The following is a 144179-nucleotide window of genomic DNA, read 5'->3' on the forward strand; positions in this document are numbered from 1 at the left end:
ATTTTAAAACCAGCTGCTGTACATATTTTTTCATGTTAACTATAATGTTATATTAATCATTTAGCTCACACTGTACTAATACATCATGTTCTGTCACTCCGTGTCACTTAATACTAAGTTATACCATGTAATGACTTATTTGACTACAATGATGTCAAATTATTCCATATCACCATAAATGCAATGAAATGAAAATAAATAAATTAAATAGGTACCTACCAACTAACAAATTTAGCTTTCTTTTAACTGATTAAGAATTATTTTTTAAAGTAAATCGATGTATGGGTAAATCAGTATACAGTGGCACCATGGACATGGTAAAACCACCATGCAGTTGTAGTGGTATTGTTTGCTAGCATAGAAATAAGCATCGCAGAAAACTATTCCAATACAACCGCGTGTCGCCTATAGTGCCACTGTAGAACGATTTACCTTATACACATGGTTGATTATAATCTTTAAATTAAATTGATAATACACAAGATTTAACATACATAAATTGGAATACTTCAATGGGTCTATTCTCTACACAAGGCGGTTATCGGCGGCGGCGGTAGGTTATCATATTTATGTATTGAGGCGGTTAATTGTTATAAAATACAATAAGTTAACAGTTTAAACTGTCAAAAAGTCCCTCTCTTGGCTGTGTTAACTTTTAGATGAGATGGACAGTTTTGGTAGTTTAGGCGGCTAACTTATTCTAACAACTATAATACCTACTCAATTATGATAAAATACCGTCGATAGCCGCTAATTGCGGCCTTGTGTATAGAATAGAATAGACCCACTGAAACGTTAGAGGTAAATATCAGGGAACACAGAAGTAATGTTTTGTGGTAGATATATTATAATATATGAAAAAAATATTGGTGCCAATGTGCTTAGTAGTGTTCCTAATTACATACCTACCTATGTACCTACAATATAAGATAGTATGTTTTATCAGGTCATTATGGATATTATAATCACTTAATTTCCTATTTTTGAAGTTATAGTTCTTTAGGCGCGTTTGGAAAATCAGATCGGTGTATTTTTGGCGTGTGACATGTAACACATAATTTATTTTTTCACACGAAAAAAATCGCACTCGATTGGATTCGAACCACAATTGTTCGGTTATCAGCCGAACGCACTGCCTTTACGCCATAGTATGATAATGTAATCGTGACGATTATAAAGTATAATAATATTATAGTTTATGCCGTTACCTATTATTATATGTACGAAGAATTGTTCCGTTGCCTAGGAAACGAATTTATATTGTTGGCCAAAATAAATTAAAAACAACGAGAAATAATTGAATAATTTATTTAGTGATATAAATTAAAGTGTCTAGAAATAAACCAGCGGCACTCCAATTAAGTGGCCCTCCTTTATTCTAGTTTTTATTGATATGGGGGCTATTAAAACGTCAATTCTATCTTATATCATACTTCATTATTTGACAGATCTGAAACATGACGTCTCGCGCAATGATGTGATCATAGCGGACCACAGTGACCATAGAATAAGAAGTATGGATTATTTTGCTTGGTGAAAAATATTCTTTCTTTTTATATGTGATTAGCTGTCAAAACTAAGCTTGATATTTTTAAGTGATACAGGTACGTTACTTTTGTTTGGTTTGGTTTATGTGAAAACTATTTTCTAACTTATGATTTGGTTTAGGCAGGGTTTAATTGATTTTAAAAACTAATCAATTCCATCTGTAAATCGTAGTCTTAATTCAAAAAAAAAAAACGTGACAAAGTTTAATTTGCACTATTTTTGGCGGATCTTAACAGCCTACCTCCACCCTTCGCTACTGCATATCGCCTCATGTAGATGATTCAGTAAATAATGTGTATCTTCTTAATAATTGTGTATACGAGTATACGGATTTGATCCACGCATCTGGACTATTACTTATTAGGCAAGGATTTGTATACTTTTTGAGCTGCAATATGGGTGCGATATTATTTTATACCTACATAATATCGTCTCTGTTCTGGCAGAACACACTAACTGGAGAATACTAGTTTTGAGTAATTTGACTTTGAAGTTGTTAAAATGCTTGACATAATTGTCTATCATGTGAGTTTATTAAGTAATCGTAAAAAGGATGACTTTAAAATATAGACTGTTTATTTATTAAGAAGGTTTCCGGACGGTAAAGTTTGAAATAAGGAACATTTTGGTACTAACTCAATATTTCATTTTTTCGAATTAGTGTCTTCTGCCAGAAGAGTGACGATATTATTATTCAATATTTTTGAAGTTATACTTCTTTTGGCGCGTTTGGGAAATGTGTATTGGCGCGTTTAAATGGGCGCGTGTATTTTTGGCGTGTGACATGTAACACATAATTTATTTTTTCACACGATAAAAAAACGCACTCGATTGGATTCGAACGACCCACCGATTGTTCGGTTATCAGCCGAACGCACTACCTTTACGCCACAGCATGATACTGTAATCGTGACGATTATACAGTATAATATTATAGTTTAGAATTATTCCGTTGCCTAGGCAGCGAATTTATTATTGTCGGCCATTTGCAATTCCTTACGTAAATAAACGATAAAACGTCAGAGGTGTATAGAAATAAACCAACGGCATTCCAATAAGCAGTCCTTTTTCTTGAGTGTGTAATTTAAGAAGATCATTAAGAGCAAGTCAAAAAATCTAGTTAATCACAAGTTTTGTTTATTTCCCAGTAATTCCAGAACTATTATCTGGATCAGATGTTAAAATAGATAGTAACTTACTAATTATTTTTTTTAAATACATCCTACCAACCAAAAAAAAAATGTACCTACTATATTAGGTACTGACGTTTTCTTATCACTCGTTATCAGTACGTTTTCTTCCCTCCATAAACATTGCTAACCTAAACTGGAGTTTCTAAAACTTTTTGATGTTATATCTACTTCTTTTGGCGCGTTTGGGAAATCAGATCAGAGTGTCTTTTTGGCGTGAGACACCGATGTAACGTGTTTGGCGTGTGACGGAAGTTGCAACATAATTTATTATAATGATTATTCATTCTTATTTATAGCTATTATAACATTCTACACTGTTAATTTATATTCATAAAACTTTATTTATATTGTAGTGTTTATTTATTTTTCATTGTAAAGACTGTGTATCAAGATTTGAGGTTATATTATTAGTATTATTCATGAGTAAAATTATATACTTATCAATAAATAAATAAATTTTCTGAATGTTGAGTTGGTAAATAATTCAAACAATGGTATGTTGTAAGTTTACAATATTTAGACACTTCATACACAAAAATACATATTTTACAACGTTTTTCTTAGCTCGTATTCTTATTTGTCCGGTGGTCTTTTGTTCGGTACAAATCTTGCAATCGATTTTGAACTATCTTCCCGACTAGCTAGACATTTGAAACTTTTAGAATATATCAGAACACGATGCCAATGCATTTTTTAAATACTTTTAGCCATCTTTAAGTAGAATTGCATTAATTTTCAGTTACTTCTGTTTTGTATGAAAAGTTATTTCGACACCATTATTGGTTGCTAGGGGTCTAGGGTCCTAGCAACTAAATTATTAATATATACGTGCGTTACTATGGAAATCAATATGACATTTCAGTATTATTTCTATCAAGTACATTTTTTTGATCGTTTATGCTCGTCATGTCAAGTTTATATGATTCAACAGAAAATTAAAAAAACGTTGTAAGTATATAGAAAGCTCTTTTCATCTCATAATTATTAGTTAATTTAGTAGGAGATATTGTTCTATGTTGTGTTTAAATTTGGTAGCCGTACTGAGAAGCAACGTGATGGTATCACATTTCATAGTTAAGTTAATAATAATAAAATTGTGGTTCTACTGTACGTTATACGAAAGAAACACGGCTTCATTTTGCCGAACAATACCCACTCTATATTATTACTCTGAGGGTGCACTATTGTCTTGCCACGCTTACCACTGCCAGACGAAGGCCATCCAACTCTCGCAGTTCAGATAACGTATGTACTTATTTCTATTTACATACAAACAATGTGAAGCGAAAAGCTATATCATAAAAAATACAGACACGTATTGAATGATAATATTTTGCATGCATATCGATAATGCATCAAAAGAATAGATATATTTTTTACGTAAAAATAGTTGTTCATATTGCTCAATAAATACTTACCATTTGTTTTTCATCAGATTGTGCTCATTCTATTAAGATGTACCAATGCTGGAACCTGACAGGTTAAGTTACTAAAACATACACCTAACGAGACTTATTTCGCTATTTCAAGTAAATCACACTCAAGAATACAGTACTTATGTAATTAATCACATGCACATCTTATTATACTTACTAAATTTATTTTTTGTATTATGGATGAGTATTAATTAACACCTACGGTAGCCGAGCGGTTTAAAATGTTGCGGGGCCCAGGTTCGAATCCTGGGTCTATCAATACACACATTGCTTTTCAATTTGTGTGTTGGAGTCCGAGTATGGCCCCAATAGGTCGAGCAAGTGGCTAACATCAATTTCTCGTAAAAACAAAAATCTGTTAATGCAAACTTCCACTCCGTGGAGGCCTATATTATGATCTTATTAAGGATCGGACATGACCGAAAATTATTTTTAGTTAATTTAGTAGAAAATGTGGTTAACTATGTTGTGTTTAAATTTGGTAGCCATACTGAGTACTAACATGGTGGTATAACGTTTCATAGGTAAGTTAATAATAATAACACGGCTTAATTTTGCCGAACAATACCCACTCTCTTTACATTATTACTCTGAGATAATATCGCACACTGAGATCTATAGGGTCATACCTGCAAATAACATGATCTTGAGTACTTTCAGTTTGAATGTTAAATAATTAACACATATAGTAATAGTTAAATAGTTAAATAGTAAAATAGTTAAATAATTAGCACAATAAAATTGTACCAAAGATGAAATATTTTTTACGCAAAAGGGCCTCATGTAAGATAATGCCTCTATATACGAGTAGCTCTAAATTAAAATTTAAAATAACCATGGACACAATTATGTAGGAGGCCACTGCTTCCAAGTAGCAGTTAATGCCATATAGCAATAAAAAATTGATTTTTTTTTTCTATCAAACTGCATTCATAAGTCATTTTTGGGGTTTTCTGCAGTTATGACCATATAGATTATAGATCTCAGTGTGCGATATATACCTATATATTTAACAAAACAAAACATCGAGAACTCTTTAATATTTTCGGAAAATTTTCTGTCGCTCTGGTTTGTAGATTTTTCTATTACGCTTTACATGCGTACACACGTTCGTAAACAAATATTGTTGCACAAAACTGGGCGAAAGTTAAATAAAATCCAATAAAATGATAAGCGTTTGGTATATTTTTATACAATTCTTCGCCTTCCGTCGCGGATAAAAAACATGTGCAAATTTACTGACAGACAAGCAAATGTGGGCTTATTGTTTGAGGGAAAAAATACTCTTTTATTGATAAGTATACATACACCAACGGAAGCGTGGTATTGAAGAATGTTGTTTTGATTAAAGCGTGTACATTTGGTACGACGTAAACTATCCAAAAACATTCGTACAATTTGTATGTAGGCTTAGGTACATATTTTTATCTGGACCACTAATTTTATATGTAGCTACATAACACCCACGATGGCTGCGCGGATTAAGCGTCGGCCTATAACATCGTGGGTCCCAGGTTAGAATCCTGAATCTGGCAAGTACACAATATATGTTTTTTTCAATTTCTGTATGAATCAGAGTACCTATGGACCTAATAGGTTGGTCAAGTGGCCAACATCCATTTCTCGTAAAAACAAAATCTGTTGATACAAACCTCCACCCTGTGGATCATATGATTTTATTAGGATCGGACATGGTCGACACATAACATAACATAAGAAGACACGGTTGTAGGAATATTGATTTTCTGAATTACTTATTATGTTATAAATTTTATTTGTTTATTATTTGTTATATAAACAATGTAACTGTTAGGCTTTTGGTCTATTGAAAATATTATGTTCTTTGCGACCAAAATATAACAATATTATTTCACGCTTGACCTTTTCGTTTCACAATCCTCATAAACTGCTAAGTATGGATTTCCACATAACGCACACTAACGCACAAAAGCATACCAAAACTAACCAATACTAGTTCTGCCTGTTGTCTATAAATACCAGAGGTATTCACTATGTGATCGCAATCCATATTATTATTAATAATTATAACCAACGTTAATTTTTTGTTCTGGTCTTTCTGGTGATCGATTTGTGTTTGGGTTGTCGTTCAACCACCTTAGTGTTGGATGTAGGAGGGAATCCAATCCCGAGCCAAAAATTTGATCCCGGGATTTCCGGATTACAAATTGACGATTTCGGGATCCCGGGACTGGTCCGGAATTGGCGTTTTTTTCGATAGTTAATTTTATTTATTTGTTATTTATACAGATAGCACTGATAAAATCGGTCATAAATGTCTCGTATAATTTATACTATTTAAGAAGACATTTAATATTAATAAGAATTATTGTGTACGTTCAATCTTGGAAATACATGGGTTTAATGGAATAAATAATAATGTAATATAGACAATAATGTGAAAGTAAAACAGTTTTTTTTTATTTGAAAAGATAACATTCATAAAATTCGGCGTAGAAACAAGTGCCTGCCTGTACGTCCGTGGCGCTGGCGGTTAAACGCCGTTCGCATGCCAGAACGTCAGTGGCGTCTAGATGGTTAGATGAACGAATTTATTATTTTTCTGATGTTCTTACGATTGCGTATGACAACAAAATGGTTATTTATTATACGTGAGCATCCGGCGACATATGCAGGTACATACACTTCACTAACATAATTTTGTACACATATTAATTGATTGTGATTGATAGAAAAATCAATCCCGAAGGTTTCGGGATTATTCTTACTAATCCCGGGATTCATAGGTATCGAAAATTTTCGGGATTCGATTCCCTATCATGTAGGTCTACGCTGTATTTTGTGTTTTGGTTCATCCATTTAGATTTTAGAGGGAGTTCTTCCTGGTTGGGTTTGATTGCTGAACAAATAGGTAACCAACAGTTTTTCCAGGTTGTTATTCTCCTTGTGGGCTATTATATGCTCAAAAAAATTGCATAAACCGACAAACCGAGGATAAGCTGTTTCCTAAGTGACGTTAAAAAATGTTGGACTTCCAGCCCCGCATTTTAAACGCTTCTAGTCTTTCTTTCTCTTACCTTCACCGTTCAATTCTTGACGGCATATTATTTCATTTCGTTAATTTGAATATATACAAAATCCATAAAAATCCATAAGATATTCTTGTTTATCTCAATTCATGAACTTGCCGAAGCCAAGCAGATAACCTATATTTAAAAAAAATATATATATTTAGGTCAATCGACAGGATCGATCACAGAGAATATTTATAATGAGAATATACAATAAAAGAATATGTGACAATCCCAATAACATGGGGATACAAAAAGCATAATAAATCATATTAAATTAAATCAAAATAATATTAGGTACAGTTATAAAGAATATATTGAAAATGGTTAAAAAAAAATAAGTAGTAATCATAAGAAAAATAAAAAAAATACAGAAAAACATAAAAAAATATCTACATATTATATAAATAAAAATACAATAAAACAATACTTACACTAAAAAAAGCAGTCGTTCAGATACAATCGATTCGTCGTAAATTTTGGAACAACTTAATTTGAAAGAGGCAAGAGAACAAAACAGATCCACTTGACCACTGTGAAGATTCATGGTTTTGCAGAGTCGAGCCACTGGACAATTGTAACCTAGATTGGTTTTATATCAATGAATGTATATACATGAAAAGATGTGAGGAAAAATATTGACACTGGGTTCATTAAACTTAATGTTAGCTAGTGATTACCAACGTGAGGCGTACGCCCCACCGAAGGGCAATTTGAATGTTTTGGAGGGCAAAGAGATTATCTTGAAAATCATTTGAAGACGAAGCATAGCACAAGGATCGCATTAATTTTCTTCCGAGTTGTACATGTAACATAATATACATATTTATTTACAAAAGTTAAATCAAAAATAGTATTGCGTATGTGCATTTTTTATTTGAAACAATTCATTTTTTTCAGAATTTGTTAGGTAACTACAAAATTTTGATAGGGGGGCATGGAGATTTTTGAAGCATTGAAGTGGGGCTTGGTAGAAATAAGGTTGGGAAACACTGTGTTAGACAGTCATTGTGGGCAATCAACGACATTAATATAACATTATGCGGCAATATTGAACGAAATACAACCAAGGATATCCTGAAATGATTAGGTAAGAGTTCAATTAGATGAACAATCACACATATTATGTGTGTCAAACGCATATGTCATTCGTATCGAAACGTGACTATAATCAACCCGTCATGTTTGCAGTATTGTAACCAACTGTAACAAAATGTTATTTTGCGTTAAATATGTACTAAAAATGATCACGAAATGATTTCAAATGTTTTAATACTAGACCCATCTAGCTATTCATGAAATAGAGGAATACCGAAATACCGGTTTTAAAAATCTAAAATACCGGTATTAAGACAGCATATACGTATATGTTATTTTTTCATTACTTACTACTGTATTGTATATTAAATTAAGTTTTATCCTGCCAAAACGCAAATATATTGACTGAAAACCAATAAAAGTTTAATAACATTAAAACAAAATCCCTCAAATATACTTGAGATTAATATTATTGATTAATTGATAGAATTGTCGCGATAAATTAACATATTTCGAAAAAGAAAACATTCGTGGCAAATATTTCCAATTATTTCAACTATTATAATTGATACAACGTAGATACATCCAACGAAGGTTGAATTTCACAAAGATTTTTCTGTACCCGAGACTTATAGTTTTGTAAAAAAATAACAGTTCGAAAGGTCAACATAATCAATGTAGGTAGGTACTTTATTAGGTTGCTATAAAATACCGATATTAATACCGGTATTCTATAAGAAATACCGGTATTGATATATTCATTCGGTATTGCAATCCCTAAGCACACAGTAATATTTTCGGTTTTGAGAAGAATGCTTGGAGAGACCTGAAGTATATACCGAGTTAGTTGGTATCACATCATTCAAATGCTGCATCATGCCATCACGAATGTTCCAAGAATTAGGTTAATAGTTATGTGCAGAATTTACAAAGACTGAGTGATGATTTATATACGTTAGTAAGTCCAATTACTTTAAAACAAGAACAAAATATAGATTGGTACATTGAAAACGAGGTAAGATTTTAGTATGCATTGCATATGTAACGAGTAGTCAGTAGTGTGACCAAGGAATTAGGAAATAATGGGAATTGAAATAACTAACGGGTCAATTAAAAAAAAAAATACTAAACGGATCGCTGAATGATTAGCTCGTATTCTTGTTTGTCCAGTACAATTTTTTTTCTTGTGTATCCAGTACAATTTCTTTCTTCTTTGTCCAAGATTTGTATTAGACGATTGAAGATTTTTAACTAACTTCCCGACTAGCTAGACATTTGAAACTTTTAGAATATATCAGAACACGACGACAATGCATTCTTTTAATATTTACTACTCCCACAAAACCTCACTACTTTGTATTATTTATTAATAAAATTAGTTGATCGACCGAATTTGCTCGTTATAAGCATTACTAAATATCTAGCATTACTAGAATAGAACATAAAATTTTTGAAAACCATCGTAAAAATCCCCGAAACCAGCATGGCATTCATAAACTACCAAAGAAGTTGTTTATTACATGCATTTTCAACCATATGCGTGGATACTTTTTCAATGTTGTCGGCGAAAATACCAATTAGGTACTTAGACACTTAACTAGAGTCATAAACGTAATCCGATCCCGGCGGCATCGGTCTAGTTAATGTCTAGTTATAATAATTTAATAATATATCATTGGCATCCTCCAGGTGAAGTTGAACAGGATGATGTCTTGATGTCTGACTCCAGTCATGACCCGGAACTATTATGTGAACCCATTAACACCAAGTCTCAAATTGAAATCGTTTATAAAATCATGTACCTAATGTATTATTATATAATATATCTTCTCCACATTCGAATGCGGAGACGATGTCCGGTGATAAAGTTACCGAACTACACTTCTTCCCCTACGAGGAGCACCGTGAAGGTACGTGCAGGATCGCCGCCAGGGCAGTAAGCACCTTGAGGTTTAAAATTACAGTAGTGAAATAGATTGCAGAAAACATAATATAGATCACATGGATCAGTAGTTTTTTTTATTATAATTTTTATGTTTCACGGCGCCCTTGATTTATAAACATTCCACTACGTAAAGAAAATCGAGACCCTTTTTCTGTTTCTAATTGACGATCCATTGTGATACTACTAGAGTTAGAAGTACCGTAAGTATTACTTTTCCAGTTTCCAAATTACAACTTCTTCAAGTAACTGCGGATTATAAATTAAACCACAAAATGAAAGTTTATGAAATAAAAATAAACCTACAGGATAGGGATTGCAATACAGGTATCGTAGTACCGAAATACCGGTTTTTAAAACCCAAAAAACCGGAATTTTCGGTACCTATTAAGAAAGCACACTCATTTACGCTTTTGAAAATGAAATTATAAGTTATGTGCTGCTAAAATGCATATAAATTGAGTCAATCCAACAGACGTGAAAAAATAATAAAACAAATTTCATAATATTATTTCGAAATAGAAAACATCCGTCACAAAAATTTTCACTTATTCTATAAGCGCTGAATTTAAAAAGCTTTTCTACAATTATAATCAATACATATTTTTTAAATGTCAACATAATAAATGTAGGTATGTAGGTTTTTGCTATAAAATAATATTTTTAAAAGATTTTAATATCTATATTTATTGATAAGCACCTACTTCTGTTTTTTAAATGTTTAAGAAATACCGGTATTCAATAAGAAATACCGAAAAACTTGTATTAATATTTTCATTCGGTATTGTAATCCCTACTAGAGGACACATAATAATCTACAGTCCATAGACTATGAGAACGCAAAAGCAAACCAAATGCGGTCTCAGATCTAAGTCAAGGTCTCAATTGCAAACGGGGTGTATCAATTTAACAAAGGTGTTCCTTGCTATCTGAATTAGTTTTTTTTCCAGGAAATCATATCAAGAATCGCAGAATAGGATCGTCCTGATACTGGCCGACCTTTATTAGGGGATGCCACGGTAAGATGGACACAGCACAACAATGAAGGAGGAATTTTCACCGTGGTGATAAACAGTTTACATTTTGTCTCATTTTTGTATTAGTCTATCTGTGATATATAGCTGCTTACCTACGTTATCGAACATCACCAATGATTTCGGTAATCTTTTCCCTGTCAGTGATGTACAATGCTCAAACTCGTCAATAACATTTTTGAGCCAGGGCCTTTTTTCTACCGTGTACTCGATTACCTTAAATATTCCTTTGTACAGTAAGATGCAGAAGTTGTTACCGCATGCTGTGGCCAAAGCGTGTTAGGCAACTAAATTGTTGTTATCGCCTGAAGAAAACGGCCACCAACCAATGAACACGAATCATCATGCTTGTGACTTGTGATCAATGATCGTACTTCGGCGTATTGAATTAGGTTTCGAATAGCCTGCGGCGCTTCTGGAAATTACTCACGGTGTCCTAAAGGTGTTGAAGGAAACCTTCTATGGAGCCTAAGTCACTACATTATACGAAAGTGAAACTAAAATGATTAATGGGTAAATTGGCTGCATGTCATTTCATATTTCAGGTTCATTTGTAATGTAAATAAATATTTTGAAATAAAGGTTGTCACTTAGGCGCCGATTGATTTTTCCAGGGCCGCACTGAGATAAAAACGCGGTGCATTAGTTTTACAAGCGTAAATTTAAGGCTTTTATACAATGAACACTGCTTGAAATTGAATACAATTCATTGATAACTTATATTGGAATGTGTTTTAAAACCATTAAAAATATATTAAATTGAAAGATATATAAATATATATATTATAGATAGGTACTTAAAATTATTAAATAATCGTTAAAATGTCTAATCATATTATTTTATGGTTATATTATCATTAAAATTTAGAAGTTCTCTCCAAAATGCAAAAAAGATTTTTGAGTAATTAATCGCGAACTCCTAATTGGGTTTAAAGTGTGTTGCTAACTCAAAAACTTTGCAAAACACTGCCTTAGAGAGAACTTTCACATTTTTATGATAAATATAACCACAAAATTATATGCAACAATAAGAATAGTACGTTTTATAATGTTTTTTTAATTGTAAGTTTGTCTTTGACTTGATAAAATATTTATTGTTCTTTTCAATATTTTTAGATTTATGTCGACTAGTTAAAACACGTTATAATGTAAATTATAAATACATAATTGTATTGAATTATTAACTTCGTATTTTTCGGCTAGATGCCTTTAGTAGGATTAGCATCGTCTCAATCTCAGTGGTATCAATAGTTGCATTGAATTTTTAATTGATTTACATTTTTACTATTTTATTTTATTGAACAAATTTAGCGATTCGTATTTCAGCATCTTTAGACACAATGCACTTGTTACAAGATAAAAAGAAGTTTTTATATACCACATTTATAAATTTTCTGTTAAATCATATAAAATTGACTATTATATGTATTAATAAATACTTTTTTGTACTTGATAGAAATACTGAATAAATATAGAATACTGAAATGTCATTTTGACATCCGACATGGTGTCATTTTGTCATTTGACTACCGATTATATCGATTTTTTTTACCAATTAAGTCATCATAATTCAGAATGTTATATTATTTAATAAGTATTATTAGTAGGAGCCCTTAGCAACCAATAATAGTGTTTTACTTTTTAGGATTTTTTTCCGAAATAATTTTCCATACAAAACAGAATTAACTGAAAATGAATTCAATTCTGCTTAAAGATGGCTAAAAGTATTAAAAGAATGCATTATCATCGTGTTCTAATATATCCTAAAAGTTTCAAATGTCTAGCTAGTCGGGAAGTTAATTAAAAATCTACAATCGTCCAATACAAATCTTGGACAAACAAGTAAAATTTGTACTGGACAAACAAGAATACGAACTAATAAAAACGTGGTAATAACAATGATATGCTACTGAAAGACTGTGAAAATACATTATTTTGTAATGTAAAGAATTAATCTGGCATTGGTGTTGGGGAAAGATGCCGAAAGGCACCATTGCCAACTTAGCGTTCTTCTTGTCTAGCATTTTCGAACAGGTATATAGCTTGCAAAATACTAATCTGGCATATGGCGTTAAATATAGTATTTTTCGACATGGCAAACAGCTTTGAAATTCTCGTAAAAAACGCTGGAATATTACACCACAGTTACTTTAAAATCAACACGCTGACCTTAAAATAATATGGTTACATACGATATTTTTAAGTAATGTCCCAATTTCGTACTTGCATTCATTTTTTGTTGTATATATTATTTTGTAATTGCGAAACAATAAGTTCTTCAATATTTTTGGTATCGTAAAAACAACGTCTATAATATTATGATTTAGGTATTTTTTGAAATGAAATATTTTTTTTAATTTTTTGAAAATCTGGCATTTTTTTTCTGTTTACTGGCTTATTTTCTTACCTGTTTGGTATATTTTTATGAATGACAGCTGGCAATACAGATCCCATGTTGTTAAAAACAAATCAAGTAGGTACCTACACAATAGTAAATCATTTAATTTAATTATGAATTTATCAAATCACTCATTTATCATTATGCATACTATAGTTTGGTTAGTCAATCTTCTAAAAGAGTAGGTCAAACTCACACAAGAATTTCGAAATCATACTTCACATATTTTTAGTTTCCACATGACACCAGTCCAAAAATTAAACTTCATTATTAATACAGAATATTATTTATTTGTTATATTTTTCTATGCGTAGGTACAGTCAGGCACACACTCACATTTAAATCAATAATTACTTAGTTACGTAGGTAGTTATTATAAACTAAGTATAAGTAGGAGTGCAGTGATCCTAGGGACAAAAATAATATGAAGGATACAATTAAATACAATATAATATGTACTTAATTGATTAAATACTCGACAATAATTTACTAATCTGTAGGCAAACACATAGGCCGTTCTAATTTTGAAAAAAAAATTAAATGCTTACCTACTTATTATTACCGAGAATACATTAACATTGACTGTTTTTTCGAAATTATCAAAAAATACTTGTGAGATATTCTAAAATACGAACAATCCATTCGTTGTCATGGTAATTAAATAAGTAATAAAATAAATAATTTTATGACTATAAGCAGACAAATTGTTTAACGTCAATAATTTTAAGTGTGTTGGTTTTGATGTGTATCCTCTCCTGTACATTTCTTTTATACATTAATTACAGTTAGTAGGTATGTTTGAAATCTGATCAATTCAGATGCTCTTGTCGATTTATTCTTCATTTCTTTGGTGAACCAAATTATGAACTCCATGCGGTGCTCCTGAGATTTACTATTCTTTCGTTCTCCTCTAGATGTTAATAACGGCATTTCTGGACGATGAAATCCGGTTGGCTTGAAGAATTGAACGGTGTTGATAACTAATTAACTTAACATATTATTAATTAACTATTACTTTTATTCAATGAATAATTCACAAGATTCTAAGAATGTAGCATTCTAATTATTGAACACACATGATTTTGAAAACACCTGTGAGAAAATATAACCAATAGAATAATTCTAAAGCAGATACTTTTTTCAAAATTATGATATATTCTTAAAATCTCGTGAATTAGTCGTTGATTAAAAAAAATAGTTGCTTAAAATTATTCATTAGTTGCAAAACGATTCTTTACATTTTTTTCTGCCAACTAGCATATTTCCATAATACTGTCTGGCATATTATTATATCAATGAAAGTTGGCAACACTGTTGAGACTCTCTTGACACATCTGTGGTACATAGCCGATCTAGATCCAACGTCGCATCTTCATTTTAATTGTGACGACAGGTCTTATGGCCGTTATCTAATTTTCTTCTCCAGTAAACGCTGCAAGTATAATTATGCTGATCGAAGTCTTAGTAAGGTCTCATGACTACCCTGAAGTAGCACATTCAGAGTACAGGCATTAGATAAGCGGTCTCAGTATAGTTCAGTCCAGAGATTCGGTATTCAGTTGAACGTTGTTCTAGCCATCAACATTGGGATAGGTAGCTTGGTCGGTAGATAGATATATAGGTAATTGTATCTAGGTCTTTCCAAATTGTGAGTTTTGACATTTGCAAGCGAGGTTGAGGCTCTCTTGAAGTATATTATGTAGCAGTGGCGAAGGGTGGAGGAAGACTTTTAAGATCCGACATAAATAGTGCACGCTGAACTTTGTCAGTCAAAAATATTTGTTTTATTTGAACTAAGTTAACAGTGTATAGATAGCATGGCCCCCACATTCTGAAGCGGACCCGCAAGCTAGGATCTATGACGCCCCCCCCTACCTATCGCTAAAGATAAAGACAGCGTGATGCTCTACTAAAATTAATGTGTACCTATATTTAGTGTTTTTTGTATATTTAAATTCATCTATGTATTTGAATTATGGAGTTGTCAAGTATCGATACACAATCAAAAATTGTATCTACAACCACATAATTTTAAATAGTACTAATATTGAAGATGAATAGCTAGTAGCTATTACTATTCGAGAGAATTTGTGATGTGGTCGATTGGCCACGCCGGGCCCTTCGTGAGCCCGGGCCTCCAGGCTAGAGCCCTGTCAGCCCCCCCTTTGTGGGGTCCATGATAGATAGTGTGTATTAGTTCTTAATATTCAATTAAAACCTGCCTAATCCAAGCCCTAGTAGATTACAGTGAATAAATATTTATTTATCTATAAAATATCTGAAATTGTGCATTTGAAACATACTTCAGTTATTTTATAGCTTGTCTTGGTAGGGCTAAATGAATTAAAAAATAACTAACCAACACGATTTTTAATAATATGCATTCTTAATTCAACAAAATCAAATAAATATGACTGAAAACGTGTGTACATAATATTTTTGTCCGATCGCCCATTCCATACTTAAACTATTATGCTTTGGGTAGGCAGGGTTTAATTGAATTTTAAAAACTAACCACCACCATCTGCAAATTTTATTATTAGTTCAATGAAAATAAATAAGTATGCATGAGAAAGTTTAATGTGCACTATTTATGTATAATCTTAACAGCCTACCTCCACCCTTCGCCATTGATATGAAGTCCCAGATCCAACGTCACATCTTGACATGAGGAAAGTCTTAAAACTTCATTATCATTCCTCTCACTCTTGTTTCTGTGTTGTATTATTTTTTTAGTTTATTCTATTTTAAATAATGGTTCATGTATTAATGTTCAAATTACGAATTATACTCATCAATGCATTATATTTATTAATGTATTTTTTTCTTGAGTAGACGGCTTGTAGATTTTGCAATATATTTTATGAATGGTTGTCATCAATCACTTTAATCAATCACGACTTATGAAACGTTGCTTGCTGCTTGTTGGTCGAATTGAATCAACATGACAAGATGAGAAGCCAATCCGCAAAGCATCTGAAATAATAAGACAATTATTTTATTTATGAAGCTACCATTTTAAAATGATGTCCTTGAAAAGATATCGACAAATCGTGTTTTATTTACAAAATCATAGAATATATGTATGTAATATTATGTATGTAGGTGCATTGTGTTTCTCGAATTTCATATAAAATATGTAAGTAGTTATGCACTTTTAAGTTCCTACATGAAGATAAATGAGCTAAATTTCCTAATTTGCTAAAGATTCTCATCAATGGCTCAGCTCAAACAAGTGAAAAACTACATCTATTTGGGGCAACACGTGTCTATATATGAACGTCGGTATATTTGATGAAATTGTTCGCAGATTAAAGCTGGGCTGGAGTGCTTTCGGCTGCTTGAATAATGTCTTAAAAAATTACCTTCCACTGTGCCTAAAGCGCAAAGTGTTCAACCAGTGTGTGCTTCCCGTAATCACATATGCGTGTGAAACGTGGGCTCTAAGTAAAAGAGAGATCCAGGAACATAGAGTAGTACAGCGTAGTATGGAGAGGTGCATGCTGGGCATAACGCGAAAAGACAAAAAGCGGAATGATTGAATAAGAACACAGATAAGGGTTTGAGGTGTAATAGAGTTTGGGCTGGATACATACCTCGAAGAAGGGACACTTGCTGGACAAATCTAGTCATCCAGTAGTACCCAAGAGGTACAAAACATCCATAAGGTAGACCTAGAGGTTAGTAGAGTAGAAAGTTCTGTGGAAGTACGTGGCAATGCAACGCACAGGACCGAGAGAAGTGGAATCAGCTTGGAGAGGCCTTCATCCAGCAGTGGATAGATTCAGGCTGATGATGATGTTATTATAATTATGTTTTTGGGTACCTAGGTGTTTTTTGTGAGGGAAAAATAAAATAGCGTGTGTGTTCCTCACAATCATCTTATAAATAAACATGATTATAATATGGTGAAGATATCTCTTGAGAATGGCCTCTACAACGAGTCCGAAACGTTGAGGAAAGAAGGAGGAAGAACACGTGGTGGCAACTCAAAAATCTATTACGAAAATAAACACAATTGTCGGGATGTTCTGCAAGTGAAAAAATACGTGTTATGATTTAACATTCATACCGTTGTCAAGAAATCGCATTCTATAGTCTCGGGAATCCATTAAAAATGTGACCTTAAATTATATCATAAAGAATAACTAGGGATTCCAATCCCGGGATCCCGAACTATTTTCGATTCCTATGAATCCCGGGATTGGTAAATAAAATCCCGAAACTTTCGGGATTGATTTTTTTATCAATTTTTTATGGATAATAAAATAAAAACGAAAATATATTAGAAAAATATTTTTAATAACATATAACTACATTCGAAATAAACTGAGTTTGAATGAAGTTTGATTTATTACCCATGTATTACCATGTCATTTTATTTTTTCATATAAATCTTTCATATCTTTCATTTAAATCTTTAATTTTTTGTATTGATTGTCAACACAATAGGTTATTTTTGATTTTAATTGAACTTATATTTGTATTTGTTATATTTTCATAAATAAATAAAACTGTTTTACTTTCACATTATTATTTATATTACAATATTATTTACTCCATTAAAACATTTCAAGATTCAACGTTTACAATATTAACAATATATGTCTTAGATAGTATTAATTATTATACTATACTAGATTTATTTTGTAATATATAAAAATTTAATACTATTGAAAAAAATGCCAATCCCGAGATTAAGATTTTGGCTCGGGATTGGATTCCCTACCCATAACTAAGTCTAACCGTATTTTAGAATTATAACTTCTACATATTAAGTAATAAGTAGTATAGGTGCATATTATGTTATGTGTGACAAAATGGTTTTTGAATTTTTAATGTGAAGGGTATATTACCGCCATAACGAAAGGCCAGTCGAATTGGAACATCCCGCATGTGAAGTTGATGTCATTACACCGCACCTGATTGGCTAGATCTCGAAACTGTAACGGAAAAAACATTAAAGAATTAAGTTTAAAAGTTTCAGAAAATTTTATTTATCCACTACATCATAGGAGTGCACCACAAAAATTGAGAGAATTTCGTGTATCCAAGATTAGAATTTATTACAATTATTAAATTCGTGAGTTTACTGTAATGCAAGGGTTCCTAACATTATTTTCATCAGGAGCACATTTACAGCCGAAAATGGAATGGTGGCCACATTTTTTTATCAATGAAATTAGGTACATAACTTAGATATAAATATTTGACAACTATTTATATTAGTTCTATTTTATATTTAAACTATTATTTAAAAACAATATTAAATATAAATGAGGCAGATGATTACAAATAATATGTTATTATGTTTTTTATTAATACAAATATAATATACGAAGAAAGAAGGTGTATGACAAAAAGAATGACCATTTAATTAGTAGGTCTTTTGGCATTGGATTTCTTCGATCAATTTTTTATCGTTAGGAATGTGTGTGGATATACCTATTCTTAACCAATTAATTGAAATATTATGGGTTCTTGTCTGTTTAGTAGAAGCCAGCGGCGAACAAATTTTGAAAATAGCCGATATACTGGATTATTTGTTAGGTTAGGTTAGGTTATGTTATGTTTTGTTATTATTCTTGAACAATTCATGAATTTTGGAAAAAGCGGCTATGAAAAATGCTGGTATTCCTGCTTGGCTTCCAGTAAACAAACTTGTGCCATATAATATTGAAGGATTCGCATAAATAAGTTCAACCAAAGCATAATTGACGATCAAAAAGTGATTTGATCTTATAAAAAGATAGTTTTTTAACAAAAACTGTGGTATCCTACTAATTTTACTATGTAAATTGATTTTTTCAAAATGTGTGACAAATCACGTTTTGAATATTTGTTCCTCAATTGTAAGTTAAATAATAAATGCTCCATTTCATGAAGGGATAGTTTTTTCAATCCCCTAACTAGGCTGTTTCTTCAATCCTATAGATAGACGATACATTTAATATATCTAATCAACAAACACAAACATTCAATTGCAATTGTTTTTGATAATTGATTTAGAATATTATTTGTCTATATTATATATAATGAAGAAATGAGGCCGCTGGTGTAGGGTAGGGTTGGGAATGAAAGTGAGAAAAAATTAAAAGTAAAACGAAGGAAATAAGGAAATACACAGTTTTAAAAAAATCTATCAGAGTCTGTCAGGATCATATTTAGCAAAATCAAATCCATAAATATATAGAAATGATTTTGAAAATGGTAAAATAATAAAATATCATTCACAATCTTCTGTTAAAAAGTTGATATGCTTGTTTAGTACTAATCATTTTTACCAGGGCTTCGAACCGGTACTGAACCGAAAAAAATCTGATTTTTTCAGTTCGGTACACGTTCAAACACGCACGTGAACATAGTTTTACTCACCACTTCCGTTATCGTTCAGTGTCAAATTCAAGGCGCAAAGAAATCATTCAGGATCGTGTGACGCATCTCGACATAGTTTTCATAATTTGTAATAGATGTATTATTAAAAAAAAATAAAAATATATATATATATATAGCTAAGGCCGTGCAGTGCAGCATAACCATTGGTTTCGGAGCGTGATGCCGGACGATTATAGAAGTACCTACCATAAAATGTTTTAAAATATGTTAATACAAATAAAACATTTTCACAACTTCACTCAGAGCTGAACAGAAAACCGGTAAAACCGTTATTTTTTTCGGAACGAAAACCGGAACTGAACCGATATATTAGTAATATTTTTACTTGAACCAGAACGAAAACCGAAACGAAAAAAACAATGGTTCGAAACCTTGATTTTTACAATAAAGCCAAGTGATAAGAAGTTCGTATATTTTTATTGCATAAAGACTGCTGAAAATCGAAACCAAAGAGTAGATATACTAAGAAATATAAATTAGCACTTAATAAAATATAGTAGATAATAGATACTTTTTACCTTTTGTGATGGTCGTTCCTCATTAAACTTAGTAATAAATTTGAAGCAGGTCGAGCATGTCTTTTTTGCCTGACAACAAAATAAATTTAATAATTATATAAATAACACCAATAATGGGATATGATTAGAAATATGTGTAATTATGTATTTCAACGCAATTATGTACATATTATTAATAATATGCGCAATGGCAATGAAAGCATTCTATATACATATAGTATAGTAAACAAATACCTACCGCGTTCTTAGAAGAGTTGCAGAAATATATAAGGACCATTTTGTTGATGCCTGAGAATAAACACGAATACAGTGCAAGCCCTGTCTCCACTGCCATAGCCCAAGTAAAGTATTGCCAAACTTTATAAAACGAGAATAGAGTTATCAGTGTGTAGCTGAAGTCAACTGCAAAGCTCAACATAATACAGACAGAATAACAGTGGTTCAAACTGTCCACGACTTTGCAGTTATTGTCATATTCATTGCTCAGTGTCTTGAGGGAAAATTGCCAATTAATGAACTGACTTCGTTCTTCGTCATAGTTTTTCACATGCTCTTCAATTTCGAGTCTTTCGGTAATGTACTCTTCCTCTGCGCATGGAGACACATTGACATTAAACAATTCTTCGTGTTCTATTGTTGCATTCTGCCTCTTCATTAGATCGGAACCAAGGCTTTCAATTGATAGATTTATAGCCATAAATCTAAAACCAACTCCAAAAACGCCATTGGCAAACTGCAAACTCATCATGAAGATGTTAAAGTTTGACAAGCAAAACAAAACGTAAACAAGCCAATTAGTTGGGTTTCCTAGAAATACTGTCGTCACCACTCCTGTACAAATCATGAATATTATAATTGAAACTATTCCAACAAATCCGAATCCCAAAAATACTTTTGTGCAGATGAAATTCATTTTGCAGTTGATGTTGGCTAAATTTCTATCAATGCTTTCGTTTATCTCAATAATTCTTCCCAGAGAATCTCTGTTTAAGAAGTTTGATACCGTGACATAAAATGACAGTATAAAAGAAGAAGATAGATGGAAAACGTCTGAATATACCAGGACTCCTACTTTCCACTCAGAGCAATGGAGAAACAGAACTTGGCGTTGACTCACGCACAGTATTCCAAAAATCGGCACTAATAGGGCAACAATTAATGCAACAAATGCAGCTGGACACACCTTGTTTGGCTCTGGGGGGTAGTGAAAGGGCGCTAAACCGATCCACCTAGATATTGAGTACATCGGCCTCATAGTTTCCACAAAAGTTTTCTGCGGCATGTTTAATCCTTATATTTTCTTTTTTTTTTATAGTTTTTTCAGTGTTTCTGCCTAACTATAACGAAAATTTGAATATTTATATAAACTATTCAACACCAATGTCAATAGCAATGTCAATATTTTACACTGATCAAAAACGATTCGCGATAGAGCACGTCTAAACTTGTTGAATATTAAATTGCGATTGGCGTGTGCAGGTAAATATGTGTAAACAGCAAGGGGTGCGATGTAACGGGGATGCTTTAGGTAGGTATGAATGTTGGATGAATTCATAGTCCCTGAGCAGCGCGTAATTGCCTGAGTGGTGCTCTTTGTATACTTTTAATTATGTAAAGCAAGGGTTGGGTGGGGGTGGTAGGTGGATGAATTTCTCAGAGGTGGGGTCAGGGATGGTATCCAGTCACTATTGCCCACTGGGGGACAGTGGTGGAAAAACTTTCGCATATAATTACTATTCTGAAATGTCACATTACATCCAAGAATTCTGACTGTCGAGTGTGTAATCTCTTTTCAAATTTAACTCTATTCTATAAGCTTAGAAGCCTTGTACTATAATATATGAAATATTATTCTGACATTTTTTGGTGAAGAACATAACTTGGAATGAAGAAGATGGATTATGGATTATGGTACCTAATATGTGTGACATGTCTACGAATATATTGATAGACCGAGGAACGTTAATTATCACGAAAATTATTCGTGCTAGTAATTTCCCAACTATTACATCTTTTTGAACGGTGGAAGACAACGAATGATGTCTTTGAAATGTGATATAGCCTTGAACATATTCTTTATTTATTTATGTAAACAATATCTAAACATTGAGCACATAACAAATTATTAATTTCAAGACGTTCACAACATGACATTATAATAAAAAGTACAGGTAAATCATCTTTGTAGAGAAAAAACAAAGCAAAAAATAATTTTATAGCAAAAGAAATAAAATTAAAACAAACAACAATAATTCAAGAAACATACAAATTAACCAATAAAATAGAATTTAAAAAACAAAATACACACCTATTGCATCACTAAAAATGCAATCTACATCTCTAGGGAGTGCATTGACCAGCCGCACAGGCATTGGTGCCTGGTGAGTCTGACATGAGGAAAATGCGTTTACCCAAAATAGGTCATGGCTGAACGAACCAATCAATCAGCCTCACTCAAAATAAATGGTTTTTGACAATATGTTTAAGACGTACCTACTCTGCAATTTTTGAGACATATTACAAACCGTGGATCGAAGAATTTGAAAATACTGGTGGTTTTTGTAGTCTTCAGATAAAGCGAAGGAGAGAAAAATCATTTATGCGCTGTATCGACTGAAGTATAGCACTGTGAGGAGCGGTTAGTCTTGGTCACGAATAAGATGCCTGCAATGATCCCCAGTTATGAGGAAACTACCGAGAAGAGATATCATGATGAATCATTAAAATTACTAAGCCGGCCTTCTCCACAATCGCCCATTCTATACCTACGTCAGATCTCCCCGCCCTTGTCGGTCTTTTGTTTTAATGTATTCGACCAAGCTCCAATAGACTCTTCGTATACATAGTATGTGGAACGCATTCTGACAATTGATATAGGTTCTAGGGGTCACAAAGATATATAATATCGATGTTGCCAGGAAATAATGGTGGTCAATTATTTTTATTGAGGTATTTTTCCAAAGGGGACGAACCATCCTGCGACCGTGCTGATGGCATGATAAAAAATATCGCATTTCCAATCGATCCGTGCTTCGGCTTTGTTTTTATTGAATAACTCAGAACAATTTTTGGTTGGTTTTTATTATTTTTTTTATTACCTCAATAAAGAAATTGAAAACTAACATTTCCTGGCAACTTCGAAATTATAAATATCTTTGTGACCCCTAGAACCTATATCAATTGTCAGAATGCGTTCCGCATATTATGTATACGAAAAGTCTATGGGAGCCTGGACTATATCACGAATTTATGTTTATTACAGACAGTCCGCTGAGTCAGCTTTTAAAAACATTTTCTTGTAAACCCAATATAAATGTAACTAACAAGCAAAACTTTATCATTATTTTTCGGCATAATACCAATACCAATAGTTGTGTATCAAGCATGTCATTCATAATATTATTATCACTTTTACATGTTGTTAACCGTAGAAAAAACAATAAAATTATCGCGGACAGCAATAAATGAAAATTTTGAAGGTGTAGTAATCTAAAAATTAGCTCCGACTAAAATTGCCAGCATGACTAATATTTTTATGTTTTTAACGTTTACAACTCGAAAGAACAGGATACTTTTTTACATAATATTTTCTTTTTGATGAGTCTTTCCCAAACGGTCGTAGACATACACGTGGCGTTACACGTAGGGCCAACAAAAAAGTATGTAGTATCAATATTTTGAAGTATATTTTTATCTATCGCGCTGTGGTATTTTTTTAAATTTTTTGCAGATTATTTTGTAATTATCTGTGTAATACATACCTCAACATACGGCATCTATCGTTGGCAAAATAAATTATTTTATAGAATATAATTATAATCAAGTGATTATATTATAAATAAGTCAATATGCAATTAAAAAAATATTTTTCTTAAGAAGGTAGGCTTCAAATAATCGCCTAGTATGGAGTCTTCGCCACTGCTATATATGTAGGTACTAAGGTTTTATTCAACATCTTTGGGTTCACTAATAAAATAATTATTTCATTAAAATTTAGCACGTTGTAAATTTGATAATCATTGGAATAGGTACCTATATAATTAGATACGCTCAGCGTAAGCCGTAAAGTGTCCCAATAGTTAAACTCCAATTTATTGTGTGTATGTTAAAGCCAATTCTCAGTAAGGCCCGTTTCAGACGGGACATCGGTGTCGTGATCGTATATAATAAGGAGGCATTTGTATTCGAATACAGGGGCCTTTGTTTTATGTTCTATTTTATAACGCGAAATTATGCGTTGACTCATTAGCTCTGGGCTCATTAGCTCATTTAGCACGTTGTAAATTTGATAATCATTGGAATAGGTACCTACATAATTAGATACGCTCAGCGTAAGCCGTCAAGTGTCCCAATAGTTAAACTCCAATTTATTGTGTGTATGTTAAAGCCAATTCTCAGTAAGGCCCGTTTCAGACGGGACATCGGTGTCGAGCTCGTATATAATAAGGAGGCATTTGTATTCGAATACAGGGGCCTTTGTTTTATGTTCTATTTTATAACGCGAAATTATGCGTTGACTCATTAGCTCTGGGGCGTTCATAAACATAATACAAAGGCACCTTTATTCGAATACAAAGGCCTCCTATATTATATCGAGCGCGACACCGGTGTCCCGTCTAAAACGGGCCTAATAGTTTTAGTTTTATTGAGATGGCAGATGAAAGCCATGACGATTTACAATACAATTATAAAGCAGCCAGCAATTAAAAAGTTTAACGGATTTCTGTGGCAGCGAATAACTCACTAGAGACGGAGATGAGTCAGAGGAGACCTTCATCCAGCATGAATCGACCTACTAGCGAGGCATTGGGTGCATTCTTAAAAACATTAATCATAAAATCGTTAGAGAAACTGTCCGTGGCTTAAATCTCCTTCTTATTTTTGTGCATAATATACTCGTACATTGCCGGACGTCGAAGGTGATTTTGGCAACCTTGTTTTCGTCTGTCTCTACCCTGTGCATGAATATAGTTCATGAAACTAAAATCAATCTCTAAGATGTTGAGATATGTCGTTCTTAATTTTAACTCATTTGGTGCTAACACCGCGAGTGGTGCGTTTGGAGTTCTTGGCCATTAGATATAATTAACATGTTATTCAAATGTGGTAATTAAAAGGTCAGAAGTGATTGTGATATAAGTCAAATACAAATATATAAAAAATAAATGAATAGAAGTCATACGCTTCTCGCCCTTGGTTCTATGTCATACGTAGATAGATAACCAAAGTATGTTTGATTATTTTTAATTTGACTGTATTTAGAGCTTTTCCATCCTCGGCATCACTGGCCTCGCACTTCACGAAAATTATCTTAGCGAAGGACGCCGTGCACTAGCTTTATATAAGTAAAGCTAGAGTCCGTATTCTTTAAGCTGGCGTTCACGTCACGTAGCTTGCAGATGGAAAGCATTGTGTCATCGCGTTCGACTGTTGCAAGTTTTCAATGAGAGGGAACGAGAAGGAATGCAGTGTTAAAATGCTGACGCGGGGAACCGCACGCCAGCATAAAGAATACGGACTCTAGTGCATCTGCATTAAATTTTCACCCTAAAATTAATTCTAAATGAGAAGAGGCAGATAATGAAAGACGATTTGCTGTCGTATTTTGTTAAACAGGATTCATAATAAAAATGACGAATAATAAACCTTATTTTAAAATTACTTAAGTATTTAAAAAAAATAACGTATACCTACATATAATACATATTAAAACTTTTTAGCTTTTTCAAAACTTGGAGCTGGAGCGGAGCTGGAGCAAGTATTATGTCCCGGAGCGGAGCAACTCAAAAAAGGGTCCGCTCCAACCAGTGACGTCCCTAGACAAAATGCCGTCCCTAGGCAGTGCCAAAATGACGCCCCATTTTTATACAGTATTTTTTATCATCATTTCATGACTCCAATATCTAAAAAATGTGTTTTATGGATACATCACTAACAATATATTATATATATATACCACTGAAAACAAAATTAAATCGTGGACGAGAGGCGGTAGGTGGGACGCTCTGTAAGAGGGGGTGCATCTTCAGTTTCGACAGACAACGCAATTTCCGTGCATACTGGTTAATAAATCAGATTGCAATTTTATTGTTCGTAAATCTGCACGTGTCGTTGCTGGTTACCAAGGACGTTGAAGGGCAACGGATGTAAACTAGACATCGCGAACACGACAAAATTAATACATTTTGTTTCCAACCAGTGATTTTTTTTAAATTAAAAGATATTTTCGTTATTACTAAATTTAGGTAGGTAAGTACCTATGTCTAAATATATCACATGATTCTCCTCGAATTGCCGCCCTTCGAGTATCTGCCGCCCCCAAGCGACGTCACTGGCTCCAACCCTCAATCTGCAGGAGCGGGCCTTCTATATATGACGTAAAAGATGTCAGAATCACAAAGACACATTAACATTCTCATTGTGATTCCTAGATACATAACTATATGCTGAGATAATATATAAATGATGATCCAATTGTAGTTTTTTCAGTCGTGTAAACGCCGCCCTAGCCTTGAATTATCATGCATTAAATGTGCACACAAAGTGGAGTAACAAAAAACGTGGACAATTAAAGGCTTGCCCTTCTTCTTCGTTGGGACGATCTGACAGCTTTCCGCATGGCTTGACTCGATCCATTTCGGCAGTCAAGCGTGGAAAGCAGGACCTGTGTCAGTGGAACACCCATGACATTCTTATTTTGGTCCGTCCATCTGGGTGGAGATCTTTCTCTTCGACCTGGCCAAATAACACGAGATTTTCCAGAGGTCTCCACTGCGACAGGGACGAAATTACTGTGCTGAAAATGCAATGTCTTAAAGTTTTCAGATAATCTCATGGCCCCCACAAAGTGGGGTGAGGGGGCTGATAGGGCTCTAGCCTGGGGGCCCGGCGTGGCGTGTCTACCGTGTAAGTGAGATAAACACAAATTTGCTCAAATGATAAAAAAAATCGCCTGTGGCGCTATTTTATTTAAGAAGTATTAACATTTTAAAATAAGTGTCTGTGTGATACAAAATTTTTATTATTGTATGTCGATATTAGACAACTCCATAATTGTGGATTCCACACTCCACAACTGTGAATACAAAAAATCGCTAAAAATACACTGAATAGGTACCCATAATTTTACCCGGAACACCATTTGGAAAACACTTCTGAAGAGTGTCACACTGCTTTTAACCCTGCGATAGATAGGTAGGTCCGCCAATGATCTAGGCCTGGGGACCATGGATAAACTTGATTATTACCCAAAAGAAAAACGTGCAATACAACCTAAAAAGATATTCAATGATACTTACTAAAACATCGGAATAATGTTAAATGGGTTTAAAACAACAACATATTTTGGAAACAATTAACCAAGCATGTGATTCATTAATTTATTGGAGGAGCAAATATTAATATTATGTTATGTATCTTGATTCTAGAAGCTACATTTAAGAATTTTGTAATAATTATGAAAATATGTTGACTTTCATGTGCCAAATTTATTTTTGTTGTTGTTTGTTTGGTCATCCGTGATATTAAATTTGACGGATGATAGAATTACTTATATCATTTACAGTTACTGTAGATATTTCACGTTACAATAAATAAATATTCTAACGTCGCAAATATGAAATAGTAATTAATGCGACATGTGAAGCTATTGTATATTCAGCTGAGATATATTTGACCCCAGAACCTCCCGCACGCTAAATATACTATATGGTTTACATGTAAATTGTACGTAAAACATTTCACCGTGGCACAGTTCGCCGTGACCTTTCTTATCGGAAAGAGATGACAGTATACGGTCTCCAATTAGGTTAGGTTTTCATTCTTAAATTCACATTAACATTAATTATTCAATTTTCATAGCTGATTTTGGCAAAATTCGTGAATTCAAGAATGAAAACCTAACCTAACCTAACAAATAATCCAGTATATCGGCTATTTTCAAAATTTGTTTGCTGCTGGGTTCCTGTAAAGTGTAAACCGTCAAAAACCGTTTTTTTTTATTTAGACATGAATTTTATCTCAGTACTATACGACCCAAGGAGGTTGGACGGTCTTTAATATTCGGTCATATATTTCCGATACAACATTTCACGGTGAAGTGTAATACGGCGAACTGCATATGTATAAGTTTCCGGACACGAACTATGTGGCCATAAGGCCTACTTACATGAATTGTAACTTAATTCAGATTGAGTACAAAAACTGGCAAATAAACATAAGCCTAAGAGGGAGGTCTACGAGGGTCTACGAGGGTCTACGACACTGTTTCCGAACCCATATGTCGTCACTCGCCAGTTATATTTTAGTGCCGACGAAAAGGATCATTTTTATACACTTTTCATGCAAACTTTCTCAAGTGACTTGACAAGAGAGCAATTTGAAATAGAATTTAAATGGTTTCCTTCATTATTATACTATGACTAACTTCACAAGAGGTGTAAGCGCGAAATATATTATGGTGTATGTCACGTACTATCACGTGATGTCACAGTAAGCTGCCGATACGGGAAAAAAGTGTGTAATGTCGTTTTTCTTGGTGTTTAAAATGTTATTAGACTGATGCTCCCATCCCGTAGGACATTTTGAACCTTTAAACGAGCATTGTCAGTTAGCAAAATCTGCCGAAGGTCACCTCACTTTTTTTAAATATATAAATAACCATGCCCATGCTTTTTCGTACAAGGTGGTTGGGAGGGTTAGTTGCCAGAATTAAATATTTTATGTTGTTCTATTGCTTAGTACTTCGTGAGACTTTTGGATGTCAATTTCATGGTTATGCTGTCTACACATAGTCATGATAGTCCATCGCTCCCATTATAGTATAGGGCAGTCGTTGATGACATGCCACACAGTTTGAGATATGTAGCCGTCACATGGACAACAGTCATCGTTCCTCTATTTAAATCTTTTTAGATAGGCTCACACCGCTCCGTGGCCTGTTAGTATCTGTGTGAGTTCGTGTGATATTTTTATGTTTCTGGCAAGAGTGATGGCAGAGTTTATGTTTGGAATAAATGTCTGCGTTATTGATCCTGTGGCGGATGTTGTGTATTTGTGGTCCCATAGCTCTATTGTGTCTTCGATTAGTTTTTGTTTTGCGTACCTAACTTAGGGAGAAATGTGTGTAGGTTGAAGGTCTTTTATCTGCTGTGGCTTGTTTAGCGTATTTATCACACCTCACGTTGCACTGCACTGCATCGACACCTGCATGACTCAATGAACGTTTTTTATCATTTTCTACGTGCCTACACATTTTAGAATCACGTCAAAATCGCGTGTTTTTTGTTTTTGGCGGTTGGCACTATGTATTTAAAAAAATAATGTTTTCTATTATCTATGGTCTGTGGATTCGGTTCCGTTTAAAATATTATTAAATTTACAAAGATCGTGTTCGTTCTAAATATTCCGCAAAATGACGTAACCATAGACTAAATTTGTCGCCGTGACAGTACGCGACATGCATCTCGATATAATCACAACTTTACGGTCGTAGCTTCGTCACTTAAATAATCTTTGCTTGCAAAAGTGCGCCTTTTTTGGGTTGCGAAAGATGACATTCTAAACAATCGAATCCTATAAATAACAAATTTTTGACAAAACGTCTACACATTAATCATAAACATGTCATTCATGTTACACACACAAGAGAATTAATTCTGTGTTGCCTGATGTCAGACTATTTAATCAACTGCATCATTCAATTTTATAACATGTATGTACCTACATTTACATTTATTATGTACCTAATGATTAGTGAATGAATAATAAATGTGACATAATTACTAACGATATGTTACATTCCTATAAGTGGTAATACGTAGATAAACCGACTAGGGTTCTCAAATACGGAACTCCGAATCCTGGGATTGAATATTATACATTTTTATCTAAAATTAATGGAATAGTATTTTGTAACTTAGATCAGTGCTTCTCAAACTTTTTCATACCACGGCCCCCAAAATCAGATAAAAAAAATTAGTCTTAAGTGACCAACAGTACCTACTTTATTTACCATTCATTATTAATATGGGTACATTTTTATTAAAAATAATAGAACATTTCATTTCATCATCATCATCATCATCAGCCTGAATCTATCCACTGCTGGATGAAGGCCTCTTCAAGTTGCTTCCACTTCTCTCGGTCCTGTGCATTGCGTTGCCACGTACTTCCGCAGAACTTTATCATTTCATCGATCCAGCGGCCTCTAGGTCTACCTTGTGGACGTTTTGTACTTCTTGGATACCACTGGATGACTAGATTTGTCCAACGATTGTCTCTTCTTCGAGCTATGCGTCCAGCCCATCTCCATTTAAGGCTTTTAATAAACTCTATTACATCGCAAACCCTTGTCTGCTTCCTTATCCACTCATTCCTCTTTTTGTCCTTTCGCGTTATGCCCAGCATACACCTCTCCATACCACGTTGTGCTACTCTAAGTTTCTGGATCTCTCGTTTACTTAGGGTCCATGTTTCACACGCATATGTCATCACGGGAAGCACACACTGGTTGAACACTTTGCGCTTTAGGCACAGTGGAAGGTCACTTTTGAAGACATTATTCAGGCGGCCAAAAGCACTCCAGCCTAGCTTTACTCTGCGAACAATTTCATCAAATATACATCCATCTATAGATACTTGTTGTCCGAGATAGATGTAGCTTTTCACCTGTTCGAGCTGAGTGCCATTGATGAGGATCTCTTTTTGGCCTGCAAAGCAGTTGAACATGACTTTCGTCTTTGTTACATTTATTTTCAAACCTACTTTGTTGCTTACTTCAGCGAGTTCCTGCATTCTGCTTTGGAGGTCTTCTGAGTCTTGCGAGAAAATTACTATGTCATCGGCAAAGCGCAGATGACTCAGGTATTCTCCATTTATTCTACATTTCATTTACTTGCTTGTAAAGCAAAAATTAAAAAAAAGACAAAAATGAACTTGAAAAAACAATTTGATGAGAGGGGTGTGATTGCATATTTTTACATAATACGTCAATATCTGGTATCCGGTTTGAAATGTAGGGTTTGCTCCAAAGTCTCTGTTGAAAGACACGACCTGTATTTATTTTTTATTACCAGTAATGATAAAAATGCTGTTTCGCGATGTCGTAAACGGATGACGTCGACTGACGACGGTTGACGGGTATTTTTGCTGTCGCCCTATCCAAAATTCGTTCATTAAATTCAATCATCAATATTATTCTTGAGCTGCCCACGTTATATGATCATATTTTAAGGATTTAGCAAATAGTGTTCTTATCCAATTATTGTACTTTGGTCTTCATTCAAGTTTTGGAAATATTATCGCCCAATGATCACGTTTTTATGATTTTTTACGCGGCTCCCGAGCTCCAGAGCTCCCTAGGGGCACGCGCCCCCCAGTTTGAGAAGTACTGAGTTAGATGACTTACTTTCTCGAGAAATCATTATATATCCACTTTATTATTGTTTATGGGAAATTTACATCAACTGGATGCATTTCAAGAGAGTTTATCCATAAAGAAACTTATTTGCCACTGCAATATACAGATCATATTTTTCTTCAGTGTTTGTTGCACTCAATAAATAAGACGCATTCTAAATCGAACACACACACATTGTTGTAAAGAATTCACATTCTTTCAATCACGCGCTGTGAAATACCTATTAACCAGTGTAGTTATTTGTACTCGTGTCCGGAAACTTGTAAGTATGCAGTTAGCCGTATCACACTTCACCGTGAAATGTTCTGTCGGAAATATATGGCCGTATATTAAAGACCGTCCAACCTCTTTGGGTCGTATAGTACTGACATAAAATTCATGTCTTAATAAAAGACGATACTTGTCGGTTTACACTTTAGAGGAAGCCAGCAGCAAACGAATTTTGAAAATAGCCGATATACTGGATTATTTGTTAGGTTAGGTTTCTAAAATCAGTTATAAAAATTGAATAAATGTTTATATCCAATCTAATAAAATTGGAGACCGTATAGTATACGGTCATCTCTTTCCGATAAGAAAGCTCAAAGTGAACTGTGCCACGGTGAAATGTTTTACGTACAATTTACATGTAACTATTTGTAGGTACTATACGTATAAAATAAAACAGTTCTCCAAAACACCATTTTACATTATAATGCCAAAACCTCCCTCATAAACACATTCCAATCTTTCACTCCCGTGATTCCTCTCGTATTCCTCCGGAGCCATGAGACGGTTTGTTAGTAGGTAGCGATCGTAGACATCAAGGACTATGGCTAAAATATTAATTTAAATAATATTATGTAGGTAGATGACATTTTATGAGTTTGTAGTAAAGGAAAAAATAATTAACTCTTGATACTTTTATCTATTTACTAAACTAAAGCGTCGACTAGACGCTCATGCTTTACCACAAGCTTATATTAGAACAAGCTTTAGTATCGGGAAGCCCGTGTGTATGGATGGGAAAACTGTAGCTCGCGCAAACCGAAGAGCGCTGTAAAAGTGTTCCGTATTTTTTGCACAAACTATACCGTCTAGCCGGCGCATAAGTAATATAAGATCAGTGGCGGTTCGTGGATAATATATTTGGGGTGCTGCGGTTGATTAAAAATTAAAAATAAATGTTTATTTGGATTATATTTTACTATTAACATCAAAATTAAATATAAATTATTAATCATATTAATAATTAAAATAAAGAACTTAAACAAAAGAAGAATTCTGCTGCAGCAGAAACTTAAATTTATTTATTTATTGTACTAGTCGTACTTCTTGCTATAATGAATTTTTTTCAGCATTCTTTTAAATTCCCTAATAAAAAAAGTTTCACGTAGTAATGCCGAAGTGGCCAATTGAGTTGCCCGAACTGTGTAGAACAAACTGTGTAAAACATATTTATATATTATATTCACAACAAGAGCTTCAAATTCGATGGGCAGACCACCCATTATGTGGTTGTACGATACAATTTTTGATTGTGTATCGATACTCGACAACTCCATAATTCAAATAGATGAATTTAAATATATTAAAACTTATAAATATAGGTACACATTAATTTTACCGCGTGCACCATTTAGAAAATGCTACTGTGGGGCGTCACACTGCCTTTATCTTTAGCGATAGGTAGGGGGTCCGTCAAAGATCCTAGATTGGGGGCCCGCTTCAGGATGTGGGGGCCATGCTGATAAGTCTACATATAGTTTATGTTGGCACTTTTTAAAGTATTTTTTTTGTTACAGGATAATTTTAATTAAGTATGTCATTACACTCATTACCAATCCCGGTATCCTGGTGCCGATACCGTAAATATGTATCATAAAATATCGAAATTACAATTCCTCAAACCAAACAGTGAAATACTTACTGAAAATCATAAAAATATAAAAATAACGTCCCGCGTAATGAAACGTTGCGTTTAGTTTTATAAGCGGAAATCCTCATCATTGTTTGACGTATGGTTTCCACGTGGACAGTCAATTTACGCAGCTGTCCGTCGCTTAGCAAATATGTACAAAAAAAAAAACACAATTTAAACATCGCCATTATAAGCCGCGGTAAAAACAATGCAGGGCATGCAACTCCCCCACCTATTTTTATTCGACTCTGTATTTTACCCATTCGATGAATCTCTATTTTGGTGCCAGACGGTGTACGAAAACAAGCATGTTTGCGGAAAAAGGCAAGATTTTGTAAAAATAAATTCGCAAGTATTTATTCTACCAAGAACAAAGTCAATGTGTACCTACATTTTTCCGCCTATCATAAAACAAAAAATCGAAAATAAAACTATAATACGTGTTGTGCAAGCCATGGTGGATTCGCTGCCCAGCTCCATGAGCTTGGATTTGTTACCCGGCCAACATGTCCATGTGGCAACAGGATGCAAACCACATCCTTTGGGAATGTCCGAGAATGTGCTCCGAGAGGGAAGAGATGCTGAAGTCGGTCCAACCAGCTGTTGGACTCGTCGGGCCGTCTGACCTGGTCGCCACAAATGTCAATTATATTGCATTTAAAAAAATTGCGGCATCTTATTGCGGATATGACTGTTAACATAGTTTTTTTGTCCGTATTGTTTTAGCTTTGTTTTTTGTATCTTATATATCATTAAAATAATTTATTTCTGTTAAGTCTCCCTGCCTTTCTCTCCCATGGCACTTTTTATTAAATTACGCCTTTCAGTAAACTCAGTCAAAGCTCACTTGAGAGCAGGGCTTGGGTATTTGCTTTTGAGACCTTCCCAGGCATACACAACTGCTGATGCTTCACATCCATACGTAGGGCCTCGTGATACGCTCGATTAAGACAGAATGTGGTTCATGGTGGGCTGGTTTGGAGGGTCCATATTTATGTTAACAAAAAAAACTAGGTATATTGTGTCGAACGATGTTCACGTTTTGTTTCACGTTCTACTCTATTGTAGGATAGAAATAGAGAATTAAAGAAAATATATTTTTGATGAGTAGGTAATAATATCTAACATTCTTCATCCGGAATATGGAAAAGAGTGAAATAATAAATAACAATTTTTTTATTAACAAGTAATAATAATTATTAGTAATCACAAGAACTGACAGAAGACCTTTCTTTGAAATATCAAACTTTTTTTTTTATCACCAGTATCTAATAATTAGTAACATCAGAAGGCCCCCGTCCAGCGTAGGCGCGTTCAGCGGAGCGTTGAGTGGCGCGCGTAACCCCCGTTTCACACGGGACACCGGTGTCGCGCTCGTATATAGTAAGGAGGCCTTTGTATTCAAATAAAGGGGCCATTGTAATATGTTTATGAACGCCCAGAGCTAATGAGTCAACGCATAATTTCGCGATATAAATTAGAACATAAAACTGGCTGCGGTCATAAAAACATGTGTATCGGCGGCTTGAGAATGTAGCGGCCGACGGAAAAGTGTACCAGACACGCTTTGACTCATTAACTCGGGGCGTTCATAGACATAATACAAAGGCCATTTTATCCGAATACAATAGCCTCCTTATTATATAAGAGCGCGACACCGGTGTCCCGTCTGAAACGGGCCTAACTCAAACGTATATACGTGTGAAAATGTTCGTAGACAATGTCTTTTTTTGGTTATACGTTTATACGGTTATACGTTTGAGTTGCACGTTGGACGGGGCCGAAGAGTGGAATCCCCGACAATCGTCAAACTAAAGCCTCATACCTAAACACACGTTTAATTAAGATATTTGATACTATTATTTCAATATCACTATAAGTCAGTGATACACAACCCGCAGCCCAACATCAGTAAGTATCTAATATGTAACTAATAAATTAAAAATAATTAAAATGTATATCATTATTTTTCAACACTGGCACCCACTGCGGACCGTTTGTCAAATAGGTTTTGCACCACTGCTGTAAGGCCATGAATTTCATATTGTGTCATTGTGTTGTTTTATTTCTCACGCCACTAAAGTAGATACCGACACCTAATGATAAAAAATATGCCAGATAGAGTAAGAAAATAAGTTAGGTACTACATCAGTGAAACGGCAAATAATTTTCAACTATAATAAGCGCGACGAAATTTTTGGACTCGCTGGCATCCGGAGAGCGAACGTCGAGGTGTGAATACGTCAATTTGTTTCGTGATGGTGACGGGGGTATTGATTCTTAAATCGTGTAAAGATGACTAAAAACGTTACCCATTTACTTGATAAAGAAAACATGTCAATGACTACATTATTATTGTTACTAATAGAACAATAAACAGAACATTAAATGGACGCATGTTGGATTTACATGACAAATTATATTTCGTTCGGCATGCGTCATTTGCACCCGCGACCCGCAATCCGCGCATCGCCTAGCCACGATCTTTTTAGACCTTGCCTCAACTGAGGTATAGCCTTAACAGAAAAAAAGACTAGTTTTTTATGATATTTATTTCATATTTTTAAACATTGTTTTGCGAGATCAAAATATTATATTGAAGGAGAATTATTAATTGTCACGCAATTATTGACTAGTTGATTACAAAAACGACATTTGTCATGAAATATGATTTTTCAGGAGAGAGAAGTCAACCTTTGAAACATAATAGGTATGATGTTTTTGTAGAAACAACGATTTTCAGACATTTATTTTCTGACCTATGGCCTTTGTAAAATCGAAAAACAGGAATAGAAAATTATCGTAAACGCCCTCAAGATGGCATTCAAATGTAGATTTCTATAAAAATTGACATACCGATGACTTTTTTTGGAATCAACTCGTGAGACCCAAGACTCGTGTGAGGGGGGCGTGGCGGGTCGATCACATATGTGAGATAAATAGACATCACAAATTTACAATAGTAAAAAAGTCGCCCGGGGCGCCATTTCACGAAAAGCACATTAACGGCCCACGTGCTCGTCGTTGGTCAAAATTGAGTTTTTATTGTATTTTCAAACCATGATACTGGACACTCCTTAAACGTTGTAGATAATTTATTTATATAATTTTGAAGCCTTATTATCCTTTATAGTTATTTTAAACATTTAATGACTGCATTAAGTATTTTTGTTACATAACATAGTATTCTTTTAAACCTCTCGCTCTAATGTTTTAGAATATAGTCATATTTCGGTACATAACTGTGCAGTGGTGTTAAGATTTTTTACATTTATTAATTTTTAAACGCATTTATAAAACCATTAGTATAATTTATTACGAGATAATTTTTGTAAAATATTCACGATAAAAAATTATATTGATAATCTCTGTGATCCCAAATTTGACAAGAATTAGGCATTTTATTATTCAAAAAATCGGCAAGATTAACACATTTGAAGATGATTCTAAAGATACTTATTATAAGCTATGTCTTTGACCATTCAAGTGTGATAAACATCTTATGAATGATGATTGCTTTATAATAATTATTGACCTAAGAATAAGGTAGTGTTTTTTGCCCATGCCTATACAACTAAATATTAATCAGGTAGGTATGAATTTGTGTTACGACTTACATAATATTGAATATTACAATTAATTTATTAGTAAAACAATCAATATAAGGTACACGAGACATTTTATTATATTGTATATTTTTTAACCACATTGTTTGTTCCTTGCATGTTTCATGCCATGTTTGTAAATATCTTGAATTTGTAATTTGTAATCATCTATGGACGAGCGGTATCGTAACGGCTTATATAATCGTGGGACTCGGGTTCGAATCCCGGATCTGGCTAATTCGCAGTGCGTGTTTGAGTCCAGAGCGACCTTACAAGTTAAGCAAGTGGTTAACATCTATTTCTCCTACAAGTTATGCGAGACTGAGATCCAACCCCTTTACGCCACTGATTGAAAGCAGAATATTCTGAGAGATTCTTGGCCCATTTAGTCAAAATTGAATATGGCGGCGACGATTTCTGTGATAAGAAAAAAATCGAAAGACTCCGCGGGGCATGGCCCCCACAAGGGGGGGGGGGGGGCTGGCAGGGCTCTAGCCTGGGGGATCGGGCTTAAGGGGGGCCCGGCGTGGCGGATCGAACAGCCAAGTGAGATAAACACACATCACAAAATTGCACTAATAGTAAAAAATGTCGCCTCCGTATTTTACTTCAAGCATATTAACATTTCAAAATATGTACACTTGTGCGATGCAATTTTTGATTATTGATATTCGACAACTCTATAATAATTCAAGTGGGTGTATCAAAAAAAATCATAAATCGCTATAAAATACCGTAAATTTGATCTTGAACACTATTTGGGATACACAAGTCTGTACCCTAGAACCGAACTGTATTAACTCCAAAATTTTCAAAAGTCACTTTATTGCACTAAACTTCATGATTTTGCCTCTTCTTTCGCATGGTAAACAGTATTAACTCCTATATCAATTATTTCCTGAGATATTGCGTTTTAAAGAATATTAAGTGCATCTTGATTTTGGAATCAAAGAATACTTAAGTCTTTTAATACTCTTTAGTTGTGGGTGTTTTGTTATTTATTGATATTAAGTCCATTCAGTCAAAACAACCAATACAATTAAACAGTATTAAGTGTTATCTTGCGGAGTTAGTACGAACAATGTTTGACACTTGACAGACGACCGCACATTTTTGTTGTATTAACTCCTTTGTGCGAATGTTTGAAACAGTTTTGCATTGAAACATTTATTCCAAATAAGAAAAGTTAATTACATTAATGTCGGAGAGAAGTAAACGTATTCTGGACTTAGTGAAAATACAAACCAATAATATTATTGATGACTGTGATGAATTACTACCGCAGTGTCAAACAACGATTCAGAAACGAAAGGTAGGAATTTATAATCAGTTTTATGAAATCAAACAATGTTATTAAATTGTACATTAACCCTGGCTGATATTTAAGATAATAGTGTAGCTTGATTATTCGAGTTTGGAAATAGTATTGTTTAATTTTGTTTTAGCCGAATGTCTTAGTATTAAATCCATTAATTTGGTTTGACAAAAGATCCGTGAAACAAAAATACAGTATTCATATTTTCATTTTTTAAGATTGATAATGGGTTATTTTCGTTTTAGATGCAGGGAGTTCATCAATTGAAAGGCAAATAAATTCACCCCTAGATGACTTGATTTATGTCGACAAAACTGTGGCTGGTTATCAAGAAATAAGCCATAGTGATATTGTGTGTGATGATAATCTGTATGCATTTGGTCAGAGTGGTAACATCGTTTACTATGAAGTGTTGGAAACATCGGTTGCACCAATACAACCCACTCTCGCTTCAGAGACTTCAGATCTTCTCCAATGCGATAACATTAATATTGTACATGAAACATCTTCACATATCGATGAAGGTTGTATAGCTGACGATCCTGATTACCATCAAAGCGAGAATGGTTCTGAATCAGATGTATCAGTTTCGGAAATTTCAGATACAGATAATCAAAATTTGACTAATATCGTGGACGAATCACAACTGAATGTGAGAAAGGGAAAAAAAAGAAAGAGAAATCCATTAAATTGGAAAAATAACATTAGAAAACAAAAAGTAGCAGCAGGAGAGGAACGTCCGATTAAAACACAAACTATCTCAGCACAAAGAGTTCTTGCACCCTGCAAGACAGAATGTCGCCTTAAATGTTCCATACATTTTTCAGCTCATCATAGAAATGAAATTCACAAGGCATTTTGGAAAAGTGAAAAAACATTGACCACAAACGGCAATTTGTTGCGTTAAATGTAAAGTCCGTACCGATAAAAAGGAAGAGAATAACAAATGATAAAAGGATCGATAAAAGAAATCATACACGTCAATACTACTTTGAATTAGATGGTCAGTCTATTAAAGTGTGCAAAGTATTTTTTATTTACCTTTTTATATTTCACAAACATTTATTACTACTGCACTATCTAAAAAGTCTGTTGGAGGAAATGTTGAACACGATAAAAGAGGAAAGCAACCGCCATCAACAAAAATACCAGAATTTATTAAACAAAATATTCGAGATCATATTAATAAATTTCCAGTTTTGCAATCCCACTGTTCGAGATTATTATTAAAACATACATTATTTTTGTAATATTATTAATTAATATACATTTTTAAATCAATATTGAGTGTACTTTATTCAACATAATATATCCCTTCACTGAATGTTAATGGCACATAATACTATTTGAAGCAGTACTAAAAGTAACATAATATTTTTTTCTTAAAGCTAAATAGTATTAAGTGTTTATTTTCTATATAACTAAGTTAAAACACTGAAATATGCACATATACTGTGATAAGTATATAAAATAATCAAATGTCTTCTCAAAAAAAATTAAGAACTATAAAACTTTTGCCAAAACTTTAATACAGAAGAAAAAATATATTTCAATAAACTTAAAATGGCTCTACTGAGAAATTTTGGATATGGCACTTAATATAGTTCAGTTCTAGGGTACAGAAGTGTAGACCGTCACACAGCTTTTAAACTTAGAGATAGGTAGGGGGTCCGCCGAAGATTCTAGCCTGGGGGTCCGCTTCAAGATGTGGGGGCCATGCCGCGGGCTATAAAGTAAGTACTGTCTGTATTGCCCTTATATGGTTATGTTGAGTTGCTATGTGTGAGTTCGCTTAATAAGTAAATGTACCTAAGTAAATAAGTAGGGACCAAAGCTGCAAAAAATAAAGTAGAAAAACAGTGTTTTCGCAATTTTCTTACTCTTTAGATACTAACGTCGTATAGTACTGACATAAAAGTCATGTCTAAATAAAACACGGTTCTTGTCGGTTTACACTTTACAGGAAGCCATCAGCAAACAAATTTTGAAGATATATTGGATTATTTGTTATGTTAGGTTTTCATTATTCAATTCATGAATTTTGCCAAAATCAGCTATTAAAATTGAATTAATGTTCATAATGAATATAATAAAATTGGAGACCGTATTGTATGCCGTCATCTTTTTCCGATGAAAGCTCACGGCGAACTGTGCCACGGTAAAATGTTTTACGTACAATTTACATGTAACCCTGCAGCCTACATTTTTCTTCCAGCGCCACCAACTTGCACAAGTGCACATTTTGGCAGGTAGGTACCAAATCACAGGTTGAACGCAAAAATGGAATTGTAATAGATTTCGGAATGGTGATCGCAGAAGATAAATTTGTATTTTGGTCAAAGTTGATTGTTTCATTTTGCCGCAAATTGCCTTTTTGCTCACAACTGGAAAAGATGATTGTGATTGCAGCGCGATGACGTCACGATCCACGAGCGATTGCGTCATCAGCCATGTGCACACCAGGGTCATACTCAACACAAAACAATTGACTACACATAACATCGCTAACAATCAATTGCTTTATACAGTGTGTACCTAGCGTCAATGAATTTTATCATTTTCTGTTCATTGTTAATTCTTGAAATGCTTACCTAAACAAACCAATAACATTTGTGCAAACTAAAAAACCGCCGCCGTGGCCCCGCTTTCGGAATAGAATTCAAGCGTTACGATTGTAAACATCCGAAATCAGCAATTTCAATAGTTTTCCATAACGCAAATTATACTCGTATGTGGTTTCCAGCGCTCGAAGTAGAAAGGTTTATGAACCGGAGCACTCGATAATTTTCCAAAAATATTAAAATGACTATGATTATACAATATTATACTTAGACTAGACTACTAGGCGGATTATGTTTGGATAGGTGACAACAAAAAATATTTACGAAATATGCTGTCAAAGATTACTATTGTCATCCCCCGCCATGTCGGGAGCGAGAGTATTTATTCTTCTCCTCACTCAGTATGCTGATGCTGGTGCTTCGTTTGTCATTGGGACTTGAGAGTGAACAATAATAACACCTCGGAATGATGGTTTTCGAAAACGGCTGGGTTTATTATGTTTTTATACTTATTACTACTACATTTTTGAATAAATTTGTTATAATTTTGCGGAGCGAGTCTGACACGTCGCGTTTACAATGTTAGTACCTAGAAGCGTCTGCCCGCCAAAACTGCTGATTTCGATCTCGCTTACAACGAGAAGCGCCTTTTTTGACAGTGATTTCTTCTGCTAAAAGTGGTATTACAATAGCGGCGTTGCATTTTTTTTGACATTCGCCAAACAACGTTGCCACGAATGTATTTTTATTATAATTTTTTCGTCATCAACCATTACTATGTGTCGGCTTGAAAATGGTTCAGGCCTCTTTAGACCCCCAGAAGAGACATCCCCAAATAGGGACCATTCGGGGGTGTAACACTATCTGTTATTAGTTTCCTTCCTTTATCTACCGCATATAGGCAGTGCATGGCTAGTCTATCCCTGCTGGACGTCACTGTTTTGTACTTATAAATAATGTATTATTTACGATTGTTGAATTAGTTTAATTAGTAATCCACAGCCATGGAATATGTGGGAAGGCAAATCCTAAACCCAAATTCTATAAATTTATGTTAAATTAAGATCGCCTTAAAACTTTGTAACAAAACAACACAAAACTTTAATACCTACTGTTATTAATATATTATGTACCCATACATGAGAAATCTATTATTAAACTATTAAAAAAAATGTAATTACATATGTAAAGATTTTCATAAGAATTCCGGAACCGTGAATGTCATTTTTAATTTATCCATGAGACGGAACGGTATTCTCGAGGATTTCATGAACAGGCTGGGCTTCGGTGCGTTCCAGTTCATTTCGAGCACTGGGTTAAAAAGTTTACGAATTTCATAATTATGTAAAAGTGAAAAAAAAATGTAAAAAGAACAAAAGTCTAAACACATCTTTGTCAAATCCCTATCGCTCAATTTTTAACACTTTTAACGTATAAGTAACATTTTTTACTAAAACCGCAACTGACTGTGGATGCATAGAAAAGTATTGCCATATTTTTAAACGATTATAGTAGAAAAACTGTAAAAACTTATACCTAGTAGACACAATTATAGTAGATAAAATTGTTATAATTCAGTTGACCACACTGGGATGCATCAAATATTGTCAGGAAACTATCTAAATATTCTAAATCCTAACTGTAACAAACAAACCAAGTGAAAAACAAAAATGGATTATCCACGAATCCATGCAAAAGTTTCAAATTTGTAAATCGGGACAGGGGAAGGGGAAGAAGGATGACGACAATAATTTATTAATGTAGACGGTACTGCCATCTATATTAGTGATTTCTTACTGCGCTGAATTTTAACTATTCTTCATTTCTGGAAACAAAATTCCAGTCATTTGCTTAGTAGGTACATATGTATTAGGTACCTACCCTAAAAAGTTATCCTAGTTGGTATGGTACCCAATAAAATAGTACTTACGTATCAAAACAAAAGAAAGAACAAACATAAATCCGAAGACAAAGAATTTAAAAAAAGAACGTTATAACTTATAAAAGTCTTATAACCTAACATATATTATTTTAGTATTATTATAGTCGTGTATAATAATATCGTATTGTACTTAAAATTATGCAAAACCCACCGAACCTTGTCGGTGTTTCACGGCTTGAATGAAAGATTGGGTCCCAAGATGAATGCAAAACTAAAAGCTAAGCGATTCATTGATTAAAAAAAACTTGTCCTTGAAATTTAAATAAATTCGGCAGGTAGGTAGGTAGGTAAGTAAATTTCTTATTTCTGGATTGTTGCATGCAGCGTTGCCAACTTTTGCGTTTTTTCGAATATACATTTTAGCTTGCAAAATACATGTCTGGCGTACGGTGCTAAATCTAACGTTTTTCGACAGTGCAACTTATAATTAATATCAATTAACAACTGATTTGATTGAAACCCAATCTCCTTCAATATGTTTTGTTCTCTCAAAACAATGTTTAAAATGATGACTTAGGTAAGTCAGTTTCTAGAAATTTTTATAGGAAATCTAGTGCTTTTTGGCCAACTACGTTACCTGGCATTTTTGTCAATGGCAGTAAAGTTGTTGGCAATTGTAGTTAACTTTAGTTAGGTATTTACAATTACCACAATAAAATTGAAATAGGCAATACTATAAATATAATACAATAAATTAATAATAAATCCAAATATTCAAACTAAGGCCAACACCATTTTGTTTGACCAGCGCAATAGGTATGCTTGTAAAAATAAAAAAGATGTGTGGGTGACCTTCATATAGCAGTGTAGGAGGTAGGTATGGAATATGGATTGTAACATGTATTTAATATTATTATTATTGCGTAGGTAGGCGATAAAACTGACAACGTTACATAATAATGGCGCAATACAGCTGGTACAACAATGTAAAAAATTGTAACAATTAAACGAAGTCAACTCCTTAATCATGAATAATAATCTCATGGTAGATTGTCTAAATTAAATCTAAGTACATAGGTACATGATACGGCTTAAAATGAACAAGTCTATGAATGCCAGTAAATGCTACCTTTCTAATCTTAGTGTTTAATTTTAATGCCAAGAATCTGGCAATGAAAATAAATTAAAACGTAACATTCGAAATAAATATGAACGCGATTTAATATTTTTGACTGAAAATGAAATGTATTTTGTTCACACACACAGACGATTTAAAAACGCGGCTATTCCAAGAATTCAAATGTTAATGTATGCAACAAAAATCCACTTTTTAGAAGTTGAGTTTTATTTAATTTGTGTGTTTGTTAGAAACTTATTTCGGTTTGTGATGTTCAAAGCAAGGCCAGCAACACGGTTGCTAGGCGACCGCCTATATACCTATTCTATTGATCGCCGTCCAAGACGACATTCTTTTCAACTAACGAGCCGCATTGCGGTAAATCAGACTTTTTACTATTTATTAAATGAAACTGTGCATTATTATTCGGAATACATAAAAAACTACATCAGTTTTAAATTATGCATTTTTTTAAATGTCACTATAAAAATTATATTTTAAAAAAAATCTCAACTTTAATTAGAACATTACTGACATCTATATAATTAATATCAATACATTTACTTGGGTCAGTTGGGAAAAAACTTTTGCAGAACTCTGTTTTAGTATCAAATGTACTAAATTATGTGTCTGGTAAAAGTATTAAAATCTTTTTAGCAATGTGTATAGATGGCAGTTAAAAGTAAACGTCACTTCTGTCAAAATCAGTTTATTATGGATGTGTGTACAGTATCGGAATGCGACAAACCCCTGTGTTAGCAAGGGATGGAGAATAAGGGGTATTTTTCTTCTTGATTCGTATGCAGGTAGGTTTTGTCGATAACCATTTGGGGTAGGTGGATGACTGTTCATATGATTTTCGTCTGACAAATTCCTGCAATATTGTTTTACTGCCGTTTTGATGTTTAAAGTGTATCAAATGTTTTTATACTTACAGGCTTTAAGCCTTTATTTGTTTTGTTACTGACATGACTTTAGAGGATCCATTTTTCGTGGTTAAAGAGTAAGTGTATTTCATTTGACAAATAATACTCTAAAATGGCACCCTGTTGTACCCATCTATCTATATGACGTGACAAAAGACACCTCCCACCTAAAATTTACTGATAATGAAGTGCTTTCAATGATAAAGTATAATATAGATTAGATTTTTATAATAATTGACGCATTTGATTAGATATTGCATGACATAGACGAGTTGTAAATATTTATAGTTTTGAGGTTGTTGTGAGATGCATTGTCGCAGTGAAACTTTGGTTAATTCTTACAGCGAAGTATTCAAGGCTTTGAATAAGACGAGGGGACTGTACCTGCGGTGGTTAGAGCTCGGAGACGTTTCTGGAGGACCAGCTGGCCCTGAGGCTGAATGGACAACTACCGAGTTGAGGAATGCTCTCCGCAGCATTGAGTGGGACCTCGAAGACCTAGAAGATACTATAAATATCCTTTTCGCTATATTTTAATTCTTAAGATAAACACATTCATTAATAGTAATGATCAACGTGATTTCAATAGAGGGAGTAACATGAGCTCTTTGTAATATTACATATAACACTAACTAATAATGATTCCATAACGTTTTGTGAATAAATAATAGGTATGTTGGTACCATTGAATGCATTGTTAATAAAAAAGAAAATATTGGCCTGCCATTGACATCTTGCTTTGGCCACTTGCATACATAGTGTTTGTTATTTTACGTGATTGTTGATCTACATACGGCTATTATTTGAGATACAACACCTCAACATACAATGTTTCGTATTTGCAATGGTGTTTGTCCAAATATATTGTTATGGATTGACATTTGCATGAATGGTTAAAAAGTTAATATTCACCTTGAATTTGGACAGTTGGTTAAAAAAGAAACTTTTCAAAAGTACGTAATTTGTTTTTTAAAAAAAATAAAATATTAAGTAAGTCATATTTATGACTTCGTTGATGATGTTCTCCAAATTTTTTTGCTGCATCAATTTGGTATATTTGGTTATGGGAATTGGGGAACCTTTTTTTATTCCTATTCTATTGAAATTTATTCATGAAACCCATTGTTTATTTTAAATAATTTCAATGAATGAAGCAACTACTTAACTGGGGTGTCCCAGTGTGGCCATGTAAAATATCATCCCTTAAGAATAGAGAATCTCATACAAAATTTAAATTGCGGAGACATGCATTAGCCAAAGAAGCCATATTCGACTCAGTTGGATTGTTTTCAGTGAAAGATGTCATGTGTCATGTATGCCAATTTATTGCAATGCATGAAAACTAAAGTCTTCAATAAACGTGTGTTTTCCGTGATGTAATACTTATCGAAGAAACTGACCCTGGTATTCAACTTAGTAGACAAAATACGGTTCACACAATGTCAATTGAGCAATTCAATGTCAAAATTGTCGATATTTTCCGTAAACTGATTAGGAAAAAAGATTCTAGATTTGGGCTTCTTGGACCCCTTACTAGATGAATGTATGACATCAGCAGGGCTGTTACACTATGTTGGATGAGGAAGGTACAGGACCTAACACAATGTAGGCAAATGGTAGAGACCTATGTCTATCAGTAGATTTCTACAGATTGAAGAAGAATTTTAATATTATCATCCTACTATCCATATTATCATAATGCACAAATTTTGATAAAGCTTGTGTTTTAGCTTGTAATGTATACTTATTTGTATTTTACCTTAACTCGATTATTACGTATAGTTGAAAAGAATCCATCGAAGTTCAAGATCGACAATAAGGAATTAACCAACAGGCGCAACTTTATTGAAACCACAAGGATTGAAGTAAAGGTAAATACAATTATTACTATCTTAGACGTTATAATTTAATGCGTTATGTGTTCGGTATATCTTATAAATAATATGCGTGTATTTTGCATTACTGGCGCTGATATAATAATGACTTGCAATGGTGACTTTAAATGTTTACAATTTTACTGTGGTAAATTGCAATTATTGTAATCCTAGAAAAGGTTTCTAATTCAAAGATTACAGAATGTGTATTTTTTCAATTCCAGGATTAGACAAAAATAAGTAAAATAAAGTACTAACATTCACTTGCTTGATGATTTAGACTCTTCAAAGTTTTATAATTAATGTGTAATTTCATCATCAGTCAAGGTCGATCCACTACTGGATGAATGCCTCCTCATAGCATTATTATAAACATTCAAAGCCAATTATATCAGTTTTAAAAAAAGTTAGTTAATCTACAAATGCATAATGCAGTCGAATTAATATGCCATTTTCTTCATAATATGATAATATATGTTTATGCGCATAGCAGATTGTATGGTGTTTGAGCGTAAACATATTTTCTATGTCATAATAGCAGATATTTTTTATTCAATGAATAATATACAAGAATTAAGAATGCAGTATTTGTTATTGAACATTTTATAAAGTGGAACATGTCAGAAATAGACCTACATATTAGAAAAGATATTTGCATGAGCGGGATTATTGCATCTATTGCGTTTCGGACAATGTACCTTACCAATTAAGCAATTGGTGTGATACTCATCACACTGAAGCATGCCATTAATTTTATAATATAGAATAGAGGAATTAGCGGAATTTCAGTATAATTAGTATTGCACTAGTTACTTAGTTTTTAATGCACATTGCCAGGAATGCAATTGATTCAAAATGAAGTCCAAGTCACTAAAAATATAAATTTTTCTAATAATGTTTCTGATGTGTAACAAATTATATGTTGAGAATTTCAGTGATAGCAGAAATAAGCGTGTCTTCATTCCAACTATCATTCATTTTCTTATCATAATTTTGATTAACTATAATATCTAGTTTTGTTTGATTGTAAAGTTAATCTTGATAACTAACTAATCAAAGACATTATCAATTTATTATTGTTTACTGTCTAAAATCTAAATTGACAATTTTGATAACATGCTATTCAATAATTCATTATTGATTAGAGTTTTGAATTAAATAATCTAATATTTGATGTTATTACATTCACCCAGGCAACATTAAACTAAATATACTTTCTCGTCCTACCTTTGCCTAAGTCTACTGTCAACATAACTAACTGAAACTAATTGCCCAGAGTACAGTTATTGCGGTAAGCATGCAACAGGTCACGACGTATGTACATTTGCTTAATCAAATACTCAAATATTTAAACCCCTATTACGTGTTGCTGGACATTTCAACACTTTACAAATGTCAGTATGTTTCTATTTATATTTTTCAATTTTCATCAAGGAGTGTTTCCTAAAATGTCGAAATGGCGGCAATCGTATTGCAATCCAATAAAGCTAAAAGTTCAGTTGTCATAATTATAATATACATTAGAATTTTGATTATTAGGAATTGTAATTGGGGACAGCGTTGCCAACCGTACTATAATTTTGAATCCACATAAAATGTGAAATACTATAATCTTACATTGAATATGCCAAAAATATTATAATTTTCAAGGTTTGAAGACAATAATAATGCTACTGTACCATAGTTTTTTCAGAAATACTATATTTTTTATACCTACTCAACATAGAAAAAGATGGCAATACTGATTTAAGATGAAATTTGTTCAGATAACAATAAATCTAGGTAGCTAATTGAAAATAAATAAATGAATGAGTGTGTATGGCGAACACACATGACAGAATTGAAACTTTTTGTTTTACTCTCCATTTTCAGGCCCTTATATAATAAGTACCTATCAGTCATAGTAAATTGCAAATATTGTGTTTTAATCTACTTTTCAAAATAAGATACCTCAAATTCAAATAAGAATAACTATTTTATATTACCATCTGTTAACAACACAAAGATTTTTTATTGTTTTGCGTCTACAATAATAGATTTCTTATTTTGTAAATCGATAAAAAATTTGTTTTTCACCCAGCGTCCAGAATGGTCCAATCGACAGCATGCATCCTTGCTAATCTGAAAATCTATGGATTGATCCATTGATTTTCATTTTATACAGTAAAGTAAAATATTTCATCAGGTTTTTCCTGACAGATTAGCGGGATTCACTCTTTGGGGATTTTTCATGTTTGGCATGTATTCCTTATTACTTCCACAATACAGATATTTTCATCATTCATCCCACGCCTTTTTATAATACTTATGCGAAACTAAAGATTACAATGAATTTTGAATAATTCGATTACAGCGGTTTAAGGTTTAGTGTTGCTTAAGTTTGACTATGCATTTGGCTAAGTTTGGACGTATTCTTTTTTGTTAATATGTTTATATTGAAAGATAAATTACCAATTATATTAGAAGGATAAATCATTTAATTTATTTATATTACCTCCTTTTATTTGTAAAGTATGTATAAACATTTACTACATCTCTGTGATTACTAAGACTTGCATTTTATTTTACTCTAGAATTAGTATTATTGTAAGTTTATTTGCTATAGCGTTTTTTTTTTTTTTTGATACTACTTATGGATATGTGCCGATTTGCATAGTAATATAATAAATTGTAGAGTTTAGATAATTGCAAATTTATAGACAATGTTCAGTTTTTAAAGATGTAGAAAATGTCTCTTTGAACTATCTTTAAAATTGATTGCAATTGATTTTGAAATCTGTTTGTTAAAAATGAATTCAATGAAAGGAATGCTTTAAATTTCTGGCGTGAATTGTGTTTGGATTCGCAGGATATGAAAGACAAGATGAACGTTAACAGAAGTCGAGAACGTGACCGTACATCGAGGCAGGCGCTCCTGGATGGCCCCACATCTGCCCCGCCTCGACACTCCACAACCAAGTACTCCAAATTAGAAAACCAGATGGACAGCCCCAGTCGATACGATGACAGGTTCGTCTCCGACAATACTGCGGCCCAGCAGCGGATGCTGGACAGCCAGGATGAGCAGCTTAATGTTATTAGCCATTCCATTGGATCACTTAAAACAGTCTCCAGACAGATTGGGATTGAATTAGATGAACAAGCAGTGTGAGTTGATATTTTTTAATGCGTATTACTATGATTCAAGTACTTAATTATAATGTGTAGTACAATGAGAAGAATTGTAACTTTTCCATAGTTACCGATACATCCATGCTAAAATTGTTCTTGAATTGCCGTCAACTCTGTAATACAAAAAGATTTTATGACTCCTTTCTACAGTTCTTTGGTTGAAATTAAGCATCCAAAGTGCTCGCGAATCTAAATGGGAAAATTTACAAGAGGCAGCTTGGCAGGATGTGGAATTCGTGAGGAGTTTACGTTGCATTGCTCACCATACTGCCCTTCCAAGGAAGAAGACAGTAACTCACAAAATTTGTGAAATTGAGTTATGAATGCCATCCGTTGGGTAATTTTGAAAGCTATATATGTAGGTATTCTGTTCACTTTAAAATCAGTATTATCACTAAAGTACCATTAAAATCCTTAATGAAAAAATGGACATCTGCTAAAATAATACACATTTCTTAGCAAACAGGCAGTCATTGCACCTATTTATTGCAGTTACTGCTTGTTTATTATTACTTTGTTTGTATTTTAACATCCTATTGATAAAAAATATCACCGTTTTTTTAATTAATTCACAGTACTTACTAGAATTTGAAAAAAAAAAACATTATGTCATTTATCTCAAAAGTGTGTTAAAGTCAGTTACTGCCTTCTTCCTTGGAAGGGCAGCATACTGTACCACCCATTTAGTAGTGAAGTAGTTAAAATTTGCTTTGTATTATCTGGGAAAGTAAATTGACAATATATATTTTTTGCATTTCTACCTGGAAACCGACCATGAAGAAACGATTAGTATTTTTTTTTTGATAATTGTGTGTCGAAGGAGACGTCATTGATTAACTGAGTCCCCAGCACTGTAAACTGCCCCATTTTGTGGGCTCTGCAGGATCGCATTGTATTTTGGATGAGTGATGGTGTCGCTCTAATAATTGACTTGTGTGCTGTCATCCCCCGCCCATGTGGGCACTGTGCCTAATATGGTAGTTTAATTTTTCGTTAAAAGTCATTTACATTCTCTGCGTGTAAATCTGAGAATTTACAGTTAACTTTAAGATGAATCTGTTTTGGTTTCAGAATGCTGGATGATTTTAATAGTGAATTGGAGAATACGGATTCTAAATTAGACACGACGATGAAGAAAGTAGCGAAGGTGCTTCATATGACAAATGGTGAGTCAAATCATGTTATATGATTTCTATACCTATATAATATACACCAGTAGCGTAGGGTGGAGGTAGGCTGTTAAGATTCGCCATAAATAGTGCACATTAAACTTTGTTAGTCATACGTATTTGTTTTTATTGAGCTAAAACTACAATTTACAGATGGTGTTGGTTAGTTTTTAAAAATTAATTAAGCCCTGCCTAAACCATAATAGTTTTGGTATATTTTGGACGATACGACAAAATTGTGCACACTTTTTCATTCATAATTATTTGTTTTTGTTGGATTAAGAATACATATTAAACATATTGTTAATTTATGGTTTAAATTTATTACGCTCTGGCTAAACCATACTGTAATAGATAAAAATGTTATTTAAAATGTTAAAATATCCAATGTTATGTATGATTTTATTGCATAATTTTGAATATTTTATAGATAGACGAGTATTTTTGACTATTGTTTATTATGGCCTGGTTTTCGCAGGGCTTAACTGAATTTAAAAAACTAACCAACACAATCTGTAAATTGTACTTTTATTACAATGAAAACTAATACATAAAGTTTAATGTGCACTATTTATGGCGGATCTTAACAGTCTACCTCCACCCTTCGCCACTGATATACACACACGTTGTCCGAGCGGTTACCGCATCGGCATATAATGTTATAGGTCTGACAAAATCTTGTGTAGTTTTTCAATGTGTCTTTGGACCAGAGTATGGACCTAATATCTAAGTAAGTGGCTAATATCCATTTCTCGTAAAAAAAAAAAAATCTGTTAATACAACATCCACTCTGTGCAGGACGCATATTATCTTCTTAAGATCGGACATGGTTATAAAAATTATTTACAAACCTCAGTGACTTGACAACCGTTGATGTGTATTGGTCACAAAATTGTTTTGAGTCTTCTTGGTCGATTGTTAATGATGGGACTGACCTTGGTGATTGAATGGTACCCATTCATACAACATGTGAGTCTCACTAGTTTGATGAATATGGATGTGAATTCGCTTTGGAAGAGTTTGAAGAACTATATATATATAGGTCAGTGATCCATTGTTAAATCAAAGGGCACTTTTGTCCAATTTTTGATATTTAAAGTGTCACTTTATAGAAGATTTCTTTTATATATGGGGCATTCATATGATATAATCATAGCGTAGGTCCGTAGTATAAATAAAAAAATATTCCTTGACACCATTGATATACTACTAGATGAGCAGTTCCCATACAAGTGTCATTTTAAAAATGTACCACAAAAGATATAACGAATATCGTCTTAAAATATTTCCTTATAGGTATAATGCGTTAAGACCGTTAACATGGATTCCCGAATTTCACCCGTATTGCCCTGGCTGTAAAACTAAATTTGCGTTCTTGGAATAGTGAACCTAAGGGTGGCTGCAACGCAAAACAGACAGAGCAAGTCGTCATGCGCTGACTATTAGTTAGAGTAAGATGCAAACTAGACCGGGCTTACTCAGTAAGTTTTAACAAAGGCCGACTCGCTGAAAATCGGGCGTCATTTTAAGAAGCATATGATTCATCCAGTAGTATATCAATGCTTGACACTCACAATGTGAATCAAGCGACATTGGTGAGGATCAATAATATTATGTAGTAACAATTATTGTCATGAGGCAAATTACATACCTATCGTTAAGAGCATACATCAGTGAAACGGCAAATAATTTTGAACAATAGGTGGGATGAAATTTCGCACTCATTGCCAATCGGAGAGCGGTAGCCGAGCTGTGAGCACGTCAATTTGTTTTTTGATGGTGATGGGAATATATTCTTAAATCATGTAAAGATGACTAAAAAACGTTAAGCATTTTCTCGAAAAAGAAAAGATATGAAAATGAATATATTATTATTATTATTTAATATAACAATAAACATAACATTAAATGGACGCATGTTGTATTTTTATGACAAATTGTGTTTTGTACGGCATGCGTCGTTTGCACAATCTGCGCATCGCGTAGTCACAATCTTTTTAGACCATGTCTTAGCTGAAGTAGATTTTTTTTATTTTTAGAGAGTTAGCTAACCGATGTTTGATATTATGAGGGTTCTAAAAATTTAAAAAAAAGTTCTTGTATAGATATTATTATGAAAGTGGTGGCCAATAAGGAAAACTGGCACCACTAATTTTCACACAAATTCTGAAAATAGAGTATGCTTAATTTATTTTGTATACAAAACTGGCACTTAAGTCAAAGTTGAACTTGTTTCAGCAATTTTAAAAGGGAAACTATAAATGGCTCAATCTAAAAAAAGTTTAACATCTCTGGAGAGTTCACATTTTGAAAGCTTAGGAAAGGCTACTTGACACAATCCCACTTGCATTCTTTTATTTTTAATTGGCTCTACAATCTGATGTGGATCCTATCCGCCTCAGGAAGAGGATTCGTAACAGATATTTGTTTTTACGAGCCTGCATTCTTTGTTAATGTTATTTATTAGATATAAATTCTATATTTTAGTTAGGTACCTAGGTATTATCTTGTATATCTAATAGAATGCCGATTTTACATTATCAGAATTCACATTTTCCGCTATTTACGTGTAGTTTCTGCAATCCTGTTTCATTTTAGTACGTTTAATTCCGAGTTTTACGTTTTTATTTATCGTAATTGACTGAAATATTAAATTAAAATAATTTTTAGAAGGCAATCATTGAAATTAATTGCAGACAGTCTGTTCGTTTCTATTTTCCCAAGGCCAAGGTTACCGGATTGGTGGGCGATATTTTATTTTAGTTGTCATTCTGTTTTGGCTCGAATGCTATGTCACTTTACATACACTTGTTTTTTTTTTTAAAGATTTTTGTTGTTTTTTTTTTATTAACACCAGTTGAATTAATAATGTCTGCTATGAAAAAAATTTCAAGAGAAAAACGCACTCGAACTGTTATTTTTTTCCATTTCGGTTTTCGTTCCGGTTCAAAAAAAATATATATATTTGTTCGGTTCCGGTTTTCGTTTCGAAAAAAGTAACATTTTCCTGGTTTTCGGTTCAGCTCCGAGTGGGTGGTAGTGATTGACCCAAGAGTCAAGTCCAAGGGCCAAAACCCAAGACGTAAGACGTGTTGTGCCTACAACAACTGAATCACAACTGAAGTGGGAAGTAATAGCGCCTATACACGTGCATGGATATACTAGCAGCAATAGTGTCTATTTTAAACTATCGTGACAATAACTGTTTACATGTAAAAGTGCGGACTGTCTCTCCAATTTCATTCTTCAAGCGTAAGCGAGACGCGATGTCATTTTATGGTACTATTTGACAGCTAGTGAAAATCGGTTAACCTCAAAATGAGTCTGTGCGGTGTAGTTCATTTTTTTGCCAGCAAGTTCGCCACTATCGTTTTACTGCGCAGGCGCAGATTAGAAATATCCCAACTGTCACATGAAAATTCGGAATCTTCGGAAAGATGTTTTTATCCATAAAATCGTTAATTAATGAAATATTGTTACCAAATTTGGCAAAAACACTTATTTTTAGGTGGTTCAAATATATATATTACAATTTTTTAGAGAATTACTTATGAAAACTCGAGAAAAGTCACATGCGACATTTTTAACTGGAATAAATTAAGTAATTTTGTCAGAAGTGTCAGTTATGACAATTTTAATGGGACTATGTTAAAATTAATATGTCGAATGTGTCAGTTCCGACTATTTTAACTGGAATTTGATGAAAATTTTATGTCGGATCTGTCGAATAAAGCAATTCCAAGTATTTAATTTAAAGAATGTATGTATAAAATCGAAATCACAGATAGATATAAAAGTAGCTACTTACAAAAAAGAAAACATAATCATAAAATTTACATTGTAAACATAAAAAATATACCTTATAATCATAAAAACTGGACATTGTTGTAGCTTAATAAAATTCCTATATATTTAAGTATTTTTTTAACTTAAAAATCCCCAAAAACTATAGTTAGTAATAGTTAACTTTGTTTTTTGTCACTATTACTATCAATGATATCCTCCGCTTGTATTTTTTAGAATCTTTCAATATGGGCGAGCTCCATGTAAAAGTTGTGATATTTTTCTGGAATAAGATTACTCTTACACATATCTTGCAAATCTTTATACTTAAAGTAACTGACAGGAAGTGAGCCATCATAAGCTTCCTTCAGATCAAATTCTCTTGAAAATCTGAAAGTGTTCCTTGTTGCACATTTTAGCACAACTATAGCTTTTACAGGTTCACTTAAATCATATTTATACTCAATCGTGTCGCATTGTTGTGCATTTACCTTTAGTTCTGTTACACGAGTCAATTACATAAATTCACGAAGTATTTTTTGTCCAATTTTTGTTTGCGAGTAATGATTTAAAATCCTATAGGTACATCATTGTAAAGACTTTCTTTACTATGTATGGTTCACCTTCAGATTTTGCCCAATGAACTAAGCAATACCTACCACTTCTCAGGAACATACAAACATTTTGCGATCACTAGCTCTTTCAATGGTTGAGTGGGCGCTGTCACCTTCATTCTGAGTGTGGCTCTTTTCCATAAATCTATGAGTAATGGTGACATTGAATTCCTTGGCTGCAAGCATATAAATGGTAAATACGATGCGGTTTCTATTCTAACCCCCACAATTATTGTCGGACCAAAATCTATATCTTTTACACCGATAAATAATGCGGTTCTTTTATAAAATTGTACAGACAACTTACTAGAAACCTCATTTGCTCCCCGTTTTGCAATTCCTTCATGCCACATATAAAAAGTTCCGATTTTCATTGACATATTATACACAGTAACATTTAAAGTTGGTAATTTTCATTTGTAATAAAAAATACGTCATACTTCCCCATGAAGAGTCGTTAGTACTTTTTGAAAGTCAAATATAACGATTACAATACTTTTACTCTGTAAAGCCTCGTTTTTATCTTCAGTTTTAAGTGTGCGATGTTCCTTCCTAAGGGCTAAATGGTTTCCATCTTTTTTTGTCTTCGTCTGTTGGACCGGTCTTGACCGAAAATGCATGACAAAAGCAATCTTTTTTTGGCCGGTGAAATGCTATATTGAACTTTTCATTTACAATATCTCTGTATTACCCTTTGGTTAGTGACTTGTTAGGATATTTATTCAGATCAAACTACTCGCGATATAAATTGAACATTCAAGAGTCACTTAGTTTACAGTTTTTTAGAATCTTTTCGAATATAGTGTGATTCTACCAGAGAAAAACAGTTTACGTGATCGCATATGCTTTTCACCATCTCGTTGTCTATGACGGTTTTTTATGGTCGCATTTACCACGTTGATCAGGCTCAATATTATTATCTCCGTCATATTTCTTCCAAGCAAGAAACATAGTCTTACAAAATATTTCTTTTTCTTATCCTCAATAGGCAGATAAACAAATGTATTTCGACGATCATGCTTGGTGACTTCAGTTGTTTGACGACGCTTCAGAATTTTCTCGGTATATTTTACGTTTACAGACCAAAATTTGTGAAAAATGTGTAAGCGTTGCTTTTCAGAAAAAAAAATCAAAGCGCTTCAGTCGGCATTTTGGCATGGATTCTTCAAACATTTTTTACTAGCTGAAAAATAAAAATAGTCATTCTTAACGATATACTAAACAAAATAATGAAGAATAATATTGTCCCCTTATTGCAGAACTAGCCTAACTGATTTTAAGGCATTTTACAGGAGAGCACTTTTAAACTTTATTTCGTCATTAATTTGAAAACTGTAAATATAAAAAAATTGATTTAAATATATGATAATGCATTGGTTAAATGCTTTGTTTATGTGAAAAAAAAATACCAAAAAGTATATTCCGTCACATATTTTATGCAGATAGGCTACTTTTGCACTACAGTATTTGAAATCAGCACTATCTTATTTGAGTTAAGCTTGTTCTGCATACCTATTAGGATATGGTTGTACTACAATAATTCAGATCAGAACTATCTTAATTGAGTTAAGGTATTTGAACGTGAACATAAGGCAATAAAAAATGGTACGTTAAGCGCATTAGGAAGTTAGGCTAAATTTGTATAGCACTACAAAATAAAAATTAAATCTCATGACATAGTTTTTTTATTCACAAAATCTACCAAACACTTTAATTAACATAGGTACTTATAATATACTGTAGTTATTAATGAAAGTTAAAGAAGTTATATAAATGAAAAGGCAATAAAACCTATTACTCATAAGCATTATTTTTAATTTAATCACTGTCAGTTTCATCCCTATTCACTTCTTGTGGTGAGAAGATCAGTCCTGTATAGAAAGAATGGTAGTCAATAGGGATTATTTTTTCCCGGCAAAGATACATTAGGTCACAATGTTTTAGCTTAGCTATTGGTATGACCGAACTTCTTACTGGCATCAATTTGAAGTCAGTTATCTTTTGAATTAGTGGTCCACGGCTACGCTCAGCTCTATTAACTGGTGCAGGCGAATCTTCAAAGTTGTACTCGATTTGGAGTGTGTGTGGATTTTCTGGCATTACTGAGATTCGTTTTATCTTTTGCTAAGCAAATTTGATTCCACGTTCATCCTTATCCCAATTTTTGGTTGTTAATTTCAAGCAATGTAGGCGTAGGCCGTAGGGTCTCTTCCTACAGGCTGATCGTGCTATTGAATACCACTAGCTCGGTGTATATACTGGTATTTTCTTGGCAGCCCTTTCAATAACACTATGAATCGAATAAACTTCATTCTGCGTGTGACCTTTTGCTAAAAAGATATGTGTTATTTTACAAGAGAAATTGGCCGCACAGAACATGTACATACAGTACATGAAATGGATACGATTTTTTCCAGCACGATTATTTGAAAAAAATTTGAATTCTTTTATCCCTTCCGATACCTGTTGTTTGATGAAATCAAAGACACAGCTTCCAAATTGCACACACTCCTCTCATTCCGATTGATTCATGCCACATAAAACAATGACCTTGTTGTGATCCTAGATCATAAATACTGAGATTGTATGTGGCATACTTTCGTTTATGTTTATAGTATAGTTGTGCGGCTTCTGCTCTGGGATTTGTAAGACTTGTTGTTGCGCAATAGGAACGTTTTATTTAAGTTTGCCTGCTCCTTGACATTTATTTTAACTTTCGGGTAATTTCTTTATTTTTTAGATGAGTATCATATTCTGCTTTCATAATATCTTTTTCTTCATTGCTGCTCTGCTCATATTTCAAGAAAAAGTCACACTGGTCCTTCTTCGGAGTAAAGAATGAATACTTAAATTCATTACAAAATATGCCTCTATATGTAGGTACATTGAAGCAATGGCTACTGTCAAGCTTTTTTCATTGTAGTCCTTTTTATATAGGTCAAACATCTTTGTTATATTTAATGCTGCATCCAAGTACTGCTTCGTGGTCTTTTTTCGGCAATAATGGCTGCTTACTGTAGAAAAGCTGTTAATGTGTTCCCTCACGTTTTGCTTCATGTGGTCGCTTACCGCAAATATCCTCTGCAACCCTCTGCTGTCATCAGCAACCGTGCTTGAATTAAGGTGGTGTGAATTCTTTGCAGCAGTCTTTTAACCATTTGATAACGTATGCTCAATGAGCTTAAAAACAATTGGCTTATTTTAATCTTGTTAAGATCTTCTGAAAGAAAATTTGAGTTGTCAGTCATTTTACGATGACTTCTTTCTCTACCTTCACTTATATTCAATTGTTATTTGAAGTCAGCGGGATCAATCGATTTGGTGTTGATTGAACTCCAGTCATGCCACTGATTTCGATAGAAAATGTGTTAACTATCTCATCATCATTAACCGAATTAGATGTGGAAGGAGCCACTAGATGGCCCATAGAATGATTGCAATAATTGTCGGTAATTACAGCATCAGCGTAATTACGTTGGCAGTTGACATTGACAGCGAACTAGTACAAATAAATCCTAACTGCAATAGAAAGAGGCGATATTGCCAACGTGTAGGTGTACTTTTGCGTGCAGAACTAGCTTAACGTCAGTTAGGCTAATTTAGTTCCAAAATATTTTTAAGATTGAATTTAGGCTTGGAATGATCTAAGCTGATAACTTTTTCTATATTGATAATTCAGATACGCCTGTTCTGACTCCAAATAGAGAATCAAAAAAGGAATTTTTCTGTCAAATAAAAAAAAAATCACAAAAAAATCAGTTAGGCTAGTTCTGCAATAAGGGGACGATATGTAAATTAGCCATTTTATAGATATTGCCCGTAACCCTCAAAAGTTAGTTTAAACATTTTAATAAAAAAATAATTTAATCGAGGAACATTGTCGGTACTACAATAATTTTAAAACACCAGTCCCATTAAAACTGTCGGTTCTACCACTTAACACAAAACAGAATTGTTGATGTACAGTGAAAATAGTCGGTTGTACCACTTATGACATTAGGCATAAAGTTTTGTCCAATTAAAAACGTTGGATGTCCCACATCCGACAGATGTTATTAAAATGTAGGTTAAAATAGTCATATCTTCCACAACCGACATTATTACTTGGAAACACCTAGTTGTGAACTATTTTTAGTAAATGTAAAAATATGACGATTATAAAATATCCACTTATTTAATTTTATAAGAATTCCAGTTAAAAATAATATTTTAGTAATATTTTACTTAACCTACCTTTCCTGTCAGAATGACCGTTGAGATTTGAATTTTCAGTGTTCATTTCTTTCTTTTTCTCCGGGACTTTGTCACTATACTTTGAGCCTAAAGCATTCTTTAATATCCTTTGTGACCTATTGCTTGCCATGATGAATAAAAATACGGATTATAGAAACTTTTCTAAACTTTTATAAAAATATCCGTCTGTCCGGTGAACATAGCAGCAACTGTCAGATCCAACGCATCTTGCTCACCCGCGCCCAGCCAACAATGTTGGTTGGTAAGAACCGACATTGTTATTCGGATACTGTCGGTAGATCCGTCATTTATAACTTGAGTATCTCGGAATTTTTCAAACAAACAAAAAAAACTGTGATTGTGGTATAAATGTTTAAAGTGTTTAAATAACTTTTACGTAATAATCCGAAAATGACAAAAATTCAGATCCGACTTTTTTAATTGGGACTGACAATATATGAGATTTTTAAAACTTGTACTTGATATGAAGTAAAAAACAAACAAAAAACAAGAAAGCGAGTTAATTCTTTTTTCAAAATCGTCAAACGCCGTTACGCAAAAGTGCAAACATTGAATTCGATCGAAGCGCCACTTTGTGGATTATTTCCGAACTAACTTTTCATACAAAACAGAATTAACTGAAAATGAATTCAATTATGCTTAAAGATGGCTAAAAGTATTAAAAGAATGCATTGTCATCGTGTTCTGATATATTCTAAAAGTTTTAAATGTCTAGCTAGTCGGGAAGTTAGTTAAAAATCGATTGCAAGATTTATACTGGACAAACAAGAAAACCAGCTAATAAAAACATGGTAATAAATAAAAAATTTAAATTTTTTCAATATTACCAATTTACATTTTCCCTCTATTTAGGTATTTTGTCAGTCCCTTTAAAACGTAAAATCGGGAGTTAAAAGTATTATTAAATTAGCATACCTACTGCATGTTAATTATTGATATTTTTGTTTTGTTTTGTTTCAGATCGAAGACAGTGGATTGCCATAGGGGTGCTGTCGGTTGTACTAATAGTAGTTGTTATTTTGTTTATAGTAATGTGACCTGTTGACAGTTCAACTCTCCTCCTTATATTTCCCCTCTCCTTTTTCATCTACAAAGATTGTAAATATGATTTAAAACTAAGTAAGTAATCGTAAAGGGTGTCATGTGATCATTAGTGAAACTAGTTTCTTGTTTTAGCGCTCTGCTAAATGTTTTTCCTGTGATTAAGTGACATCTTCGAGAAGGTTTTTCTTTTGTGAATAAATATTATACTTCTAGACCTAAGACCAAAAATTATTAGACTATTTTATTATGAATCGTATCATAGTCTACAATCATGGTAGTTCTCGATATGGGATGCATATTAATATTATATTATGTAGTTTTAAAAATCTTTCCATGTATTTAAAAAAATATATAACATATTTTAAAGCTTCATTCCAATGAGGGAGGGGTTCTAGCTAATAATATTAATTTGAGACTACTATATTATTGTTTTATGAGACTAATTTATTTATTATTTTGTTCTGGGGAGCTCATAAAAATTAAGCTATGTAATTAATTATATTGTATTGAATAATAAACTGCTGTTTTTTATGATAGGGGATTTTGTAGCAGAAAGAAACAATATGTTATACATTAATAAATTTATTTAATACAATGGTATATAAATCACAAATGACATGACTTGTTTTCATTTTAATTCAACATTTTTTTTTACCTAATCGAATGTTCCATTCCATTTATTACATTCTACCTAAAAAATTGTATTTGAATGAACTTATTAGCATAAACCACGCATTTTATATAGCAATCGTTCTTCAAATAACTTAAAACCAAGAATCTGCTGGAGTCAAGATGACTGTGGTGCTTCCTTTAACTGAGCACACATTATAAATTGATTAATATACCAAGAAAGTAACTCTATTGGGCAGTGTCGAAGGGTGGAGGTAGACTGTTAAGATCTGATATAAATAGTGCACAATAAACTTTGTCAGTCAAATGTATTTGTTTTCATTGAACTGATACTACAATCTGTAGATAATGTTTGCTAGTTTTTAAAATTCAATTAAAACCTGTCTAATTCAAGCCATAGGTGGTAATAGTCAAAAAATATTTGTTTTTAATCTTAAATTTTAAAAAATATCTAAAACTATGCATATCCATGCATAGTTTTAGATATTTTATAGATAGAAGAATATTTTTTTTTTGATTATGGTTTGATATAGGCTTAATGAATTTAAAATAAATGAGCAATAACATCTGTAATAATATCATAATTCAACAAAAAAAAAAATAAGTATGACTGAAAAAGTGTGCACTATTTTTGTTAGATCACCCATAGCATATCTAAACTATTATGGTTTGGCTAGGCAGGGTTTAATTGAACTTTAAAAACTAACCAGCACCATCTGCAAATTCTATTCTTAGTTCAATGAAAACAAATAAGTATGACTGACAAAGTTTAGTGTGTACTATTTATGTTGAATCTTAATAGCCTACCTCCACCCCTTGCCATTGCTATTGAGTATGAAGCCATATTTCGTCATTACACATTTCTAAAATCATTAAAATGAAAACAGACGGGATGGGTTATCACATTATTTTTTTATTTTTCATATGGAGCATATGTTTAGGCAACGCATAACTCTCATGTATTTTTGTTGTCTTTTAGTTCTAATTCTAATAGTTTGACAGTTCAGCGTGGATTTTTGTATGGATTAGAAGTATCTTATACTTGTTTGCAGGGCACTTTGAGAGAAAACTGAGGACCAGCAGCTTTATTCTACGTACCCACTCCGAGTTGAATGCACAGGCGGTCCTCGATTTTCATACAATTCACTATTTAGTTATTTCTCTACTTGTTCACAGTATTTAATATTATTTATTTTGATTCAAAAATTATTTAATAAAAGTTTTTCACGATTTCGCACTAGCAAATTTAGTAATTAATTTGGAATAATCGAAAGTATGTGCATCTCTCTACCAGTGTTTCCCAAACTTCTGTGTACCCCTCGTCAAAAAAAAAAAAATTGCATATTACTTTAATAACAATTAAAATATATTTATTTTTTCCTTGTTTAGTACATAAATAAAATAATAATAAACGAGAAATAAAATTAATTCATAATAAAATATAAATAAAACTAAAAAGTTATATTATAAACAACATTCATTTATAATCACTAAGAAGAATGAAATTGTTTATGTTGAGACAGATCATCATTATTTGTTTCCCTGGTTGTTAATTTTAATCTGAGATACGGTTCCACATCCAAAAGCCTGTTCCTTTTTTTTGACTTAATGTCTACAAACGCTGAAAAAGTAACTTCACATAGATATGAAGTTGGAAAAGGCAAGATGTATTTCAGGACTTTCTCTGTTAAAACTGGATGCTGCATTTGCAACCAGAATCATTTTAAAGTACACTCCTTATATTTATTTTTCAGAATCCATCTGAAGCTAATTCCAACAACTGCTTTTCTTCTGCATGCGATAAACCTTCTGGCATGTTTGTTATATTGATGTCGTAATGCTTGTTGCACCAGGCGCAGGCAGCCTAAGCCCGGTGCAGCGCATACCCCACAAAACTTTTCCTGCACCCTAGGAGGTACTCGTACCACACTTTGGGAAACACTGCTCTTCTCTATTGTTAATTAAAAAATAAACAGTTTCATGTTTATTCTTTTAATATAATGCTTTCTCGAGAGTTGCTAAAATAATTTTACTTTGGGTTGGTTTCAAAAATACAGGAATATCGTCTATTCACCATCTTGGTGTTAACGTACAGTGTAACCCCGATCTACCGTTCTCGCATAAATCGTTTTCCCGCATAGATCGTTCATTTTTGAAAGTTCCGCCAAACACCCATAAGAATAATAATTAATAATCCCGCATTAACCGTTGCCCGATTTATTGATTTCCTCGATCTATTGTCTAAATATTATGGTCACATCACAAATATTATCCCGATTGACCGTTTTTGTTGAATATTTTTCATTTCGCTTTCGTAGAATTGTTTATGATACATACAGACTTTTCAGTCGCGTCGCTTTATTTGCACTGGCCGGTCGGCGCTCAGGCTTGCCTCGCATCTCACATCACGAATTTTTGTAAGTCGCAACTAAAATGCCCCCCACGAAGAAAACTAGAACTCTAGATGAGAAACTGAAATTAATTCAAGACGTCGAAAAAATCCAGGAGAAAAACGAGTTTTTTGTTTTTATTTTTTTTGTTTATATCCCGCATTTATTGTTTCCCATATTTTTTAGGGTCCCTTGAAAACCGTAGAATCGGGGTTTCACTGTATATGTTTCAGGTGTAATTACAATGAACTGATACCTATTAGTGACTTTATTTAAAAAAGAAATGTGGATGTTACTCTTGTATCCTAATATTTTGTATTTATATATAACTTATGTGACGTTTTTTAGTAGACTGGTAAGTCACAGCTGTTTTCGGATTTGGCCAAAAATGCTCTTATGACAAAACATATTATGTTAGAAACTAATCGTTGTTTAGGGATATAAATGTTATGAATTAAATATGAGACATTGTACGCTTAACCAATAATAAAATATTTTTTATTTCAAATTTTAGGAAAAATAAAGATATTTTAGTTAATTTGAATTTTAACATAAGTTGCCAAAGCTTGAATGCATTTTTCCCATAAAACACAATATGTATACATTAAAAAAATAATTTTTATTATAAATATTACAAAAAACATGTAATATTAATGAATAATATAATAAAACTCTATAAATTTAGTATAATTAACGACTTCATATTGTTAAAATACATTTTACGGCATAAACGTTTAAGGGGAGTGTAAGTTATGGTACTGTGGATTTACTGAAGACTTATAGCATCAAAATACGAAAGATGAAACATATTATTATATTGTTATGATAATTTACATTTTAACCCGGCACCTGCCTCAAAAATCGTATGACGCACCATAACTACGCATGAATTTCATTATCGTCTTTGTTCTATACTAAAAAAAGCAATAAAAAATATGTCACAGCTCCAGTCGAGAACCCAAAGCCATTAAGATAATTTCGACACACTAAAAAACCGTAATAAATCAGTTATAATATCAGAAACACTCGAACAAACGAATGCTATCCAAATTTGAAAGAACTTACCGAAGTCGCCATTTTGTAGCAAATAGTTAGAGCTCTGCGCGGTGTGTAATATTTCGACACTTGTGCATACGTTCCCACGAATCGAGCGTTACTAATTTTCAAGTGCATATCGATAAATCACATATTAATGTCTTCGGGTTGAGTCGTAAACAAATATAAAGGGGACCCTTTTAATATATTTAAACTACACAAACACTTCACTTATTGAATATTATTGATAAATTAACACGAACTCACATATTAAAAAAAAAAACAAATACAATAATAAACCTATTTTAAAATTCTTTAGATGTGTGATATATTTTAAAGCAAGGTGACAGACATAACGCAACATCACACGTTGGGCACATATAGCGAGAGAGTTTTGTTTTTTTCGGATTTTTTTTAGAATTCCCGCATACGAAACATCTTCTTCTAGGCTTATCGGTATTTTGTGTCGGTAAAATGTATTCTGGCAAATGTCCCGTTGCACTTTTGGGCAATAATCGTACGGGATTATCGCTAGTTGACGCTGTCGGCTTTGGCAGGGGTGCATTTGAAATTCTCACACAATATTTGTCCGCTAGTTGTTTTATTACACAGAGTTGAAAATCGCCCAATGTTTTTTTGTCAGATTTAATAAATTTATATAAATAAAAAGCATTTAATAAATATAAGTCGATCATGTGGAATGCGACCTTTTTATACCACTTGATCGATTTTCTCATACACGACAAGTTGCTAAGCATCATGTCGGACTTATCTACCGTACCCATATTTTTGTTATAATCTATAACACATTTTGGTTTTTCAATGTTTTCGCCAGTTCTATAGTTCACTTTTCCCGTTGGTCCAAATGATGCATCGTGGAGGGTGGATAGCATGTGAACATCCCTCCTATCGTGCCATTTCAGAGCCAAAAGTGGACTATTGTACTTAGCCTCGGTATCTCCCTTTTTCAGTTTGCTGAACTCTGGCATATCTTTACGATTTTTTCTCACTGTACCGCAAGCATTCGTTTTGTGAGAGTGAAGGTATTTAAAGAGCGCCGGACTCGAATACCAGTTATCACACCATAAGGTGTGACCTTTCCCGATATAGTCTTTCATTAGCGTTGTCACTAACGCACCGGAAATACCGAGATTTTCATTGTCTTGTATGTCAGTCCCTTCCCCACAATAAATTATAAAGTCAATAATATATCCTGTCATTACGTCACACATCACAAACATTTTTATTCCAAATCGATGTCTTTTGGAAGGAATGAATTGTTTAAAAATTAATCTACCCTTAAACACGATTATGCTCTCATCTATGCAAAGATTCTGATACGGTATCATCGTTTCCCTAAAAATTGTTCTTGTGTGTTCTAACAGTAATCTAATTTTAGCTAGTCTATCATTTGAGGCGGTCACACTAGGATCAGAAAAATGAAGCATTTGTAAAATAAGTTGGTATCGATTTCTAGCCATTATTTTCCCAAAAATGTCTGCATGCAGGTAAGGATCGGTACTCCAATGTTCCTCTATCGACGTGTGCTTATTTCGAGTCATCAGCATTGATACGGCAAAAAATGTATACAACTCCGGCACTGACGTGTCTGTCCAATTGTGTGACCGCGATTTCGGTCCGAGGTCTCCCGCACTGTACGAATGGTTAAAAAATGTATTCGTTTGGTTCACTATTTCCGACATTATATTTTTATTCAAAAAATGTTCAAAGAAAAGACATTCGGGAGAGGATTCGTCCAAGTCGTTCGATGTCACGCCAGATCGACAATCATTGAATTCGTGAACTATTGGAATATACGGACCAGTTCTCCATGACCGCAAAAATTCAATTGGCTCGTCAGAGTCCGTATCGTCAACATCATGATCAGTCTCATGTTGTTCCAATTCCTCTTCCGACATGTCATAATCTGAGTCCAATTCCTCATTAGTACGCACATTTTCTTCCTCCATATTTACGCACTATAAAACTATGAAATGTTTTTAAAATGTTTAACTACAGTATTAAGAAACGCCAAATCACAGAAACCATTAAACTCACACACCATAGTTATTGATATCAGTATTAATTTTCACATTCACTAAAATGGGACACGGTAGACAGTACAAAAAGTATTTTAAAAATCGCGATAAAATAAAATCATACGTTCAATAGTTAATCATGCCAGTTTTAATGTGATAAGTACACCAGACAGCAAAAAAAGTATTTATCAACGATTGCGGTAAATATTCAACTTGTATGCGATAAATACAATCCCGCGCAATGGCCCGCTCGGTTGAAAGTCTGTCGTATACTGCGCAGACGCGGCGCGCAGTTCAAACTGATTTCTGTCGACCGGCAAAACTTGGCCGTACGAATTGGTTCGAAACTTTGGTGATTATTTTATATTTAGAACCAATGCTTTTAAAATATGTCATAGGTGGCAGGAGAAGGACAAATCAGGCCAAATTTACGTGAAAAAATCAGTCCCGTATGATAAATATGGACGCGGTGGCATCGATTTATACACATGCGCATTGCGAATTTGGCCGATTTGTACAAGGTGTGTGACATCGGCGCCGGCCGGGTTAAAGTTTAATCCTGTCGAAAAAATTAATATTTTTTAAATTCAACAATAATCTCTACTAATAAAATAAATATTGGTAAGTACATCGTATTTTATGGTTAAATTTTTATGTTTACAAGCCAGACACTTCTTTATTAAAAATGAGTGAACAATAAATATTGAGAGTGCTGTTATTTTCCGATGTTCATTTCAGTAAATTCATAATTTCAAGTTGGACATCTAGCAACAAATCATTATTCTTCAATGTAAATGTATTTACATAGTACCAGCCGGCACAGCTAGATGACAGTGTAAGATTACTACTACCCTAAACAGGTTCGAATCTTGACTAAAGATATTTAAAAAAAAACTATTTTGATCGAAGGATCTTTAGTGTTTTCTTCTTCCTGACCCTTGAATAGGTGTTGGCAAATGCCATAAACAATAGATTCAAAACATTTATAAACATATGGCGGTGGATGCAGAAAGAAGACAAGAGTTAAATTATAGTGAAGGGTAAGTAAGCTATATGAATGATTCGTACCTGGAGAGGATTAATTTAGTCTAAGAATTCAAATTTTCTCTGAATGTCTGTGTTGATGTTTTTCAATCAATTTACTTTAGAGGGGAAAATAATTATTGTAACGTACATGGCGGCATGGTGAAGGCTGCCTTTTGGAGGGAGGTAAATGTTTTATAACTGAAAAAAAGCCAATGTTATATACATACAAGCAGGGAACACAAAATTAATTGGAAATTGCTTACCTTACTGGGTGTGGTATAACAGGCAACGGACCTTGTGTGTGGAAGAATATGGCATTATCTTAAAACACGTGTAGAATATGTTATTTTCAATAGTTACCTCAGTATCATAATAATATGCATTAAAGTTTGTTATGTAAATGTAACGTGCATCCAATATTGAGTGCCGTCGGCTAGCTTTGTTATATTTGGGTTTTACGGCTTCACCGCCATAGAATACCCTACTTCAAAATATTGATCCACTGTGATGGCCTTTACATTTTTAGTTATTAATCTGTTCTGCGAATACAAGGGTAGTAAAATAAAGAGCAGGATTACCTACCCTAATACTTGATAATCCGAATTTTAAGAAACAGCTAAAAAAATAAATTAAGCAGTGTTTTCAAAATTATGTATGTACAATAATAATTAGAATGTTACATTCTTAAACCTTGTGAATTATTCGTTGAATGAAAAAAGCAGTTTATTAAAACACTAGCAAGTTCAAGTAAGTAACAACAAAAAGTCTTGGAGTGATTCATGACGTCGGTTAGTAATTAAAGTAATTCATTAATTTGATTTAAAAGCCGATTGCCAATAGTAATTTAATTTGGAAAGTGCTTCAGAGAGTATTAAGAGCCAATAGTTAAAATTTGTCGCAATTAAGTATAGTACCTATAATAGCATAGTGGTCTATGTGCATGGGCGCGAAACCCGAGAGATGTAGCTTCGATTCCTGTTGGGTGTCGTATTTTTTTCAAATAAGATTTTTTCTATTGGATATTTTCTCAGAAGTGTTTTCAAAATTATGTGTGTTCAATAAAAAAATAATATAAAATATTACCATAACTTTTATTTGCATTTCAAATAAATGATGTAACGTTGATATCAAATCATCCTCCATTTTGAATAAAGCAAATAAACCCAAATACCTATTGCATCAGCTCGTCATGCTCTGCTTGTTACTCTCTAGTGACATAATTTCTGTTTGCAAACGCTTGCTGGTGTTGGTATTTTTCTAAGGAATTGAATAGGTATTATTAGCGAATGAAGCCACTAGTTTTCAATGACGTGTGAATTGCAGTCGAATGAATCAAGAGAATCCATGGAAATTCTATTCACTGTTTATTAGCACTGTGCCTAATTGAAATATGAACAAATGAATAATCATTAGGCACTAATTAATTGCATATTGGAGTTAATAAAGTGTTGTAACTGAATGGTATCTGTACAAGTCAAGGAATACTTTAAATGAATGTGTATCAGCTCATTGGTCTGATTATACAAAAATATTCGATGATAATAATATACAAATAAAATAATTTAATGAATTGGTGATATGGCCATATTTTTATCATGGCAGAGTATTGAAGGAAGATTTTTACACATAGATATTTAATAATAATAGCATATTCAATAAAAATTTCATTTTATATTAAAATGGGATTTATGAGTTTTACAAGATAAAGATAGCCCAACGTTATGAATGCTTGGTGAATTGCCAGTGATTGTCTTCTAGTCTCATTTTTGATTTAAATACGTATTTAAAACATATTATGGACATCACAAATTATTAATTCAATACGTTAACAACATAGATTTCTAGAAAATAAATAAAATGTCATAAATCAAGTTATAATAGAATTACATATATAAAGCAAAATTAGCAGAGCATTGGAGCAGGAGCATGGAGCAGTGGAACACTCTGGTTTTACCCGGAGCAGGAGTGGAGACGGAGCACTGAAAATTTTTAGTGTTCCACTGCTCCGGATGTTTTTTTTATTATTATTAAATTTTCGTCCTAAAATCAAATGAAAATATTATATTTGACCATTTGCAAAACTGGAGTTATTTGAAATACGGCAACACTGCAGAATGATAAATAACCTCCCTTTTTTTGACGGACGAGGCAGATAAGTAATGAAAGACGATTTGCTGGTAGGTATTTTGTTTAATAGAATAATGAATAGGACGAATAATATAGATAAGCTACCTTATTTCAAAACTACTTATTTTTTTAATTTAACATATTTTGTATACATCTAATACCTATTAAAACTTTTTACCGGGAGCGGAGCAGACCCTGGAGCAGAGCTGGAGCAAGTATTAGGACCCGGAGCGGAGCATCTCAAAAAGCGGTCCGCTCCAAACCTCTGAAATTAGTAGTAGAAAAAAAAGAATTAATACACAGCACATCTGAAATTCTAAATGCCTCTAGTTCAGTGGTTATCATGTGCGGACCTGGTGGACGCATGCGGCCATCAGAGGATTTTGCTGTCGCCATCAGCGCTTTACAGAATAATATTTCAAAAATTTATTTATAAAATTATGAAATTGGTTGAATACAGATGACTTGTCTTAAATTTCTTTCCACGCTCAAAAATGTCCCTAATTTATTTTTGTAATGAAATTATATTATGTGAAATAGTCCGTTTCTGAGAATAAAGTTAATTCAAAGAATTGGCAACGATTGTTTTTGTCGATTTTTTCTACTACTGTATACTGTGAAAGATCATTCAGTGTAATGCGCTCCATAAAAAACAAATTTGATATCGAAGCCAGTTGACAGATGTAAACTTAGAAGTAGCCATGCGGCTCGCATTGGAAAAAAGGAGTATTGAGGAATTACCATTTGCATTATTTTTAAATGAATAGATAATCTATTTATTTAAAGATTATGTCATGAGATGTTGAAATGTCTTTTATTAAATGGACTTATTTATAAATAATTTGATCCATTTTTTAGTAAATAAAATTTAGCTTTAATTTTTTCAATTAAGTAAGTACAACAAAAGTGAAATTTGGTGCGGCCACAGTCAATTTTCACGTGAGAACCACTGCTCTAGTTGGAATCTAGCAGACTCGTTATTGGTAGTAACAGTGGTGAGTTAAGGGACTTGGAGGCCTCATGCTCTGAATGATTTTGAAACCTTCCGTGATAAAAAATAAAATAAACATAAATTTGAACTACCAGCCCTACCTAGTAAAATTATCAATTTATCTCTGTCTTATAATTTTATCTTGTAACTAAGAATAATTATTAAAAAGGGTAACAATGCTGACATAATACTTTTAGTGGATGTGTCAGCCCTCTATGATGTTAGTTGCAGGGATTTTGGGTAATATTTTATAGGTAGGTACCTATTTAATTTTGTGAGAAATACGCCTTTTTTAAAGATTTTGGTATAACATAATAACTATGAATGGTTTAAACAAGAGGGTTGGAGCGGACCCTTTTTTAAGTTGCTCCGCTCCAGCTTCGCTCAGGGACCTAATACTTGATGCAATTCTGCTCCAGGATCTGCTCCGCTCTGGGTAAAATGTTTTAATAGAATTTTAAAATTAAAAAATTGAGTGATATTTAAATAAGGTTTATTATTAGTCCTTTTCATTTAATTATATTAAAATTTTCGACCAGCAAATCGCCATTCATTATATGCCTCCTTTGTCAAAAAAGTGAGATTATTTATCACTCGGCAGTGTTGCCGTATTTCCAATAATTCCAGTGTTGCAAACTGTCAAATATAATATTTTCATTGGATTTTAGTACGAACATTGTGCCACTCCAATGTTCAGGCTTTAACTGTTTCGCGGCCGCCTTTTAAATTTTCTGGTGAATCGATTGCGTCACCTGCGTTAAAGATGATCGCCGCTGTTGGTAAACCTTACACGAGGATAATATAGTTAGATTCAGAATAGACCCTGCAGGTTGGGCCCGTGGGGTGTCTTATGCTTCCACTGCATATCTATACTACATATCGACTCGGAATGTCTATACTGTTATCATGTCTCATTTTCGGTTATAAATTAATTATGAACAAAAAAATACTGGGTCTTTACGCAACGGTTACGTGTAAATTGTACGTATTACATTTCACAGTAGCACAGTTCGTCATGAACTTTATTATCGGAAAGAGATGATCGTATACAATACGGTCAATTCTATAGCACCGAGATGCAAAAAATTACGCGTTGTCAGTTGATAATATTTTCGATTTGATATTTAGTATTTATAATTTAATTACATACCTACCTATTTCCTACTGTCCTTCACTTGGATTTCGGAAGATTTTATTACGTATTTTGTAAGTGTTTTAGGTACAAATCGGTTTACAGGAAGCCAGCAATTTTCATAACCGATTTTGCCAAAATTCATGAATTCAAGAATGAAAACCTAACCTAACTCAACAAATAATCCAGTATATTGGCTATTTTCAAAATTTCTTTGCCGCTGGCTTCCTGTAAACCGACGAGAACTGTGTTTTATTTAGACATGGATTTTATCTCAGTACTACACGACCCAAAGAGGTTGGACGGTTTTTAATATATGACCATATATTTCCGATACAACATTTCACAGTGAAATGTGATTCGGCGAACTGCATACGTTTAAGTTTCCGGACACGCTTAACTCGAACCTTGGCTTCATCCAGCCAACGACATCATCTGTGATCTTACTCTTCGCATTAACCCTGAGAATAGTTCTTACGCCCTACCAACCAGCTTATTTCCTACTGGATTCGGAATCAGTACCCATATTTTTGACACACCTGTCTATTTTAGCTCTAGAAGTTCAGTGACGGCTCGACGATTTTCTATGTGATGGGGCTTAGCCATAATTATTAAATATACATACCTACCTATTTTATCATATTAAACATTATGTACAAAGCTACATGATTTTATTATTGAGGAAATGAGTAATTTTTCAGATTAAATAATATGAGTCGTTAAAATCATTCGCGCTTAAAAATATTAACTAAATTAATAATAATTATTATTATAGACTTACCATTATCAGTTTTGAACAACGACATCGACAGTAAAACAATGCATTAAACAGAAAAAATCACTAGAAATCAAAACAACAAAATCTAACAATATCAGGGCTCGAAATGGACAGGAGCGCACTGGAGCGTCGCTCCGGATCGTAAAATCGGCAACATTATTGTTCCGTCTCGTGGAAAAAATAATTTTACCGCTTAAGCCTGAAATGGCCACATAACAAAAAATCGAATACATTTTTATAAAACACACATAAAATTAGATAACTCTGTTACTATTTTCAGAAAATTAACGACCGCTCCGGTTCGTAAAATTTTCCATTTCGAGTGCTGAAAAAATACTAGACGCCCTTCATACATAGTACGAATATTTGTATGTGAGGTACACATACGAGATAACAGTGGCGAAGGGTGGAGGTAGGCTGTTAAGATTCGCTATAAATAGTGCACACTAAACTTTGTTAGTCATATGTATTTGTTTTTATTGAACTAAGACTACAATTTACAGATGGTATTAGTTAGTTTTTAAAAATCAATTAAACCCTGCCTAAACGAAACCATAATAGATTTGGTCTAATTTGGGCAATACGACAAAATTGTGTACAATTTTCCATTCATAGTTATTTGTTTTCGTTGGATTAAAACTACATATTACACATATTTTTGGTTCATTTTTTTGATTCATTAAGCCCTGCGTAAACCAAACTATAATAAATAAAAAATATTATTCTATCTATAAAATACTCAAAGTTATGTATGATTTAATTGCATAATTTTAGATATTTTATAGATAGACATGTATTTTTTGACTAATATCTATTATGGCTTGGTTTCTCAGGGTTTAATTGAATTTTAAAATCTAACCTACACTATCTGTAAATTGTAGTCTTATTTCAATGAAAACAAATATGTATGTCTGAAAAAGTTTAATGTGCACTATTTATGGCGGATCTTAACAGCCTACCTCCACCCTTCGCCACTGCGAGATAATTTAACTTTAAAATATAGCTCTTATGCTTGTTTGAGAACCATTACCCCAAAGCAAATCAAAGTTCTTTAACTCAGCATTGGGTGGATGGATAGTGGTACAATTTTGTAAAAATTGAGGAGTTCGCACGATGCTACGGGTGTCTTTTCTTTAAATAAATTGGATTCTGGTATCCTGGAAACTCATCTCAGTGTAGGTATACGGCGGAGTTACGAGATGATGGAATGCCCTGCAAAGACGCAAGAAGACTGGTGAACAAGATGGAATCTAATGTTTGAGACTCCACTGAATTGTCTGACGTGTGCAAAGAACAAGAATAACGTAAGTAATCATTTAAAAATATATTTTACCTAGTTTTATCTTCTATTTCAAATGATATCAGAATTATAAAGTCGTGATAAGACAATCTAATCCACAAGTACTGTTATTGATATCATTTCAGCTATCTACCTCCTGTTCGTTCCCTACGTACTTCAGTCGTATTTTTTTAGTTTTTTTTGAAGTGTGTCATCAAAATTATTTACTTAATTTCGAAAATAATTGCATTAAAATCGGACTAAAAAAACAATAATGTAGTATTAATAAAATTCTATGTGAGAGAAATATTGATACATACTGTTCGTGTATCTGCTGATGTTTTTTCCGCAGTAAAGCTTAGTAAAAAGTGTCTATCGTATGTATTCTGTCTATACTGTTAATGTAACGAATACTACTGTGAAATTGACCTAATGAAATATGCATAAGATTTAAGTTAAACAAACGCAAATATGATATAATCTTGTAACAAAAAAATAATAATTGCAGTGTTTTGTGAAGTTTTAATATCGGGATAATAGAACATAATATTAAATGGTTGTAAGTAGCTAGGTACCTACTTAACAAGAATACTGCATTGTTGACATGCTGAGAATGTATTAAAACGACCTTATCATAGTGTCAGTTCAAAGTTTCCTTACAAATAAATTATTACGTTACAATAATTATTAGGGAACACAACTTTTTGAGGTTGGGAGATAGGTACTTTTTATCTTAATTTTCATGACTATTGACTTCTAATAAGAATCTTATAAGTAAGAATATTTGTTTCCTATTTTTAATTCTTCAAAATTAAAAATATTCATTTTAGAAGGCAAACCATTGTTAAATATCTACAAAAACGATATAATTTTAATATTTTGGTTTTTTTGATAGATATATTACATGGAAGCAAGGAAGAATAAAAAAATCGGTGTTTGTACTTTATGTACACGCGTTACAAGTTATACTTCTTTGGCGTAACAAAACAAAAACTAATAAAACAATAATTATTATTGTCTTCAATTATTATAAGCCGCTAATAAATAAATTGACATGGGATATACGACAAATATTATCCTAAACTGTAAAAATATGTATTTTTGTGTATGAAGTGTCGAAATATTGTAAATTTACAACATACCATTGTTTGAATTATTTACCAACTCAACATTCACAGAATTTATTTATATATTGATTTATAATTTTACTCATAAATAATACTTCTATGAAATATAACCTCAAATCTTGATACATAATCTTTACAACGAAAAATATATATACACTCTAATATAAATAAAGTTTTATGAATATAAATTAACAGTGTAGAATGTTAGTCTCCAGAAATTTGTTTAAAGACATATTATTTATTATGATTCAATAATGGTTATGTTTATAACACGTGCTCTTTACTTGGTTGTATTGAATGACTAACTAAATGACACTGTGCGGACCGAAGTGAATATAATCACAATAATAAATTGTGTTGCATCGGCGCGCGCAACTTCCGTCCAACGCCAAATGCGTTACATCGGCGCGCGCTGCTTTGACACATGCCAAAAATACACTCTGGTCTGTTTTCCCAAACGCGCCAAAAGAAGTATTCGAAGTATTAGAAGTATAAGAAGTAAAATTTTTCATTAATTCAAATATTATATCATAACATATATCAGTGGCGAAGGGTGGATGTAGGGTGCTAAGACCGACATAAATAATATACACTAAACTTTGTCAGTCATACATATTAATTGTTTTCATTGAACTAATACTACAATTTACAGGTGGTGATGGATAATTTTTAAAATTCAATTAAACCCTGCGAAACCAAGCCGTCATAGATAATACAAAAAAAATACTAGTCTTTATAATATAAAATATCTACAATTCATGCATACTTTTTGATATTAATAGATAGAATAATATTTAGATCTATTATGGTTTGGTTTAGGCTGTGTTTAATGAATAAAACTACCCAATATGACGTGTACATAATTGATGTATTCTTAATTTAACAAAAACAAATAAGTATGAATGAAACAGTGTGCACAATTATATATGATCGCCCATAGCATACAAAAATTATTATGGTTTGGTTTAGGCAGGGCTTGATTGATTTTTAAAAACTTGCCAACACCACCTAAAAATTGTAGTTCAATGAAAACAAATACGTATGACTGACAAAGTTTGTGCACTGTTTATGTCGGATGTTCATAGTCTACCTCCACCCTTCGCCACTGATGTATATAATATTGTGTATCATTAGCAATCTTCAAATAATTTGACTTATAAATAATTACTTTTTGCAATCCGTCAGACGTGTTCGATATTTTAATTTAATAAATTTCATATGAGATAATTACAAGATAAAAAGAACTTTTATATACCACGTTTTTAAATTTTCTGTTGAATCATATAAACTTGACAATTCTATGTATAAATAAAAACTTTTTATTGTACTTGATAAAAATACTGAATAAATATAGAATACTGAAATGTCATTTTGACATTTCATATTGATTTCCATAGTAACGCACGTATATATTAATAATGTAGTTGCTAGGACCTCCTTGGCAACCAATAATAGTGTTTTACTTTATACGATTTTTTTTCGAAATAACTTTCCATGCAAAACAGAATTAACTGAAAATGAATTCAATTCTGCTTAAAGATGGCTAAAAGTATTAAAAGAATGCATTGTCGTCGTGTTCTGATATATTCTAATAGTTTCAAATGTCTAGCTTGTCGGGAAGTTAGTTAAAAATCTTCAATCGTCCAATACAAAATCTTGGACAAACTAGAAAAAATTTATACTGGACACACAAGAAAAAATCTGTACCGGACAAACAAGAATACGAGTTAATAAAAACGTGGTAAAAATGAAGATTCACATCGATATGTACTTTCAAAATAATATGATAAAATTAGAGGATATACGTCCTTTAAATATGAGTATTTTTTTGGATTCAAAAATTCAGAAGATTTGAATTGTGTCAACCTAACGTCATTTTGCAATTCAATCAACTGTAATTTGAAATTCCCCAATTTTTTGGAAAAATCATTACTATGGTTTGAGTTAAACTTTGAACATTGTTTTCATCTAGCAAAAGCAACTTTTCCTGCGACTGGGATATTAAATTCTTCATCCATGGTTGTAAATTAAAAATATGGAAATCATTATAATTTTCAAAATTCACAATCAAAATTGGGATCGACAAAATTTTACACCAATACAATAGTTAGCAGTGGCAAAGACAACTGCTGGATCAGGTAAATGATTAAAATAAACGAAAATAATTAAATTTAGACAGTGATCAGTTTGTTATATGAAGAATATAGTAACGCGTGGCAATTTGTTCTATCATATTAGGATCCCAGCAAATTGCAGTACCTATAGTTTAGGGATTGCAATACCGAATGAATATAATTATCAATACCAGTATTTCGGTATTTATTATTGAATAACGGTATTAATACCGGTATTCGTCAAAACATATTACAGAAAAAAAAGAAGTTCCTATCAACAATAATATAACTATTAAAATTTATTTATGTTAAAATGTTAATACTAATCGCTACCTAATTTCCAGGTTGTTCTATGTCACTTTCAGTAAAATGTTCAGGATAGCAATTTGAAAGTTCACATTAAAATAATAAATTGTACCACCGTCCACCAATATATATATCGCTGTCTGATTCCCAGGATGTTCTATGTTAATTTCTGTAAAATTCTCAGGAGAACAATTTGATAGTTCATATTGAAATAATTGCACAACCTATATATATTAAAAACTGTGTTCTGCATATAAAAGAATAACTTATTTTCGACATTATCGACATCATATTTTTTATATTCTGACTAATGGGTTAAACAGAGTTCTGGAAATAGAACAAAATGGCATTAAAAAGTCATTTTGCTTAAAAATGTGAAGTAGAACAACCTGGAAATCAGGCAGCGACTTATTACGCGCGTGATTTAAATATTTATTCTGAATAATTTGTAAATGTAGCGTATTAGAACGTTGCAAGCACCATGAAACTATTTTTTGACAGTTCGAAAGGAAGTTGTTAAATCTATGGTGTTATCTAGAAAAGACGATTTTAACATTATATGTCACAATTCAAGAAAGTATCAATTTGTTTAACAATAAGCTCACTCTAAACAAAAGATCTTTAGCTAGTGTATAAATCGAAAGTGTCCTTAATCCAAAACACAAAATTACTGTGACTAGAGATATTAAGATATTGTTGAAAGGAAGATAATGCTTCTCGAGATAAATACTATATTACGTATATAACGTATATAAAACGACCACGTTTATATGATATTAATTTATTATTTTAAATCATCATTCAGTGTTGATTGTTAGGATAAGAAAAGACAACGCACTATAATAGTCAAGTAACTGTTACTTGTTACTTGTTAATATGTTACTTAGTAACATATTATTCAACTTTCCTACGAGTTCTTCGGTGTTCTCCTAAAGATACATGTAATTCTTAATTTCCGACCGTTATACGGCACCTGCGCCATTAATGTACATTACTATTTATTATCGATGTAGGTAAGTAAACTATAATTACATATTGTCAGGCAGCAAGTACCTGCCTACCTGTTCCCAGGTGGTACGTTAATGTAACATAATGATTATTCGTTTTTGATAAGATAACGATTCATAGTTAAATGAGTAACTACATAATTGAGTGTAATTAATCACTTGGTCGACTAATCAATCGATATATTATTTTATATATTATTAATATTATATCAGTGGCGAAGAGTGTATGCTGGAAATAGGCATTGGTAATAAAAAAATTGCTAGCACAGCCAAACTTCAGTGGATTTGAAGTAACCATTTGTTTCATATTATGTATTTTACTTATTGACTTAACATACAAATATTATATTTTAGTATTTTATAACAAAAAAATAACAGCCACAGGGTCGAGCCAGGACCAATCTATATAGCCACACAAGGCTTGCAAAACGCAAGACAAATAAGATATGTATAATAAAGTAGATAAAAGGCTTCCGATAGACGATTCCCTTTTGCCTATAAAATCTAGAATGTTATTTGTGACGTCATCGACGTATTTGATTTAGATTTTGAGTGCATATAAAGGCTGCGATAATCTAATGCCTAATATCACGTACATATTATTTTTTCAACTACTCATCTTCAATTTAGTAGTTAATTAATTCTGGTCGTTAAATGATTTTTCCCCAAGTCAAAGAAAATATTACATAATGTTAAATAAGCATTTGCTATGGAATTACGCCATTATATGCTAATAATAACCAAGTAAGGCGTAGTAATTTCGTTCAATGTGAAAACATAACATTGTGTACATTTTATAATAAATCCTTTTTGTGTCGACACTTATATATTATATTAGTTTTCTAAGGTGTAACTCTAATTACATAATACAAAAAATATTAAATTCTAATATAGAGTCTAAAATTCATAGTATTTAATTTACGTTGTAATTACATTACCTATTTATGGAATAATAAATGCAAGTAAGTAATTCATATTATATATTTTATAGAATGTTTATATTACAGTTATTTTCGCGAGTCAAAGGTAGCTTTAAAATAATCACTTGATATTGAGTCTTCGCCACAGCTACTAGCAATACAAATCGGTAATGTTTCTATATGACACCCACGGTGCCCGCGCGGCTTAAGCGTTGTACTATCACGCCGTGGGTCACAGGTTCGAATCCTGGGTCTGGCAAGTACACATATTGTTTTTCAATTTGTGTGTGAGTCAGGGTATGGACTTACTAGGTTGAGCAAGTGGCTGACATCCATTTCTCGTAAAAAAACAAAATCTGTTAAGGGGGTACATGCTCGTCGAAGGTCAAAATTGAGTTTTTATTGTATTTTCAAACCATGATCCTGGACACTCCTTAAACGTTGTAGATAATCTATTTATATAATTTTGAAGCCTTATTATCCTTTATAGTTATTTTAAACATTTGATGACTGCATAAAGTATTTTTGTTACATAAAATAGTATTCTTTTAAACCTCTCGCTCTAATGTTTTAGAATATAGTCATATTTCGGTACATAACTGTGCAGTGGTGTTAACATTTTTTACATTTATTAATTTTTAAACGCATTTATAAAACTATTAGTATAATTTATTACGAGATAATTTTTGTAAAATATTCACGATAAAAAATTATATTGATAATCTCTGTGATCCCAAATTTGACAAGAATTAGGCATTTTATTATTCAAAAAATCGGCAAGATTGACGCATTTGAAGATGATTCTAAAGATATTTATTATAAGCTATGTCTTTGAACATTCAAGTGTGATAAACGTCTTATGAATAGTGATTGCTTTATAATAATTATTGACCTAAGAATAAGGTAGTGTTTTTTTGAAATACGCCATTTCTTTTGTCATTCCCCAGTGGTTAAGCTACAACATACGGCCGTAGCCATAAATTGACAAACTATAATTGAAGTAGGGAGTAAAATGATATTAACGCGCGTATTTGAACACCTGAGGCCCCTAGGCCAGGATCTTTGTCGGGCCTCCTGCCTATCGCTAGGGTTAAAAGCAGTGTGGCGCTCTACATAAACGTTTTCCAAATGGTGTTCTAGGTTAAATTAAGGGTATTCAGTGTATTTTTAGCGATTTTTTAATAAACCCTCTTAAGATATGAAGTTTTCGAATATTGACACATAATATTATGCATCACAAAATCACATATTTTAAAATGTTAATATTCTTAAAGGAAAATAGCGCTGCAGGTGACTTTTTACCATTAGAACAAATTTATGATGTGTGTTCTCACTTATAAGGTAGTTGCGCCACGCGGTCCCCCCAGAGCCCGAGACCCTAGGTTAGAGCCCTGTCAGCCCCCCCCCCTTGCGGGGGCCATGACCTAAACTCAATAGACAAAGTATAATGCACATTCAAAAATCATAAACCCTGAAGAAACTTTCTTCTTTCCAATTGGAGCATTTTATATGAAAGTGAAGCTACAACGCTTATTATAATGCTTGTATGTAACTATTATATTAGCATCAAGTTATTTCACGTTGAAAGTACGTTTGCGGCAAAAAATATTTTGTGCCTTCTGTTTTATTATTTGCCATGGCAGTGCTGAGATAAGAACTGCTACAAAGCTAAAATAAATTATTTTTATTCAATGGATGATCGTTTTTTAAATAACAAAAACAGAGAATATGAAAGTTTTTTATTATGTATTAATTCAATTGTACTAAAAATATTGTGGAGTCACTGTCAAATATGGTTATATTAAAAGTCTTTACCTTTTTTATAAATTTAATTATTTAAACCCCAATAAGGAATACATTAATAATTAAACTACAGTATAATGATAAAAATTTTCATAAAATACGATGTAAGTACTAAAATCGGAAAAATCTTTTTAATATTTTCAGATATTATACACATTGATAAATTAATATTAATATATAATTATATACTCAAGTAGTATTTTACACGAAATTATTATTGACTAAGTAAACGATATAATATTATTGGGGGAAATAAAAGTTGTTGAAGTGAGTGAAAACATATAAAGTTTAGTGTTGTGAAATTAAATGATGCGAAAGGGAAGTAAATCGAAAGACAATGAAGAAAAGAAGCTTGAAACGCAAAAAAAGGTGAAAGAGAAAAATGCCAAAAAGAAACGAAAAAGTTTTATGTCTATCACTGAAGAAAAGACACCTCAAACAAATGATCAAGATCCCAAGAAAAAACTAGACGAAAATCCCCCCAAAATAATCAATGATGATTCTAAGAAGAAAAAAGAAGACAAAACAAACAAAAGTATATCAGAGAAAGAAAAAATTAAAACCAATCTGATTGCATCGAAAAAATACAAGTCCACGGAAAATTTTGAAGATTTCTACAAAGAAAATGACGCCGACGACCAACTGAAAGCAAAAAGGTCAATGTCCGTATCACAGATGAATGTTTCTGAGGAGAGTAGTGAAGAGAAGCAGGCGAGCTTGAGGCAGCGGCTGGGATACTGGGCGCGGAATACGTCGGACAGATTCAGATACTCCATGAAGAGGTCTAACTCATTCAAGTCTCCCTGGTCTGGATCTCTGAAATCCCTGAAAGAGATTGACAACATGAATGAGGAGAGCACCATTAACGACAAAGAATACGTAAGATTGCCCATTTATTATAATCTCGTTTTGTATATATTATTACTATATTATTAGCGTAAAACGGGGTAAATAGGAGCGTTTTCAGATTTAATATTTAATTTAAACCCTATGCTGTATGACTGAAAAGCTAAATTCGCTTACCAAAAGTTGTGTCTGAGATTCACCAGTATGGTTTGGTGAATGGAAACACTCAATATTCACTCGCCATCGATATATTCCAAAAATGATGGTCTGTTTCTATTTACCAGCGAAACGGAGTCAATAGAAACGGGGAGGGAAAACCCTCAAATTTTATTAAAACACGAATAAATAAAGAAATATTTATTTAGAAAACAGAAACTGTATAATTTCTTTAATCAGTGGATTAGCTGGAACAAAATAAGGTATACATTTTTAATTGTTCATTCATGGACATGTCCTATCGGAGATAACAAAAAGCAGAAAAATAAATTATCTGTCAAATAACATACATATTAGAATGGAAACGATAGCATTTTGGCAATTGCACGACTCTAAATCTTTTTACCGGGAACTGTTTCTATTCACCCCGTTTTACGGTAGGTACCTATTTAATACGTATTTAGTTCCCAGTAAATTTGACAAAGCACTCTAAAAGTTTTAATGCATTCATTAAGTACTTTAACGACTTATCTACTTATGTTTGTGGAATAACATTTGTTTTATGCAATATAACTTTCCAAAGTATGAGGTATTTTGTCGTGACTAAAGGTTTCCTCGCATAAAATTCACTGAATTTCATATTCATAAATTAAATAATATACTAAGTGTATAATTATAGTTAGTAATGAAACAACATTTCTGACAATGCGATTTTCTGCTGGTGTTCGTGGATTTGTTTGTCACCCTGATACCACTGGCGAAGGGTGAAGGTAAGCTGTTAAGATCCGACATAAAGAGTGCACACTAAACTTTGTATGTCATGCGTATTTATTTTCATTGAACTAAGACTGCAATATGCAGCTAGTGTTAGTATTTAAAAAATAATTCTGCCATAGCTGCCAAGCCATAATAGACTATAGTTAAAAATAGTTATCTATCTCTAAAATATCTAAAATTGTGCCATTAAATCATACATAGTTTTAGATATTTTAGAGATATACAACTATTTTCTATTTATTATGGTTTGGTTAGATAGGGCTTAATAAATTTAAAAGAACTAACCAACAGCAGCTGTAATATGTATTATTAACTCAACGAAAACCCATAACTATGACTGAAAAGGTATTGTTATTATCGGATCGCCTATAGCACACATAAACTATTATAGTTTGGTTTAGCCAGGGTTTAATTAATTTTTATAAAACTAACCAACACCATCTGTAAATTGAAGTCTTAGTTCAATGAAAACAAATACGTGTGACTGACAAAGTTTAGTATGCACTATATATGTCGAATCTTAACAGCCTACCTCCAGGCTGTTACCACACAAGTGGATGAATACATCCTATCATTTCATAATAACTAGGATCGATTTTTGTCACTTTGAAAAAAAAGGAATTAACCTATAATTCTTGTAGATGACAGGCTCCCAACGCTTTTCGCTTAATACTATATTTCCCGTGGTCATCGTGATTAGGCCAACAGGTAAGAACAGCTAATTGTTTGACAAAACCCAATTTTTGCCAAGGGGACATATGCCAACGCTAATGTTCTCAGTTGGTGGGTGTTTATATATTCCACTTGCGTGAGGATGAGTTTAGGTGGACGCTATTTTATGAATTCTTAAAATAGGGCTTCCTTAGCAAACTCGGTGTACTTCTTTGAGCTTCTATAGATGTATAATTGTATTTTCACTACTTTTGTATGTTTATATTATGTTATCTTTTTATATTTTCATTTTTATCCCTTTTTATTACTTTTCTTCTTTATAATAATGTTTCATGTCATGTTGTAAACGTTTTAAACTTATAATTTGTAATGTCCAAAATATGTTAAAAATAAATAAATTGAATTGAATTTAGTTACCGTGTCTGCTAAGCGGAACATGTGAAACTTGACATAGTGATGTCTGTGAAGGAATAGTTGTTAGCCATTTGCCCAACCCATTGGTTCTATCACTTTTATCCTATGGATCAAACACATACTGAAAAAAATGTGAGAATTTTACCAGATGTGAAACTAAAATCCATGACCAAAGACTACAGAGGTAACAGTAGAGAAGGGTGGAGGTAGGCTGTTAAGATCCGCCATAAATAGTGCACATTAAACTTTGTTGGTCATACGTATTTGTTTTTACTGAACCAAGACTACAATTTACAGATGGTGTTGTTTAGTTTTTACAAATGAATTAAATTTGGTGTACTTTCGGCGATACGACAAAATTGTGCACACATTTTCATTCATAATTATTTGTTTTCGTCTTATTAAGAATACACATTGCCGACACATATTGTTGGTTTTTTTTAAAATTCATTAAGAGGTGCCTAAACCAAACTATAATAGATAACAAATATTAATCTATCTATATAGCATTTTTTGACTATTATTTATTATGGCTTGGTTTCGCAGGGTTTAATTCAATTTTAAAAACTAACCAACATCGTCCGTAAATTTTAGTCTTATTTCGATGTACACAAATACGTATGATTGACAAAGCTTAGTTTGCACTATTTATGGCTGATCTTAACAACCTACTCCCACCCTTCGTCACTCACAGATAGACATACTGCTTCTACTCTACACATACGTGTTTATTAATTAGTATGATACTAATAATATAAATAATTGTTTTGTACATGAGATAAGTATTTTTTTTTCTAAAACATTTGACATCGAAACACTTGGTGGTAACATAACTATCCATGAATAGTCTACACTGAGGGTGTTATAAAAGTGGCTCTTTGATAAGTGTAGGAAATTCACGACACAGCACTTAATTAAACTGACTTTTCAGGCCTTTTGAGTGCAGGGTTTTGGCCTTACCTTATTAAAACAAAAGATTCACAAAATTTCACTGCACCACCCAGCGAGGACAAGGATAAAAAAATCGGTGTTTGTACTTATGTACGCGCGTTAGAAGTTATACTTCTTTGGCGTAACAAAACAAAAACGAAACTTGTGATAAACTAAATTCTTTGATTAGCTCTTAATTATCTTGTTAAATTACACACCCAAGAAAAAGAACCGCTTATTGGAACGCCGTTGGTATACACTTTAACTTATATTACTAAATTATATAATGATTTCTCGTTGTTTTTATTTTTAAAGTACCAACTGTCTCTCTGACGTGTAATTGTTTGTTTACGTAAGGAATTGCAAATGGCCGACAATAATAAATTCGCTCCCTAGGCAATGGAACAATTCTAAACTATAATATTATACTGTATAATCGTCACGATTGCAGTATCATACTGTGGCGTAAAGGTAGTGCGTTCGGCTGATAACCGAACAATCGGTGGTTCGAATCCAATAGAGTGCGTTTTTTTTCGTGTGAAAAAATAAATTATGTGTAACATGTCACACGGCAAAAATATACTCTAATCTGATTTGCCAAACGTGCCAAAAGAAGTATAACTTCAAAAACGAATAGAGGAATCCTCTCTAACTCTTACAATAATTGGTACACATGTCACTACAAGGTACTTCAATGGCATTATGTTTCAAGTAAGCTGTTTTCAAATGTATCTAAAAAATCGATTGATTTAATTACGAATTTTATGTTATTCAACAGAAATCATTCTCCTCTGGAAACCTGGCAAGACCCCTTTATCGCAGTGCAAGTAACCTGATGGGTTCGGCGGGCAACTTGTATGGCAGCCAATCTTCATTGTCGAGTAAGTTGATATTTTTCTATATCAATAGAGCTGTAGTTATATTATATTATTATTGTAGAAATTGAGTCACTGAAACATTTTTTATTTTGTTCAACATAACAGAACCCCCTTAATTTTGTTGGCGTAGTTCAAGGTGAACTACATACTTTAAAATATTGTTAAAATTTTCCAGATGGAAAACAACTACACGATTTGTTCTCTTTTATGAACCATAAATAAAATGCAGCCACCGATGCATATTATAATATGTTTATCGGGAAAAACATGATCAAGTTTTAGTCTTATTATGGTATCAGAAAAATTATTGTTTAATATTATTTTAAATTATCTATGTTTAACTAGCTGTGTGAATTTGGGTAAATTTAAGTTTTAATAGTTTAAAATTTGAAATGAAAATGATCGAAATGCACAGACTGATAACAATATCTAATATAAGGTGCTTCCCGTAATCACACATGCGTGTGAAACATGGACCGTAAGTAAAAGAGAGATCCAGAAACTTAAGAGTAGCACAGCATGGTATGGAGAGGTGCATGCTGGGCATAACACGAAGAGACAACAATTGGAATAAGAAAACAGACAAGGATTTGCGATGTAATAGAGCTCGCTAAAAACCTCAAATAAAAATGGGCTGGACCCATAGCTCGAAGAAGGGACACTAGCTTAGACAAATGTAGTCATCCAGTGGTACCCAAGAGGTACAAAACGTCCGCAAGGTAGACCTAGAGACTAATGGATCGATGAAATGGTTAAGTTCTGCGGAAGTACGTGGCAACGCAACGCACAGGACCGAGAGAAGTGGAATCAGTTGGAGAGGCCTTCATCCAGCAGTGAATAGATTCAGGCTGTTGATAATTTAGTATACATGCTAATGGATATAAGTTTTGTAATACTTATTCCATTGGAATAGTTTTTTTGCGGTCCGGGTTTCGCCTTTTGGCATCTTCAGGCAATATGTGCTCTCACGAAAAGGTAAATACACACTGACTTGTGAGTGTGTAACCCGGGTCGCAAAAAGCGACTCAAATGGAATAGTACAACATTTAAATCCATTAGAACCTAAATTCAAATTCCATCAAGTACCCTCGCTCGATAGTATTAATATTAATATTACGAATATACATGCATACAGCTGCCACATTTACGCAGAATATAGACATATGACAGCATGCATATGAAGGGGTGGACAAGTTCACGTATCTCGGATCCAGCCTTAATACCCAAGATTAGACCGCAGAGGAGATAAAAATCCGCCCTATCTCCGGGAATAAATGCTGGCATGCCTGCAAGTAACTGATGGGGTCGAAAATTCTAGGCCGAAGAAGTAAACTTCTATTATATAAAACAATTATTATAAAGCCAGTGGTCACTCATAGCTGTGAGACTTGGTGCTTAACTCAAAACGAGGAAAATAAATTAGCTGTCTTCGAGCACAAAATCTTTCGACCCACGTTGGAAAATGGGAACTACAGAATAAAAATGAACCACGAGTTGGGAGAGCTGATTGAACAACAAACAATCATACGATACTGTAAGTCCCAAACACTACGATGGGCGGAACATGTGGAGAGAATGCCTGAAGTTAGAGCGCTAAGGATCATGACGAAGTGGCTACCCCAATGGAAGAGACCCAGAGGCCGACCAAGAAGGAGATGGGCTGATAGTCTGAGACGCCGTAGAAGTGGACTGGCTTCATATAGGGAGACCCGGTAACTGGAGAAGTGTGGCGAGAGACCGGAGTGAGTGGAGAGCGGTTGTGGAGGGATGTACCGCCGTGGGAAGGAAGGAGGACCGGGGTAGTTTTACTTTTACGTGTCGTTTTCCAGTATGTACGTATTTAGGTGGTTGGATGCTGTAGTATAAAATCGGTACAATTCGCAGGTTATGAGTTACAATACATATTATAAAGCTAGTTTAATATAAAAGCTGTGATGTAAAAATGACCTGGCCCAAATATGATCTCGTCCGTCGTATATATTTTAAACGTTAAGTGTGCAAAAAAGTATTTTATCGCGGAAACTTTGCTTTTATCGCTTGGAGCGCAGATATGCAAGAAATAAGTTTTGGTTCTCATTAAAACTGGTTCTGCATACAGTTTGAAACGTTAAATTAAGGGGCCGCTGAAGAGCCCGCCGTTCAAATATAATTCAGTATGAAAAGGACCTCGGCGTCGTAACTACGTCAATTTAAATCGATCTTTTCGCAAAAATCACTAATCATCGGAGATTTTATTTCAAGAAATATTATTATTATTACTGATAATTTCTGCCGCGGGGCATTATTTTTTTTTAATGAACACCTGCCAGACGTAAAGCCGATCAGAAAACAGGGCTGTCAAAATAATATTAAGCATTCATATTTTTTAAATGTTAATTTCATCATGGTTTTTAATCAAACCTGTGCATGTACGTACTGATAACTTGGGTGGATTTTGTAGCAAACATACTATTGATATATATACGGGTATATTATTATTATAACCTAATTCAAATTGAACATAGGTTGATACTCAAATACTATTATAGTATGTTTATGATTTCGAGAAAATAATACGATGGTATAATTAATCCATATCAATTATTTGAAAACATTACATTCGCACTTTGCACAAAATTACAAACACATTCGAAGTTTGCCGCACACGTACAGACCACGTGATATTTGTTTACGCAAAATCGTCGCTTTTCAAAATGGCGAATTTGATTACCAGATTTTACTGCGATGAATCAGTATGTTCCTATTTGTCTTTTTTTATTTGTAGGTTTGTTTACTATGTACACCGAGAAATTTCCATTTATAAACTCGGAAACGATTTTTACAGAAGAGTTTTGGAATATAATGCAACCAAAACTGGAAAAATTTCTATCATGGGTGTTGACTTCCTGAATTAGCTAACCCCAGGTCCATGCCACTACGTGAACCACAGTGGATATTAAGCCATTTCCACACTGGCAACAAGTTGCTGGCAACCTCATTAAATTTTACGATACTTACCATAATTGCTTAAGAAATTTTACAATAATTATCGTAAAATCTAACGAGGTTGCCAGCAAATTAACTTGTTGCCAGTGTGGACCCGGCATTAGATGCACAAAACTTAAATAATATATATTATAAATAAAAATTTAAAATTATAAATATATATTATGATTTATGTCTTCGACAGCCCTGATGAAATAAATGTGAAATATGAGTCGGATCAGTCACAGAGCAAATTTATTAACACAAACAACTTTGACACGACCTTTTTATATTAACTAGTAGACCAGATATTATGGACCACATCTTAAAAAATCATATTTTCAATTCTCAAGGCCAATTCTGTAGGAATGTCAAACATGGAAAATATGTTTTTATAATATAGCACAGACAATTAATTTTACAACGTTTTTATTAGCTCGTATTCTTATTTGTCCGGTGGTTCTTTGTCCGGTACAAATCTTGCAATCGATTTTTAACTAACTTCCCGACTAGCAAGATATTTGAAACTTTTACAATATATCAGAATACGATGCCAATGCATTTTTTTAAATTATTAATATATACGTGCGTTTCTATGGAAATCAATATGACATGTCAAAATGACATTTCAGTATTATTTCTATGAAGTACAAATTTTATTGATCGTTTAAGCTAGTCAAGTCAAGTTTATATGATTCAACAGAAAATTTAAAAACGTTGTATATAAAAAGTTCTTTTAATCTTGTAATTATTAATACTTTTAACGTTATTGCATTTGGGTAATTGGCCATTACTGTAAGTTTTTTCCTTCATTATTTCCCCAGCGTTTCGGGCTCATTGCAGAGATCATTATCAAAATCTCTTCTCATTATTATTCTCTTGAGAATGTCCAGTGACAATGAGAAAAATTTAATAAGTATAATTAATTGTTCAATATATTTTTTTTTAATTTACAAGATTTGAGAATGTAACATTCTTTATTTGACATAGATATTTTGAAAATACCTCAAATAATATAATATGCCTACCTTTTTTCTAGTAGGTATACGTCATAATATATTATGAGATGTTTTAAAATTATGTATAAGATCAATTTTATATACTAATTTGATTCTGCGATATCATTCAGTTGATTCACGAGGTGAAGAAAATAGACATTGTGTCTCGTGTCTTAGACAAAGACGGGAATATTATAGCCGTATTTTATTTGCCATTGTTAATTTTTTTACCCTCTTTTTTAATTAGATACCTGTGTTCCAGAATATTTTTTGTTATGTACTTCTTTTGTCGCGTTTAGTAGAGGGTAAAATTGAGAGCTGCGCGCGCACACCGTTACGGAAGTGCGACATGATGAAGTTAGCCGCGTGATCGGGGTATACCCAATGCGCATGTGCGAATTAGTCAGTGTTCACAGCGGCTGACTGCGCCAACCTCACACCAGTCAAAACAACGCCGTTAGAAATGTCTTCCCAAACGAGCAAAACAATATTAAAACAATTAAAGAAGGTTTACCGGAAACCATAACACATACTCAAAATATATTTGTGATAAAAGATGACATCCTTTACGTGTGGCATTCTACATAAAATTGTTTTCTAACCTTAAATATTAAGACACTGGCAACTGAGAAAGATACCTATCATATTTCAGTTAACAGTCGCTTTATAAACCTATTTTAAATACTATATAAGTTGTTTGTCGTGATAATATCAACATATTTTGATCCATTTTGCACTATTTCAGTTATATTGTCGCGGTAGTGAAATTATAACTTGTTGACCGTGGAGCAGTTAATTATTATTTATTTACCACATTTAAATAACATGCTAATTATATCGAATGGCCAACTAATGAGGGCATAACCGGTGTGCCGTCCGCGTTGAAAGGATACACCAACTAGTGCATGTTAGTTATAAAAAAACTATTGTATTGTCTTTACTATGTTATATACATGTAGGTATATAATTTATTTGTTATAATATTAATTCATGCAAAAAGTTAGAGAAATAGGTACCTCATATTGACGTTACGCCTGAGGTCATGAAGTAATACGAGTTTTTTAACATTTTACATCGTTTTTAAAAAGATGCTTACTATCTGTCACGTGCAGGCAGCCCCTTTGATGTTTTTTTTAATATAAATGTAGGCCTTCTTCGATTGCGTTTACCTTGCGAAGAAAGAGTTAACAACAAGCAAATTGCCCCAAGGTATGATGCAATATTTGAGTTGTGGAGTTTATTAATTAGTAACACAATGGCGTATTTAAAAAAATAATTATACCGTGGTCCACGGACCCCGTAACACGAAATAATGTAAGACTCTTAAGTAGCACCTGGCTTGCAGACAAATTAATTAATTTTTAAAGGATATTATTGTTGTACAGTGATTGTGAAAACATTTTTGATTAATTTATGTTTTAAAATTGAAATTATACAATATTCCGTAGTTACTATGTAAACAGTCTGTTACGCGACAGATTTTGATTACGATTTTTTTGTTACCTAACGTTTTGCATCTCTTTTCGACTTCTTCTTCTTCTTCGACCATGTCCGATCCTAATAGGATCATATGGGCCTTCACAGAATGGAGTTTTGTATTAACAGAATATTTTGTTTTTACGAGAAATGGATGTCAGCCACTTGCTCAACCTATTAGGTCCATACTCTGACTCATACACAAATTGAAAAACAATATTTGTGTACTTGACCTACGACGCTATAGGCCGACGCTTAAGGCGCGCGGCACACTATCCACTTGAAGTTGTCGAGTATCGACACACAATAATCAAGAATTGCATTGAAAAACCACGTGTTTTAAAATGCTAAAACCCCTCAAGTGAAATTGCGCTAAATATTTTTTCTATTATAGCAAATCGGCGAAGTGTGTTTATCTCATTTATCTGGTTGATGTTATTATAATATACAGTAAAATCGTCACAATTGCAGTGCCGTCTTGTGGAGCAAGTTCAGCTGATAACCGAAAAATTGGTGGTTCGAATCCACTCAAGTGGGTTATTTTTTTGTGTGAAAAAAAAGCGGTCACCCATCCATACTATCCGTGCCTGATGTTGCTTAACTTTGGTGATCGGAGAGCGATCGACCACTCGGCTGATAACATTCTGCGTTACATTTGAAATTTGTGCAGAGAATTTTTTTTTATAGTCATGGGGAGCAGTAAAACCTATACATGTTAAAAAATAAAAACATATAAGTAGTAATCATATAGGAAAAATTGAAAAAATACAGATAAAAAGTATATATTATATAAAGAAAAATACAATAAGAAAGCAGTCGTCCAGATATAATTAGTTTTACATTTTGGAGCAACTTAATTTGAAAGAGACAAAAGAATAAAACAGATCCACTCAATCACTGTGATGGTTCTAAAGAGTCGAGCCACCGGAAAATTGTAACCTAGATTAGTTTTATATGTATGATTGTATATAAGTGTACAGATATGAGGACTAGGGATTGCTATAATATCGGTATATCAAAACTGGTATTCCAGTATTTATCAATACCGAAATACCGGTTTTAAAAATATAAAATACCAGAATTTTCGGTATAAAAAACCACACTCGTTTACGTTTTTGAAAATGAATTGAATGTTATTCTTCCTTTTCTTTTTACTGTATTGCCTATTAAATTAAGTGTACCTATAAGTTTTATTTCGAAATAGAAAACATTCGTGACAAATATTCAATTATTCTATAATAAAATCGTTGATTTTATTATAGATTTGAAAATCATTACAATCGTTGAATTGAAGAAGCTTTTCCTGCAACTACACTTATTTTCACTTACTGAACTAGCCTTTTTGATGGCTTTAGTTAAATTATCAAAATATTCAAATAATTTGTAATAATCACCAGTTCTACAATATTATGGATCAATACATATTTTTTAATGTCAATATAATAAATGTAGCTAGGTAGGTTTTTGTTATAAAATAATGTTTTAAAGAGATTTTAATAGCTATATTTACAGACATGTTTTTTATGTTTTGACGAATACCGGTTTTCAATAAGAAATACCGAAAAACCGGTATTGATATTTTCATTTGGTATTACAATCCCTAATGTGGACGAATATCTTTCTTTGAGTACATTACACTTAATGTTAGACAGTAATTGTGGGTAAAATGGATTTAATATGTTAACAATTAACATGTTTAACTTAGAATTAACTAGAATGATGACTAGAAAATTGATTTCAATATGTACGAATCCATGTCAACGTCGTATTTTTCTGTAATACTCAATGTCATAATAATTAATGTCATTTAGTTATATTATGAGATAATTATTAGGTTTGTATTATTAATTGCATATGATTAACTACACATTGGTATGGCTAAGTATATAATTAATTTGTTCATATATTGAAAGTCATGAAATATTCTAGTATAATATAGTTCAGGGTTGGCGAACCTTTTTACATACACGTGCCAAAATTTCCCAAATATTATTTTTCGACTGTCTGACGTGCCGAGCAGTTTTTCAATGAAAAAAAAATAGTTTTTAAAAATCCTACCAAAAAAATGATATGAATGTTCTAGACACCACTCACAGAAGATAGGATACATATAGCTTTATCACTTTTTTAAAGTACGCCATACATTTCGGTCCACGAATTTTGAAACTGTCTGCGAGAATTACTTCTAAAAGCTTCACCAAATTTTTGTTTCTTATTTGGTGCAGTAATTTTTTTGTGGGTAGAAATGAAACTGTTGTTTCTTAATGTATTAATTAGTGTGATTTTTTACGCACAAATATACACCAGAATTGCTCCGATCAGATAAGGCATTCTCTCGCTACAGTGATCAGTAGCGAGAAGCATTGTAAATTGATCAAAATTAGAGGTTCACGGTGCGATATGCGCCGCTGCCTGATGAGGCTTGTGCGATAATATTATATGTGACGATTTATGCAATTATATATTTACATTAAACGTAATGCTTATTCTTGAAGAATATTTGCCTGTTATTTGTTATACCTACAATGCGATCGGTCATTTATTATTATTACAGGTATTTTTTCTCTTCAAACGCGTGCCATGCGAAATCATCTCGCGTGCCACCAGCGGTACGCACGCAATAGGTTCACCATCGCTGATATAGTTGATAGTGGAAAATATTCAGACAATGTAAAGGTGAAAATATAGCCTTGAGAATTCTTACGTCTATAATAATGAAAATAATACGGCAGCGTTATAATAATGATATTATATCAATCATCATATTATTAAAGAGAAACCCTGATCTAATACATATCGGGTGGCTAAAATACAACATATTAAAATGTACCGTACTAAAAAAATCATTTCTTTAACTTTAAGTACTACCCAATTTTCTTGTTTTTTATTCGAAAATTACTTAGATGAAAAAAATGTTTACAATGGTGTTGATTTTATTAATTTGTGGCAATCCTAAAAATACTTCATTGAAAATTTTTACAGGCCTTGGGTCTTTGCCTATTTGAGCGATGATCCCTTTAGTTGTATGGTAAATTCAAGCCCGCATGCAGGAAATGATTGCAAAAAAATCTAACAAACATTCATTTTCCCACACATAATATCAATATATAGCACTCTCATAAAAATGATATTATTCTCAAGACAATTTGTATATAATTTCGTTTTGTGGTTAGACGACTATATGTTATTAGAACTAGAAACTATAGACGAAATCAAAATACTAGTTGTTAAAAGTGCGGTTCGACCCTCAGTCTCTCTCTCTGACGTACATACATTTTCATGCGAAAGAGTTTGCGTCTTTGTTGCGCAATCGCATAAATACAGCATCCACGTTGCATCCTTCTCATGTGCTCTGCACTTAAGACTGAGCTGAACAGGAACAAGGTCATTCATAGTTCATTCAGAGACTAATCTCAGCGTTGAAAGGACGTCATTTTAATTCAGTCTAACCTCAAAAACCTCTAACCATCGGGGATTTATTTTAAGGAACGCAATAATTATTATTTACAATTCTCGGTCGAATGAATATCATTATTACTTTTATTATTATTACCTCCAAACATAACATATGCGACGTAGCCTGGTGCCGGCCGACGGAATACAGGGCTGTCAAAAAATTTAAAGTTAAAAATAGCTTACTGTACAGATGGAATAATTACATACTTCCAAGCGTCAAACGGCATACAACATTCATCTAAAATAATTATGAAAAGACTAGCTGATTATGTTATGTTATTTTTGTATTGTTCTTATTTTTTTGCTTATCAAAATATTTCACATAATATCTGATGATGTGTATTTTGGATATATCGTAATATGTATCTGGTCTCATTAAAATTGCTATTAAGTTGATATAACATAGGAAAATCTGTAAATCATTAAAATTTTAATTTCGTTATAGTTTTTAATTAAACCGGTGCAATTACATATTAGATTTAAACACTGTTGTACTGTGTGACTTTTATAATATCGGATAAAACTGTAGTATGTCAGCAGAAGAGTAAACAAAACCCAGCTCATGGGATAACCGAATGGTAAGCAACTGTATATATTATATTTTCCCGCCAAATTGCACACAATTAAAAACAATTTATCATAAAAACAAGTAAGACGTCTTTGACAGCCCTGGGTGATTGATTCGATAAAGTCGGCAGTTTTTTTTGTCTTGTTCTCTGCGATCGCTAGCTTTGAAAAAAAAAAATCTATGGGTGACCACGTTAATAATCATTTTTTATGAGTATAAATTATTTCTTGCATTGGCTTTTATTAATTAATAATTATTGTACCTACCAACTAAAAGTAAAGTTGCGTTACTTCTTTGTAAAAGTGTCAGACTAAATTAATTAAACTAATCGGGTAAGTAATAAAAAGTCATTAATTGAGTTAGCATTTACTTGGTAGAATTCTTTTTTAAAAGAAATGAAAATATAATTAATTATATTTTCATTTCTTTTAATAAAAAGTCACTTTCTTTTATAATAAACAGACATCACTATATTAATTTTTTTTAAATATGCATTAGAATTAAACAATATGTACCTATTTTTTTTTTAATAGTTATGTTATAGGTCTTATATATTCAAAATAAATACTATTCATTAATAATGTTTTTTGGATAGCACATGAAATAAAAATGTAGGTAGATATGTATTTCAACATCCTTCGTATGTTTAGCTCTCGGACAATTTCAGGTTAAAACGTTATTAATATATTATTATTAAGTTTATATCGTGGCTATCCATCATATTGGTTGCAATGTTTTCCACCAAACACCTGATTAACAAATTGAATTTAGTAACATTTACGTAAGTATATTAGAAGATATCATTTTTTGGTCACCCCATATTTTATACACTTTGACAGTGTTATGATTTAAATTAAATAAGAGATCATTATTATTACTTTAGACCAAAGCATTGTCGGCGACCTTTGCATATTACCAGTAGAGCAACAATTCCGGACCACATGTAAAAAAATCATATTTTCAATTCTCAAGGGCAATTCTGTAGAGCGTCCCCTTAATCGCTTAATCATATATATATATGAATTGAGATCTTAAACCAATATCAATGAAATGTACGTAAAATACACCAGCTTTATCGAAATATATACCTACCAATCTATATTAGTAAATAACGGACGCGTTATTTTGATTTGAATGTGGTTACTCTTTATTACTTTGCTTACGATATAAAAAATAGTATTATTGTTACCTAAATTGTATTATTGAGCACATCGACAATAATTTTGACAGGTGGTACTGCAACCTAGTATTATTACCCCCTTTTTTACTTTTTCTTTTGATCATGTCCGATCTTAATCGGATCATATGGGCATTCACAGAGTGGAGGTTTGTATTAACAGATTTTTGTTTTTACGAGAAATGGATATTAGCCACTTGCTCAAGCTATTAGGTTTACATTCTGACTCCAAACACAAATTGAAGAAATAATATGTGTGTTTGATAGACCTAAGATTCGAATACGGGACCCACGATATTATAAGCCGATGGATAAGTCGCACGGCCATCGTGGGCGTTAAATTTTTTTCCATTGGTAAATATTTTTTTTCACGACAATGTCTGATCCTAATAATATCATATTATGGGCCTCCACAGAGTGGAGGTTTTGTATTAACAGATTTTGTTTTTACGAGAAATGGATGTCTGCCACTTGCTCAACCTATTAGGTCAATATTCTGACTCATACACAAATTGAAAAACAATATGTATACGTACCCAGGTTCGAATCCTGGGCTTGGTAAATAAATATGTGATAAAAAACAAATGAACACCGGTATGAGGTTATTTCTATCAATGATCATCATCATCAGAGCTGGGAGGATAAGAATACAATAACTATGTTTTGTGTTGAGGGAAAGTTTAAATTAATCACAATGAATGTAATAATCTCAAATTATTTTGTTGTTCTTGGACAGGTGTCAATTCGGTTCCGATGAGAAGGAATTTGGCCCGAGGTATTTCGCGGTCGGTGTCGTTTGGACTAGACAAAGATAGTTATGACGACTCCCCACCTGGATATTCATCCCCATCAAGAAGGTAAAAAACCGTGTTATATAAATTCATACTATTGAAGAATGATTATTGTAAGACATATGTAGTAAAAGTAGATAAAATCAGAATTTAATACAAATGGTATACAAATACATCACTGAGGATCTAGGACGATTTGGCGCCGGGACAACTGGACGCCATGCAATTCGAAAATAAATAGACGTTAGGTAGGTACTTATAGGTACCTTTAAATTTTTTTTTATATTTCCTATTTTGTATTTATATTGAAATTATTATATTATGATTTAATAGTTGGTGAGAATTTAAATATGTATACGTAAATAATTATTTAATCGTGCATAATATGTTTAAGTTCCAACGGAAAAAGAGTTTTTTTATTGTTATATAAAGCTGTAGGCATGGAATTCTCAATCCGCAATAAAAAAAACATTATGTTAAGAGTAAAATGAATTAAAACTACTAAGTAGTACATAGAAACCGATTAAATACTTTGTCTACGTTCTGTATACGTGTCTACGACAGTATGGCGTTAAATTGTCCTGGTGTTCAGTTGTCCCATTCCTATCACTGATGGAATGAGTCGATCGGTTCACTTACATAGGTTACAATATTATGCAAGAAGAAGAGGAACTGAAATAAGGAAGTGCGCATTCGTATTTATAAAATTGTCATGATTTGGGTCGTGGACACTAATTCCTATAGCAGCTGAACTACTCAACACAACTGGGAGGAAAACTTTTCGGCGTATATACAGACTTGTGAGTGAGGGTGGGGCATGCCCCCCACATCCTAAAGCGGGCCCCTGGGCCAGGATCTTTGGCAGGCCCTCCTACCTATCATAAAGATTAAAAGTAGTAAGGCGCTCTACCTATAGTAACGTTTTTCAAATGGTGTTCGTAGTAAAATTAGTGTTGTAAGTCTATTTTTTAGCGATTTTTAGTATTTTTTTAATACATCCACTTGAACTATTTAATTGTCGAGTATCGACACACATAAAAAATTACTTCTGAATAATTATTTTTGTTAAAATAATTAAAGATATGGGAATTTCGCAGTCGATGGGCAGTATTTTTGTTGTTTTTAGTACAACAAAAAGTCACTGTCGTCATATAGGTCAGATATGGGGTATTGACATTAGACCAGTGATATTTAATAATACACGTGTTTTAACTCACTTACTCACTTACTTCAATTAACTTACTCTTCGTTTAGTGTGCCACACTATACAGTGAATTAGGTTTCGAAGCGCAGTGTTTTGAATAATGGCTCCATAAATTGAATATTTCTTGTTACATTTCATTAGCAAAGCGGTTATGCTCTAAGCTGAACAAAGGCAACTAGCCAACACGACTTTGCAATTTCGCGCACACTTAAATAACATCAAGCAAACGCAATATTCATTATTCTTTTCAACTAAAAGGATTCTTTATAAACCAGAGTGCTTTTTGCAAAATGTATGCTGCACATACGATTGGGGCAACATACAGTCAATTTTAAAAATAATTATTGTAAAATATATATACCTTCTTATATATTTATGTGCATGTGTTTTTAACATTTATAGTGTAAGCAAAGTACACAATATTTGAGAGGTCACATTTTTAAATCTTGTTATTTATTCGTTGAATAAAAAAAATAGTTTATACATAGGTAACTTTAATGAAAGCCTCATAAATTATAACATCCAGAAAAATAGGTTCTTGAACTAGCCATAAGATAGGTTACATGTAAATTGTACGTAAAACATTTCACCGTGGCACAGTTCGCAGTGAGGTTTCTTATCGGAAGAGATGACCGTATACTAGATGGTCATCAATTTTATTAGGTACAATATGAATTTTAATTCAATTTTCATAGCTGATTTTGGCCAAACTCATGAATTCAAGAATGAAAACCTAACCTAACCTAACAAATAATCCAGTATATCCGCTATTTTCAAAAATTGTTTGCTGCTAGCTTCATGTAAAGTTTAAACTGACACGAACCGTGTTTTATTAAGACATGAATTTTATGTCAGCACGATACGACCTAAAGGGATTGGACGGTCTTTAATATACGGCCATATATTTCCGATACAACATCACAAGAAGTGTGATACGGTGAACTGTATACGTACAAGTTTCCGGACACGCATAAGATATGGGATTCACATTGTTCACCGTCAGCCGTTGGAGGACCGCTCGTACTCCGCATATTACTTACCGCGCCTCGCGATTTTCATTGTGCATTGTTCCCGCTGCTGACCTACGCAACTTTCCGCGTGCATAAACCTTCCCTGTTGTCATTCTAGCCTAATGGTCAACTTAACCTGTCGCACACACAGGCAGTAAATGTTATCGTGTACGACGACCCTTATACTAGATAACGTTAACTATTGTGAGAGAAACATGCATCATATTGAATGATTTGTACATATGGTGAATAGGTGTCCTAATGGGGTTATTTATGTTTAGATATTCCAACGTCAGCGGTACCAGCTCCAATGATGCGTTCTTGGAAGTTCCGTGGGGTGGAATGGGAGGAGCACCTCGCACCATCAGACGGATTAACAGTGTCAGTCATCGTAGACCACTCAGCCTCATCTGCAGTTCTACCATCACTGAAGAATCCAACTTCCTGGAGACGGTAAGTCTTTTTTAGTTACTAGTAACGTGTATAGTACAACGTATTATCGTACAATCAGATTAATAGTACGCCGTGTGAGGCTTCGATCAATTACGCTTCCAACCTAGTTTAGATGGGCGAACTACAAGAGAATGTTGAGGTCAAAAGAATGTAAGGAAGAAAATTGTCAGAAATGCGCCTGTGGTAACTTTTTAAAACTGTGAATAATTGAGTAAATTTGTAATAAAAGTGTAAAAAAAAAATTATCAAATTTTATAAAATAATATTGACATATATGTCCTTTCAGTGACGTCCCGTGGGGGTAGGCAGATTGAGCGTCGCTATGCGGCGGCAGTTACTCGAAGGGCGGTAAATCGAGGAAAATCTTTTGGAATATATATAAATAGTTACATAAACTTAGTACTTAATAACGAAAATATTTTATCATTCAAAAATTCAGCTCACTGGTTTTGTTGGGTTCGCGATATCTAGTTTACTTCCGTTGCCATTCGACGTCCTTGGTGACCAGAAATGACACGTGCAGATCTGCGAATAATTAAACTCTGATTTTTTGTTAGTAATGTCTCCATACAATACATTTCTTAGATATTGGAAAGGATGATAAAATTACTATATAAAAAAAATGGAGCGGCATTTTGGCGCTGCCTAGGGGCGGCATTTTATCTAGGGACGTCACTGGGTCCTTACTTAATGAAACCTAACCTCACCCAACATAACTTAACCTACACCTGACTTCGGTAGGTATATATTTTTTTAACTAAGTATACATACCAAAAAAAGGAAGCTATGTTTGCGAAATGCATAACTATAAAAATGGTTAAATCGGAAAGATATTGAATTGAGAGCCGCGCTCGCTAGTTTGAAAACCACTGCTATTAATAAACGCCGCCAAATATTTGTCAGTCAACATAATTGCATCTAAAATGGTGATAATCAAATTTTACTAATGTGTCCAATTTTGGTACGCTTGTCTCTGCTACGCGCTGGATATGACCTGTCCAGTTTAATTTCAGGATTATGAAGGAACCCTGGTAGATGCGGTACAGTATCGTTTTAAATAATTCCCACACCCCACCTTCACTCATGGTTTCATATATCCGCTATAAAATCTTTCTCTCAAAGGTTCTCAAAAAACCCACGATACGCCAGTGTGTGAGACAGTTTTATTAAATGTAATACGAATCTTTGTTATACTGTGGATAGATAGTTCTGGACATTGAGATAGGCAAGAGCGAAAAGTAGCACTTGTATGTTGCGGATATTTTTCGTTTTAGTTATTTTGTTTCTTCATTGTACATTATATATATTTGTAATATTTGAACACATATAGGTAAATGGATTAGTCGATAACTCGTAATATCTAATTTGGTTTACCTCTCTCAGTAGGGCTATTTTAACATATCACTTAAATTCAAAATTAATAAATAAATATTCGAGGGTATACTGACAGAACGCAGTAAGTCAGTTTTTGATGGTTTTCAGTTTTAAGTGCCAAAATGTATAAAATTTTACTCACTACGTCCCGCTAAAACGCATTAAGTCATAGGGTGTACCTATAGTTTTGAAAATAAACAACATTATTAAGTCATATTGTTATTTTTTTATTCTGACAGAGTGCATGTTATGACTTAATGCGTTCTGCGTGTACGAAATACAAGACTTGTAGCATGCAATATCAGCTATCAAGTCACAAATAGATAACAAGGTACCAAATAATTTGAATTATATATTTAAAAAAATAATTATTAGTACCTAATTAATATGAAGTATTATAACGTTTATTGCATCAATTGTCTTATGTAAATATCGTCATATTATCTATTGTGTTTATTATTAACTTTAGTCTAAGAAAATTCTAATAAACATGTTATTCTTGATGAGGAATTGACGAAAGTATTTCAAAGGGGTTTTTCAAAAAATGGAAATAGGCAAATCCTCAAAACTGGAAGAGATAAAAAAATAAAAGTTTCAGTAATGAATGCGTACCATATAATAACATGTTTTAATGACTTAATGCTTTCTGTCAGTATATCCTCGAATTATGTCGTAATCAAGAGTTAATTATCCCGGGAAGTTAACTGTCAGGCGCGATTTGTTTTTAACACGGCCGGTTGGGCGTTGAATAGCACGGTTAACACGCCTTAGCAGATTCAAATAGGAAATATTTGTGCACGTGTTAACAATTATTATTGTAGATAACCGTATTATTTATGTAATTGCTCTGAGTAATTTTTTTTTTTTTTTTTGTGATTTTACCGAGGCTTTGACTGCGACTCGCTGTCATATCGCCTCTTCTCTTCTAGAAGGGGATCCGTCGATCAGGTCCTCACTCCTATTCTGTTAAATAACTTTACAATTTTGCCTAACTCTTCCGTCTTACCCACCGCCAGGACACCCTTCAATTCGTCGACATTCTCATAGATATCTGCAATTCGCAGCTGTACTCTGTGAACTTCATATTTGGGGCATTGCAGTGCTATATGTACAATGTCCTCTAAAACATGACATTCATCGCAGAGCTGCGATTCGCTTCTTCCCATGAGGACATCAAATCTTTTGCCCATGGTGTGCCCTGTTCTTAGCCTCAGTATTAACTTAAGCTCATTCCTCGTCAAAGAAGACTCTACAAACCAGGGCACCTCTCGTGGTGTTGGTAGAATCGACTTACTCCATTTCCCCTTTTCTAATGATGCCCTATGGTGAAAATCTATCCACATACTATGGCACATTTTCTTTATAGCCTCATTCCAGTCCAGGTTTTCTGGTATATACTGATATGGTACCCCTGAATGGCCGGCTACCTTTGCCAGCTCATCTGCCCTTTCATTTCCCTCAATGCCCATGTGCGATGGGATCCATTGAAGGCATAGATCTCCTCCTCTATTTTTCTTGGCGTCGATCTGGTCAAGGATGTGGTATGCTATGGCTTTACTGTTATGTGAGCGAGTTGCTGCGGCAAGATGTTGTAAAGCGCTTTTAGAGTCTGTTAAAATGACAGCGGATTGCGCCGAGAAATCATCGCTTAAAGTGTATTTAATTGCTTCGTTTATCGCGATGAGTTCTGCCGTCATTATTGGTATTGCTGGGTTTAGCTTCCAGCTCTTGTTTATACCTACTTCTGGTATCACAAGAGCTGCTCCTGCTCTATTCTGATCTTTGGATCCATCTGTATAAAGGTGGCTCCATCCTGCGTACCTCTCTGTCAGCATTTTTTCGACACGCTCTCTTCCTTTATCGGATACTATGCTCCGTTTTGGTTTGTCTATTCCTTTGACCTCTAGTTGGATAACAGAGCTGAGGTCGTAGGTACCAACTGGCCTCCTCAGCGAATACATACCTAGGCATTTTGTATTTAATACCTCCCAACTTTCTGTGGCTTTTAGGATTCCTACCAGTAGAGGGAGCTTTCTTTTCTCATAATATGTATTGCTTTCAACAAGCTCGTATAGGAGTTTCACCTTTGCCAATATGGGGTTATCTATTATAGATTTCCACTTCATCCATGTCTTGGTAGCCAGTGCCCATCTCCTGACATTCAGTGGAGGTACGCTGAGTTCCGCTTGGAGCACGTGAATGGGTGTTGTCCTGATAAATCCTCCACATATTCTTAATGCTTTGGACTGGATGCGGTCTAGCCTCACCGAATTAGTTTCGGCGGCGGAGTGGTAAAACATGCTCCCGTAATCTAATCGGCTTCTAATGAGTGCCGTGTATAACCTTCTCATATGAATGGGGTGTACGCCCCACCCACCTCCCGCGAGTACTTTGAGTATGTTCAGAGGTTGTGTCAGGCTATTCGCGCAATGACTAATATGATGCTTCCACGTTAGTCTATAGTCCAGGTCCATACCTAAAAATTTATAAGTGTCTACTCTTTCTATTATAGTGCCGTCGATTTTTAAGTTAAGCTGGTTTTGTCTCTTGCCTCTGGCAAAAAGAACCACCTTAGTTTTGCTGGGAGCTACTTTGAGGCCTCGCGTTTCCAATAATAATTTCATTTCGTCAAGACTCTTCTGCATTAACCTTTGACATTCATCTACTCTTTTTCCCGAACAAAAAAGTGCGAAATCATCTGCATATTGTACAATGTTGACCCTCGTCATTAACTTTAATATGTCAGTTGTAAGAATGTTGAATAGTAATGGGGACAGGGGGTCTCCTTGCGGAAGGCCTCTTGAGCATACCGTACTCTTCTTTTCATTATTAATGTACATGGTGATTTTTCTTTCATTTAAATACTGCTTAAGATATTTAGTGATCTTCCCACCGATTCCCCATTCATTTAACACCCTTGACACTTCTTTCACATGCACATTATTATACGCATCCTGGATGTCCAGGAATGTTGTCAGGGTTACTTCGTTTTTGACCTGTGCTGCATTGATGTCTAGTACTAGGTTGCCTATGTTCTCCAGAGTCGACTTTTGCCTTCTGAATCCCGTAGTATTGTGATGAAAAAGTTGTTTTTTCTCTGCAAACCATTCGATTCTTCTTGCAATCATCTGGTTGAACGTTTTGCACATGCATGATATGAGTGCAATTGGTCTGACTGACGACACTAGGGTAGGGTCTCGCCCTGGTTTTAAGATTGGGATAATCATCGTTTCCTTCCATTGCCTAGGGACTTTGCCGGTTTCCATGATTAAGTTGAATATCTCCACTAGTTTATTTTTTCCGATCTCTGGCAGCTGAGCGATCATGGAATATGAAACTTCGTCCATGCCGGGGGCAGTGTCTTTATTTTTGGTTACTGATCTTAGTTCCGCCACTGTAAGAATTTCATTCATTGTATCATTAGGATTATGTGTTTCCTGTTCTGCGATTTCTTCCTTCATTTCGTCACTTTTACTTGCTAGTTGTTGAAGGAGGAGTGACGCCATGCTTTCATCCAGTTGATTATTGAATTTGTTTCCCGATTTGCCCTTCATCCAACTCATTTTTCTCCACATTTCTGAGTAGGAAGTTTCCGAGTTGACGGAGTCACAAAATGTTTTCCAACTTTCTCTTTTGGCTTTTAGGATTACTTTTCGAGTCGTGGCTTGCTTTTTCTTTAGTTCTAGGTAGTTTTCTGTGGAACTGATTTTTTTGAAGCGTGTATAGGCAAGCCTTCTCTCAGCGATTGCCTTTGATACTTCGGAGTTCCACCATGGTTTTGGTCTAAAGTTTGGGTGACTGCATACTTTGAGTCTCGGAATGCTTGAATTTGCCCCATTATTCAATATTGCCTCCAATTTATCATACTCTACTTGTGCATCTCTGGTAGGTTCTGTAAGTCTGTCTATGTCATTTGAGATTATTTCTCGATATTGTTCCCAGTTTGCTTTAGGGTAATTTCTTCTTGGGATGATTTCTGTTTGGCATTGATTTTCCACAAACTCGATGATAATGGGTAAGTGGTCACTGCCCATCGTATCGGAGTCTATTTTCCAATCGGTTTCCAGTACCAGCTCGTTGGAGATAAATGTTATATCCGGTGCCGCTCCTCTCTGATTTGGAGGGGCGACCCTGGTACTTTGTCCATTGTTAATCGCTACTAAGTCAGAGTCAAGGCATACGTCAGCGACATCCTCTCCTCTTGCGTCTCGAAGTATATGATCCCACATTGGGTGGTGTGCATTGAAATCTCCACCCATAATTGATCCCTCTCCCATTTGATCGAAGAGCCTGCTCCATGCGTTTTTCCGAATGGTAACATTGGGTTTACAATATATTGCTGTCACTGTTTTTAGTTTTTGTGTCCCTCTGATTTCGACTTGACATGCCTCCAGTTCAGTTGGAAGGCCTTGTAGGGTCTTTTCTTTAGACGCCAGTGTTTTATGCACCAGAATCGCTATTCCTCCGTAACCATCCCCTCTGTCTTTTCTATACATCGTGTAATCATTGAATTTCAGATAGTCTAATTCAGACCTCAGCCAAGTCTCTGAGATTAATGCTATTGAAATTTTTTGTCTTATTAAGTAGAGTTCTATATCATCCTTTTTTTGCTTCATACTTCTGGCATTCCATTGTAAAATCCTAATTTGTTTTTTACTATCCATTTTGCTCCAGAACCTCTCCTAGAATTTCCTTTAAGTGTCCTTCTTTGAATTGTTTGCATACCCAGTCCACTGCTTTAATTATTAGTTGTTTAATGATCTGCTGCCAGTCTCCCCCTTTCAGCAAGACTTTCATAATTTCTCCCATCGCGTTAACCTCTGTCTTCCCCTTTGAATTTTTCTTATTTTTTGTAGGCTTTACGCCACTACCTGTAGCTATTATTGTTGAGCCTGAAGCTTCTACCACCGCTTCTTCTTTCTTTTTGATTTCCTTAGTTTTTTGAATTGTTTCGCTTTCATCTCTTCCTACGATTTTTTTTTGTTTTAATATGTCAGCATAGCTATTATTTAACATATTTTTTTTTGCTTCCTTGAAAGGTATGTTCATTTTTTTCATTGCTTCTTTGCAATTCTTTTCCTCTTGCCACTTTGGGCATTTTTGGCTGTTTGCCGCGTGGTTACCTTTGCAATTGATGCACGTAATTTCCTCATTTTTTTCGCAGGTTTTGTGGTTTTCACCACACTTAGGGCACGTTTCTACTGTACGTCCGCAATTGTTCGCGATATGTCCATATCGCCAGCATTTGTAGCATTGCATAACCCTGAATACATACGGTTCTACAGCAAAAGAGACTCCATATATGTAAATTGTTCTCGGCAATATTTTCTCCCCAAATTTAATAGTGACTGACGAGGTCTTTGTCAGCTCTCCTGTATCACCTTTTCTTGTCAACCTCTTAAGGTTGATTACTTTTGCATCACTTTTGATTTCCATTTGCAGTTCTTGGAGGTCCATATCAATATCGACTTTTCTTATTACTCCATAAGAGCAGGAGTCATTCTCTTTGGTCACAAAACCGAGATCTTTGAGTTCTCCAGCTTGTTTCACTTTATCTGCTTCTTTTTCGTCTTCTACTTGGATGTACGTCTTTAAATTTTTATTGTAAATTTTCTGTACTTTTACTCCTGCCTTATGCAGCATCTGCGCTATTTTTAACTTTAATGGAATTTTACTTCCCGTCGCTATCATGACGATGTTTTGGTTTCCCTTTGGAGTGACCCCAGAGTCTCTTCTGGGTTTTTTTCCAGAGGTCACCGTCTGCCATTCTTCTTCTTTTTCTCCAACCACTTCCTCTTCATCATCGTTTCTTTTCTTCTTCGATTTTTTGGTTTCATTCACTTCCATTGTGGTGTTTTCCATTTTATTGTTTTTGCCGTTCACGCGGTCTTGGAATTCGCGCAACAGTGTGAACAAAAAACAGTGTGGACAACCCCTCGCTTCACAGCGTTTGACGCACTCCCCGCACAAAGTGCACTATCCGTGCAACAATAAATATTTTTCACTTTTTCTCAAGCACTGGCACTGATTGTCAAAATCACATGGGACCACACATGTTGAGTTTATTGTCAAATTCATTTACAAACAATATTATTTTTGTTGTATCCCGTATTTATAACCGTTCGCGAGTAACCAGGCGAGTAGCGACACGAATACGCAAGCGAAGTTGTACAACCTCACTCCACCGCTGTTGGCTTCCGACTGTGCTCTGAGTAATATACGTGGTATATTGGTGCAAAAAAATAACGGAAACGTGTTACTGTATCAATTATTTAGAATAGTCATACAGGCTTGGTGGGAATCTGTCAGTCGTTATATAAAAATACAGGTCAATTATTATAAGTAGAGTCGTTTTATTATCGACTGTAGAAAGAAAAAAAGACGTAACCCTCAGTTATTTAAATAAAGGTTTTGTTGGATAATAACGTTGTACACGATTAAATACACGTTGTGTCTAAAGGATGTAAGCTGCAAATGCCAATTCATTATTTAAACTAAGCTGGCAAGGCTTAAATAAAGTGAAGTGGGAAAAACGACTAAACCATCATTTTTGTTGGTTTTTATTTAATTACTTCAATAATTAATATCAGATTATGAATATAAAAACCAAATTAAGCATTTATTATAATGCATAGTTAAGTCAATTGTGTATTTTAACTTTGACCAAAAAACATAACCAAATCATTTTTGTGCCTAAAAAATTTGATTTGTGTGGATTACGTCCTTTTTATTTTCTACAGTTGGTATCCCAATTGATTTCTAAAATTATACAAGGTGTACGCTAAGATTATGAGTTCGATGGAAAATGCAAATTATTTCACTAGGAAGAATCATCGACGGATTTTTGGGAATGTATTATTTTAAGAGCATACATCAGTGAAACGGCAAATAATTTTCAACAGTAGGTGCGGCGAAATTTCGCACTCGTCGCCAATCGGAGACCGACAGTCGAGGTGTGCCCACGTCAATTATTTGTTTTATCATGGCGTCGGAGAAATTTATTCTTAAATCGTGTAAAGATGACTAAAAAACTTTAAGTATGTAGGTACTTGAAAAAGAAAACATATCAATGAATATACTATTATTATTAGTAATATAACAATAAACATAACATTAAATGGACGCATATTGAATTTTTATAACAAAATATATTTCGTTCGGCACGCGTCATTTGCACAATCCGCGCATCGCCTAGCCACGATCTTTTTAGAACACCACTGCGCACCATCTTCAATGACTATGGCTCCTTCCACAACGTCATGTAGTAATTGAAAGCTTTCGAAATCGCGAAAATGGAATCTGTTAATATCGAGGGAATACATATAATATATTATAAACCTAAGTGCTGAGATTCATCAATTAGTATTACTCAATTACGGGCCTTCAGAGGTTTATATTATTTTGTCCTGTGAATAGGCGCACATAGAAAAATGATATAGGGGGACCATATATAAAAAAAATCTTTTAATACTTAATTTATTATTAAAAATCTACAATTAGTACTAATGACTTTCGCTCTTATCCACCCGATACTTACAGTTTCTTCTCCCGTTCACTGAATACCCCAGATATTTAACTCGTACGTCATAACCAGATACTCCGTTATATCATTTTAGTAATGAACATCAGTCAGTATTGCCAACTGTCGTTGACAAAAACATGCCAGAGGAGGTACGAAAACAAACTATTTGGCAGGAAAAAACGCTAGATTTTGTGAAAATGATTTTTTTCTACCAAAAACGAAATACCCTTTTTTCGCCTATCGAGAAAAGGGAAAAATTCACCCTATATTTTTCCAGAAACTTATATAAAAGTTAACAAAAAAATCCTACTCTATCCTATTATCTGTTTACATTCAATAAGTACCGCACTATAAAAATACATACGAATGTCAATTGAATTGAAACCTATTAGGTATATTATGTTGTTTTATTTCTCATGTAGCGACTTACATTCATTAATTATTTAACGTACAAATATCTAGCGTATTTTCAGCACATTTATAACTATTGGAGACATCAAAAAACGCTAATGAAAACGCCACAAGCTAGATGCGTTTTTTAAAAGTTAGAAATGTCGTATTTCAAAAAAATACTACATTATTCTTAGGTCAATAATTATTATAAAACAATCATTATTCGTAGAATGTTGATCATTTGAATGGTTAAAGACATAGCTTATAATCACTATATTTAGAAGTATCTTCAAATGTGTTAATCGTGCCCATTTTTTGAATAATAAAATGCCTAATTCTTGTCAATTTTGGGATCACAGAGATTATAAATATATTTTTTTTATTGCAAATATTTATATTATTTAAATAGCAAACAATTTTGCTAATGGTTTTATAAATGCGCTTAATAATTATTAAATCTAAAAAATCTCAACACCACTGCACATGGATGTACTGAAATATGACTATATTATAAAACATTAGATCGAGAGGTTTAAAAGAATACTATTTAATGTAATAAAAATACTTTATGCAGTCATCAAATGTTTAAAATAAATATAAAGGATAATAAGGCTTGAAAATTATATAAATAGATTATCTACAACGATTAAGGAATGTCCAGTCTGAAAATACCATACAATCTCCATTTTGACCTACGTGGTGCATGTGGGGCCCTGTAGATATATATACTGGTGGTATGTCGATGCCCCACAAACAAGAGTGATTACAGCGTGTCCGTGCCCTAATAGTCCTAATTATTTTTAATAATTAATGTACTTAGTTGTAATTAGTGTAATAAAATAATTTAATAATATCACGGCGCGTAAATAAGTTTTGATTTCCGTACGGAGGTTCGGTTTCAGTTTCGGTCCCGAGAACTCATGTGTGCGCCCATCGCTAAAGCAAAACATCTTTAAGTGAAGAGAATATTAAATGCAAAATGTGATTTATTTATTCTAATCTGGTTTATTTGAAGACTTTGAGTTTCACAAATGATTTTGTATTGCGTATAAAACGAATTTAAACAATCAAATTACACATATGCCTACCAGGGTCTGCAATAGTTTAGGCATACTATGGACGATCCGACAAAAATAGTGTACACCTTTTCAGTCATACTTATTTGTTTTCGTGGAATTAACAATATAAGCACGTATATTACATTATATTTGTTGTCTTCTTCTTCTTTCACCCTGTCACAATCCAGCATTGCGGAATATGGCAAGCACAAGTTCGTGCCAGTTCCCTCGATCTATCGCCAAGTCTTACGCCTCCCGCCATTCCAGACCTGCAGAGCGTAGATCGCTTTTGTAGCACTGGCCACGACGACGGTTGAGCTTGAGGCTGTGCCACAAGGGTACGAAGTGTCGCATTCTTTGACGGCATCCGTAACACATGTCCCAGCCACGTAAAACGTCTCTTCGTGATTACGTCAATCTCAAACTCGGGTGTTTATAGCACGGTCGTATCAATGTTGCCCCTTAGATTCGGCGGAGACATCGATTTTCAAAGCTGAAAAGCCGAGACCTTTGAAGCTTAGTAAGATGCCATATCTCATAGCCATATATGAGCGTAGCATGCACGCGTTGAACCTTAGACTATAGATACATCTAGACGCCACCATTGCATTGCTAAATGAAGCTGCGTGCCGTGCGTTTGGTTTGTGGGCGAGCGAACGCATTCGTATTCAAATGTTCGAGACCATAGACCATTTCGCTAGTGCTCGCCCAAAGTGCTCGCACTAGACGCTCAGAATTAAAATATATTTTTCTATTTTTTTTTTACTTTATATAGTATTTTTAAGCGGTCAAAATGCAACCATTAGGAAAACATATCCATAATTTAAGTTATTTTAAAGAAACACGGTCACTTGATATTAAAATATATAATATTATACAAATACATTATCACGAACATATATCAACTTACCTATGAAACGTAATACCATCTTCTTGCTTATCAGTACGGCTACCACATTTTATTACAACACACAGAACCATCTTTTCTACTTAATTAACTAAAAATATTTACCACTGACTTTATGTTTACACAAAAAATAGCAATTTAAGCAACATGGTTATCGACGCTTAGTTAAGCAATAAGGTAAGATTTGGCGGCTACACCGTAGCAAACCATCTCCCACATCTGTAAACCTTTTATCTTACTCTAGCGCGTATCGCAGAGATTATAAGGGTGCCGAATACTTTCTCTATCGCACTTATGCATCGTTTTTGTTCAGGCCTTGCGTTCAACAATTAATAAGACGACGACGAGTTCAATGAAAACAAACAAGAATGACTGAGAAAATTTGGTGTGCACTATTTATGCCGGATCTTAACAGCCTATGTCCACCCTTCGTCACTGCTATTTAGTATATATTTCAAGTTAAGTCATGTCAACTGCGGATATCCACGGCTTTGTAATAGCGATTGGTGATAATAAAATTATAGTCAAATATAGATTTTAAATGGACACTTCACACGCATACTAATTGTTTTTGCAACAATTTTATAATTCTAGTAGGGTACTTACATACTAAAAAGATTTTTATTATAATTATTTTTTGTAGCAGTATGCTTATTACCAAAGAGTTTGACTATAAATAATAAGGAGCTTTATAATATTATAATATGAAAATACCTAATATATGTCATTTATAGAATATTGTTAGATAGCTTTAGATTTAAAGTTAATATTATTATTTTGTTATAGTGAGCGAATTGGAAATGAAATTTGGCAGCTTGCTTAGAGCCGCATATTTTTTTTCAGTTTTTGATTCAAGTTACGCATTTGAAATATTTGTGATTGTTCACCTGAATATAACAATATTAGTACATGTTCTTCTGAATCCGTGGACTTCATTAATTATTTTATTTATTATGAAATAAATGTCGAATTTTCACTCATAACCATTTTGGTAATATTGTGGAATTTTAAGTTTCAATAACTAAAAGGGAATAGCAAGTACGTAATATTGATAGTTTAATAGATTAAATTATCATAATATTAACTATTTCAGTAAATCTCAAATCATTGTAAATGTTGTTGAAATACATCTGATTTATGGAAAATGCAGGTGACAATAGTAACGATTACTACAAATGAATTCCGTTTACAAAATGAATTGCAGCTAATTACTTCCATTTTGGGGATCAAAATGGCCGGAGCGCACCTGAGCGCCGTTCCGGTTCATGAAATCGGAAAAATTATCGAACGGTCCTGGACATACCTTAAACGTTGTAGATAATTTATTTATATAATTTTGAAGCCGTATTATCCTTTATATTTATTTTAAACATTTGATGACTGCATAAAGTATTTTTATTACATAAAATAGTATTCTTTTAAACCTCTCGCTCTAATGTTTTAGAATATAGTCATATTTCAGTACATAAATGTGCAGTGGTGTTAAGGTTTTTTACATTTATTAATTTTTAAACGCATTTATAAAACTATCAGTATAATTTACCGTTTAAAAAAATCGTAGTATTTCGAGTATTTTTTGACTATTATCTATTATGGTTTTATGTATCTATTATGGTTTATGTATCTATTATGGTTTATGTATCTATTATGGTTTATGTTTATGTATCTATTATGGTTTATGTATCTATTATGGTTTTCTCAGGGTTTTATTGAATTTTAAATTAACAAACACTATCTACACATTGTAGTTTTAGTTAAATGAAAACAAATATGTTTGACTGACAAAGTTTAATGTGCACTATTTATGGGGAATCTTAACAGCCTACCTCCACGCTTCGCTACTGGGCCTCACATCAGTAGAAGTACGTCTTTTTGATGGAGAGGGTACATAACTTAAGACTCCTTTACTTACTTTACGCAGAACCAACCTACCATAGGTACTGTCAATTCTTCGGCCATATATCCGCCCCTTAGTTGGAGCATATGGGCACCACGACGCGCCTCCAAGAATATGTGCCGCTCGCCAGTCTTCTTGCATCGTTCCATGTCAAACCAGCATCCCGTAGCTCCGCCGTATAAACTCTATAGATAATATTCAGCGGCCTGCCGGTTGGCTTGAAGAACAGGCAAGCCATGTTGAGGTTCTCTTCTGGCATCCACCTTTAGATAATAATATATTCCAATTACGTGAGAATAAGTTTAGGTGGACGTCGTTTTATAAGTATTTAAAATAGGCTCTATTTAGTTCACCCGGTGTACTTTCATATACATTTTTTTTTATTTAAACACTTATTTTTTATATCACGTCGTAAATATTTTAAATTAGAATTTGAGGCCATTTAGAGTATTGTGCATTGTGTGTGTATTGAGTTTATTAGTTTAAAATGTATCTTTTCTATTTCTATCTCAAATTTAAAGCCTGAAAATGATATTCAGAAAAACACTTACGTACATGAGAATCAATACTAATTTATGATTTATTACATGTCACCATACGCATTAAAATTGGGTTCTAGAGCTTAGATGTAGTTGTGCCCTCAAACATCAGTGATTTATTTAAGAAGAATGAAATTAATCTTTGCATGCTTGTAGAGATAACGTTTTGATAACATTTTTTCCTCAGTTAACTCTTAAATCTTGATTAATTTCTGATTTTATCCATTCATTTTATACATCAATATTGACCAATATAAGAAAAAAGTAATATAATGTTTTTATATGTGATTAAACTGAGAAAATATTTGCAATATATTAACACCATAAGTCAACAGGATTAGTTCGCTTTGAAAGGTATCGTTAACTGATAAATATTTTTTTATAATCAACAATACAAACAATTCAATAATAATATATATTAATTATGATACTATAGAAACCATTAAAAAATCAATGTAGATTGAGTATGTACATTATATTATTATTGGTATAATAATTGTTCATTGATTTATAGTCAGTTAGTACTATAAAAGAGTAAAAGTACAACAAAAATGTATATAATTTGAAAACACCTCAGTAATATACCTGTACGTTTTGCGTTTGTACGTACGGTTGCATGTTCAAATCACGTCGGGGTCACCACTGTAGTATTCTTTGATTCTATAGACTATCGAATCGGACTCAAAATCATCAAAGTCACTAAGTGCTTTATTTATTCATATGTTTTATGTTTATATAATATAATACTTAATTTATAATAATAATTTAAAAATAAGACTAAATAAAAAAAAGGTGTTTTAATGAAATTTTTTGAATGTATATGTATAATCCGCCGTTTTCACTAATTGGACACTTGTCTGGTTTTTCGGGTGGCAGATTACTGAGAGTGTACTGTATATATATATTTTACACTTTTCTACTGTTAACTTAATACTGATCTATTTCTTTTCTTATATAATAATGTTTTAATAATATTTCTTTGTTTCTAAACGTCATGCTGTGAACGTCTTAAATTAATAATTTGTAATGTAAAGATAAATAAAATTTGAAATTTGAACATAAATTTTCAAAAGTATAATACGTATTTGAAAAATGTATTGCCAAATTTTTAATTAAATTTTTAACCTATAAATAATTAAGGAAAGTATATAAATTATTGCTTCCGTAAAACAGTAGAAATATATACATGAATAATAGATTTTTTGTTCAAAAATATTTGCGTTGAAGATGTCATATTATATTTATCTGGGAAGGGGGTACGGTTCTGGTACCCGTAGCACTAAATTGGAATCGCTGACGTAGCGCTTTAATAGTAAGACGCATTTGTCGAAAAGGTATTGTATTGTTGCATGCATGATTAGGGCCAGAAGCAATTTTCGAAAATATCCAGTTGTAAAAGGCTTAATTTGGGTTTTTGGGAAAATTTTGTTGAGATTTCCGTAAATTAGCTGCCTACCGGCGGAAACTTGAAATTAGTTTGTGACCCAAATAACAATCACCGCACAGACTTGTAAGTAGGTTGATGTCTTTCACAGATTAAATTCTTTCAGTTTTTACTACAGTGGCGTGCGTAAACCTGTCATCCGCTCGAAACCATATCTCATTAAAATTTCGCTGATTTATAGATAATTAAATAACGGTGATCTAGAGTCGTTGCCGGTTTGATTTTTACTAACTTTAAATTCCTCAAATCCACTTCGGCTTTATATTTTATATCATAATCATCATTTGACTTGCCTAGAATGATAACTCACATATTCCAAAAATCGAGTTTTGAGATAATCCCAAAAAAACACTAGAGCACTGTTTTTTATTTAGAAGGAACGTATTGAACTCCTTTGAATATTATTGAGTGAGTGAATGGATTTACATTTAAAAAAATATATATATTATAATATAATTTATAATATAAGAAATACTCCTAAGGCTGCAGACATACAACACACTATGAGAAATAGAGCTCTCTGTTTGGTTAAGGTGACGCATCAGTGAAACGCCAAATAATTTTCAACTGTACGCGCGACGAAATTTTGTACTCGCTTCGCATTCATTGAGAGAACGTCGAGTCAGACATACGTCACTTTGCTGCGTGATGGCGACGGGCCAATTAATTCTAAAATCGTGTAAAGATGACTAAAAACGTTACCCATTTACTTTAAAAAGAAAACATGTCAATGAATATATTATTATTGTTACTAATAGAATAATAAACAGAACATAAAATGGACGTATGTAAGATTTATATGAGAAATAATATTTCGTTTGACAGGCGTCTTTTGCACCCGCGACCCGCAATCCGCACATCGCCTAGCAACGATCTTTTTAGACCGTGCCTCAACTAATGCATGGCCTTAAGTTAGGTTAGGTTATTATTCATTGAAAATTACACCAACAGTTAACTTTGACAACAATTTTTACGTGGTTTAAAGTGACTTTTAATAGCCAACTATTTGTCTTTATATAGATTAATGCATTTAGAATCACTTGGTATATTTAACTCAAAAATGAAAAAAATTTAAAATGTGAGTAAAGTCATTATTCTAGGCGACTCAATTGGAGTTACTTCACGAGAACATCTTGTCACATTAATTCAAGTTTTTCATTGCCACGTACTTACGCCAAACTCGACAAGTTCATCAGTTCAACGGGTTTGGTTACATGTAAATTGTACGCATTACATTTCACCGTAGCACAGTTTGCCGTGAGCTTTCTTATTGGAAAGAGATTACCGTGTACTATACGGTCATGTCTATAGCATCAATATGAAAAAAATACGCGTTATTCGTGTAGAATTACACCTTACAATTAACCTAACCTAACCTAACCTAACCTCACAAATAATCCAGTATATCGGCTATTTTAAAAATTTATTTAGACATGCATTTTAGACATGCATTGGGCGGTCTTTAATATACGACCATATATTTCTAATTCAACATTTCACGGCGAACTGCATACATACAACGGGTTTAGGCCATCCTTGTGGTCGTATATTGCCATGTGCAGTGATTGTCCACTCGCCAAGCAATATGTGCGGTCCATTTCCATTTCACCAGGTCTTTGTTCTGCGTCATATCTTAAACTTTTGTCTCCATTGTTAATTTTTTGGATTTGTGAATCAACGTAGAAATTTTTAATTTTTTGCATTGGATACACACATTGGATACATAATAAGAAGTCACTGTTGAAAATACTATTCGAGCTTTCAAATGTCATCATTACCAGTTCGGTTCTGCGAGTATGCATACTCATTTGTCTATATATTATATAGTTTGAATTTAAACTGCTGTATACACATGCAGACTTTAAATTTGGAATAAAGGTACTAATTCTATGATTTGAAGTTTATAAAAATTTGATGGTCAGGTCCTCCAATCAATAATGATGTTGATCTGATTCATTCGTGAATAGATGTAAAAATGTAAAAATGTAGAATTGAATTTAAACGTTACAACCTTACCTCATAAATAAAGACAAAAACTCATTTTTTAAGAATATGACAAATATAAAATAAAACACAACATATTATAGTAGGTACTTATTTGATAAATTTTAACAACGATCAGGTAGAGTCTTGTCAACTTTAGTGTGACATTCAACTGATACAAGAAAATAAGTTTTAAAAGTTATTTAAACGAACAAAAAAATCAAAAATATTTAATTGAAAACATGAGCATTAATTAAATACAATATCGAAAGAAAATTCAATGTTATTTACAAATATTTCAATTAAAATGACGCAGCTTCAAATAATAGTTGAATTAATGAATACTTATAAAGAAGGTAGGTATTTCATGCCAAATAAAATTAATTAAAACTAAATTACAGTTATAAGGAGTTCAATCAATCAACTTTTTCAAATCCTAAACAAATTCTAACTTTAATTTAGAACGATCTAAATGTAACCAATGAAAACAGAGAACGTTTAGCATTTACATTCATTTAACATTAGGAATGTGTATGTGGTAAATACTAAGCGATACTTATATATATATTATTATGAATTTTCACCAAGAAAATGACGAACATATAAATATTTAAGTTTATTATTTCTATTATAATATTTTTATACGCTACTGTGCTTCCCCTTGTATAAACCAAAGAATTTTTTTCAAATCCATATTAAAAAGGTAAGAATGAAGGAGATGGGCCATTTTTCACGTGAAATTAATTATTTTTGAGCATCTAAGGCCTATTTTTAAATTTACAATTCTTAAAAAATGTTTCATAAATTTATGCCTTAATCTGGAAAAATGTGATCCATCACAATAAGAAAATAAATAGGTTTAATCTATATGCTAAAATCCACATTAATACTTGCTGGACATGAACCGGAGATAAAGATCTCTCCAAGTATAGTCTTATGTAAATTCTATGAATCATCTATCTCCTTATTTTGTAAAATTGGTCGAGATTTGAGTTTTATAGAAATGTGCACAATTTAAAAATTGCATCAATTAGTGGTTCACCGAAATGAAAATTTTCCTTAAGGGCCCACATGCCCAATGTAGGTCAAAATGGAGATTTTATGGTATTTTCAGAGCATAAGCCTGGATATTCCTTAAACGTTGTAGATAATCTATTTAAATAATTTTGAAGCCTTATTATCCGTTAAATTTATTTTAAACATTAGATGACTGCATAAAGTATTTTTATTACATAAAATAGTATTTGTTGTAAACCTAATGTTTTAGAATATAGTCATATTTCAGTACATCCATGTGCAGTAGTCTTAAGATTTTTTAGAATTATTAATTTTTAAACGCATTTATAAAACAATTAGGAAAAATTATGTTGGCATTATTATAGTGAAATAATTACGATAAACAATTATATTTATAATCTCTGTGATCCCAAATTTGACAAGAATTAGGCATTTTATTATTCAAAAACTGAGCACGATTAACACATTTGAAGATGATTCTAAAGATACTGATTATAAGCTATGTCTTTGACCATTCAAATGTGATAAAACATTCTACGAATAATGATTGTTTTATAATAATTATTGACCTAAGAATAAGGTAGTATTTTTTTGAAATACGCCATTTATATTGTATCATACACGATGTTTTGGAGAACCGGTAACGAATGCCATACAGATGCAGACGAAAGAATTTTCGAAAGCTTTCAATTAGCATTTTCGCTTTTCATGTTATGATAAAAAAGATTTCATAGTAAAGCAGAGGGTTATTTGCTCGGTTTTGAGGGCCATTTGGATAGTTTGCATTTCAAGAAGGCTTTCCGTAAAGCTCTAAACGATATTAATTTAGCGCGACTTATTTCGAAAATGTTTTTCCTCTTTTACAAAAAGACAGTATCGCTCCTTATTTTTGCATCTCTGTGCGATTTTTGTAACATAGCATTATTTAACCCTCACGTGTCATATTATATTATGTAATAAATAAAAAAAAAACATTTATCATTTTAACTTGCGTTCACGTGTTGTTTGTCTGTAACTGTACAACTGTAAATAAAACCCTTAAATTGAAAACACAGAGGTTTGTTTTAAAAGTATTATAGCGCACATATTGAAATTTCATATTGTTACGCTATATACACTACTTTAATCCGGATGGGTGCAATGCAAGAGCCGCATTTGAAATAAATCTAATCTAACACGCTGTTGATTATTGGCACTTATTACAATTATTTTGGAAAGTAGATAGATATAATCTATGTAACGCATTTCTATCTCGAAACCGACCACTAGAATCCGATTAGTAAAAATTTCAGATATAGTGCGAACACATCTTCTTGGCTACGTGTTGAAACTGCGAACTAACATGCTCTGCCCATTTTTAACTGCACTTCCATTATAAACTAACAAGCTCCTCCCATTTAGTAGACAACATCGCCTAGAAGCGTAGCCAACAAGATGTTTTCGCACAGTAGATAGCAGCATTAACAAAAAGGTCGTTTGAGTTTGAAAGAACATAATAAATTCCATTATCATGTATTACATGTTTAAAAAAATAAAATGTTTAAAAAAAATAACCCTAAAATATACACGTGTCATCTACGCAGTTCCAGGTTTCTTGTTGTCGACAAGTTAAAGGCGTTGCTGTCATTCACATTCACGCCTTAAAAATAGTTATTATTTAAAATTGTAATTTGTATTAATAATTATATTATACGTTTCGGTTGTTTGTTTAAATGCAAAGCATGAAAAATATTTATTGGATGAGAGTAAAATATTTTCTGGCCATTTGGATAACTTCATTACTAATAATGATTAATTCTGGAAATAATACTTTTACGTTCGTAAGACATTTTCCTTGGTAGTGGTACAAAAATGATGATAAGATTAGGTACTAACTTTATAGAGGAACTTTAAACAAATTTATATTACTATACATTGGATGGACTATTCATCCTTTTTCTTCTGTCATGTCCACGCGAAAGATGAACTTAGACTGATAAAATATCTGGGCTTTACATCTAGTAGAATATAATATTATTATAACGATATTTTATTTACCTACTGTTACCTACTATCACTCCCATCCTCACAGAGAAGGGGGCGTGGCGGGTAAACCAGCTAAGTGAGATAATCAAACATCAGAAATTCACTGTAATAATAATAAAAAATAATTTGACAGTTAAGACTATTTTTTTAATATGTGGTTTTGCGATGCAATTTAATGTAATGATAATATGATTAATATATTTAAATGTCAATTCTCGTGTAAATTTAGAATTCCCTACGATAAAGGATCACACTGCCCTTAACCTTAGCGAGAGGTAGGGTAGCCCGCCAAAGATACAGACTTGGGAGCAGTGTTGCCAACTGTCGTTGACAAAAACATGCCAGACGGGGTACGAAAACAAGCTATTTGGCAAGAAAAAACGCTGGGTTTTGTGAAAATAAAATTGTAAGTAAATTTACTAATTCTACCAAGATCGAAGTCAATACATTTCCTTTCGTGTACTGAAAAAGGTGCAAAAATCAAAAAAATGTCTATACGTGTAAAAATCACTCATTTTAACCGGACGTATGCCACAAGCGCGTTTAATCGGTTTTACAAATCCATGCATGCAAGAAAAGTAATAGAAAATGAGCGTAAATATACATGCCATAATTTACACTAACTATACTAGCCCTGGTCGGTTGTTTTAAATAAATTAATATATTGTACACAATATACTGCCATCTCTTGTAATCACGGCGACATTCATAATCATTGAAGTTAATCCCTCCAAACCAAAATCCGCCACGCACCACACTCGGTCTTGGCCCACGTGGCCCTACATTGGCGATGGAAGCATCTAGTTCAGTTTTAGGCCAGGAATTCCCTAGGCCTAGGAGAAGATACCCAGGACTAAGGTTGCTACGCTCAAAGTGAGCTCTGACTGAGTTTAAAGAAGTTACTTCATAGTTACATTCATAACCGATATACAAGTGTTTATGATATAGTTTAAATATATTTCTAAATAATGATGTTTCTAAGGTTTTATTTCATAGAAATTCATGGCCCGCCGGGTACCACCATTCTAATACATCCCGGCCTTTAGGGTTCAGAAATATATTATTTCAAAATTTACTACACATGCCTATATTGTGTCAACAGCGTTCAAGTTTCATTTCCGATAATCGTCAAACTGATGTCACATACCCAAGCACACATTAAATTATATGATACCATTTCGCTATAGGGCCATGAATGCTCCTATTGTTTTAAGTGTAAAATTTTGTTCCACCTTCCTTGTGCATGAAAATAAATAAACTAAATATTTAGCTTATTTTATAGCACATTTATACTAGCATTTATAATTAATAGCACGCTTATTTTATAGCCCACGGTGGCCGCGCGGCATAAGCGCTGGACTATAAAGCCGTGGGTCCCAGGTTCGAATCCTGGGTCTGGCAAGTACACATATTGTTTTTCAATTTGTGTGTGTCAGAGTATGGACCTAATAGGTTGGGCAAGTGGCTGACATCCATTTCTCATAAAAAAAAAACAAAATCTGTAAATACAAACTTCCACTCTGTGGAGGCCCATATGATCCTATCAGGATCGGACATGGTCGAAAAAAAAAATAAAAAAATTATAGCACATTTAAAGTTGTTGCAGACATCAAAAAATGCTATTAAAAACGCCACAAGCCAGATGCGTTTTTTGCAAGCTAGATGCTAGCTATAGAAAAATGCTAGATCTGATAAAAGAAACGCTAAATTTGCAACGCTACCTGCGGGTCTATTCTATACACAAGCCTTCTTTCGGTCCGCTACGGCAACTAAATAGGGTAGGAAAGTATCGAATTAATAACACTTATTGTAAAAATTACAATAATTTAGTTAGTTAATAAGTGCTATATTTTAACAGCACCTCTCTTGCCTGTGATAAATTTTAGACCGAGATGGACAGTTTTGACAGTTCAGACTGCTAACTTATTGTAATTGTTACAGTAAGTGTTAATTATCTTGATACTTTCCTATACTATTTAGCTGCCGTAAAGGCCGAAAGCAGTCTTGTGTATAGAATAGACCCACTGGGAGGCCATGTCTACCACATTCAAATATAATTATATGTACTCTAATAAGTATGTTATAATATTCCTAAGTGGCATTTTTCGTTTACCATTCGTTTTTATTAGTTGTTGGGCAACAGAGTGGACAATACAAAATTTATTAATAATGTCATAATATGTGTAGTGATTATTAATTTATTTCAAATAAAGGTGGGTGTGTACGGGTTTGTCAAGAAGGTCGTGAATCGGTGTAATTGTCCACGGCGGTCAATAATCCGAGTATATTTGGGGGTGTGTGAGGGTGAACCGGTTGCAGAGGTATTATCAGGATATGAATGCTAACACGTGCGCCGGCACTTGAAGGGTTAAGTGGCTTGCGGTAAAAAAATAAAGAAAATGGTAATTTCTTGAGGTGGGCAACCCTGATAAATGCCCCTACAAACTGACAGCTGCTCCCGCCGAGGCCCACCAGATAGAGACGCAACATGAGCACCGCGCACCTTTTTATGCGAAATTACTAAAAGAAAAAAAGCACGAAAGAGATGGAGCACGTTACACTTTCATGCATATTTGTATGAATGTGAATTTGGATTATTTTCGACGGCCTATCGATCACAATCTGACGGCTTTGACGTAAGTTGTCCGTTGCGAACGGCTCTCGTCAACTGGTCATTGGAAAGTTTTATAGGGATGGGGGCGCTTTGGTTGTAATTTTATATCACCCCCTAAGTTATATGTAACAAGATAATTTAGACTGTATTATAGTGAGCATGACAATGTCGATGAACCTTATACATTATGTATATACTTTATACTCTTAAAAGCATTCGAAAAAATCGTGGTAAAAAAAGACCGAGTAATATTCAAACTTACATCTTTCACTATCCGGATGCTTTTATCCACTAAGCTATTGATCGTCTATGATTCATGCAATTTCATGCTATGGGAGGTGTTTCAAATTCTGCCAAGGAAAGGCTACTAACAACTTTCATCGATTAGGTTACATTATACTTATCATATTATATATCCATGCTGTATATATCATATAAAAGTGAGATCCAAAAACTTAGAGTAGCACAGCATGTTATGGAGAGGTGCATGCTGGGCATAACGCGAAAGGACAAAAGCGGAATGATTGGATAATGAAAACAGGCAAGGGTTTGCGATGTAATAGAGTTCGCTAAAAACCTCAAATGGAAATGAGCTGGACCAATTGCACGAAGCGGGGATAATTGATGGACAAATCTAGTCATCCAGTGATATCCAAGACGTACAAAACGTCCGCAAGGTAGACATAGAGGCCACTGGATCGATGGATGGATCGAAGTTCTGCGGAAGTACGTGACAACGCAACGCACAGGACCGAGAGAAGTGAAATGAGCTTTAAGAGGCATTAATCCATCAGTGGATAGATTCAGGCCGATGATGATGATGATATATCATGTATTACGTACCTACACCGATTTCTCTCTGATCATGTGAATTATTTCTAATAACATCGCTATCTGAAAGTTAAAATTTTTGCCAATAAAAAACAGCTAACATTTTAATTTAATCAATGTAATGATATTACTCTGATCCCAGATTACAGGATCTCAGATACTGGTCTTTTATGATGTTGATGATGGCTCCATGGTCTGGCCTTGTCTACTCGCGCGGTATTGTTTGTGTAGGTTACCCTGTGCGCGGCACTTGACGGTAGGTACACTCTTGATGGATGATATATGATTGGTGATATGAATGATGAAACCCGGTATCACGGATTGGCAGGTATTCAGATGGATCGCTTGCACGATGGTCACACTATATCAAGCTGACCCAGCCGCGGTCCACAAACTACTTCTGAATCAGTCTGTATTATAACGCTGTGCCGCAACACGCAGCAGTGGTATTCTTGAGTTGACCCACGCGCAAATTTTATTATCTTTGAGATATATATTTTTGAAAAGCCTCCTAAATATGAAATCTTGTGTAGGTATATTCAGTATTGAATAAAAACTAATAAAGTTAGTACCTACAAATAACGTTCAATTATCTAAGGCGACAACAAAAATAAATTATTTTAATATATTACTGGTATTTTAAATATTTTTTTTACCACGTTTTTATTAGCTCGTATTCTTGTTTGTCCGGTACAGATTTTTTCTTGTTTGTCCAAGATTTGTATTGGACGATTGAAGATTTTTAAGTAACTTCCCGACTAGCTAGACATTTGAAACTTTTAGAATATATCAGAACACGACGACAATGCATTCTTTTAATACTTTTGGCCATCTTTAAGCTGAATTGAATTCATTTTCAGTTAATTCTGTTTTGTATGTTTCGGGAAAAATTCGTAAAAAGTAAATCACTATCATTGGTTGCTAAGGGGGTCCTAGCAACTAAATTATTAATATATACGTGCGTTACTATGGAAATCAATATGAAATGTCAAAATGACATTTCAGTTTTCTATAATATTTATTCAGTATTTCTATCAAGTACAAAAAAGGTATTTATTAATACACAAAATTGTCAAGTTTCAGACTGACAGACAGACAAACAGAAAATTTGAAAACGTGGTATATAAAAAGTTCTTTTTATCTTGTAATTATTTCTATCTAAACTATTTGATTTCGTTATTATTATCTTCAATGCGAAAGTCAGAATCTTCCATTATTAGATACCAACGAAGAAAGACGCCCATAACGAACATTATGGTTTCTTTTTTTGGCACAAGCTCATGAATTACAGTTGAAGTATGCATTGTGGACCGGAAGGAGCGAGCCCTAGTCGCAGGATATAAAGCGCTACCGGAAACACAGCCACTTCAATTAATGCAAAGATATTTTTTACTTCTACGCCATTACCACACCAGCTCTACGAGACCTCTACGCCACCTCTACGGATTTGATATTATATAATATAGACGTAACATTTAATAATTATCGTTTAACATAATATTTGGTTGTATAGGTGTACTATTTATGATTGGCTATATAATGAGATGACGGCGTACATAATATCGGCTGTGATTTCGTAAATACATAATAATATGTATATATATTATATTACTATCGGCCCGCAAGTAGGAACCCGCGACAAATTATACAGTATAATAATAAGTCATACTGCTATAAAGTAGTTAATTCAATAATACCCATATTTACTGAATTAATCAGTGTACGCAAAAAGTATAGTTTTTTTTTCTAGGAATACAAGAATGAGGGTCGTGACCCGGATGATTTACCCGTCTGGCAGCCTTCTCCACGGTTTCAGAGATCGTTTCTTGAAAAATAATGAGGAAATTTCATTTTTAGGATTTTTTCCTAAAAACTTTTAATTTTCATTTCTTGAGATAATACTAGTTAGCATCTCGATAGTTTTATCAAATAAATTAAGAACACCTAAACGATACCATCTATTATTTTTGTATTAATGCTATAGTAGTATATTATATAAAGGCACATACATTACTCTCTCTACATGTAATTATTGTTTTTTTTTTTTTAAATATTATTTTAGGACACTTCAAGACGCATACTTGTAAATAAGAGGTTCTTTATAATTATTGAATCACTTGCGAAAACCGAAAATCAAAGGGTTGATTCAACAGAGACATAACATATTATCCAAAAGACAACCGATTTAAACAGAGAAAATCAAAAACCCATATTTTTGGTTCTATCGCCGGTATATGTGTGCCTCACACATTGAACACAACGGTATGATATGTATTACTATAACAAGTCTAAAGGGAGTTTGTATATGATTACGTACCATTGCAAATAACACTACGTAAGCACGTGAACAGGTACACCAAAGCAAGACATCAAGAGAAAAGCTTATTTTTTAAATTTAAAAACCATGTTGCCAACATAGGTGATACTAATTTTTCTAGTTTAAAATTAAAATCAATCTTATAATCGTAATATTAACACAAATATATCAGAGATAAAAAGATTTGTTTGTAAAATTTGATTTATCATTCCCATATTCCTTTAAAAGAATCCAAAAGTTTTCGTTTAGTATAATTTTAATTTCTCTTGTTTTAGCAAAATATCATGATATTTATACTTTACTAAGATTTGACAGTAAAAATTATGTATTCTTGTACTTAATTTATAATACATAATATTATAATCTTTTCATGACATGAAGTGTTTACACTAAACTTGGTGGTATAATTATTGAAAATATTTACAAGATTAAAAAAACTTTTTATATAGGTACCATGTTCTTAAATTTTCTGTTGAATCATATAAACTTGACAATTCCATGTATTAATAAATACTTTTTTTTGTACTTGATAGAAATACTGAATAAATATAGAATATTGAAATGTCATTTTGACATTTCATATTGATTTCCATAGTAACGTACGCATATATTAATAATTTAGTTGCTAGGACCCCCTTAGCAACCAATAATAGTTTTTTACTTTTTACGATTTTTTTCCGAAATAACTTTCCATACAAAACAGAATTATCTAAAAATGAATTCAATTCTGCTTAAAGATGGCTAAAAGTATTAAAAGAATGCATTGTCATCGTGTTCTGATATATTCTAAAAGTGGCTAGTCGGGCAGTTAGTTAAAAATCGATTGCAAGATTTGTATTGGACAAACAAGAAAATTTTTGTAATGGAAAAACAAGAATATGTGCTAATAAAAACGTGGTAAAATGTATTTATCACTTGGCATTCACCACATATAAACACTGTTAACTAGACAATAGTTATAAATGTTATAACAAATTTCTTATACTCAAATGAAAATTTCTACACTGATACTTGATAGACTCCCCATGTAAGAAAGCCACATAACGTAAAAGATTTTTTTATATTTTGTGGGTACACATTGTCTGTTAGAAGAATCTCAATTGCAATAATTACAAGAATAATTAATTGAATTATCGACAGACGAAGAATTAAATTGAAATCAAAAGACGGGTACATACCAAAAGTTCTGGTTGCAAAACAAATACCACACGGATACGATATCCTATTGTTATCGCTGGGAACGAAAATTATTGATTGCATGTCCTTCATATCTGAATGTGGATTTAGTTTGTTCACATTTCACAAGTTGTTTGAATCAAAACAGGAACTGACTGCAAATAGTTGACTTATGAGATTTGGGGATGTCTAATATAGATAAATTCATATCATAACACCGGGATCATATTTGTCATGACTTCTAATGGAGTCGTTTTTGCAACTCAGGTTTCGCCTTTCGGCATCTTCAGGCACTGTGTACCCTCTGACACCGAATGCTATTAAGTCTAACTTACATAATAAATTAATACAATAAAGTAGGTAAAAACTTATCACCTACCTATTAAGTCAACGTACACAATACTAAAAAAAATAGAACAAACAAATTATGAATAGTTGAAGTGTTTGTAAAAATTCCCTTACCTAATCAATAATAATACACTCGATAAGCGTATAAAACATCGTCAAAACCTAATAATAGATAATTATTAATAATTATAAACAAAAAAAATTATACACTCAAGTGGTGTAGAATTGTCCATTCTGGGAACAATGGTAACTAATGGAGTTAAATAATGAGATATATCTATGATGTCACTTAATTAGTCTTTAAAAGTTATTAGTAGAACAATTATTATTCAATAATATTCTTACATGATAAGTACCTACTTTATTATTATTTTATTTTATAATATTATTTTTTAAGTGTAAATAATCCACAAATAACCCACCCAATATATATATATTCATATATACACGTATACATATCTACATCCTCATCCATACATCTTCATACATATATATTATATATAATGTTGTATATCAATACCATTGACCATTATTATAGTCTAGCATGTAAACCATCATATAGGATATAGCAATGGGCTATTAAGAAATTGGGTCGCAAAAAACGACTGAAATAAAATAGTACAAATTCAAATTTTACAAGTACCTTCGGTCGATAATATTAATATTATTATCACTTATTTTTATTACTGTCTCTGATTTGATTAGGTACCGTAAAACGGGGTGAATAGGAACGTTTTCAGATTTCATATTTAATTTAAACCCTATACTGTATGACTGAAAAGCTAAATTTGTTTGCCAAAAGTTGTGTCTGCTATTCACCAGTATGGTTTGGTGAATGGAAACACTCAATATTCACTCGACATCTATATTTTCCCAAAATGATGGTCGATTCCTATTCGCCAGCGAAACGGGGCAATAGAAATGCGGAACAAATTTCATTAAAACACATGATTATGACAGTAAAGAAATATTTATTTAGAATACAGAAAATGTATTATTTCTTTAACAGTGGATTAGCTGGAACAAAGTTAGGTACCTACTTAATTGTGTTGAGTTCATTCATGGACATAGACACGTTGCAACAGAAACATATTATTAGTCGAATCGCAACAAACTCTTTTACGGCTGATGAATAACAAACGGTCAAGTTTCCTGTCCGATTGGAGTTTCCAAAAGGCAGAATAATAAATTATCTATCAAATAACATACATATTGGAATGCAAACGATAGCATTTTGGAAATTGCACTACTCTGAATCTTTTTACCGGGAACTGTTTCTATTCACCACGTCATTCCTATTCACCCCGTTTTACGGTACTAATAATATTTAGCAGTAATTCCGCGACGTGTCTAATAATTTTGTTGTGAAAATGGTTTTATATTCCAAACAAGCTTTTCAACATTAAAATATTATAAACGCAGGTAAACAGTTCCGCTAAATTCAGAAATTACACAATAAGTATTTAAACAATAGTATTATCAAGTAGTTGAGATATACATTTTCCCGGCGAGCGTCAAACAAACTACGGTATAAAATAACGATGTTGCATTCAAATCCTTTTGAAATGCAATATGAAATTAAATAGAACTTTGAGAGTTTTAAATAAAACCAATGGTATTATAATAGTTGTCAACGTTTCGGCGTAACTTTAAATTGGAGAGCTCGTTTTTGTGAAACGATTTTGAATAATTAAATAAATTCTCGCGATGGTAAGTTGTAATTCTGAGTAATGCCGTGCGCTGCAGTTTCCTGCTTTTCGGGCTGACCAAACGTTTCAATTTAATCGGGACAGCAAGCACAGACTCACGAAGTATAATACATCGTTCTGCGAAAATAGCACAATGGTAAGTTTCCACGTTCTCAGCGTTTACCATTCTCGGATTAGCTGAAATTACATGGAGATTACGTGGTATTTATGTACGAGGGTTGTCCAAGAATTAAAGACCTTTATTATTTAAAAAATAAGGAAAATTTAATTTTTATAAAAAAAGCATAAGAAATTTTAGGTAGGTACATATTCCCACTATTTTTTGACGTAGTCCACGTTACGATCCTTGACTCCTTTGTCGTAGAACTCCGCCGCCGCCGTCCTCAAAAATGTTCTCACCTTTTCCTCTACGTCCTTGTCGGTCTCGAAACGTTTTCCGGTCAAATGTTGCTTCAGGTGAAGAAAACGATGGAAATATCTCGGCGCCAGGTCGGGGTTGTGAGCAGGATGACGGAGGATATCCCATTTGAATGAGTCCAAAAAGATCAAAAAGACCTAAGAGCTTTTCACACATTTTTTTGTGAGCTTCCGTCAGCATTTTGGGCACCCATAACCTTTGCATACCCCAAAGTTTACCCTCAAAATCGTTTGTATGGTAGACTTACTGATGCCTGGGATTAAAATTACGAGCTCAAGTACTGTCAAACGGCGATCTTTACGAACTCTATCATTGATTTTCTTCAATAAAACGTCACCAATTGAGGACTCCTTTCTCTCCCCTTCTTATCATGACTGACATCACTACTCAAAAACTCAGTACACCACTTCCTGACATTCCACTGGTTCATCACATTACCATAATTGGATGTGAGACGACGATAGATTTCAACAGGGTGGACTCCCTCCGGATTGAGAAACCGAATGATTAAACGCACCTCGCAGGCGGCGGGATTCGACAGCGGAGCGGAGCGTCCATCTCAAATGGACGCAAAGGTCCTCCTGAAGTAGCTATCGAACCGGCTCACTACTCGTTCTGGGGAGGAAAGTTTATGCCTACATGCCGGTCCTGCCATCTTTTAAGAAATAACATCCGCATCGCCAAAAATGAATTAAGGTCTTTAATTCTTGGAAAACCCTCGTATATAAGCACTCTATTTATCTTTATTTACAGGACAGTCCAACTTTTTAATGTGAAACGTTGTTTGATGGCGTTTTATATGAATAACTTGAAAATCCTATAAACGAAAACATGTTTATATTTATTTTGCAGCATTTAATCAGTTGTAAGCAATATTATACCATAAATATATGCTTAACAAAAATTTTAGCTAGTTCTTAAATAATTTGTAATTCTCCAATGATATAATATTTTAAAACTGACTTTACTATTATATTAATAAGCCTTAAATCTCTATAAATTATAATTTCAGTTTTACTGAAAACAAGTCGTGATACTTAATATTTTTTTCACTATACGACGACAAATCGTGATACATTAGTAGTTTTCGATCTATTATACTATCTAATCATATACAGTGGTATAATAGTGTACAGTACACCTAAAAAATAAATAATATATTTTTAAATACACTCTTGTGCAAAATTGTGTACACTTTTTCGTTCATATTTATTTTTGTTTTCGTTGGATTAAGAATACATATTACACATATTGTTGGTTCATTGTTTTTAAATTCATTAAGCCCTACCTAAACCAAACTATAATAGATTTTATAAGTAGTATTATAATTTAGTTTTAGAGTAGAGTATTTTTTGACCATTATTTATTATGGCATGGTTCTCTTCGTCTTTTAATCTTCAATTTTATTAATATAATGAAAATGGGTTGGACACATAGCTCGAAGATGGGACAATCGTTGAAAAAATCAGTCATCCATTGGTACCCAAGAGGTACAAAACGTCCGCAAGGTAGACCTAGAGGCCTCTGGGTCGATGAAATGGTTGTTCTGCGGAAGTACGTGGCAACGCAATGCACAGGACTGAGGGAAGTGAAGTCAGCTTGGAGAGGCCTTCATAAAGCAACGGATAGATCAAGCTGATAATGATGATATAATGTAGTTGCAGTGTTATAGCGGAAATATTAATACTTGTTTCCATTTTATGTAATACCCCCCGATAATCTGATCAGGAACCTAAATAAAAATACTGGTATTTGGTCAAGTCAAATATTTCAATAACTGAAGAAAATTTTAAAGAAAATATTAGTTTTACTCGCAATGTAGTAGTCACTGTACTGTTTTTGTAGCAAGGGATTTATGGGTTTCCTACTAATGAAGTTTCATTAATTAACTGAGAACACAAAACATTTTGTAAATACATGCCAACATCTGTTAATTTAAAATAACTGTTTTAATATATAATTAACTTGTATTTAAACATTATCATTATCTCGTATAAATATATTAACTAAATATAAATTTTCATTTCGATATCATCTTTTGAAAGGACTTTGAGATGATAATTAAATACTATCATACAGTTAATACAGATACTTCTACGATGGCCTAGCGACAACGTGGCGGTCTACAATGTCGTGGGTCCCCAGTTCAAATACCGGATCTGGGAAAAAATCACCTGTTATTTTACAAACGTTTTTATTAGGTCGTATTCTTGTTTGTCCGGTGGTTGTTTATCCAGTACAAATCTTGCAATCGATATTTAACTAACTTCCCGACTAGCTAGATATTTGAAACTTTGAGAATATATCAGAACACGATACCAATGCATTATTTTATTACTTTTAGCCATCTTTAAGTAGAATTGAATTCATTTTCAGTTAATTATGTTTTGTGTGAAAAGTTATTTCGGAAGAAATCCGTAAAAAGTAAAACACTATTATTGGTTGCTAGGGGTCTAGGGTCCTTGCAACTAAATTATTAATATATAGGTACGTGCGTTACTACGGAAATCAATATGAAATGTCAAAATGACATTTCAGTATTCTATGTTTATTCAGTATTTCTATCAAGTACATTTTTTTGGTCGTTTAAGCTAGTCAAGTCAAGTTTATATGATTCATCAAAAAAATTCAAAACATTGTATATAAAATGTTCTTTTTATCTTGTAATTATTTTAATGTGTGTTTGGACCCAGAGTATGGACCTAATAGGTTGAGCAAGTGGCCAACAGCCATTTATCGTAAAACAACTGTTGCGAAACGTCATCACTACATCGGATTGTAGAGTCAATGGCAGTAACAAAGGTGGAGGTAGTCGCCATAAATATTGCACATTAAACTTTGTTAGTCATACGTATTTGTTTACAATGAAATATTTTACAATTTTATCGAATTCGACTGACAAAGTTTAGTGTGCGCTATTTATGTCTGATGTTAACAGCTTACCTCTACCTTTCGCCACTGGCCATTGGAATACAATTATTACAGAGCCCAAAATTTTCAGTTTCTCGAAAATGCATGTTTTGACAAACAGATACTTAAAATATATAATCACGTACTTCATGTAAATATATGGAATTATTCTCTATTTTAAAACTACGACGCTTAATCTTTTGTGGGATTGATATATTTATTTTTATATCATGAAACTATTATATTAATTCCCAGGATGTTAAATGACATACATATACGTAGATCTTTCCTACAAAGTTTACATATTTTTCAGGCTTTAATCTCAAAACATCTTTATTATCTGGGTCCTTAATACTGGAATGTCAAAATGATATTTCAGTATTCTATATTTGTTTGTTTGTTTGTTTTTTATTTACTTCATATCAAGTACAAGTTTGAGGATATTGAGCATAATAATTAAACAGAAAATTCTTTTTATCTTGTAATTATTATTTTTTTATTTCTCGATTATTTTTTCTTTTGATGTATTTCAAAATAAAAAGTTTCTCCCCCCTCACGGGGATAATTGAAATATGATTGCAACATGCATGTTTTATTAAAGCTTTGCGATTCGCTTTTCACGTCAGCCATTAAAATGTTATATAACGGCGTTAGATACTCATGGTTATATTATTATATTCAAGTATCGATAGTGGGAAGAGGCAAAAATCTACAATACAAATGTAAATAGATCAGAGTGTTAATATTATCGACACAATGGAGTTGTTATACAAAGGGTTACTACAGACTGACTGCAAAATATTTCGATATGAATATCTGGAAATAAGTAGCAAAAAACTAAATTAATTACTTATCGAATATATATAAAATAATTACAAGATAAAAAGAACTTTTTTTTAAATTTTCTGTTGAATTATTATGCTCAATGTGCTCAAACTTGCACTTGGTATGAAGTAAATAAAAAACAAACAAACAAACAAATTTAATATAGAATACTGAAATGTCATTTTGACATTTCATTTTGATTTCCATAGTAACGCACGTATATATTAATAATTTAGATGCTAGGACCACCCCCTTAGTAACCAATAATAGTCTTTTACTTTTTACGGATTTTTCTGAAATAACTTTCCATACAAAACAGAATTAACTGAAAATGAATTCAATGTTGCTTAAAGATGGCTAAAAGTATTAAAAGAATGCATTGGCATCGTGTTCTGATATATTCTAAAAGTTTAAAATGTCTAGCTAGTCGGGAAGCTAGTTAAAAATTGATTGCAAGATTTGTACTGGACAAAAAACCACCGGACAAACAAGAATACGAGATAATAAAAACGTTGTAATAAAATAAGATTTGGTTAAAACGCTTCTCTTTAAAATAGACTATGCATATTTTAAATTAAGCCTGGAAAAAACTTTTCGTTAAGGGGGGACATGCTCGTCGAAGGTCGAAATTGAGTTTTTATTGTATATTCAAACCATGATCCTGGACACTCCTTAAACGTTGTAGATGATCTATTTATATAATTTTGAAGCCTTATTATCCTTTATAGTTATTTTAAACATTTGATGACTGCATAAAGTATTTTAGTTACATAAAATAGTATTCTTTTAAACCTCTCGCTCTAATGTTTTAGAATATAGTCATATTTCGGTACATAGCTGTGCAGTGGTGTTAAGATTTTTTACATTTATTAATTTTTAAACGCATTTATAAAACCATTAGCATAATTTATTACGAGATAATTTTTGTAAAATATTCACGATAAAAAATTATATTGATAATCTCTGTGATCCCAAATTTGACAAGAATTAGGCATTTTATTATTCAAAAAATCGGCAAGATTAACACATTTGAAGATGATTCTAAATATACTTATTATAAGCTATGTCTTTGACCATTCAAGTGTGATAAACATCTTATGAATAATGATTGCTTTATAATAATTATTGACCTAAGAATAAGGTAGTGTTTTTTTGAAATACGCCATTTCTTTTGTCATTCCCTAGTAGTTAAGCTACAACATACGGCCGTAGCCATAAATTGACAAACTATAATTAAAGTAGGGAGTAAAATGATATTAACGCGCGTGTTTGAACATGTACCGTTTAAAAAAAAATAAAAAAAAATTCAGTTAGGTACATGTTCAAACACGCGCGTTAACATAATTTTACTCCCTACTATAATTATAGTTTGTCATTTTATGGCTACGGCCGTATGTTGTAGCTTAACTACTAGGAAATGACAAAAGAAATGGCGTTTTTCAAAAAAACACTATCTTATTCTTAGGTCAATAATTCTTATAAAGCAATCATTATTCATAAGATTTTTATCACACTTGAATTATCAAAGACATAGCTTATAATAAATATCTTTAGAATTATCTTAAAATGTGTTAATCTTGCCGATTTTTTGAATAATAAAATGCCTAATTCTTGTCAAATTTGGGATCACAGAGATTATCAACATAATTTTTTATCGTGAATATTTTACAAAAATTATCTCGTAATAAATTATACTAATGGTTTTATAAATGCGTTTAAAAATTAATAAATGTAAAAAATCTTAACACCACTGCACAGTTCTGTACCGAAATATGACTATATTCTAAAACATTAGAGCGAGAGGTTTAAAAGAATACTATTTTATGTAACAAAAATACTTCATGCAGTCATCAAATGTTTAAAATAAATATAAAGGATAATAAGGCTTCAAAATTATATAAATAGATTATCTACAACGTTTAAGGAGTGTCCAGGATCATGGTTTGAAAATACAATAAAAACTCAATTTTGACCTTCGACGAGCATGTCCCCCCTTAAGGTTTCGATTCATTGCTATTTGATTTATTGTATATATTTACATTATTGCCGAAGCATTTAAAGACAAATTTAAATTCACTCAAACAGTCGACTACATAAATTATTAAACATGGCGAGATAATAGGCGGCACTCGTGGTGCAGTGCGTAATGCGCTTGACTTCCGCCCGAGAGTTCTGGGTTCGATCCCGGTCAGGACACAATATTTCTGTGATTTTCTCAAAGCCTGGGTGTTTGTGATTGTTCAATATTACTTACATCCACTTTGTACGAAAAAGCAAGGACATGGTTATTAATAATTCTAAAAAATAAAATATGGCGATATTGCCAATATACAATATGAAACTTGGATTTGATACACAGCATTCTGAAAACAAAATCAGTTGTATACAAGTCACCTATTTCTAATAATCATCTTGTCCCGTTTTGACCAAAAATTAACTGAATATGCAATTTTGTTCCTTATTCAAAGGGGCACATACACCTTTCATACACAATTAAAAAAATTATTCTTTTGCAGTCAGTGAAACGGTTGTAAAAAACATCGTCCAATTTCAAAATGTGTCATGTCCGTCTGGTGACCATTTTCAAATAATATCATCTTTTCCATTGTTACAGAGTGAGTATTTTGAAACTTCCGTTCAATACGGGAAAGTATACCATGTTTCGCAAAACTTTTATTTGTTTGATTGGGAAAGCTCTTTAGTTATAATATTAAAAGCTTCCGCTCAATAGCCCAACAAAAGTTTTTTTGTGAATATCTTAAAACAAAACAAAATAGACAAAGTGAATTTTGGAAATGAGCGGCTCATTCTGTCTGTGCGAATGTCATTATTGTTTAATATCCGTAAGTAATTTAAAATGTCTCATTTCATTCTCATAGGTAAAAGTAAGGTATGATAAAACTATTTTAAAATACTGTATAATATACGTCATTACGTAGAAGGACAATTAAATAATGCCCGTCAAACAAACTACCCCTATATTACACAAAGTCTTAATCATGCATATCTCGAGGCATAAAATGAGATGTGACAGATTTTCAGTTGTTTAAATAGGAGCAATTTACCGAGAAATAGGGTTGCCATGCACTTGTTGACAATAATATATGGTTGGGCCAACCCGATTGGTTCTGGCCGTTCGATATACATTTTAAGACATTCATTATGATTCAATCAAGAGAACATAAATTCAATTAGACCCAAATGATAAGGTGATTTGAGCAAAAATAAAATAGAGATTGTGTACTGCTTGTAATTTCATTCGCTATTCATTTTCATATCGATAAATACTTAATAGTATTTTATATTACATTCTGACAAAGTAGTTAAGTACTTAACTTTGTGATAATATCATTATACCCCGTTTACACGTGCATGGATTTATTGCTGAGTACGTTTTATCGCGGCCGTAGCAAGAAAATGTACTTGTAAACATGTTTTTTATTGCAGTTGCAAGATTGCATGCATGAATTGAAAAAAATCGGAAGCTTCTGAATTTTTATGCGACAGTTAGGATTTTTTCGATCTGCCCCTACACAGTTGAACAATAGTGGCGAACCTGCGTCAAAAAAACGAACTATACTGCGGCCGATTTTTACAACCTGTCAAATACTACCATAAAATGACAACATCACGTCTTGCTTACTGTTGAAGAATGAAATTGAAGAGACAGTCAGCACTTTTATGTACAAACAATTATTGTGCAGGTTATCATCACTATTGCTGCCAGTAAATCCATGTACTTGTACATGCACTTTTACATAATAGCTGCTAAAAATTAATATCGTTGTTAATGTTAATGACAAAGACTCAATTTTACGCGATTAGGAATTTAAGGTTTACTTTGATTCAAAAATATTATTATAAAAAGACATGTCTTATATTTACATAATGTAAGATATATGAATTGAATTGTGAGTAAATAGTATACAGTAGACGAAACGGGATTGGTCGAATCTAGTGCTACAAAGGAAATGGCTCCGGCTAATGTCGAGTGTTTTTTTGGTGTTACTATAGATAACCGCGCAGAAAATGTCTGTCGCCATTTCACCACAAATACAATTAAATAATTATTGAGTTCGTAATCTTAAATAATATTTGTATAAACACAGGTTATGAACGCCGTAATTACTAATACTAAAAATGGAGGCTCAAAGTAGGTATATTAAATTTATCTCCGTGACTGTCTTATTGTGTATTATTTCATTTTTTTTTAAATCGTTTTCGAAACTGTTTATTATACTTATATGGTAATAAACAACTCATTCCAAGTTAGCATATTGATTGGCGATATTAAATACCCATTTCTCGGAGGGTCCAATTATTGTAAACTCAGTAAATAGCTTATTGCAGATTATTTATTATATATTTAATGATACAAAAAAAACATTGTGGACATAACAAATCTAAATTCAAGACGTTCACAACAGACATTCACATTATAACAAATATTACCCATTCAATTACATTCATTATTTCTTAAATATTCTTTTCAATACATTATTTTGATTGTGCGTACTTCAATAAATAGCGGATCATAATTCATTGGACATATTGTCACTCGAATATAAGTTCCCGGACTGTTAGTATCTCAGTCTCGGAATTCCTCAGCACAACATCACATTCTACCGAGATCGGACCTCGGAACATTATCATAAGTATTTTAACAAAACTACTATAACATACTTTTGTACCGACTGTTCACGCTGCATATAAAACTCGCTCCTCCATCCATCGGAGCAACCACCAAATCTCGACTTCTCATCTCTCCTTCTGACGACCTCTTCATCCATCAGATCATTACCCCCACAGTGATGACCCCGGCATACTAATTAAATTATTTATATATATTATCAATATTAATTACCTACATATAATATTCCGAGTATCAAATGTCTCATAATGTATAAATTTCAAAGTTATATTATTATAAATGTGAATTAGTTTACAGTAAGTTTAGCATCGCACCGTAAATTGATATAGCTAATGATCGTAATACTCATAGTTTGGGGATCTTTTATGAGATAACAGCTGTTTGATTTCAACAAAATTATCTGGAAAGGCAACCACAACTCTGCCAGAGTTATGACTCCGGAAAATAATGCTACACTAAATCAATATGCCCATAATTTCGCCGTCTTAATATTACAACCAGGTAACTTGTGGTTGATGACGTTTTTGATAATATTATTGTTTCATTTATTATTTTCCCCTCTGCAGCAGTACTGCACACAAGTTCCACTTGTTTATTTATGTTGTTGTTTGTGAACGCCCCAGAGCTAATGAGTCAACGCATAATTTCGCGTTATAAATTAGAACATAAAACTGGCTGTGGTAATAAAAGCAAGTGTATCGGCGGTTTAAGAATGTATCGGCCGACGGAAAAGTGTACCGTACACGCGTTGACTCATACACATAATACAAAGGCCCCTTTATTCGAATATAAAGGCCTCCTTATTATATACGAGCGTGATACCAGTGTCCCGTCTGAAACGGCTCTAACAGCGCAGATTAATGGCTCCGGAATTTAGAACTCCGCAGCGAGTCGCATACGGCCATTGCACGCCATACAGCGTGTGCGGCGAGTAAAATTATAACAAAATATTATGATATTACGGATATATTGTATGCGCCTGAATTTTTTCCATGATTCGAAAAGTATATAAGTAGCCCAATGGGAATTTGTCAAGAGTAGAAATAGCACACTTAAAAGAATATAGTGTCAATATACTTAAGCTTTTGGTAAATATGGCAAAGTATAGTATTTGAATTTATGGGCGTTTTAAATTTACTTATTCAATTATGGTTGTTATGAGTTAATCACGCATTTTTTCCTTAAACAATATAGGTTATACGAAGAAAAAAATCAATTCATTAAGCATAGTGAATAGATATGGAGAAGGGAATGGTGCTACATTTTTTCTTCCAGCTTTGGAATTTTGTGTTTTTGTGAATTTACTTCCTAATGAAAAACTTTCCTCTGAAATCTGTTTTGACAGCTTTTTTCTTAAATGACTAATTTCTCAAATTTGCGACTTTTTTACCTTTTCTTGGCAGGTCTGCTTAAGTATCATTCAGACCGTCTTATTAAAAAAAAACTAAAATACGAACTTTTTATTTTATTATACTTGGTCTATACTAGGGATTGCAAGAACGAATGGAAATACTAATACCGGCATTTCGGTATTTACTATTGAATACCGGTATTCGTAATATGAAAAATATAGAAATATCTACCAATAATTAATATAGATATAAAAAATCTCTTTGAAACATTAATATTGCATAGAAAACATATCTAATTACGTACATATTATAATATTATGTAAAATTTTAAAAATATGTAACGGTAAGATATGGTAGAGATGTTTACAAATACTAAGTTGTTGAATGATTGGCACTTTTTTCTTCGAATGATCTTTCAATAAATTTATATTATGAAGTGATCTTAGATGTGTACCTATGTGCCTCACTGATAATTCCACCTAATGTTTTATTAGTTTATTGTACTTTTTACACTTACATATCTAATAAAATAATTCGACAAAAATATACAGTCATATTCAATCTTTTATGTCAGCTAACACATTTTGTTTTCTCTTTCAATCGGTATTCTATGATTTTTAAAACCGGTATTTCGGTATCGAAAAATACTGAGATACCGGTTTTTAAATACCGGTATTAGAATCCCTAGCCTGTATTTATTTTATTATACGTGGCCTCTTAAAATACGGGATATTTTACATACCTGTTGCGGCTTAACCAGGTTCTTGGGCAGGGACTTTTTAAAATACAAAATTCTCACCATATCAGATGGTTCACATTGTAAAGGTTCATCATTCTATAGTAGCACCGTGGATGCAGCAAAACGATTCGCAACAGTATTGTATTACTTGTTCAATTGAAACAAGCATTACAGCAACTGATACCAATACAGCTATGAATCGCCCATGGTGTTATTATATAGTGATTAATCTAGACTTAAAAGGAATATTAATAGGTATAACGAAGCAACAGAAGATCAATTGAGTTATATGAAATGTACTAAGTTTAATACTCAATTTCATAATAAGGCAAGTTGTCTAGTTGTAATATTACGGTGATAATATTATAATGCTATTATATTTTAAATCAGTGTTCACATGCTTACGTAGGCGATAAAATTAGAAAATCATCAAGCAAGTGTTTGATTAATTTTTGACTATTCTGTCAATTAAATACGAGCAGGGAAGTTATTATCAAAATTTTCATTAATATCATCATCAGCTCGGATAGACCCACTGCTTTACAAAAGCCTCCCTAAGCTTCTTCAATTCTCATCTGTCAATTTTTTTTTGCTGCCAAGTATTAATTATTCATAGTTTTGGAAAATATTTAGTGGCCTTATAATAGTCGTCGTTGGGTGCCACTGAATGACCAGAAATATTACAAGTATAGTTGTTTATCTTTAGATGAATGAAACGGGTTTTGACCATTGGTAAATAATATGGAACACTGTATTTATACACAATTGATTTTTTTTTTAAATTATAAGTTCATCCCACCAAGTAATGGCAGCTGATTTGTTTTTGATTTATTGTTAAATGAATGTGTTAAATTGATATTGTAGATAGATTTAAAATGGCGTCAAATCGTGCTTGCCTTTTTCCCTGAATGTAGTTATACGTGAATATATAAGTAGATAATACATTCATTATTTGGTACCCTTAATTTTATTTGATTATATTATTGAAATTGAGTACCTAACTTTAATTTAGATCACAGTAGAGTAGTAGACCAACAACACTTTAACTGAAATTAGTTTGTGTACAAAATCTTAGAATATAATATCATTATCAAATTTAATGTAAATAATGAATAGATTCCTTATAATGACAACTAATTTTTGTGACCCTGTATGCTATTATTTTTATCGTATTTGTACACGGTGTAAATACCAGTTGTACAAAGTTTTCTTAAAAAAAATATATTTAAAATATTTCAGAACCATAAAAAATGATTGAGTAGAATTCAAATTTATGTATTTTATTTTTCGAGTGATGTCTCTTATTTATTAACCACACATCTAACTGGATTACCTACTTGAGAATAATTATTCTTAACAACTACGTTATCCGACATTTGAATTATCCCATCAAAAAATCGAGAAATAAAATTAATATTTAGTTCTTTAGATTGCCGGTCAAATCCGGTCAAATAAGGTGACTTACGTTTTATATGATCCTATTGTAGAGCATAACTGGAAGTAAATTTTTATTTTACATGGCATTATCTATGGTCTTTGCATGAATCAGAATTTTTGGAAGATGTTATTTACAATTTACAAAATGAATCCGGCTCACCACAGTAGATGCAAAAACACACATTAGTAGGATCGAATCACCAATCTTTCAATCTGCAGTCGAACGCTCTAACTATATCCCCAGGCATAGTTTGGCAAAAATATCCAGATCATTGGAGCAGGAGCACGGAGCACTGGAGCAATGGGATTTTACCCGGACCACCGAAAATTTGTAGTGTTCGACTGCTCCGGATGTTTTTTTAAATAGGTAATAGGTAATTAAAATGACGATTATTTAAAAACTGCTTATTTTTTAACATGTATATACATATAATATTTATTAAAACTTTTTACTGGAGCGGAGCAGACCCCGAAGCGAAGCTGGAGCAAGTATTAGGTCCCGGAAGGGAGCTGCAGCGGAGCAACTCAAAAAAGGGTCTGCTCCAACTCTCTGAAAATATATCCTGTCGAACTTAGTTGTGTATTATTATTTAATATGAAAATGTAAAAATAATGATGCCACGTGTTGTTTTAGACGTTATACTTTAAAAGTTTCAATTCTATCGCGTGTGATTATCACTTTTTTTTTGAATGGATTATTCATCGAATTTTCGTTTATTTAAATTTAAAAATGGATACTTTAGTAGTATTTATTGGAACAGTAAAACACAAAGCACTTTAACAAACTGCGAGGTAAAGGAGAGATGGCGTTAGCGATTCGTGGAATATCGCTTATAATAATCAAATGTGTAGATACCTACTCAACATAATATGTCTGAATAGGGATTGCAATACCGAATGAAAATGTCAATACCGGTTTCCGGTATTTTAATATTTAATACCGGTATTAGTTAAAACATTAAAAAAAGATGTAGTTATCAGTAAATATAACTATTAAAATCTCTTTAAAACAATATTTTATAGCAAAAAACATACCTACTTACATATTACATTGTGTTAAAATTTAAAAAAATGTTTTGGTCATAATTAATATTGTAGAACTGGTGATTTTTAAAAATAATTTTAATACATTGATAATTTTAACTGCCTTAAATTTTATTCAAAATGAAAATAAGTCCGATTGCAGGAAAAGCTTCTTAAATTCAACGCTTGTACACTCATGCATAATTTTATTATAGAACAATTATTGAACATTTGTCAAGAATATTTTCTATTTCGAAATAATATTATGATAATTTATATTTTATATAAACTATTACAATTATATAAATATATTTTATGAATTATGTTTTGTTATTATTTCACCTCTATTATATTCAGTCAATAATATATTTGCATTTTAGCAGCACAAACTTATAATTCACTTTCAACAACCTAAACCAGTGTGCTTTCTTAATACCGAAAATTCCAGTGTTCTGGATTTTTAAAACCGGTATTTATAAATACTGGAATACCAGTATTGCAATCCCTATGTCTGGACAGTATGTATTGTGTACATTTGTTTATATAAATAAACATGCATAATACACAACGTTTGCACGTGTGGAAATTTGGATTGCTATCTAAAATAATATGCTAAACATTTTCAATCCTCTTTAAAAACACATTTAGTGAATTTTAAAGGGTCCGTTAGCCACCGACGGTACTTATGTAGGTCGTTTATATAAATATCGTATGTTTAATTTTATTGCTGTTGGTTTATATAGTATGATTTCGTAAAAGATATACCTAATCCTTTTAATTACATAACAATATTCCCGAAAATATGTATTATATTTAAATAGTAATCGAGAATTAATTATTATTAAATTCAAAGAAACGAAAATATATTCTCCGACTGATTAACTAAATCTTGTTATTATTATTTTGTTAATAAAACACAAAACTTATAAAATCGAAATGTTTATATTTACGAATTGTCAACATTTTTTTTTTACCCTACATAAAGAATATAATATTATAAAATATTATA

At 32.9% G+C, this 144179-nt stretch overlaps 2 protein-coding genes across 2 annotated transcripts; one reads left to right on the plus strand and one right to left on the minus strand.

Moving 5' to 3' along the window:
• Positions 1-13949: 13949 nt before the first annotated feature.
• On the minus strand, positions 13950-30076 carry LOC147079956 (uncharacterized). Its single transcript, XM_085947202.1, has 4 exons — positions 20792-30076; positions 20554-20622; positions 18496-18582; positions 13950-16615 (listed from the first exon to the last, which is right to left on the minus strand). The coding sequence occupies exons 1-4, from the start codon at positions 21833-21835 to the stop codon at positions 16541-16543; spliced, it is 1275 nt and encodes a 424-aa protein (XP_085803328.1). The 5' UTR covers positions 21836-30076; the 3' UTR covers positions 13950-16540.
• A 15094-nt stretch (positions 30077-45170) lies between these two features.
• On the plus strand, positions 45171-61822 carry Syx6 (Syntaxin 6). The gene is made up of 6 exons (XM_085952308.1): positions 45171-45355; positions 45623-45792; positions 47055-47149; positions 50001-50299; positions 51395-51489; positions 61104-61822. The coding sequence occupies exons 1-6, from the start codon at positions 45321-45323 to the stop codon at positions 61178-61180; spliced, it is 771 nt and encodes a 256-aa protein (XP_085808434.1). The 5' UTR covers positions 45171-45320; the 3' UTR covers positions 61181-61822.
• Positions 61823-144179: the final 82357 nt, after the last annotated feature.

This window comes from Rhyacophila brunnea, unplaced genomic scaffold (assembly GCF_057557595.1).
Source record: "Rhyacophila brunnea isolate RB1 unplaced genomic scaffold, BYU_Rbru_1.0 scaffold_1, whole genome shotgun sequence".
Taxonomy (NCBI): domain Eukaryota; kingdom Metazoa; phylum Arthropoda; class Insecta; order Trichoptera; family Rhyacophilidae; genus Rhyacophila; species Rhyacophila brunnea.

Bases quoted from the DNA above. Each gene is read 5' to 3' on its own strand.
- Syx6 (XM_085952308.1), top strand. From the start codon at position 45,321: ATGACTTTAGAGGATCCATTTTTCGTGGTTAAAGA. The intron at 45,356-45,622 runs GTAAGTGTATTT...TAATTCTTACAG, and splicing joins CCATTTTTCGTGGTTAAAGA to CGAAGTATTCAAGGCTTTGA. The intron at 45,793-47,054 runs ATATCCTTTTCG...CTCGATTATTAC, and splicing joins AGACCTAGAAGATACTATAA to GTATAGTTGAAAAGAATCCA.
- LOC147079956 (XM_085947202.1), bottom strand. From the start codon at position 21,835: ATGCCGCAGAAAACTTTTGTGGAAACTATGAGGCCGATGTACTCAATA. The intron at 18,583-20,553 runs GTAAAAAGTATC...TTTCCGTTACAG, and splicing joins AGGAACGACCATCACAAAAG to TTTCGAGATCTAGCCAATCA. The intron at 16,616-18,495 runs GTAATATACCCT...TTATTATTTCAG, and splicing joins ACTGGCCTTTCGTTATGGCG to ATGCTTTGCGGATTGGCTTC.